The sequence below is a fragment of the Canis lupus genome, chromosome 13, assembly GCF_003254725.2.
Source record: "Canis lupus dingo isolate Sandy chromosome 13, ASM325472v2, whole genome shotgun sequence".
NCBI lineage: Eukaryota > Metazoa > Chordata > Mammalia > Carnivora > Canidae > Canis > Canis lupus.
Window position 1 is genome coordinate 4593852 of NC_064255.1, and position 144179 is coordinate 4738030.

General features: G+C 41.9%; 2 protein-coding genes and 1 long non-coding RNA gene across 6 annotated transcripts; 2 read left to right on the forward strand and 1 right to left on the reverse strand.

Annotated features, from left to right (window-relative positions):
* Positions 1-35042: 35042 nt before the first annotated feature.
* Positions 35043-35612, reverse strand: LOC112662088 (histone deacetylase complex subunit SAP18-like). The gene has a single exon (XM_035704022.2). It carries the CDS (start codon positions 35589-35591, stop codon positions 35130-35132), a length of 462 nt encoding a protein of 153 aa, XP_035559915.1. The 5' UTR covers positions 35592-35612; the 3' UTR covers positions 35043-35129.
* Positions 35613-61083: 25471 nt separating this feature from the next.
* Positions 61084-121372, forward strand: ATP6V1C1 (ATPase H+ transporting V1 subunit C1). 4 transcript variants are annotated; one of them, XM_025450351.3, is made up of 16 exons: positions 61578-61727; positions 66009-66088; positions 77244-77414; positions 78840-78907; positions 85111-85196; positions 85798-85892; positions 87721-87812; positions 88838-88936; positions 90783-90851; positions 97905-97997; positions 98085-98178; positions 99774-99871; positions 100805-100931; positions 102587-102678; positions 104751-104831; positions 120921-121372. In XM_025450351.3, the coding sequence occupies exons 3-15, from the start codon at positions 77283-77285 to the stop codon at positions 104818-104820; spliced, it is 1215 nt and encodes a 404-aa protein (XP_025306136.1). In that variant the 5' UTR covers positions 61578-61727; positions 66009-66088; positions 77244-77282; the 3' UTR covers positions 104821-104831; positions 120921-121372. The 4 variants fall into 4 exon arrangements, with proteins under 4 accessions (XP_025306137.1, XP_025306135.1, XP_025306138.1 ...); XM_025450352.3 differs by lacking the exons at positions 61578-61727; positions 66009-66088 and adding an exon at positions 61084-61201; XM_025450350.3 differs by lacking the exon at positions 66009-66088 and having other exon boundaries at positions 61551-61727.
* A 7536-nt stretch (positions 121373-128908) lies between these two features.
* Positions 128909-138967, forward strand: LOC125752411 (uncharacterized). Its single transcript, XR_007401864.1, has 5 exons — positions 128909-129531; positions 129764-129945; positions 131503-131633; positions 133738-133846; positions 134236-138967. It is a non-coding gene; the product is annotated as an uncharacterized LOC125752411 (long non-coding RNA).
* Positions 138968-144179: the final 5212 nt, after the last annotated feature.

The window sequence follows — 144179 nt, forward strand, 5'->3', positions numbered from 1 at the left end:
GTAAACATAAGCTCAATGGCTCAATAACAAATTGTTATTGGTTGCACTTATGCAGAACTTTACATATGTGAATTATTCTGCTAAAAATGTTATAAATATGTAAGTGCTGCGAGCAATAATTTCTAATAAAACCTGTCATCAAAATGAATTAGTAGTTAGTGGGCACAAACTAGGAGCATGACCCTGCATTAGTCAACTCTCCCAGAATGCATCTGTCTTAATAAAGCACTATTTAAAGGTTTCAGAGCTGACATCCTAATTCATCTCTTGAATTGCTTTTTAGACCCTCTACTTTGTTAAATAAATTTCCCCTCGTCATGTCTAAGCCCTGTTTTCATTATATACTGTTTCCAAAGTTTATTGAGCATTTTATCCTTGCTGTCATCTGTTTTTATCCTGGCTGTTTTTGCATTTCTTCTGATATTTGTAATCTTTTTGCCAGTGGTCCAATTTCTCATGGATATTTGTCATTTTGGCTCTCCAGAATAGCAGCTCCCTTCTGAGAAAAGCTCTGTCACAGCCCCACCTAACCCTAGTGAGTGGAGGCAGATGGTCATAGAACCCTGCCCACCCCCAGCCACAGTGATTGGCCCATGGTTGAGCACATGACTCAAGCTTGACCAATTATAATTTTTCCCTGGGATCTTTTTTTACCTTGGGGAAAAAGGGAAAGAAGAGGGCTTTTTTTTCCCTACCTGTGAGGTTTCCTGTCCCCAAGGTGAGGGGAACAGAGGCCACTCCACCACCACCACCACCTTTTTTTTTTTTTTTTTTGAGATTTTGTTTATTTATGAGAGACAGAGAGAGAGAGAGAGAGAAGCAGACACAGGCAGAGGGAGAAGCAGGCTCCATGCAGGGAGCCTGATGTGGGACTCGATCCCAGGTCTCCAGGATCAGGCCCTGGGCTGAAGGCAGCTCTAAACCTCTGAGCCACCCGGGCTTCCCAACCACCACTGCCCTTAAAGGAACCCTCCAGCAATAGGAGAAAAAGAAGTCAACTCAAGAAGAGAAACAGTATGACAGGTCAGGAGAGTCCTGAGACCTTTCACATCCCTAATTCCAGGAGCTGAAATCTCAGAGACTCACAGTTTCCTGAGCTCCCAAGGCTTAGCTATCAAATTCTCCCTTCATCTTGGGAGCCACCTCAGTCTGCTGCCAAAAACCTCTCTTTGAGTTTAAGCTGGTTTAAGTTGTTTCTAGTACTTCCTATCCAGAGACTCCTCCCGCAAACCCCTGCCTTTTCCTAAGATCATTTTGTAGCTTAGAGGATTTAAACATTTATAAACCTTGTGTTGTCAAGGCAGGCCACCTACAGGAGGTGACGGAGCATACAGTTTAAGAGCATCAGCTCAAGAGCCCCTGGTTCACATGCTATCTTTACTACCAACTAGCTAATGGACCTTAAGTAAGGCACCTGTATTGTCTGTGCCTTAGCTTCTCATCTGTACAATTTGCAAAACTATTAAGGGGTCATGGTGCACATTAATGGGATTATATCATTACAGCCCTAGGACAGCATCTGGCACATAGCAAGAACTTAGTAAATAACAACTGTAAGGAACTTTTCCCTCTCTTGTCATTGATGTCGGGCAGCCCTGGTGGTACAGCGGTTTAGTGCTGCCTGCAGCCCAGGGCGTGATCCTGGAGACCCTGGATCGAGTCCCACGTCAGGCTCCCTGCATGGAGCCTGCTTCTCCCTCTGCCTGTGTCTCTGCCTCTCTCTCTCTCTCTGCGTCTCTATGAATAAAAAAAAAAAAAAAAAGAATCTTGTCATCGATGTCTCTCATAGCACAATCACCCTGTGGGATTTGGTATCCATTGATTTGATGCAGAACCTCACTTTTTTTCATTCTTACTTTCAGATTGTTAAATAAATGTCTACTTTTGCCATTTCATGGCCTTTCTCTTAGACCACGTTCTCTTTTTCTTTCTGCTGATGGTTCCATCCTGAGTTTTGCTCCTTGGTATTCCTTCTCAGTTCTTTTTCACAATATCATCCTCTTCTTCCTTTACAAGATGCTTATTTATACTCACACTGGAACATTCCTACTACAAGGATCAATTTGCTGTATGTTTATTTTCTTTGGAATCCTCTTTCCTTTATGGAAGCAAGGTTATTTATCAACCTATGTTGAGCTCTTCCCAATTTGGTTAGGGCATGCTGCAAACTGCCCCTATAATTGCAAGGCCCTGTGATAATTCTTTTTTTGGCCATGACACAAACCACAGTCAAAAAGGTCTTCCTGAGTTCCAAAGGTCAAGCAATTAGAATTTTCTCAGGCTTTTAGAGGAGTGGAAGCAAGGCTTTTCCTCAGGGAGCATGTGTTGATTATTCTTTTTTTTTTTATTTTTTTTTATTTTTTTTTTGATTATTCTTTAAATGAGTACAAGGCACCAGGTTCTAATCCTGGCTCTGCATCTCCTCGCAGGGTGCCTAACCTGTTGGAGCCTCAGTTTCTTCATCTGTTACATGGGTTTGCAGAACACCCTAATGTTGCGTGAAAATTAAAATGAAACAATTTGGTACTTTGTGAATTGTAAGGTACTGCATAAATGGGGGATGCTATTTGAGGGGGGGATGCTATTAATGCAAACTTTAGTAGGAACCCTATGACAGATATAAAATGGGCTAGCTCTCTTTAGTTTACTTTGCACAGTGCATGTGCAAACAAGACAAATGCAGGCTAATTTGGTGAAAAGCCACACTTGGGACATTCTTGGGTAAAGCAGACAAATGGAATCAGGTGCTCATGTCCACAGTCCCTTTATTTTTTAAAAAATTTTATTTATTCATCACAGACACAGAGAGGCAGAGACATAGACAGAAGGAGAAGCAGGCTCCCTACAGGGAGCCCAATGCGGGACTCAATCCCAGGACCCCGGGATCACGGCCTGAGCCAAAGGCAGATGCTCAACCACTGAGCCACCCAGGTATCCTCCACAGTACCTTTAAATGCTCTGGAGAGGGCAGCCCTAGTGGCGCAGCAGTTTGGCGCCGCCTGCAGCCTGGGGTGTGATCCTGGAGACCTGAGATCGCTCCCTGCGTGGAGCCGGCTTCTCCCTCTCCCTATGTCTCTGCCTCTCTCTCTCTCTCTGTGTGTCTATGAATAAATAAATAAAATCTTTAAAAACTAAAAAAAAAAAATAAATGCTCTGGAGAAAAGACACATCAAGGAGTAATTTCTATTTGTAAACCTTACTGGGGAAAGGTTTTAGTAGCAGAATAAAATCCACATTATAGCCTCTCCAAGGGGCCTTCCCTTAATTTGCCTTCACTGCTGTCATTCCTGGACACTCTTTTCTCGCCGAGCTAGGCCTAAAAGGGTCATCTGGAAACTTTCTTGCCCCATCTAGCTCATGTGATTTAGAATGTTCTAGTGCCTACCTCTAGCCCCACATCTCCCCACCCCCTGCAACCCCCTTCAGTTGTTGTATAGGCTCAGATTTTCCCCCCGCCTGCAAGACGGGGATAGTTAAATTCGTAACACATGCCTCGGCAGAACATTTTAGGAACACAGAGGTGACTAATACTGCCTGGGGAAGTTGGAGAAGACTTCACAGAGCAGCTAATTTTAGAGCTAAGTGCTAAAGGCAAAAGGGATGTTGCCACAAGGTAAAGGGTTGGGCAGGAGCCCGCTCCCTGCTCCCTGTCCCCCAGCAGAGAATAGCTTGCCTTTGACTAAGGCATGAAAAAGCTTGCCTGGCACAGGAAACAGCAGGTAGCTGCTCCCTGCTGGAGTCAGGGCTGCATGGGTAGAGAGGGGCCTGGGAATCTAAGGATGGTGGGTAGGGAAGGGTTGGCTGGGTCTTGCAACACCAGCTGCAACCACCCACTGCCCCATAGCTTCCCCCAAAGCTTTAAAGAGGCATCACTTTTCTGTCCCACATGGTAGGTGATTGTTAGATGCTCTTCCAGCCAACCTTTGATTGGAGTTCAGAAAATTTCCCAGGTGAGCTCCCCAGTCAGTCTCCTGTGGGGTTAGGGTGGCCTCACCTCCCCCTTCTCTTCTAACTTCAGCATCTATCGTGAGCCCTCCTCAGTCCTTCTCTCTGGGGACAGAGGGCCTCTTATGCAAATAAGACTCCAGTGGCCTGCAGTGAGGGGCCGGGTTGCCAAGGTCAGTATTCAGATCAGGGTTTCACTTCTCCTCTGCTGTGTACTAACTGTAAACTGCAGCCAGACCCTTCTCCCTGCCTGTTTCCACATTGGGCTTTTACAAGAATTATGTGTGGGCTTCTCTGTTCCCAGTCTTACTTTTTTCCCAGTGATCCCTATCTCGGTGAAAGGCATTTAATGGTCACCCAATTGCTAAAACCAGAAACCTGAGAATCATTCTTAACCGATCCCTCTTGCTAATACCTGTCAGCTGGCACTGTCAATTCTACCTCCAAAATACACCTTTTCTCTCTCTGCCTCTACTTCCTTAGTCCCAGCTGACACCACCTGTTATGTGAGTACTAGACTATTGCCGTAGCATCCCAGCTGCTTTAATGCCACTCATAACCTTCACAATGTAGCCAGAGCGATAGTCTTAAAATGTTAATCAGGTGTATGGCACACCAACTGAAAACTCTGCAGTGGCATTCCATGTCACCGACAGTAAATGCCAAAGGCCTTATCATGGTCCACAAGGTTCCATATGGATTGGCATCTGCCTTCCTCTACCCTTGTCCTCATCACTATTTGTCATCCATCTCCATGAGCCTTCAGACAATTCCTACAATATGCCAAATGCCAAGCTCTCTCATGCTTGAGAACTTGTCCTTCCCATTCTCTCCTTTTGAAATACTCTTCTCCTGGCTTTTCACATATCTAGTTCCTTCTTGGCTAAAATGTCTCCCCCTTGAGTAGCCTTTCCTGTCTTCCTAGTCTATAATAGGTCCCTCTATCCCCATACTCATTTCTTCATAGACTGATCACAGCTTATCATTACTTATTTACTTGTTGTTTTAGTCAGGCTCACTAGGATTAGAGCTTGAGAAGAGGATTTGGGTACAAATGATGATTAAGGAACTATTTCCAATGGAGGTGGCTAAGGGAGTGGGAGGTAACAGAACAGGGATGGGGGAGAGGAATAAAGGATGGGATTTCAGGTAAAGTCCCAGCCTCAACCTGATCCCATAGGGCAGCTCTATAGACTAACTCCTGCCCATATTTATCCTAATGTGAAGCAAATGAGCTGCATTTTCCTATTCCTGCACCAGTCAGTTGTTGGCTAAGGGTGACTGAGGGTGGGGTCAACTCTCAAGCACTTCTCACTTCTTCCACCTGCCCAAGAGCAGGTATGGCCATCACGGCAAACATACATAGGAGCCAGGTTTGAGGCACACAGAAATAGTGGAAGGGACCCAAGGAACAAGGCTAGGATAATACTGGCTACATTTGCTGATTGATTGCATCCTGTGCTAGAAAGGAAGCCTCACCCCATCCCACCCCACCCCAGAGCAGATACCTTATCTCCTGTCACTTTCATATCGCTAATGCTATTTGCTTAGTTCCTACCACATAGCTGGTAGTCAATACATTTAAAAAGATTATTTATTATTATTTATTTATTTATTTATTTATTTATTTATTTGAGAGAGAGCACACACGTGTGAGCAGGGGGAAGGGCAGAGGAAGAGGAAGAGAAAAGTCTCAAGCCAACTCTGAGCTAAGCATGGAGACCCACTCAGGGCTCAATGTCATGACCCTGAGATCACAGCTGGAGCTGAAACCAAGAGTTGGATGCCCAACCGACAACACTACACAGGCACTCCATCAACACATCATTTCAATGAATGAATGAAGCTCCTGGTGCGGTGTGTGACATATAGAGAATGCTCAATTAATATTATTGGAAACTAGAGAGGGAGGAATGAATAGGCATAAGGCTTCAGAAACATGGTTATTAGAAAAAGTCAGTTAATGGAGTGCCTGGGTGGCTGAGCTGGTTGGGTGTCTGACTCTTGATTTAGGCTCAGGTCATGACCTTGGGGTCGTGGAATTGAGCCCCACGTCAGCCTCCCTGCCGAGCATGGAGTCTGTTTGGGTTTCTTTCTACCTCCCTCTCACACCTGCTCGTGCATGCTCTCTCTTTATCTAAAAATAAATAAATATTGGGATCCCTGGGTGGCGCAGCGGTTTAGCGCCTGCCTTTGGCCCAGGGCGCGATCCTGGAGACCCAGGATCAAATCCCACATCGGGCTCCCGGTGCATGGAGCCTGCTTCTCCCTCTGCCTATGTCTCTGCCTCTCTCTCTCTCACTGTGTGCCTATCATAAATAAATAAAAATAAATAAATAAATTAAATAAATAAAAATAAAAATAAATAAATATAAAAAAATCAGGGGCACCTGGCTGGCTGGCTCAGTTAGTAGAGCATGCAACTCTTGATCTTGGGGTTGTGGGTTCAAGCCCCACGTTGGATGTAGAGATTACTTAAAAGTAAAATCTTAGAAAAGAAAAAGTCATTTCTAGAAAGAGAGAGACTGATTCTGGAGAAGACATCTGAGCTATTAATAAATAGAAATCTCAAGTATAGTTGGAGGCAAGTAATAGAGGTGGGTGGGGGTTGGATAGACCAATCCTGCAGTTAGAACATGGAGAGTCTAGGTGACAAGCAACTGCCCACATCGGGAAGTAACAGCTTCAGAGTTCTAGGCAGCACAGGATCTGATCTCATTTGAAGAAAGGCAGGATCTCAGGGCCTTGGTGGAACAGGCTTGGATTCAGTACAAAGATTTGGTTCTGGCAGGACATGGGAACACTGGGATCAGATAATAAAGCAAAAGCCCAGGACCACATGCAATAACTTTTTCTGGTCACCCAAGCCGTTGAGAGTTCTATTAGAATTCCTGGTTGCAAGGTAGGATGATTGACTCATCTGAGGACCCTCCCAGGCCTAGGCAAACCAGGACAGTTGGTCACCCTATTGCAAGGAAGCGACATGTCACATGATGGGTTTCTAGTCTGAGACAGAGGTCTGTTTGCAGCAGCTATACCAGGGAGTGGCATTGGGATCATCACCTAAAGCAAGCATGTGCACAGGCAGGAGATGAGCTGAAACACTTCCTCAGCCAAGCCCATGGAATGCTCTGAGCCTGTGATGGACCTTCGGAGTTGCCCGGAGTTCAGTGTTGCCAGATTTAGCAAATAACAATACAGGATCACCAGCTAAATTTGAATCTCAGATAAATAATGTATAACTTTTTACCATAAGTATTTTTATCCGGTACATTTAACATACTTAAACTGAGAGAATATTTTGTTTATCTGAAATTATCTGAGGATTGTGGTTTGTTTTTACAATCCAGCAATCTGACTTGAATTGGACTGAGGTGCCAGGTCTTTCTGCCCTGTGTTGACCAGTCTTGGGATTCAGATTGGTCCAATAAAGCAGGTGTGACCTTGGGTAATGAGACTCTCTTCAGCTGAAGCTGTTCTGAAGAGGGCTGACAGCTGAGGACCGCCTGCCAGCAGCCCACTCAACAGCTGAGAAAATAAATCCTTCAGACTTGAAAGGGATTTTGGAGAGCCCATCACAGTGTCTACTACAGAAACAGACTCTTGATAACTTGTTTACTGGAATGTACTAGAAGGGTATTGTGTTCACAGAATCAATGGGAGGGTGGAGCATGGGGCTCAGTAAATAGCCACGAGAGCTGAGCAGCAGGAAAAACATGGCCAGGTCACACCACCGGAAAAAACCTGAGTTGTATAGTTACTGCAGATAGCAAAACCTGCCTTCACCTTCCAGCAGACTCAACCCTGCTGCTGCCATATTGAATCATCCCTGTACTCAACTGCTGTGTCAGCCCTTAAGGATGCCAAGTCCTGGTGTGGGCATCCAATTGGCCTATTTGGATCGTATGTCTACCATCCCCCTCCTGTAGTCCCACCTTCCATCTAGTCTTTCACAAGTGTGAATTCTCCTAAAAAATAAAAAGGGTACATTAGGGCCTGGAGCTAGGGGCAATATTAGGAGCTGGCAGCATCTCTAAGACCATCTCGTGGTTTGGATCAGTCCTTGTCCCTTGGCCCCAAGGAATGTGATTGTAAGACGTGGAAGAGAAAAATCATGCGTGATCACAGAATATCTGATATTCTCAAATGTAAGATGCAGATAGCAGTGGGTAACCCTAAGAACTCTAGGACCAGGGGTGAACCTGATTATGTAGATACCTTACTCAAACCCAAATGTGATTTTCCAATGTAGAGGAAAGTGCCTTTCTTGTGTGGAATTTGCTTTCTGTTGCTACAGGACCAGCCTTGCTGTATTTTATATCTGACAGAATGGAGTAGGAGGAATGGAGCACCCCTTCAGGTGATAGAGGATTTCCATCCCATGTTTAATATTTAGGAGATATTCTTAGATTTGTATGCTGATATACTATATCAGCAAGGAATATTTAAAAATGGGACATTTTACAAATAAATGAGTTTGGAAGCTGATCATAGCAAAGATGTATAGAGGCTTTTCCAGGATAGGTTTTAGTGGGTAGATGTGACCTGGTGGGGTCACCAGGCCTTGCAGGTCCTCAGTTCTGCAGATTCAGAAACTTTTTGTCTTTGTCCATCCATGCATCTATTCAGCAAATGTTTAGGGACACCTGGGTGGCTCAGCGGTTGAGCATCTGGCTTTGGCTCAGGGCATGATCGTGGAGTCCCCGGATCGAGTCTCACATCAGGCTCCCTACATGGAGCCTGCTTGTCCCTCTGCATGTGTCCCTGCCTTTCTGTGTCTTTCATGAATAAATAAAATCTTTAAAAAAATGTTTAAAAAAATAAAAAAATGCTTATTGGGCAGCTAGTATGTGTTAAGAATTGTGTTGGTACTGGAGATGCAATAGCAAACAGGGTTGTTACCTTATATAGTTTGCATTCTACCGGGAGACAGACCAAAAAGCAAGCAATCAGACAAATTAATTTGCCTGTTTCCATCTATGAAGAAGGAAACAAATAGGAGACTGAAGTAGAAAATAAAGGGTGGGGAGGTTAAGATGCTTTGGCCCAAGGAGTTTAAGAACCTTAGTCACGACCACATGATGATAGGTGGAGAGCTAGGACTAGGATTAAAATATGACTTAAATAAGTTGTACGTCTTGCTGAAATTTTATAAGAATACCTCTATGTAACCAACATCTGGATCAAGAAATAGAAGATTGCCAATACCTTAAAAGCGCCCCTCATGCTGAAAGGATCTATGTATTTTAAATTTTAATAGAATTCCTCAATTGCTTTCTAAGAAACTTCACAATCCCCAGCTGAGCACTGAGAACATCCTTTTTCCTATCAGCTCTGGGCTACTGCAGGTGACATCCAACTGCACTGTAGGGTGTGGGATGCAGAGCCTGAAGGCCATTTGTAGTGGCCCCAGAAGTGCTGTCTTTATCATTTTTTAACTTTTCTTGTATTTGTGAAACTGCGTCATACTCCTTTGTGTGTATTCCTCCTAGCAATTGGAACACAGTAAGCCCTCAAAATATTTGCTGATGGATTGTTAAAGTGATAAAAACATGTCCCTTCCTTTTCTCAAAACACTTCTAAAACTTTACCTTTTGGGTCCAATAGTGCATGTTTTATTGCATGCAGAGCCAAAAGAGAGTGGAGTTTAGAACCAGGAGACTTGAACTTGAGCTTCAACTGTGATATCTGGAAATTAATGTGATCTTACATATGATCTCTCAATATTATATATTAAGGAATTTTGACCCACAAACAATACCACAAGCAATTATAAAACTGAATTTCAAGAATGTATTTGAAAAGTTGTTTTTTTAAAATATTTTATTTATTTATGAGAGACACAGAGAGAGGCAGAGGGAGAAGCAGGCTCCATGCAGGGAGCATGACATGGGACTCGATCCCGGGTCTCCAAGATCACACCCCCGGCTGAAGGCAGCACTGAACCGCTGAGCCACGGGAGCTACCCTGAAAAGTTGTAAACTGACAAATGCTACTTACCTGTTAGTTAATACACTATCTACTAATCTCTTGATATGTATTTAACTGTTGATTATTAAGATAGTTTACAAGTTCTATTTCTGATTCCACTTTTTTAAAAAAAAAAAGATTTTTATTTATTTATTCACGAGACACACAGAGAGGCAGAGACACAGCCAGAGGGAGAAGCAGGCTCCTTGCAAGGAGCCAGATATGGGACTTGATCCCAGGACCCCAGGATCATGACCTGTGCCGAAGGCAGATGCTCAACCACTGAGCTACCCAGGCGCCCCTCTAGTTCATTTCTTTCTTTTTCTTTCTTTCCATTTCTTTTTTTTCTATTAGAGGGCGAGAGCGCGTGTGTGCAGGAGCAGAGGCAGAGGGAGAAACAGACCCCTTGCCGAGCAGGGAGCCCGACTCAGGGCTCGATCCCAGGACCCTGACACCACAACCTGAGCCGAAGGCAGATGCCCAACCAACTGTGCCACCCAGGTGCCCCTAATTCTACATTTAAATGCGTATTTTGTAGCAAAGACGTTAATTACTGACCACCAAATAAACCACAAAGTGTATACAAGCATCAAAAAAAAAAAAATTAAATGCGTATTTTATTCCTTGAGCATGTATTGCCTTCCTCTTTTTTTTTTTTTTTTTAATTTTATGATAGTCACACAGAGAGAGAGAGAGAGAGAGAGAGAGAGAGAGAGGCAGAGACACAGGAAGAGGGAGAAGCAGGCTCCATGCACCGGGAGTCCGACGTGGGATTCGATCCCCGGTCTCCAGGATTGCGCCCTGGGCCAAAGGCAGGCACCAAACCGCTGCGCCACCCAGGGATCCCTGCCTTCCTCTTGTTGATTTGAAAATAAGCTAAAGAATATTTTTCTTTGCTACTTTATTTTTTTCCCCTCTTAAAATAGCAACTAGGGCTGCCCGGTGGCGCAGCGGTTTAGCGCCGCCTGCAGCCTGCGATGTGATCCTGGAGACCCGGGATCGAGCCCCACGTCAGGCTTCCTGTATGGAGCCTGCTTCTCCGCCCCTCTCTGTGTCTATGAATAAATAAAATCTTAAAAAAAAAAAAAAAAGTCTAAAAAAATTTAAAAAATAAATAAAATAGCAACTATTAGAAGAGACTCCTAAAAGCTGAAGACTTGGGATGCCTGGGTGGCTCAGCGGTTGAGCATCTGCCTTTGGCTCAGGTCCTGACCCCAGAGACTCAAGATCAAGTCCCACATCAGGCTCCCCGCATGGAGCCTGCATCTGCCTATGTCTGCCTCCCTCTGTGTGTCTCTCATGAATAAATAAATAAAATCTTAATTAAAAAATAAATAAAAGCTGAATACTTTCTGTGAGCAATTAAAGAGTTATGTTTCAGCGGCCTCCTGATTGGATTGGAGACAGTGAGTACTGACCTCTTAAACCTGCGCAGCTACTCCTCATGGCCTCTTTCTTCATCTTCCTATTACCTCCTTTGAAGGGTTTCCTGTGGGCAGCCCTCGCGGCTCAGCGGTTTAGCTCCGCCTTCAGCCCAGGGGTCCGGTGGTCCTGGAGACCAGGTATGGAGTCCCGGGTCAGGCTCCCTGCATGGAATGGAGCCTGCTTCTCCCTCTGCCTTTGTCTCTGCCTCTGTCTCTCATGAATGATTTAATAAAATCTTTTTTAAAAAAATGAAAGGAGGCATTCAAATTGGCAAAGAAGAAGTCAAACTCTCCCTCTTCGCCGATGACATGATACTCTACATAGAAAACCCAAAAGTCTCCACCCCAAGATTGCTAGAACTCCTACAGCAATTCGGCAGTGTGGCAGGATACAAAATCAATGCCCAGAAGTCAGTGGCATTTCTATACACTAACAATGAGACTGAAGAAAGAGAAATTAAGGAGTCAATCCCATTTACAATTGCACCCAAAAGCATAAGATACCTAGGAATAAACCTCACCAAAGAGGTAAAGGATCTCTACCCTAAAAACTATAGAACACTTCGGAGAGAAATTGAGGAAGACACAAAGAGATGGAAAAATATTCCATGCTCATGGATTGGCAGAATTAATATTGTGAAAATGTCAATGTTACCCAGGGCAATGTACACGTTTAATGCAATCCCTATCAAAATACCATGGACTTTCTTCAGAGAGTTAGAACAAGTTATTTTAAGATTTGTGTGGAATCAGAAAAGACCCCGAATACCCAGGGGAATTTTAAAAAAGAAAACCATATCTGGGGGCATCACACTGCCAGATTTCAGGTTGTACTACAAAGCTGTGGTCATCAAGACAGTGTGGTACTGGCACAAAAACAGACACATAGATCAATGGAACAGAATAGAGAATCCAGAAGTGGACCCTGAACTTTATGGTCAACTAATATTCGATAAAGGAGGAAAGACTATCCATTGGAAGAAAGACAGTCTCTTCAATAAATGGTGCTGGGAAAATTGGACATCCACATGCAGAAGAATGAAACTAGACCACTCTCTTGCACCATACACAAAGATAAACTCAAAATGGATGAAAGATCTAAATGTGAGACAAGATTCCATCAAAATCCTAGAGGAGAACACAGGCAACACCCTTTTTGAACTCGGCCACAGTAACTTCTTGCAAGATACATCCACGAAGGCAAAAGAAACAAAAGCAAAAATTAACTATTGGGACTTCATCAAGATAAGAAGCTTCTGCACAGCAAAGGATACAGTCAACAAAACTCAAAGACAACCTACAGAATAGGAGAAGATATTTGCAAATGACGTATCCGATAAAGGGCTAGTTTCCAAGATCTATAAAGAACTTATTAAACTTGACACCAAAGAAACAAACAATCCAATCATGAAATGGGCAAAAGACATGAACAGAAATCTCACAGAGGAAGACATAGACATGGCCAACACGCACATAAGAAAATGCTCCGCATCACTTGCCATCAGGGAAATACAAATCAAAACCACAATGAGATCCCACCTCACACCAGTGAGAATGGGGCAAATTAACAAGGCAGGAAACAACAAATGTTGGAGAGGATGCGGAGAAAAGGGAACCCTCTTACACTGTTGGTGGGAATGTGAACTGGTGCAGCCACTCTGGAAAACTGTGTGGAGGTTCCTCAAAGAGTTAAAAATAGATCTGCCCTACGACCCAGCAATTGCACTGCTGGGGATTTACCCCAAAGATACAGATGCAGTGAAACGCCGGGACACCTGCACCCCGATGTTTCTAGCAGCAATGTCCACAATAGCCACACTGTGGAAGGAGCCTCGGTGTCCATCGAAAGATGAATGGATAAAGAAGATGTGGTCTATGTATACAATGGAATATTCCTCCTCAGCCATTAGAAATGACAAATACCCACCATTTGCTTCAACGTGGATGGAACTGGAGGGTATTATGCTGAGTGAAGTAAGTCAGTCGGAGAAGGACAAACATTATATGTTCTCATTCATGTGGGGAATATAAATAATAGTGAAAGGGAATATAAGGGAAGGGAGAAGAAATGTGTGGGAAATATCAGAAAGGGAGACAGAACGTAAAGACTGCTAACTCTGGGAAACGAACTAGGGGTGGTAGAAGGGGAGGAGGGCGGGGTGTGGGAGTGATTGGGTGACGGGCACTGGGGGTTATTCTGTATGTTGGTAAATTGAACACCAATAAGAAAATAAAATAAAATATAAATAAAAAAATAAAAAAATGAAAGGTTTCCTGTGCCCCCAAATCTTTCAGCTTTTTGACTTTGGGCTACACTAGCAGCCTGTTCCTTCTGCCCCAAAGCCTGTTTTCCCATATTTCAGTTCTTCTCCTTCCATGTCACAATTTGTGATATGTATGTACCTGCTATACATATAGACAATATTTAAGTGATGTTTATATTTTTTATTTTGATGGAGATATAATTGCAATATAATACTGTATCAGTTTAATTATTGACTTGATACATTTATATTTGCAACATGATTACCACCTTATGTGTGAGCTCATCACATAATTATTCCTTTTTTGTGGTGCATTTTTAAAAATCAGTTTACTTTTATAAACTTAAATATATTTGTACCATGATTACATCAATTCATTTTGAAAACTGCATTTCACTGCTCTAAATGGATAGTTCACTGCTGCTAACTGTAAAGATAAACCGTACTATAAAGATACTATTATTGAATTCCAGCTGGATACCATACGCCCTGAGCCCTAAGACTATCTTACGTTTAAAAAAAAAAAAAAAGAAGCAGTAGGTGGGAGGGCACACCTGGGTGGCTCAGTTGGTTAAGCGGTTAAGCATCTGTCTTGGGCTCAGGTCATGATCCTAGGGTCCTAGGATGGAGCCCGCATCTGGGTCCCTGCTTGTGTTCTCTCTCTCTCTCTCTCAAAGAAGCAAATTTTTAAAAAAAGTTTTTATTTATGTATTCATGAGAGACACAGAGAGGCAGAGGGAGAAGCAGGCTCCTCGCAGGGAGCCCAATGAAGGATCGGGACTCTATCCTGGGCCAGGGATCATGCCCTGAGCCAAAGGCAGATGCTCAATCCCTGAGCCACCCAGGCATCCCATAAATAAATCTTAAAAAAAAAAAAAAAAAAAGTGGGGCACCTGGCTGGCTCACTCAGTAGAGCATGAGACGATCTCTGGAGTTGTGAGTTCTAGCCCCATTTTGGGGGTAGAGATTACTAAGAAAAATAATAATTAGAAATTTTTTAAAAGTAGCAAGTGTTAGAGAACTCTTAAAGGCAACTAGTAGCTAATTGAGACTTCCTTCTTGAAATCATCAGCAAAGGGTTAAAAGCAAGTTAGAGCCTTTTGAGGCAACCTATAGAAGGGGGCTGAGGCCAGGCAATTGTAGGACCGATCTAAGGCCCCTCTGCTGCTGAGTGGATCTATGGGAACTGGCTGGGAGTGGAAACAATGCATGGCAAATCTAAATCTTAAAGGAAAAGGAAATGCTAAATGATACACCTCAGCTTTAAATCATTCCTAAAGCAGAAGTGCACACACACAAAACACAGCACCAAGGCTGAAACAAGGAAGAAAATTAAATGACCCTTATTCCCCCTGACTGCTGTGGAAGTCTATGAATCACTTCTTTAGAAAACAGGCATGAATATATCCAATTAAAGCACATTGCTAATCTGATAGAGGACCATGATCCAGATGCTCACGTAACAGTTTCCCTATTTAGAATGAAAACGCTAGCAAGAAAAAATAAACATAATATGATCATAATATATGCCCAGCTTCTTACAGTATCTTTTGTCTTCTCACCCATTACCTTTCAGGATTTTCGAAGACAGGAATTTGGCTCTCTTTAGTTCCTTTGAAGCTCCTCCAAGCAACTAATAAAATGTCCTACAGGCAACAAGCCTGGATTGATACTGAGCTGTGTGAACCAAAATCTTTAAAACTGAGTAGTGGCAGTTGAGTGGGAGGACGCCTATTGATTTCCTTTATTCACCTGGGTCATCCCAGGAGCATCCCAGGAGCATCCCAGGTGTCCTCTGCAGACAGAGCATTCTAATCAAGCTCACTGCTTTGGAATGCTAATTGGTATTTGGTGGTTGACATTCAGTCTTAGGCATCAGTCTAAATTAAAGTGAAAGTCTTCAGGGGTTTTTCCTCCCTTTGGTTAAGAAAATGACCTAGTTAAGGGACAGGCAAACCAGGGCTGGAGGGCAAAATCTCACTCCGTCACCTGCTTCTTCAGTATGACCTTCAAACTGAGAATGTTTTTTATGTGCTTCAGTGGTTGAAACAATACCAAAACAATTTTTTTATGACACATGATATTATGTGAAATTCAAGTTTCAATGTCCAATGTCAGTTTTATTGGAATACAGCTGTACTCATTCATTCATATATTGTCTTTGGATACTCTCCTGCTACAATGGCAGAGAAGTTGTGATTAAAATAGTATGGCGCATGAAGCCTAAAATATTTCCTATCTGATTATTTATAGAAAAAGTTTGCTGACACCTGACCTAGACCATTAGTTTCTGTTTTGGCTGCACCTTGGAATCATTTGGGAAACTTAAAATATATATATATACTGATGCTACTGATGCCTGGTCTGATCTGATTACTTGGTCTAGAGACTGGGACTTTTAAAAGTTTCCCAAGTAATTAGAATGTGTAGCCAAGTTCAACAAAGTTGACCTGGACTAGCATTTCTCAAACTTTAGTGTGATATGAATCACCTAGGGCCTGGTTAAAGTGCAGGTTCTGATGTAGTCATTCTGGGGAGCTACCTGAAATTCTGAACTTTTACCAAAAAGTAAGTTTTTACCAAACTTTGGTAGTGCCAAAGTTACTGGCCTGTAACAAGGACCTATTCTATTTTCTCCCAGAAAGAAAGTCAACAACAACCACCCTCCCCCCCAAAAAAAAAACCCTTTCCATGTGTCTTTTATCTAGGTTAAAAGATGCCACAGAACAAATGTGGCTTATCTCACAGACTTTTTTTTAGAGAGGGAGAGAGAGAGAGAGAGAGAGAGAGAGTAGGGAGAGGGGCAGGGGAGGGACAAAGGGAGAGGAAGAGTGAGAATCTTAAGCAGGCTCTATCTCACAACCCTGAGGGCATGAACCTGAGATTATGACTTGAGCTGAAATCAAGAGTTGGACACTTAACTGACTGAGCCACCCAGGTGCCCCTATATTGTAAACTTTTTTTTTTTTAAGATTTTATTTATTTATTCATGAGAGACACAGAGAGAAAGAGAGGCAGGAACAGAAGCAGGCTCCCCAGGGGAGCCTGATGTAGGACTCCGTCCTAGGACCCCGAGATCAAGATCTGAGCCAAAGGCAGACGCTCAACCACTGAGCCACCCAGGCACCCCTGTATTGCAGACTTCTTAAGAAGCCTCAGTGGGGGATCCCTGGGTGGCGCAGCGGTTTGGTGCCTGCCTTTGGCCCAGGGCGCGATCCTGGAGACCCGGGATTGAGTCCCACGTCGGGCTCCCGGTGCATGGAGCCTGCTTCTCCCTCTGCCTGCGTCTCTGCCTCTCTCTCTCTCTCTCTCTCTGTGACTATCATAAATAAATTAAAAAAAAAAAAAAGCCTCAGTGGATGGGAAATTCATCCTGTAAACTGAAAGGGATTTTGATCCTTTCCCAAAAAATAAATGGTTTTGAATTCCTGCCTTCACATCAGTTAAGACTTTCCATTTTCACTGAAGCAATGAAAGAATAATTACAGCTTTCTCCTTTCACCCTCCTATTCCTAAGAGAAAAGTTTTGAAGAGTGTGTATAAAGAAATCCTCTGTTGGTTAATGGCCTTGAAATTGTGTGTGGATTAACAATTAGTCTGAGTCCAGTGACTGGAGGAATAACTCCCTGTCTAGAACTGAACTTTAGGAATTAACTGGTAGAATAGAATGTCCTTCAGGGCATGGAATATTCTGGAACCTTATTTTGGCCTGAGTCATTTAAAACCCCTTTTGGGTAAACTTGAAAAAGGAGACCCTACCAGATCCCATGAAGATATTTATCCCTAACTTCTCCACTCTTTGCTATGAAGAGGGTAAGAATGTAGAATTTCAGGATCTCTTTCCCTTATTTTATTGTTAAAGTGGTGGATATATCCTTTTAATCACTTTTACAAACAGATTGCTGAGTGTTTATCACCCTCCACCTATTTATTATAAATCTACTTAATCTACTTAATCTACTGATTAATAAATATGCTTGAACCATAAATATGTTAAAATGTTGGTGATGAGTTCTATGGAAAAAAGGTTTCACTTCCTATTTCCTGGTCTTCTGAAGTGAAAAGCCAAGGAAATTATTTTATGGCAACCCTCATTTGCATAGAACAGTCTTCTTTCACTAAGTGTAGGAGGTCTGCTTTTGAGATGCCTGTGACCTGACAGACTGAAACTTTGATGACTCAACCCCAAATTTCACCCTGCAACTGAAAGCCCATACTGAATGAAGACCCCAGGATGCCTTAAAAATGTGGTAGTTAATGGGGTATGGAAGGAACAAGCTCAGTTAGAAACACCCCTGAATTAGCCCTCATTCAAGCAGGTGTCAGCCTCTTAATATACACTCTGCCCCTCCCCCCCTCCACCTCCAGCTGCTGCTGCTGTTAGAAGTTCTTTAATCAGATTAAGGAAAATGATAGAAGTGGAAGTTTTAAAAAGTTGGAGATATGATTCACGTATCATAAAATTCACCCATTTAGAGTGCACCACCCAGTGGCATTTAGTACATTTACAGAGTTCTGTAACTATCACCACCATCTAATTTTAGAACATTCTCATCACCCCCAAAAGAAACCCTGTGTCCTTTAGCAGTCACTCCCCATTTCCTTCCTCTCTCTCCGGCCCTGGCAACTGCTAATCTACTTTCTGTCTCAATGGAAGAGGAAGAGGAAGAAGATTTTTGTGCTGGGTGCTGGATTCAAAGTATAGGGATCCTCAGCTGGCTCTTTTACCTCTTCACCTCTATGGGCCTCAATTTCCTCAGCTGCCAGGTGGGTGGTGCTTAGTTTTGGCTACACATTAGAATCAGTTGGGGGACTTTGAAAAAATGCTGATGCTTAGAGATTCTGATTCACTAGGTCTGGGTTGGGGCTTAGGCACCAGAAATTTTTAAAAGCTCCATAAGGCAAATTTACTCCAAGGCCTTCCTATCAAAATGTGGTCCTGGAACCAGCTGGGAGCTTATTGGAAATTCAAACTCCCAGGCCTCCCCCCAGATCCACTGAGTCAGCAGGTGGGCATTGACAGGACCCCAGGTGATTTGTGTGCATATTCAAGTGCAGAAAGCTCTGCTCCTACGTCCCATCCAGCTCTAACAGTCTAGTTTTGTGATCCGGGCTCTTGCCTTCATGGGCTACCAGGTGATTTTAGTAATCAGTTCCCACAAACCAGAGTTTACCCCACACTGGAAAATTGGCTCTCCATTTGTCGCTGAACAGGATATAGGAATATGTCATTGGCAAAGCCTTTCCAGAAGTTTGTTCAGTGATAGTTAATTACACAGTAATTTGGAAGAACATCAAGTCATTTTAGAGTTGTTTTATCTACTGTCCAGAAGAAAAAAAAAGTATTTAGGTCTCAACCTGTTGCCAACTTCATATTCCATACTAAGCAAAAATCACATACTAGGCAGGTTGTTGGTTTTCATTTGAAGCAGTATAAGCAGAGTTTCTCAGCCATGGCTGCCCATTTAGGTCACCTGGGGAACTTTTAAAACTCCAGATAGCTAGGCTCCCCCACCCAGACCAACTAAGTCAGAATCTTGGTCATTTTTAAGGCTCTCCTGGTGATTATAATATTAAGTCCAAGTTGAGAATCACTGGTATAGAGGTTTTACTATCATTACCCTATTCTGATGTACTGAAACCTCCTGGTTTTGTCCCTTCTTAAGGTACTGAAGCGGTTTCCAATGTGTTATCATTGATCTGTTCAGTACCCATATGCTGAACATCTTCATGTCTTAGGCCTAACCAGCAGGATTTGAGAGGAGCCTACCAGTGCCAGAGACTTGGAGAAACCAAGCAACGTAAGGGTTTGCTTGATCAAGCTCATGACAGTGGTAGCCCTGACACTTTGTATTGTTTCTCCAGGGGTTCCACGTGCAGAAGAGAGTCTGCACTGCCCACCTGAGAAAGTAGATCATTGGATATGCAAGTTTGACTCTCTTTTGGTCCTCACATCCATGATGATGGCACTAAAAAATCAATAAAAAAATAGGTACTGAAAATGGTGTCCAGCACCAAAGGCAAAAATTAAATGAAGAGCCGTCCAGGATCTGACCCATGAGATAAGGCATCCTTAAATGGAACAGTTAGCAAACAGTGCATGGCAGGATAGAGTCAAGGGTTCCGTTGCTGGTAAAATCAGCAAGGACTGCAGAAATTCAGGGGAAGTGAAATCAGTGCTTATTGGAATAGGATGGAAAAGCCTCATAGCACAGGTAACTCCCAGAGGGGCGACTCACTGGCTCAGTCGGTAGACCATGTGACTCTTGATCTTGGGATCATGAGTTGAAGCCCCATGTCAGGAGTAAAGCTTACATGAAAAAAAAAAAAAAAAAGATGGCTTATGAAGGGAGTGAGGATGGTATTCTTATGACTGTATATTGGTTATATTCACTATGAGCCAGGCATTGTGCTAAATGATTTCCAGGTATAGTTTTATTTACTCCTCTCAACAACATTAGGTAAGAACTCTATCCCCATTCTGTAGATGATGGGACTGAGACACCTAGAAGCTTAACTTGCCCAAGGTCACATTGAATCTGGTCTTACGTGACGTTACTCCCAAGTCCATGCATTCCACTATACCATGTTGAATATCCGCATAACATTTATTAGTTGTGTGCCTTAGGCAGGTTTTATATATGTCATTTAATCCTCAAGATAACAACTCTTTCTGGTAGACAGCCTCATTATTCTCAAGTTTGGATAAGGAAATTTGGACACAGAGAAGTGAAGAAACTTCCCTGAGGTCTAGGGTTGCCAGATAAAACACAGAACAGCTAGTTAAATGTGATAAATAACAAATAATAGGTTAGTATAAACATTGCATGGGAGGTACTTATGCTAGAGAGTATTCATAGTTTATCTGACCAATTTAAATGAGTCTCCTGTTTTGCATTTGTTTGTTTTTGCTAAATCTGGCAATCCCACTGAGGTCACGCTTCTGGCAGGTGATAAAGCAAGGTTTGCATCAGGTGGTCAGACTCTAGGGTTCATGCTTTGAACCACTGCATTCCAGTGTGGCAGAGACATGGGTTAGCTTGTGTGGGAGGAAGTGAGCCAAATTTCCTTGTTGGCTCAGAGGTTAGGCTGAGAGGGACTGAAGCAGCAGTGGACTTTTCCACCCCGCGCTCACCTCCTGAGCTCTCTCCTATTGCCTCTGCTACCCCACCTGCTGGTGGCACAAAAGTTAAGGGAGCTGGGCAATGCAGTCTTTGGTAATAAATGTTTGACTCTGATGCCAAATACCGAAGGGTAAGGAAAACGGGAAAAAATAAGAAAGAAGGAGAGATGATATGGGATTCTGCAGACACTCTCACACTCACCACCCCTTTGTAAAACACAGGACCACTCACGAGGATAAAAGCGTGTACGTGGAGCATCACCATAACACATAGCAGGTACGTGACCATCTGATAGACCACTACTGACCAGGGAACTAGAACTATGTCAGGGAGCCTTCCAGCTGGTCAGCTAACAGAGACACAGGGTCATCAGTACCCCCGGCCATGCAACTGGGGGCTAGGAGTGTGGCTTAGGCCAAGAGGCCTGAAAAAGTGTGATATCTCCAGGGTAGATGCTGAGTTCAGCAACAGCACTTCCCACCTAGGAAATCTGGCTCAGCATAATGAGCAGCAGGGGTGCTGCAGCTGCAAAAACAAACTTGTGTGTGTTTACAGAAGGTGAGCACTTGTGTAATTGAACATCAAGCAACTATATCACAAATATGGAAGTTTAATGGGACCAGTGTGATACTCAGGAAGAGGCAATAAGAATTAGTAATAAGAAGATAAGCAGAAGCAGATAAAATAGTCCCTGTTGTGGAGGAACAGGGATTCATAAAAGAAAGAATTCACTGTATATAAAAATATACACAAACATTTATGTTTAAGAAAGACACGTGCTATATTGTATCATTTAGTAAGGTTTTAAAAATGTTTATTTCCTTTTGTCCTTTTCCAGAGAACTGAGTTAAAGAACCCCATGAGATGGGATATATATGAGTATGATTGAAATGGCTGAGCTGTGGCCCAAAGATGCCAGGCATTGGCAGTTTAGGGCCATTTTCAAGACTGTTTTGAAAATTTATTAATCAGTCACCTTCCCTCCAGTCTCTCTGTCCTCCGGTAGTTCCTCCATACTGTCGCTAACATTTAGAGGTAAATCCTGGATGGGTTAACTTGCTATCAGTTGCATAAAAGAGAAAATTGCAGAAGTTTAATGCCTTTTTAAATCTCTTTCCAAACCACTTTCCAAATTCTTTCATGATCTGTTTCCCCATACATAGACTACACCTACCTAGTCTTTATGGATTATCTGGTTCAAACTGTGCAAGCTTCCTCTTTTCCATCTCCTTTCCAGACCCTAAATCACAATCTTCAGGACAATAGCTGACTGATCACCAGACTTTTTGAGACCTCCATGCCTTAGCCTGTGCTGTTCCTTCCATCTGATCCTCCAGTGGTATGCTGGAACTGGCTCTTACTAGCTCAGGCACATCTCTAGTCCCAACTCTGTTCAGTGGCATCACGTTGGTACCTTGAAATCTGACTCTGTGGGAAAATGTACACCATGGAAATTAGCAAATCCTATACATCAGGGCTCCCCTCCACCACCACCACCATGGAATTCCAGTTGTTAAACATTGACTAGCACACCATTGTCATCTCCTACTCTGCCTGGAAGATTCCTACTTATTCTCCAAGATAAATTGCTTCTCTGTGAAGCTTTTTTGACTCCCACAGAGGAACAGGGAGAAAAAAGCAACTCCTTTGTGTTGAGCATTTGGGCTGAATTATGTATTAAAGCAGTTGTATCATATTATAATTATGATTGCCTTCTTGATAAGTGCTAACTGCAAAGATTGCAATCTATATTGATCTTTATTTTTTTTTTTTAGGATTTTATTTATTTATTTGAGAGAGAGAGAGAGAGAGCACACACATGAGTGGGGAGGAGAAAGAGAAGCAGACCTCCCGTGAGCAGGGAGCCTGACACAGGGCTCAGGCCCAGGACCTTGGGATCACGACGACCTGAGCCAAAGGCAGATGCTTAACTGACTGAACCATGCAGGCACCTCCTATATTGATCTTTAAAATTCTAGGGACTTTGAATGTATCTTTTATAAATAGTGAGCTCTTAGTGAATGTCAAGTATTCAATTAAGTAAAAACTAGGAGGAAAAACTGGATTGCTTTTTTTAAATCTATCTCTGTTCTCGCAAAGAGTACTCCCTCACACCACAATCAAAACTGAATATTTGACTGTCTTCTGGTGGGTGACTTTTAAAAGTCCACAATAAACAAATTTATACAAAGGCATCGCCAAGTATACTTGTGGCATGTTTACAAGTGTAGAAGGGGCTGTAGGAGCTGGTATACAAAGATGAAAATTTTAGGTCTATGGGAGGCAGGTGGGGAAGGCAGTTTTGGTCAGAGGTGCTTTTTAGTGACCTCACTTGTTAAACCCATGAAGGTAGAAGTCATGCTTAGCATAGTACGTGCCTGAAGTATGGACTTTATAAAGTAGCTACCACTACCACCTCCATCCTCATCCTTTTCATCATCATCATTGAATACTAGTGATGGATAGAGCTAGGCAAAGCTAAGAAACCATTTGACTAACTTGAAACTGTGTTTAAAAGCTTGCAAGCTCCTTATTTCACCCTCTCATTTTTCTTTAAATTTATTAAAGCATCAAAACATTGTGAAGAAAGCTTTTTTTTCCCCTGTGACTGTTAGGATGCTTTGTAAATATGACTCATCCACCCTCATCTGCCAGTGAGAAAAACAGACAGTAAATATTACTTTGATCTGATTTGAATAGTTGGGGTAAAATGATTGGCTGAAAAGACCTTCCCTGTAATATATTGAAGCCAACTTAACCAAAAGCTAGGATGTAGTGAATGATTATGTCAAATTCACCCTTAAGAAAGCAAACAGTCGGGATCCCTGGGTGGCGCAGCGGTTTAGCACCTGCCTTTGGCCCAGGACGCGATCCTGGAGACCCGGGATCGAGTCCCACGTCGGGCTCCCGGTGCATGGAGCCTGCTTCTCCCTCTGCCTGTGTCTCTGCCTCTCTCTCTCTCTCTCTCTCTCTCTGTGACTATCATAAATAAATAAAAATTTAAAAAAAAAAGCAAACAGTCTATACAGAAGCAACAGTAAAGTTTGCCTGCTGTATTCTGATCTTAGTGCTGCAGTAAGCAGTTTTGCAGCAACAGTGAAGTGTTCTGACCTTACTGCTCGTTGGTCCTTGTCCAAAGGCCAGAGACTTGCAGCAATAAAATCAGAATAGGCATTATTGTGGGCTGCAAAGGTGCTTCATGGCAGAGATGAGGCCTGGAGTACAGGTAGGGATAGATTATAAAGATTGTCCTGAGGGAAGAAAGTTAACTGGGGTAAATGTTTAGAATAGCATTTCCTGCCCTATGCTTTGCAAAAATGACATTTGGCAAAGAGCATTATAAGGCCAAAGAAGTTTGGGAAATATTGCATATATCCATCTTGGATTACACTATGTGTTACATGCTCTGAGAACACCCAAAGTGAAGAACCCTGATTAGCTTTGTTTAGCCTAATTTTCCCAAATGTGCTTGATCATAGAATCTGCTTTTGGAGGATACCTGTTTACATCTTTTAGAATGCTCAAGTACCATGGAACCTTGTTGGGAAACACTAATTTATAGGATGATTTTTCTGAAAACTATTATTTATTGATGCCTTTTTTTGAGACCTCAAAAGATTCCATTTCATCTTTGGTTCACACTACCTTATGATCACAATTTCAACAAAGCTTCTCTTGTATTTTATTTTTCCCCTTTATTTTTTTTTAAATTTTTATTTATTTATGATAGTCACACAGAGAGAGAGAGAGAGAGAGGCAGAGACACAGGCAGAGGGAGAAGCAGGCTCCATGCACCGAGAGCCCGATGTGGGATTCGATCCCGGGTCTCCAGGATCGTGCCCTGGGCCAAAGGCAGCCGCCAAACCACTGCGCCACCCAGGGATCCCTATTTTTCCCCTTTATCACCAACCCTCCCCCTTCATGTATTTCCTATCTTCCTTAAATAGGCCTTCATCTTATAAATACAGTGCTTTGTGTGTATATGTTTTATGGGTTTTTTTTCCCACTATTTTTTTTTCGCACCCAGTACTACGTTTTAAAGAGTTAAGACTATTGTCCATTCATCTCATTTGTTGTTTTATCTGCTGCACAGGATTCCACAGTATGCAGCCCACCTCCTTATTCATCCAACCCCCCACTAAGGGATACCAAGTTTGTTGACTTTGGGTGCCTTGAGCCTGGAACTCCAGAACAGACAGGGAATAGTGATATTTACCAGATAAATAATTTGGACAGTTTTCTTCTATTAAATACATAAATAACCTGGCCAATTTTGGCAAAGCTGACCTGATCAAGTCTTGGTAATCATGAGGATTGAATTTCAGAAGAAGCAGCCTTCAGATAATTTTCTAGAGCCGGGACTGCAGATTGCTTGACTCAGATTATCCAAATCTGCCATCCTAAAATATCAACTCTATGCAGTTTTCAAGACTGTACCCCTGACCTTAAATATGACTCTTGAAAATAAAACACTTTCTTAAAAATTCATCAAGTGGGGGATCCCTGGGTGGCGCAGGGGTTTGGCACCTGCCTTTGGCCCAGGGTGCGATCCTGGAGACCCGGGATCGAATCCCACGTCGGGCTCCCTGCATGGAGCCTGCTTCTCCCTCTGCCTGTGTCTCTGCCTCTCTCTCTCTCTCTCTGTGTGACTATCATAAATAAATAAAAATTTTAAAAAAATTTTAAAAAATTTCATCAAGTGGGCTTGTGGCAAGTGGGCTTGAGCTGGAGCTTGAACAGTCTGCACATTTGAGCAGGTCAGGGGAGCAGGGGGGATTGGCATAAGGTCCTGAAGAGTCTCATGGGAAGTTCATAATGAAACACCTTGACCTTCTCTCAATTACCCACCCCAGGACTATCTAGTTCCCATGTAGTACACTAAACAAAGTATTTAATATTAGCAACCCCCTACTTCAGATTGTAACTATAGCAATCTGGGGAGTCAAAAGAATGGCAACTTTAGAGGAAGCTTCTAGTGGTGTTGAATAGGAAGTATCATAGAGTTCAAGAACTTCTTAGCAATAGAGGAAACTCTTCCAGGTAATTAAAGTACCTGGAATTTGTTCTCAACTTAGAAGATTTTCACTTCCTTCAAAGAGTGAATGATTGTGAAAGCCTTCTCAATACCCTACCAACTTTCTGATGGACCATGAGAGCTGCATTTCCAGGCACAGTGGCTGGCAGGACACATGGTTATAGTCTAAACTGTGAAAAATATATATTGAAAGAGTAGAGATTTCCTAAATTTCAGCAGTATGTGGATTCCTGCCATAGCTAGTATTAATGAATATTATTGACAAAGAGATAGCTGAACTGAATTCGGTCTTTATGTACAAATTGAGAGAGAATTTTCCACAGTTGGGATTAATAGCCATTGACAGCCCAAATTCTTGATTGAGGCAGAAAAGTTTCACTGGACTACAGAAAAAATGAGCTGAGTTGAACCACACAGAGAGACTTCTGGATCAGAATATCTAAGGGTTTTTACCAATTCACTTAAGAGGGAGGATGGATTCATCTAAAAACAATTGTGTATTATTTGTAGTGTTGCTTCCTGCCCTTAGCTCAGTAGCTCCATACCTAGAATGTAGGAAGTACTCAGTAATATTTTTAGAATAAATGAGTAAATATAAGGAGCTTAAATTTAACTGGTGGCTATTGCATAGATTTCATTTTATCTATTTATTTATTTGTATTATTAAGATCTTATTGGGGGGGGCACCTGGGTGGCTCAGCGGTTGAGTATCTGCCTTGGGCTCAGGTCATGATCCCAGGGTCCTGGTATTGAGTCTTGTAGAAGGTTCCCCACAGGGAGCCTGCTTCTCCCTCTGCCTATGTCTCTACCTCTCTCTGTGTGTCTCTCATGAATAAATAAATAAAATCTTCTTTAAAAATCTTATTTTTTTAGAATATGTTCAGCTTCACAGAAAAATTGTGGAGAAGGTACAGAGATTTCCCATATATGTCCTGCTCCCATTACCAATATCCCCCACCAGTGGTACATTTCTTAAAATTGATAAACCTGCATAGACATGTCATCATCACCCAGAGTCCATAGTTAATCTTTGTGTTCACTCTTGGTGGCGTACATTCTGTGGGTTGGACAAATGTGTAATAATATATATCACTATTATAGTATCGTACAGAATATTTTCACTATACACCCCAAATCCTCTGTGCTCTGCCTATTTATCCCCCCTCATTCTCTGACAACCATTGATCTTATGATTTTAGATGGAATCATCCACCACTAAAGGCTACAGCCTTTTAGATTGGCTTTGTTTACTTAATAATATGCATTTAAGTTTCTTCCATATCTTTTTGTAGCTTGATAGTTTATTTTTTTAGTGTTGAATAAATCTATTGTCTGGATGAACCATGGTTTATCTATTCATCTACTGAAAGATCTCTTGGTTGCTTCCATGTCTTGGTGATTACGAATAAAGCTTCTTTTATTTTTTTAAAGATTTTATTTATTTATTTTTTCATGAGAGACACAAAGAGAGAGGCAGAGACACAGGCAGAGGGAGAAGCAGGCTCCATGCAGGGAGCCCTATGTGGGACTCGATCCTGGGACCCCGGAATCATGCCCTGAGCCAAAGGCAGACGCTTAACCACTGAGCCACCCAGGCGTCCCATGAATAAAGCTTCTAATATCGGGATGCCTGGGTGGCTCAGTGGTTGAGTGTCTGCCTTTGGCTCAGGTGTGATCCTGGGGCTGGGGATCCTGCGTGGGGGCTCCGTCCCAGAACTCTGGAATCATGACCCGCTGAAGGCAGACGCTCAACTGACCGAGCCTCAGGCATCCTAGCTTTTGACTCTTTTGGGTACATATTATACCAAGAAGCACAATTGCTGGACAGTGTGGTAAGAGTATGTTTAGTTTGTAAGAAGCTGCCAACCTGTCTTCCAAAACAGCTGTACCAAGTTCATTTTATTATATACATTTATAAAACCATAAGTCAGGGCACCTGGGTGGTCAGCCTGTGAAGTGTCCAACTCTTGATATTGGCTTGGGCCCTGATCTCAGGGTTGTGGAATCAAGCCCGCATTGGGCTCCTTGCTCAGTGGGAAATCTGTTTGGGCTTCTCTCTGTCCCTCTGCCCCTCCTCCTGCTCTCTCTCTAAAATAAAATAAATAAATCTAGAAAAAAAAAAGCTTTAAGTCAAAGGACCCCTTTAGATATTTATGTGATCTACACCTAAAAACTGTAGTCATGACTAGCCAACCACAGTGAAGAGGCCAGGTGAGCAGCTAATGTGAAGAAGGAGGTGTTAAGAAGGCTTATTTTTGGTAGGATATGTTGTATGTTGGATTATCTGAGGGGAAAAAAGAGCCAAATGTTAGGCCTTGTACCCTTGTTTGATTATTGGATTACGTTCATTTGATGTCTCTTAAATCAGAGGAACAAACATCCTGCTGTCTCAGTGTGAGATTTCCATGTTCATGTCCTCAGTTTAGGGTCTTTTCCACTGTCCCACTATGATATAGTCAAACGAGTTCCTCCTAGATGAGCCTCCAGTGTAATGCAGTACCCAGCCACATCTGTGACTCTGTAGCCAAACACAGCCCAAGCTCACCAGATCTTTCAGCAGAGCGCACAAGCCATCTGTTCACTTGGCACTTTACTGATGCATATGGGAAAGGGGACAGATGCAAGGGCCTGGCTTCCAGCCCCAACAACAATAGTAATGACTTACGAGGAATATTTATTTTGTATATTTACTCAGATGTTTGGAAATGAGCTTCAGAAAAATCAATAAAAATAATGCAAACTGTGGGGGAACTTGGAGATAATCAATTCCTTCTCCCTGGCGTTGGACGATAATTATAACTATGCATTTTGAAGGAAAAAAAACCCACACATTTATTTAGGTGTTTCTACTCAAGCATGAGTCTAAAATACAATCAATCTCTCTCTTTTTCTCTCTCTCTTACCATATGTGTATGTATATGCACACCCACATACATATATCTATGCAATATCTAAATACACATGTATACATATAAATCTATGTGTATTACACATGTACATATACAAATATCTACTTTAACGTCTTATTGGGCATATGGGGAGGTAGAGAAAATATGTTATAATCTTTGTCCATTGCTGAGAAAGATTTTTATCTTAAGGCACTTAGGAAGTTCTGTTAATTAACCCCTTCTGCTAGGGATACTTAGTAGAGTGGTGTGCATGAAGGGTTGGAATACGTGGACTCCCCTACCTTCCAACCAAATGCTACAAAGAAGTTGTGACCTTGTGGATGTCATTAATGTTTCTGGATTCAGCTTCTTTAGTTCCACAATGAAGGGATTGGAGGAAAGGGTCCCTGAGGACACAGCCACTTCTAACATCCTGGGACTCTGACTCCCTTCTTGGCCAATATCTCCCCTCTGGAACATCCAGGTGAAGAATTTATGGACATTCTTGCCATCTGGCATTCCACATAGGAAGCTGTGTAGAGGCCACCAGCATCCATGCTCCTTTCCATTGGTAATACTCTGAGTTCCTTTAAGGGAGCCACCCCTGCCCCTACTTCCTGTCCCTATGCTCTAAGTGTGGCTCTGACCAACTCTAGGACAGGCCTGGACATCAGTATCCCAAATCCTCAAGGACCATGACCAGTCCAGTTAGAATGAGTCCTAGGACTTTGCCTTTCTACCTGAACCTGGAACCTGGAAGGATGTGAAACGAAGAGCTGCAGCAATCTGCCTACCCCACCTGCCAATTACTACCACATTATTGATTATTGCTGCCAACTAAATTCTGAGACAGAGAGCAATTATCTCAGAAATGAGCCAACAGAGAAGTAGAAGAACCCAGCGTTGGGGGTACCTAGAGATCCTGATGCCATAGTTTGAGTGCCTGAAGCCTTGGACTTACCAGTCCCTTGAAGCAACAGGCTCCCTTCTTGTCTTAACTTACACTGGGTTTTCTATCATATGCAGAAAGAGCCCAGACTTTTCCAAATATCGTTTCACTAACACCCAATTTTATTGAAAAGGGCTCAAGAATTGCAGATGCTAACATCAGTTATCATAGACCCTGACATGACAAGGCAGTTTCCCTTCATTCACTGTCTACTTGAGCTTCTTCAGGTATTTTGAATTTTTTCCATGAAGGACATGTAATATCATGGTCAAAACCAATACAAGAAAGTTAACTCAAAAATCTTTAAAATGGCATAATAAAACTTAAAGAAATGTATTAAACCAGTGCTGGTGCTGCCCAAAGAACTACTGGAAGTGCCAGCAGGCCAGTCCACTGGTGAGAGAAAAGTTACAGTAATTAGGAATCAGTGAGAGGCACTGAGGAATGAGCAATGACTTTTATTTTGTGATACGCAGTTGCATTGCAAAATGTTCTTCAATAGGCAGTGTCTAATTTTCATCGTGTTTTGCAGTCATTAACACAAAGGTTAAATCAAGAGAAGAATCTGGGAAGGAAATCAATACTCCTCAGCTCCTCCATTATTGCTTTTCTTTTGTGTTTGACCTTTTTTTGGTAGTGTACTGTTTTGATTCATTTCTTATTTCTTTTTCCATTTTTTAATGTTTTGTGTGTTTGTTTTTAGTCATATTCTTAGTGGTTAGTCTGGAGGTCACAATTCAACTCTTAAACACTCAATAATCAGCTTTGAATTAAACTGATTCCGTAAAAACCCTGCTTCTGTGCAACTCCATTCCCCTTTTATGTTGTTATACTCACAAGTTACATCTTTATGCATTATGTGCCCATTGATGTAGATCTATAATTATTGCTTATGCATTTGCATTTTAAACCATCTAGGGGAAAAATGAATTACAAACTAAAAATGTAATACCTGGCTTTGTATTTACCTTTGTAGTTCTACTTCTATGTTAACATTTCTTCTAGGACAGGTCTTCAAGTTGGCATGTGTGAGGATGTGAAGATGTGAACCAACTGGGGAGTGTCTTGGGAGGACACCTGGCAATCTTTTCCCAAGAAACCTAGATCAGAGCTAAATTCCACCAAAGGACCCCATTTTGAGCTGGATTCATGGAAGTGCCATTTTCTCTGCCTTATATAGGCCTTGTCCTGGGAGTCAAGGCATCTGAGTAATAGTCCTGATTCTGTCCCTAATTAACCATGTGACTTTGGACCAAATCGCTTATCTTATTGAGGCTTTCTTACTTATTTATAAAATTAGGTGTTCAAGAGCAGGTGGTCATAACTTTTCTGTAGAAGGCCAAATAGTATTTTAGATCTCACAGGCCATAAAGTCTCTGTAACAAGTACCCAGCTTTGCTCCTGTAGTGCAAAAGCAGCCATACAAAACAAGTAAATGAATGGCTGTGTTCCAATAAAACTTTATTTATTAAAACAGGAAGCAGGCCAATTTGGTCTATGGGCCATAGTTTGCCAACCCCTAAGAGTCCTTCTAACTTTAAAATATAAAAGATCTGATGATCTGCACTGTCATTATGGGTATCCTTTTATTCCTTCACACCATTCTAGAACATTATCTCTATCAATCAACACACAATGGCAAGAATCCACTAGCACTGTTTGTGTACCTATAGACCAATAATTTTTTTTGTATTTTATTTATTCCTCCCAACAAGACTACTAGATGTATACTATTATAATTACCATTTTAGTATGAAGGAATGAAGAGAGGTTCCCTACCAGGTCCCAGACCATAGTGTTGGCAATAGCAAAAAGCAGGCTGGTAGGCCTCCAAAACCTTGTGATATGTCCTCCATCTCAGGTCTCCTAGTTTAAAGGTTTTTTAGCATAGTAGAGAATCCAATTTTCTTGACAGGGAAAAAATTTTTTAAATTTACTAATCTTAAGATTAAGCCACAAACATTCCACACAGACCATCTCTTAATTATAAACAACTAAAGTGATCAGTTCCTGACTTAAAATGCTATCTCTCAAGATGCAAAGCCGACAAAAGAATATATTGATACCCTCAAAAATCTCTCCATCTGTCTGGCTAGACATATGAAAGAATTAGTGAGCAAAATACAGTGCCAAATTAATTACAATAGAAGCACTTTTGATTACTCTTCACTGACTGCAGTTTCCAGGCAGTCTGACATATTTCCTCAGGACCATTCTGCCCACAGCACTCTGAGTACCTCTCCAGAGCAGGACCCCTGGGTCCTGTCTTAGTACCCATGGAAGGCTGTGGCAAATTACCACAGCCCTAATGGCTTAAAACACAGTTCTATTATCTTACAACTCCAGAGGTCAGAAGTCCTAAATCAGTCTCACTGGGCTAAGGGCAAGTGTTGGGCCAGGATAGTTCCTTTGGAGGTTATGAGGGGGGAAATCTGTTCTCTTGCCTTTTTCAGCTTCTAGAAAACTTCTGTATCCTGGTTCATGGCGCCTTCCTCATGTCACTCCGACTTCTTGCTTGTATATGTTATATGTTATACCACCAACTGCCTCTTTCTTTTAAAGACCCTTATAAGAGATTATGTTGGGGTCATCCAGATAACCCAGGATAATCTCCCCATTTCAAAATCCTTCTCTTCCTTGCATCTGCAAAATCCCATTTGCTATGTTGACATTACAAGTAAAACAGCTAGTTATTTTACCAGCAGCATGGGTTTGAGAATAGCAGAGGATTTGCAAGTCAGAACAAGCAAGCTATAGCAAAAGCCAGAGGCAAGTCCAGAGAACAAGGGAGAGGAACGTTCTTTTATGGAGGAAAGGTGGAAGTTGAGGAGGCTGTTATAAACAAAGAGTCCATTGGAATAAACTGGGAATTCAAATTGTAGTGGCTTTTCACTGGCTGAATTGTGACTGTATCATTGTCTGGGCTGTTGCCAGGCAAAGAGAAAAATCTTCCTTCCTCTTGCTGGAGTAGTAAAGCAGCAGCAACTAGCAACATGCCTCTCTTCCTGCTGAGGTCCTTAATTGCAGATTCTTCCTGTTGGGGTCTGTAGCTGATATCAAGTGGTAGTGCCTGTGGGCTCCCCCTTCTGGCCTCTGGAGTCTATGAGAAGTGAGGTTTCCCTGTATGAATTTTCATAGCCATATAAGGTAACATTCATATGTTCCTGGGATTAGGAGAGGGGCATCTTTGCCAGGTCCCACCTGCCCCTCCCCCTTCCTCTCTCATGGATGAATCATACTTTTAGCAACAGTTGGTTGTGTTGGTTTCCAGCACTGTTTCTGTGCTTCTTCTTGTAACTACCTAATCTAACTTAAATATTATGAAGCCAGTGAAATCTGGGGGCAAAAAGAAAGCATTGCAGTGGCTATGGAACAATTAAATAAATGAAGGCAAGTCATTTTTAAAAAATGTGATCAGATTAGGTGTAGCCAGGAAATCTGTGGAAATTTGAGAAAAAAATGTCAGACCCAGTGGAATTAAACAATATGTGATAGGGATGCATTGGAAGAAAGCTGAAGCAGAATGCTTCTTAAGGAAGACCTACTTGAACAGGCCTCATGTAAAAAAATTTTTTGGTCAAAAAATGTGTATTTAGATGTTTGTATTAAAAGTTTAAAGCAGGTATATTTAAATTATTTTCCCACTTTAACTTTTTAGGTTAACTAACTCTTCAGTCTTATTAAATTTGATTCAGGGCTTCAGAGATGATATTAATCATTTAGGGCTGCAAAAATTGGGGAAGAAGCTTTTATCAAGAGTGGGGCTTAAAGTACTCCTTGAAAGTTATGGAGGATCTGAATAGGTGATTGGGGTAGAGGAAGGCACATGGGATGAAACAACATATTCACAACTGTCAGGTGGAAATAAGTAGGACTGATCCTTTTGTAAAAACGTAATCTCTAGGGGCATCTGAGGGTCTCTGTCAGTTAAGGGTCTGCCCCGCATCAGGGCTCCTTGCTCGGTGAGAGGCCTGCTTCTCCTTCTCCCTCTGCTTGCTGCTCTGCCTACTTGTGCTCTCTCTCTCTCTGTCAAATAGATAAATAAAATCTTAGAAAAAAAAGTAATCTCTACACCAATGTGGTACTCGAACTCACAACCTCTGAGATCAAGAGTCACGTGCTCTCATATGATGTTGATCAAAAATCTGACCTGAGGGACGCCTGGGTGGCTCAGTGGTTAAGCGTCTGCCTTTGTCTCAGGACGTGATCCCCCAGTCCTGGGATCAAGTCCCACATCGGGCTCCCTGCATGGAGCCTGCTTCTCCCTCTGTCTATGTATCTGCCTCTGTATGTGTGTGTCATGAATAAATAAAAAAAATCTTAAAAAAAAGAGAAAAGTCTGACCTGAAATGAAAGAGAAAGAAAAAAAAAAAAAAGAGCCACACACTCTTCCAACTGAGCCAGTCAGATAGATGCCCTAGGGATGATCATTTTAACCCCTAAGGTAGAACCTTGATAGTTCAAATGGATCTCATTTCAGCAACCTCAGCAACACCAGGAAGCTGGCTTGAAATTTGGATGGTCAGACCTCATCCCAGACCCACTGAGCCAGAATCTACAATTTAACAAAAGCCCCAGGTAATTTTATTTGCACATAACCTGTGACAAGGGCTGTTCTAGAGAGAGCAAGAATCTTCTTCTTCTTCTTCTTCTTCTTCTTCTTCTTCTTCTTCTTCTTCTTCTTCTTCTTCTTCTTCTTTTTTTAAAGAATCTTCTTAAATGGAAGAGTTAATTTGGTATAAGCAAAACAGAGTGGCAACTGAGTTTATTAAGTACCTAATATGAGCCAGGCAAACTAGCAAGTGCTTTGCAAAGCCTGTCTTAATTCTCAAATGTCCCAGTCTTGTGAAATAGAGGTGAACTTCATTCTCAGTAATGAAACAATCTTCTCTGCTCTCTGTGATCCCTTTGGTTGAACTTGATGTAAAGAATACATTAGTGTCTCAAAGCCTCAAAAATTGCTTCTTAAAATTCAATATTTAAAATATTTTGACAGAATATTTTTTGCTCTCTTTATTCCCTGGATTGCAAACTCTTACAGTTGGGATGATCTCAGACGCCTTAATAATTTCCACCTATGAGAAATGAGATGTAACTCAGAAGCCTGGTTAGAACAGGGGCTTTAGTATATGTGCTGCTGAAGCGCGCACAAGAACAGGGGCTTAAAAAAAAAAAAAAAAAAAGGCAAGAAATACATACTGCTAAGAGGACTTTAGGAATGATAAATCAGGGGTCCCTGGGTGGCTCAGCGGTTTAGCGCCTGCCTTTGGCCCAGGGCGCGATCCTGGAGGCCCAGGATTGAGTCCCGCGTCGGGCTCCCGGCATGGAGCCTGCTTCTCCCTCCTCCTGTGTCTTTGCCTTTTTCTCTCTCTCTGTCTATCACAAATAAATAAATCAGATGGAGCCAAATCTCAGAGTTTGGAATAGATTCTGGGTACTCTTTTTTTTTTTTTTTTTTTTTTGAGGGAAGGAAAAAGAATTTATTTTACATAACTGATTGAAAAATAATTCAAGAAATAGTAAATAAAACTTAATATGGTCTCATGCGCCCTGAAGGAGGTGGTGCCCGATTTGGAGGTGTGATTGCTACGTCCAGATAGTCTCCTATTTGGAACTTCTGTGACTGCAGGGTCATGGAGTCATCAGTCCCCTTCCTCCCAGACATGGTGCTGCCAATCTCCTTTACTCGATAGCCAGGCCTTTTAGGATCTGTAAAAACAATTGCAAAATTGAAGTGTGTGCCCTTCTTTCTAGCTTCTGGGTAGACTTCTTTTACTAAACTAGTCAGTTCTTTCAGTGTTGCATCCATCCAAGTGTAGATCTGGAGCTCGCTGGACGGCACGTTTCCGCGGGAAAACTCGTCCATTCGGTGGTGGCGGCCGTTATTGGTGGTGAAAACACGCAGCAGCAGCGGGCACGTTTTCTCCCGATCGATCGGTTTCTCCGGCTCCTTCTTAATTTCCTCGTGGGTAACGCGCGACTCCACCGCCATCTTCCTCCTTCGGCCCGCGAGACCCAGATTCTGGGTTCTCTTGTAGCACTGCATGCCCCAGCAGTTTATGCAAAAGGGGCCAAGTCCTTGCTTTCCTGAGGAAGCATTGAGACTTGCCTTGTTCAGACTAGGAAAGATAAAATTGTTGTACCTTCTTGCTTATCTGAGCTCAGTGCTCAGCCCCACTGAACAAGGTAGAAATACCAGTAGCAATCCAGAATTGGGCATTTTCGGGGTGCCTGGGTGGCTCAGGGGTTGAGCATCTATCTGCCTTCGGCTCAGGTCATGATCCCAGGGTCCTGGGATTGAGTCCCCCATCAGGCTCCCCATTGGGAGCCTGAGTCTGCCTCTGCCTCTGTCTGTATCTCTCATGAATACATAAACAAAGTCTTAAAAAAAATAAAGAGTTGGGCATTATCAAGAGCCAGGAACACATATGTGCCTTGCTCCCTGAGTTGGTTTTCAATGGACTTCCCATTCTTTTTTTTTTTTTTTAAGATTTATTTATTTATTCATTCAGAGAGAACGAAGAGCGAGGCAGAGACACAGGCAGAGGGAGAAGCAGGCTCCATGCAGGGAGCCCAACGTGGGACTCGATCCCGGGTCTCCAGGATCACACCCTGGGCTGCAGGCGGCGCTAAACCGCTGCGCCACCGGGGCTGCCCTGGACTTCCCATTCTAATTAAATGACTTTCAATAAGAAAGAGTCCATGGACCACACCCAGCTATTCTCTTTATACAATCAGGGAGGGCAGACAGAGGGTCCCTAAAACTGACCCAAGCGCTGGGTGAGCGGCAGGATAACTAGTGCTTACCATTACTGGGTTTAACCCCAGAACTAAACCTCCTCATGATGGAGATGCGGTGCCGCTGAGGGGCTGGCAGGGTTGAGGTGTGCGGGCATTCCTTTGCCTCAGACTTTCATAGAGCACACGTTGTATTCTAGAGTCAGAAATCTGAGTGTGGGAAGAAGTGGCTTAGCCCTGGAGAAAGAGAAATGAGAATCATGGGTCTCTGTAAAGAGCTGGAAGTTTAAAAAATCTAGGCTGTGCTTACTTACCGACCGTAATTCAATGGGATTTTTCTTTGCCAGCTCCCAATACAGCCATAAAAGTGCCTGGAATCAAAGAAAAATTCCTGGGGGATCCCTGGGTGGCTCAGCGGTTTAGCGCCTGCCTTCATTTGGCCCAGGGCGTGATCCTGGAGGCCCAGGATCTAGTCCCACGTCGGGCTCCCTGCATGGAGCCTGCTTCTCCTTCTGCCTGTGTCTCTGCTTCTCTCTCTGTGTGTGTCTCTCATGGATAAATAAATAAAATCTTTAAAAAAAAAAAAAAAAAAGAAAAATTCCTACAGAGCAAGGGATCTTCCCTGCCTTTACGCTTTAAACCTTGCAGGGAGTATAGCGCTATCTAATCAGTCTATTTAAAAATACTTAAAACGTTTGGGGTGCCTGGCTGGCTCAGAAGAGCATGAGAGCTTGAGTTCAAGCCCCATATTGGGTGCAGAGATTACTAAAAAAAATAAATAAATAAAATAAATAAATAAATAAATAAATAAATCAGCAAGCTTAAAAAAATAAAAATGCTTAAAACGTTCTATACATGTATTAATGTTTAGTATTGTTTTTACATTATTTAAAATTTTACTTAAATGATATCATAGCATATATATATATATATATAGAAATTTTCTGTTCAGTGACTCAATATTATGTTCAGAGATTTATATTGAGGTTTAATATGTTTTATTTTATTTTTTTGAGAATTTTATTTATTTATTCATGAGAGAGACACACACACACACACACACAGAGGCAGAGACACAGGCAAAGGGAGAAACAGGCTCCATGCAGGGAGCCTGATGTGGGACTCTATCCCAGGACTCCAGGATCATGCCCTGGGCTGAATGCAGCAGTAAACCGCTGAGCCACCTGGGCTGCCCTGATATGTTTTATAAATTATGTATTATATTTGATCTGTTTTAACTATGTGGTTTTGTAATTTGTGAATATGGCACATTTTATTTATCTATTCCCTTACTGATAGGCATTTAGGTTGTTCTAACCTTTCACTATTTCAATTTTTCACCTATATGAATAACCTTGTATTTTCTTCTTGAGCACAGGTGGGGAATTTTCTCTGGGATTTATGCCTAGACATTCTGCAGTTTATCTTAATTTATTTTCTTAAAAGAGAGAATACAAATATCTGCCTAGTGCATGGAATAGCTGTTTGAACAAGTAACACAGTAAATATAAAAATGCTTTGTAAATTGTGAGACATCATATAAATAAACAGCATTATCATTCACAACTTAGTATAGTGATCTCCGCAATCTGGTTTACTAGAGAGTTTATATTTAGGAGACTGAGAGCGTTCCTCCGATTATAACATCTTTACCATCACAGAATAAATTTTTTAAAAAGTTACTTCTAACATAAAACTGAAATAAAATTATTTGATGGATTGTTTAACACAAAAAGGTCTTAGGATATGGACACATATTGTTGGAGAAGTAGTAGACATGGGATGAAATTTAGGGTATAAGATATTTATTAGGGATCAATACTTAGAAAAGTATCAGGGAGGAGGAGAAGGATTAAGCAGAAGTTGAACTGTGATATAGTGCCACAAAGCTTTCAACCTGGTGGGGAGCCCTGAAGTGTGGATTGCCCATCTATGTCCTGCATCAGATTGAAAGGGCTGGGTGTTTACACTCCTACCTTACTAGGCACCAGAGAAAGGTGTGAGCTCAGGTGAAATGGCTCTCTGCTGCTGTGGCAACTCTGAAGAAAAGGACAACCAGAGGTTATTTATGGACCGCTCTCCCTGCAGCTGGGCTGCACCTCTGTCTTTCCTTGAAGGGAGATCCTGGGCTGTGTATCCCCATACCCTCCATCTCTTCATGCTGCTTGGATCCATTCTCTGTGGGCATTGATTGAGAGAGCAGCTTCTCCAGGATTCCAATGGCCTCTATTCTTAAGGTACACTTTTGGAGAAACAAATCCTGCCCCCATCACTACAGTTGGCCTTGGGCCACAGTTGACCTACATCATTTTCCTCCTTCACTATCCATTCTAGATCCCCCTCACCCTTGGCTATCACCTCTTCTGGCCTTGGAGTCCTACCTGGAGGCTTGAACTAGACTAGAACATCAATGTGGGGCCTGAGTCCTGGTCACCATTTCCTTCTCAGGTCAGGCTCCTGTGTACCTGTCCATTTACAGTCATGATTGGGCCATATTTATTCCTGACCGTGGTATAATAGCCTTACCTGCTCCTAATGATCGGGGTCAATCACCCCTGCCAAAATGATGACTTTTCTTCTTGCCTGCCAGTCCTTGGACACAAGAAGCTCAAGGTGTTTGGGCAGCAGCTATAGCTTATGATTCAATGCTCTCCTGCTGGGTCTCCTGGCAAAAGTGAGTCCTCTTTGGGGTCAAGGAACTGTAACCCTACAAAGCCCAGCAATGTGGGGACAGGAAACACAAAGTACCTCAGAGGTGGGTCATTGAGAATGATGGGTAAATGGGGCCATTGGGCTTATTTATTATTCCTATTGGGGATATAAGCTACCTAAAGATTGTTCAATGCACATGTTGTGCCCTGCAGGATGCATCCTCATAGAATAATGTCTCTGGCTGGCACTTTAGGTCTATCTTTAGCAGGCTGTTCCAACCCCATTAGGCTTGCAATGTCTGAGTGATAGGATCAGTGAATCCCATGGTCATGGCAACTCCTTCCTGGTTAAGTTAGTTCCCTTGTCTGACACAGTGTGGGATCTGTTGTGGGTCAGACACTCTGTAAGTCCTCAGATAGTGGTGTTGGATGAGGCTTTACAGGTAGGAGAGGAAAGCTCATACCAGAATATGTCCTGTGGGAATAAATTGCTGGCCCTTCCAAAATGGAAGGGACCTAATGTCCTAATGAGGCATGAGGGGCTCAGTATCGGTCTCTGTTGCAGACAAATTGGACATTGGACAGTGGCCTAGGTAGATCAGTCTTGGCAAGTGTTGAAAGTACAGTAAGTCCTGGGGCACCTTGGTGGCTCAGTCAGTTAAGATCTATCTTTGGCTCAGGTTATGATCCCAGGGTCCTGGGATCGAGTCCCACATCGTGCTCCCTGCTCAGTGGGGTGTCTGCTTCTCCCTCTCCCTCTGCTGCTTCCCCTGCTTGTGCTTGCTCTCGCTGTCTTAAATAAATAAATAAATAAATAAATAAATAAATAAATAAATAATAAAATCTTTTAAAAAAAGGAAGTACAGTTAGTCCTTGCTTTTGCATGGTTTCAATATACAGAAACTTCAGTTACCATGATTTAAATAATAACACCAGTCCCCTAAAAACCATGGTTCAAATTTCAATTTTAATAGTGTACTCTGTGCATAATTGCATAGATTGCAAACCTCCATGTTAGCTCTGTAGTCCAGAGATTGCTATGTAACTAGAAGGCTGCATGTCATGATCAGTACTGATCACATTACTTCTTTCAAAATCAGTTGACAATTGTTCACTGCCCATCTTTGCTCAGTTCACACACAGGCAGCTGAGCATCCAGTCAAGTTGCCTGCTTCCCTGTGGAGAAACCCCCTGGGGACAGTCAACAATAATGGATACTCAAAAGAGAGAATTGGCCAACAAAGATGAAAGTGCAGCAAAAATTCCAAAAGTGACAATGCTGGAAGTGAAATTTGAGTTATAAATTAATTACAGAAGAAACAGCAGATTGTGGAAACACATACCCAGCTGCCCTTGAGGAGCCTTTAGAGAGATGGACAGCAGAGGCCCCGGGTGAAGGCTGAAGGTAGTGACAGGGATTGAGAAAGTGGGAAGAGAGAGAGAGAGAGAGAGAGAGAGAGAGAGAGAGGATGGAGATGTCCCAGAGGAAGTGGACCTGGCAAACACGTCATGCTGAAGCAACTCTGAAAATTTTCATGAAATTCAATTTCAGTTTCAATTTCATTGAAAGCACAAAGCATAAAATGTGGGGAGCTGATCCAGACCTAGAAAGGAACATAACAGCTCCCCACAGAGGCATAAAAAGATGTTCTTTCTGTGTCAAAAATTATATAAGAAGGTAAATAGTGTCCAAACTATTTTGGCTAAGTTTACTTACCTAGGAGTAAACCACTAGTTTCTATGCATTCCCATGTTTTAAGTTATAGTGTACTGAATAAATATTAGTTGTACTATTGTCTTTCATTTCCCTATACATTTATAACCAACAGTAAAACAGTTTTTAGTATTTTGACAAAGCTTTTAAAAAGTCACAGAACAATTGTAACTTTTTTCCATTGACTATTAAGATTGCTCTGCATGGTTTCAGGGTGCATGGTCATTTTTTTTTAAGATTTATTTATTTCTTAGAGAGAGCACCTGCATGCACTGGGGACAGGGGCAGAGGGAAAGGGAGAGAAAGTCTCAGGCAGACTTCCTGCTGAATGCAGAGCCTGCCACAGGGTTCCATCTCATGACCCGAGATCAAGACCTGAGCTGAAACCAAGAGCTGGGGCAGCCTGGTGGTGCAGCGGTTTGGTGCCGCCTGCAGCCTGGGGTGTGATCCTGGAGACGCGGGATCGAGTCCCATGTCGGTGCTCCCTGCATGGAGCCTGCTTCTCCCTCTGCCTCTCAGTCTCTCTCTCTCTCTCTCTCTCTCTCTCTCTCTGAATAAAATAAATAAATCTTAAAAAAAAAAAAAAAGAAACCAAGAGCTGGACGCATAACCAGCTGCACGACCCAGACACCCCTGGGTGCATGGTCATTTTTACCATCCTGCACTAGTGTGCAAGGCGAGAATTGCCTTTATGTGCTCTTGGAAATATTCTTAGTCTGCATCTCTGTCACTGTGGCCTCTCCATTCACGTGCCTGCCCATCAGGCCAGTCCTAGGGTGGCCAGTGGCTTAGGAAGTTCAGAGTCTGAGATGTCAAAATCTTTGGGGGCAGTCACCAAGATATCTCCATTCCATCTGTCAGGATTAAAGGTTTTTCTAACTGAGACCCCAATCTTGATGCAGACCTGCCTTAATTTTTTATGGAGTCCTATCTCTTAGCTGAAAAAGTCCAAAACTTTTCTTGTCCCCCCACTGCCGGGCTGAAGGAGCACCTTTGAATATCCAATGAGCCTCCTGGCTTTCAGAGCTTGATCTCATACTTGGTTTTCACCTTAGCTGCTCCTTAACTTTCTATAGTCATGGTTGGGACTTAGCAATAGCCACCGAATCCCATTATCCTTGTATCTACCTTCTTCCAAGTTTCAAATGCTTGATACATTGCACCCAGTGGTGCATTTGCTCCCCCTGGGACTCCTGACCAAATCACCCCTGCCCCAGTGAGAGATGTAACAATTGAATGGCCACCCGTACTGGCAGTGTCTGGACTCTACTTGCCACCAGCGATGGGGTCCTTGGGGCCAGCCCAGGAGTGTCTGACCCACTTCCCAACCCACACTTGATTGCCTGCTTTCTGGTGACACCCCCAGCCTCAACTGTTACAGGTTAGAGTCTCCAGAAGTTTGGGGAGCAAGGTGTTGATTAGAGTCTAACATCTGGGGCAGCCCGGGTGGCTCAGCGGTTTAGCATTGCCTTCAGCCCAGGGCCTGATCCTGGAGACCTGGGATCGAGTCCCACATCGGGCTCCCTGCATGGAGCCTGCTTCTCCTTCTGCCTGTGTCTCTGCCCCTCTCTGTCTCTGTGTCTCTCATGAATAAATAAATAAAAATCTTTTTAAGAAAAGAGTCTAACATCTGTAAAAGGATGTGATAGGAGGCAGGACCACTTTGAGGAAGACATGAGCTACCACATCCACTCAACAAAGCCTTGAGCAACCCAACAGCAAAATCTGGAGGAAGCATTTATTGTCATCATGGTTTCCCCAGTTAGGCCAAAACAGTTATGCTAAATATCCCCACTGTTTTCTCAGTCACCAGACTTGGGCATGGAAAGGGTGTGACCTTGGATAAAGCAGTTCAAGCAGCTGGGGCCCACCTGGAAGGAGCTGACAGCTGGTGGCACTGCTCCTGGCCCCTGCTGGGCAGCACCTCCCCCTTGAAGGGGGACCTGGGGACGCCTCTGTGCCTACCGCTCAGGGGAGAGACCTCCCTTACCCCTAACTCTGCCTCACGTAACAGTGTTGACAATGTGCCTTCTAGTTGTAAACCGATCAGAGAAAACCACAAAACCGGAGTACAAGTCTAACAGCATAAACCTCATCCTGAGAAAGAAAAAAAAAGAGAGAGAATCATTTATTCATATATTTTGTAGAAAAAACTTTGTTATTTCTTTATCACAACACAGGTACTTACAAAAGAAAATAGTCATTTATATTTCCCTCTTTTAAGTCTCCTAGAGAAAACATCTTGAATGATTTTTCCTTGGAAGAGTGGAGTCATCTAGTCAACCCTGTTGCTAATATACGATTAAACTGTACAGCATTAAAACACATCCCACATGACAGTCACGAGTTTCTTCTGAAGAGCTGAATCACATATACAAAAACAAGCTCCTCCAGAAGAGTTACAGAGACATGGAAACCAGGAGGAAGCCTCGGTGCTAAAGACCCAGCGGGAAGGGAGCTTGGAGGTTAGCCACGACCTAAATTCCTACTGTGCGGAAATCATACCATTTTAGTCAACCAACAAGTGTTCTGTTGGCATCATCATGGTTGCCTCTGAGGTTGCAAGGGGTCCCCAGGGGCAGCTGAGGGCCGCAGGGCCTAACCGGCTCCCCCAGGGTCTGTGGTTGCACAAACCAGAACTAAGCCCTGCCTCCCCCCTTGGAAGAAGGCGCTCCTGACTCTCTTCCTCTCTTCGGGTTGCTTTTTCTTCAGCAGGGAATGATGTTTGGTATCCATATGGATATAAAACGGCAAAATCAAAGCTATCTTGTTTCCTTTCATAATCTCCTTTTTTTTTTTGAGATCCCCTCAGCAGATGCCATCAGCGTGCCCTGACTCTGGGTGTACTTTCCACCACCAGCCACACCTCTACCACAGCCCCCTTTACCTGTGCTCCAGGAAGCTGGATTTCCCTGGCAAGGATCCCCCTCCCAGCCTCCACCCCCCAGGGCAGCCCTTAATCAATGACTGGCAGATATGGGGACTTAAATGTTCCCACCCCTGTCCTCTGATGGGACAACTCTTGAGGTGTGACCTACCCCTCCGCAACTCACCTATGCTTCGTGTCACTCCCTTACTTGGCCCTCTTTTCTTCCCTGCTCTACTTCCTTATTCTCCTAAAGATTTTTCCTGGGAACACTCTGTAATACATCATTTTCCTATGAATTTTCCTTGTCTCAGAATCTGTTTCCAGAGAGTACAAGTGGAAAACCACCAACTCTGAAATAATAAAAATATTGCATCAATACTTATTAATATGATAATATATTTATTATTGTTATTCTTGATTTTAGACATGTTATTGAGCCTCTCAAGTCTAAATTTCTTCCTGAGCCTCTCATGTCTAAATTTCCTCCATAAAACGTGAAAAATTCTCTCCCTCTCTTCCCTCCCCTCCTTTTCTTTCCCTGCCTTTCTCCCCTCCCCCGCCTTTCTATCTATCTCTCTCTCTCTCTCTCTCAGCTGCCTGTTTTTATGTGGGTGTGAGTTGGGGACTTGGCACTCAATTAGAGACGCTGACCAGGTCAGTGCTTTGGTGTGCAGTGAGGCTGCAGCCACGTAACTTGCTGACGTGTCTATCACTAATGCCTAGGACTACAGGGTGAAAAAAAATGTTTTCCAAATCTGGCTGATCAGTAGGGCAAGAGAAATGGTATTTTTCCATATCCCTCATGGGACTAGACCACTGAAGGATTTTGTAAGCCCTTGTTGGCAGACTGCAAAACACAGCCAGGTAACTCCCAGAGGGGACAGGAGCTTTGTGGGGGACACAGTGGCAAGTAGAAGCTGAAGGAGAGAGAGTGGAAGAGGCACAGGCTGGAGCTTTGAGCCTGACCTGGGGAGGAGACAGGAGGCCTGGTCTAGTGAGGTCCTAGGAGCCTCTGAAGATTCCACAGAGGGATAGGATGGCGGTGGGAAGGCCTGAGGGGACTCACTGAAATAGGTGAACCTGCAAGGGGACACAGGACAAACACCTGGAGGAAGAGAAGCTTCCAAGACATTTGTAATCCCTTACTAACTGCCAGGCAATTAGTGGTGGGTAACTGTCAGAGGATTATGGTTCAAAACACCAACACACCCTATTTGTGTAAGAAGAGCCTAAACTGGCCAACCACGGTGACTGGAATTTCCACAATTAAGCCATTTGATCAAGACAAGTTTTCTTAGCTTGGACACACAGCCCAAGGACCTTGAATTCAGCGGGGGATCCATGAACTTGCGCGAAGAGAAAATTTTTATCTTTATTTTCATGCTCATCTAACTGAGTGTTGAATTATGAATGTAGTCAACAAACCTCAGCACTACCTAAGACTTTGTCACCAATATAAATCATAGATGTGTTCATATAACGTTACAGTTGTTATGAATATTTCAAAATATCATTTATACTCACTGTATTTTAAAATTAAGAAAACTACTAAACAGGCCTCTAGATCTTGTTTTCTAGTATATTAATAAAGAACATGTTTCTATTTCACTTTTTAGAATATAATTTGAGAACAGTATTTCAATATAATTGGTTTCCTTTTTATTTTATTTTATGAATTTAAAACCATTATTCTGAAGAGGGATCTGTGGGAAAAAAAATAATGAAGTCACTGAAAGCCACAGATGAAAGCTCACATGAGTGAGCTTACAGATTTCTCTTACATTCATTGGAAGAGCTTCATCCCCTACTCCCAAGAAAGGATACAACAGAAAAGGTGAATATTGATGAGGGGGAAAAGAAGAGAAAGATCTGCTTCAGAGGACAGAGCTAGATGTTGGCACCACGCTTGGGGAATCTTCAGCATACGGGAGGATATGCTTCAAGAAAGAGAAACCAGAGGATCTGTTACCAAAACAAACAAAAAACAACCTTCTCTACAAAGTGGTGTGGATTGAAGGATGAGTCAGCCAAAACGTGTACAGATTCCTACATTCAACCTAAAGCCTGAAAATCTGGATTTTTAACAACTCTAGGCAATTTGGTGATAAAACCTAAGCAGAGAGTCTTGACTATACCCGAATGTTGGGATAGAAGAGAATGCTGTAGCTTTCCTGGGAACAACTCGGCTGTCCTTGACATGCTAATTTACACCTGACTCCTCAAGAAATGGAGTTTGCATCCCTGTGTGTTATAATCCAGGCCCCTACTGGGGGCAGGTGGACCTTCTCCCTCCAGGAATTTTAAATCCTGTGTCATTCATGAATGTATGGTGCCATATTTTTCAAAGCACCAGGTTGAGGCTTTCCTTGGACTAAATGAATCTTTTTAAGTAAGTCTAAATTCTAACTACATTTCCTATCTCAGTTTTATAAAGAGCGAAGTATTTACTTATTATCAAATACTTATGTAAATCATAACGTTCTAACCTTAGTGTAATTAAACGCAGTTTGGGATTTGGAGGGAAGTTCTGAGGAGTAAATCCACAGTATGTTTCAAAGAGAGATTTAAATTGCTAATTTCCTTCTTAGTGTTGGAATGTGAGTAAGGATTGTCACAGATTTAGTATGCAAACCACGTATTTAACATTCGTATGCAGTAACGGTCTCTTAAATTGTGTTTTGGTTTGAGAAACAGCAAGAATAAATACAGCAAGAGGGGGAAACTTTGTTGTCTATTTTAAAGGGGATAAAAATGTATGAGGAGCTTTTGCCCACCAGAAAAGAACTTTTTTTTTTAGTCTCTCTCATGACTTTATACCTCTAATCACACTGGAAAGAACTTTTTTCTCTAATGCTATCTGAGTTCTGCATTTTGGTGCCCAGAACAAGGAAGTGAAGAGCTATGTAACACACACACACACACACCGGCGCGCGCGCGTGCACACACACATACACAATAGAAATATAAAGAACAAGCAGATCACCAGACAATATATGTGATTTGGAACAAAGACATAATTATTTGCCTAAGACTCAGAAACTTGTGCTGGGGATGCTGTGAGGAGCTAGAACTGGCTCTTTCCTTTCCCAAGCCCAACGGTAATCTTAGGCACTTCCTCCACATGTATTCTGTTTTGAGGGGACAAGACATGGCATTTTGACCGGTAGCAAAACCTCATTGTGACATTTTAATGGCATAATTAGTGACAATTCAGCCAATTTGTATTGGGCACCTTCCATATATACCAGGGTCTGGGCTCAGCCTCGTATGTCCATCAGCTCATTGAATCCTCATAGTAACTCCATAAGGTAGGTCTTAATCATCCACATTTTATAAGTGGTTGGCACAGAGTAAGTACTCATTGAATAGTGCTCATTGTGGTAAATCATCATTATTGCTTTTATGAATAACTTCCATGTGAGATAATCCACTTTCAGACTCTTACTTGGGCCTTGGAAAATAGGTTTAGTTTTGCTAGCCAGAGACAGGGAGGAGGCAAAGGGTAAGCTAGTGTAAACCCACGGCTGAAGGAAGGAACTATAAGGAGTATGTGGAAAATGAGGAGTAAAGTTGCTTATCTGAATTGAAGAGTTTGGAAAGAGGCATGTTTGGAGCCATGCCTGAAAAGATAACTGTGGGTCTCATTTTGGAGACTTGTGAGGCCAGGGAGTTTTGACATGAATTTAAAGGCAATAGGAACAGGGATGCCTGGGTGGCTCAGCAGTTGAGCATCTGCCTTCAACTCCGGGCATGATCCCAGAGTTCAGGGATCGAATCCCACATCAAGCTCCCTGCATGGAGCCTGCTTCTCCCTCTGCCTGTGTCTCTGCCTCTCTCTCTCTTTGTGTTTCCCATGAATAAATAATAAAATTTTAAAATAAATAAATAGAGGCAGTAGAAACTCACTAAGGGTTTCTGATTTTGGGAGCTGTTTTGGAGTATGTAGGAAGGACTAGGCACACACCAGGGGGAAAGCACAGGGAGTAATGCTTTTTAGAGATACTGCAGTATTCCAGGTCTGAAGTGATAAAGGCAGAGCCTGAACCAAGGTAGTGGTTGTAAGAACAGAAGGAAGGGGTGTGTGTGAGAGAAATTATGTAAGAGGGCTTATTAGGACTTGGAGCCAGGTGAAGATTGTGGAGAAGATGAAGAAATCAAAGATTGTAATCAAGGTCTTAATCTTGAAAAAACTATAGTATCATTTCTAGATAAAGGAGATAGTGTTCAGATATAATTTGGTAGGTCTGACTTTGAACACATTGATTTTGATTAGAGTGCAATATATAGATGAAACTGTGTGCTAGGCAATCACAAACTATAATGGAAGAAATGGAGACTGGAGGGCCTATTCTTTTGGTTTTTGTTTTGTTTTTTGTTTTTTTGTTTTTGTTTTTTGTTTTTTTGGAGGGCCCATTCTTTAGAAAGACTCATCTTTCGTGGTACAGGAGGAAGGGAGCCATAGAAAGAGAAGGAAAACAGTTTTGACACGTAAGGAAGAGAAGTGACATAGTAAACAAGTGTCAGGTAAGCCAAGAGAGGAGACAGATTAAAGCTGGGGGGGAGGGGTGGCCAAAGTGGTGGCCACTGGACATTTGTGGGAGCCACTCATGTTCTCCTGACCTTCCTGCATCTGAAAGGCACACACAGAGGTTATAGAGGCTTAAGAGAATGAGGTTAACTTTGTAAAGATTGTAGAACTTACATTCATGTTTTTATTCATAGCCCCAATAAACCTTACTTGTGTCAGTAGCACCATCTGTGAATATGGCATAGACATTGCTTTTTATTTTTAATCTAAAAATTTTTTTTGTATATTCTTTTATTGGAGTTTGATTTGCCAACATACAGTATAACACGCAGTGCTCACCCATCCAGTGCCCCCTTCAGGCATAGACATTGTCATTGTCAATGTCATCTTAAACCATCAGGATACATTGGCAGCAAATACAGAAGCAGCTGCAAATACAGATACAGACCCAAACTAGTGTTAGTGAATTGGAAGTCCTGAGGTAGGGTAGATGTTGCCGTTGGTTGATTAGAGGCTCCTCAACAAAGTAATTAAGGACCAAAATATTTCCCATTTCTCCTCTCTGCTGTCCCCAGTGGAAGCTTCTCCAGAGAAGTAGCAAGATGGCTCCTGCAGTTCCAGATATCTCAGAAGGATAGCTGTTTGGAGGAAAGAGATCACCTTTTCTTGGAGCTCTCGGAAGAGGCAGGAAACTTGGCAGAAGCACCCCAGCAGACTTCCCCTCATGACTCATTGGCCAGAAATAGGTCACATGTAAATACCTAACACAATCTTGGTAAGGTAATGGCATCACCTTCGGAGGAATCAGCTCTATTCCTGATAATTTCCTCTGACATACTTGGCTATATGGATGGGTCCCTGGACAAAACTAGGATTCTGTTAGAAAGGAAGAAAGGAGGAGTGAATGGACCCTGAGTGGGCAACTCTTAAGTAGAGGTTATGTTATTAGTTTCTAGGATTACAAAGAAATGTTTGCTTAGGATCCCTATCTGAGAGAGCCTTTTAATCTAGTTGGTGGTAGACACTCCAAAAATGACAGCGGATTTTTCAGTACAATTTAGATACACAGTAGGCACTTACATTTGTTGGATGCATGAATGTATCTAGTACACTCTAAATGCTAAATGAATAATACAACCAGGCACAGAGTTTCACATCTACTACTGAACCAGTTCTAGTGAAAAGATTTATCAAATTTAGTGAAGTTCTACTAAAATACCCTAGGGCACCTGGGTGACTCAGTTAAACATTTGACTCTTGGTTTTGGCTCAGGTCACGATCTCAGGGTCTCTGCTCCTGCTGTAGAGTCTGCTCGAGATTCTTTCTTTCCCTCTGCCCCTGCCCCTCCCCCTGCCTATGCTAATTCTCTCTCAAAATAAATAGATAAAATCTTTAAAAATAAAATAAAATACAGATACTCAAGCTGCATTTCCCCAGAATTCAAATTCAGTTTTTTTCATGGCTCCAGTTACCTGCATTTTAAAAAATATTTTTTTTTAGTTACTTGCATTTTAAACAAGAAGCCTAGGGGGTACAAATTCTAGTACAAGTTCCATGGGTGTTAGGGAGGGTAGCTGTAAGGGTGTGGTTAGGGTAGGTAGGCACAATTTCTTTAAAAAGCATTTAATGAATCATCAAATTAAAGAACTAGTGATTTACCTTCTGATATTTGTAAAGTGGTTGCTAGGATTTACAAAATAGTATTTTATGGTTCTTATCAAAGAACCACATGTATAAAGGAAGCTTGTTGTGCAACTGTTCCCTTCTGGGCCTAAACTTATTGGCTGCTGAGGAAAAGGTGAATTAAACAAATTCCAAATTTGAAGGTGTTTGTTTTATTTTAGAATACAATCACATAAAATTATCAGGTTGCTTTTTAATAATGGATTGAAAACATTTTCTACTATTTATCCTTCCCCAACACCAGTTAACCTCCCTCCCCCTGATTTCTTTATAATTTGTCATACTCAGAAACTTATAGGTGGAAGGAGAGACTCTTCTTTCCTTCTGGTTGCAAAACTTACATTTATTGGAAGAAAACCTTAGTTTGCCACAGCTCTTATTTAACCATCTTAAGTGAAGAAATAGAGTTTAAATCCAACCAGCAGATTCACTCCTGCCTGCTTTCACGTTGCCAATGTCATTTTCATTTATATCTGGTTAGTATTTACCTCTTTCTTAATTCACCCTTTTACTTGTGCATTATACTCACACTTTTTGCTGGTGTGTGTGTGTGTGTGTGTGTGTGTTTATGTGCATATTTTATTTCTCTCTCTCTCTCTTTTTAAGATTTTGTTTATTCATGAGAGATAGAGAGAGAGAGAGACAGAGACATAGGCAGAGAGAGAAGCAGGCTCCCCACAAGGAACCTGATGCGGGACTGGATACTGGAACCCCAAGATCACAACCTGAGCCACACGCAGTTGCTCAACTGCTGAGCCACCCGGGTGTCCCTTTTCTCAGTGAATGCACTGGTATTGATATGACATTTGGATTGGATATTTGTAAAGCCTGGTTGGAATGTATATAATAATCATAATTCTAATACAAATTACATAGGAAGCATGATTTCAAGGCACTCTCACTGCCCTTATCTCAAACTTCAAAGCTTACAAGGTGCAATCATATCATTTAACACGTTAAGAATTTGAAAAAAAAAAAAAAAAAACAAGTTAGGTATTTGATATTTTTCCAGGATCATAGAGCCAGTAAATGAGACAGCCAGGAAAAAAATAAAACAAAACAAAAACATATATGCTATGATGGATTTGGTAGTGTCATATAAGCTGGATTTAATTTTATAGGATTATTTTTTAAACCTAAAAGATCATCTTAGATGCTTTTACACAGCAATAGCTATATTTGGATGCTCTTGCAGGGGTTATAAATGAGAAAACTGAGATTCAGACAGAGCAGCAAGTGGCAGAGCCAGGGTCACCTGAGCTGGTGTTTTGAGTCCCTGCCTAATACCCAGTCTGTCTAAGATCGTGCTTTATAACACCCTTTCCCTTTATCCAGCCCACCCTCACTCTTGATAATCACAAAACTCTCATGTTCTCCAGAGAATCAGTTATGCCAAGATTATTTTGTCAGATATTCATTTGTGTTGAACATACTGTTTCCCTCCCCTACAAACAAAGTGATAATTGTACCTTTCAAAGTTCACCCTCACCCTGTTTGAGGATCCTTGCTTTGGAACCAGGTCACACATCATGCATGACTTTGCTGCTGTACAGTTCAGGACTTTCGATCAGTAGGCAACGATTGATAGACAGGACCAAGCTCTACACAGGTATTAGCCTGAACTTTAACCTCACAAATGTTAAATGATTAGCTCATTTTAGCTCAGTCCAATATCTATTTATTGAACTGGAACTTATGCCATGCCTTTAAGGAGTTGGGTAGGTGGAAGAAGAGAGAGTTTGTCAAAGAATGTGCAGAGTGGGATTTTACCTTGCTTACAAGATAACAAGTGTATCTGCCAAGTTTTAATGGATGCTGGCATAAGGCACAAATCTCTGGGGTCAGAGAAAAAGGACATATTTTTAAATTTAAATTAAATTATTATTATTATTTTTTAAGTAAGCTCTATACCCAACATGGGGCTTGAATTCATGACCCTGAGATCAAGTCACATGCTCCACCAACTGAGCCAGCCAGGAGCCCCCAAAAGGGCTTTATTTAAAACTCACCACATGGTAAGCAGCATAGTTATAAACATATTTATGTCTGCTACTCCTGCCTCTGAGTCCCATAGGGGTGATGTGGACAGACCCAGGTGGGTGTCTGGAGACACAGTGGGTTGCATTATAGGAGAGGACTCTGAGCTTAGGGAACCCAAATCTTTCAGACTAGATGGCATAAAAGCTTACTTGGACAAACGTACCATACTAATATAGGATGATAATTGTGCAAACTGAGTAGAGGGTTCATGGGAACTCTGCTATCTTCACAACCTTTCTATAAATCTGAAACTATTCTAAAATAAGTATTTGTTTTGAAAATTGCTTACCAATGGGCTTCTGGGTGGCTCAATCAGTTAAATGCCTAACTCCTAGTTTTGACTCAGGCTCATGATCTCAGGGTCATGATCTCAGGGTAATGAACCCCATGTGGAGTTCTGCACACATCATGGAGTCTGCTTGAGATTCTTTCTCCGCCTGCCTCTCTCTCCTCCCCTGGCCCTCATCCTGCTTGATGTGCTCTCTGTCTCTGTCTCTCTCTCTCTCATAAATAAATAAATAAATAAATAAATAAATAAATAAATAAATAAAATCTTAAAAAAAATGCTTACCAGAATTTTGTTCTAGAAAGAGATAGTATCTCTATCTTCTAATACTGTTTGTTACAGAAACATCCTTAATAAGAGAGGCCAACCAGGACAGTGGCCATGGAGGTCAAAATCTGCTGAGAAGTATATAACAACTTACCTGCTGAATTAACTATTCCTGAAAATGGAGGGAAAGAAAGAAGAGTTCAGAACAACAGCAAAAATGCAAGAAACCCATGAAGCATTATCTCCCAGTGATATCCACCCCTCCTTTCTACACTGTCTTGGTTTCTTGTGAATTTTTTTATGAATATGTCTGTTGCCCCCTTGGCCACTCTGATTAACCCAACCGAGTCTGGCACCACATATGTTCAATATGTCTCGTATAGCATCTTATTAAGGCTACTATTTACAAGAATCCCAGCAAAAGGAGGCGGCCATCCCACAGCAGTGGCTTCAGCTACATATCTCAGGATCTTAGAATCAACTCATTGAACAGATCCCATAACCCAGAGTCTAACTTAAGAGAAGTCAGGGGACTCTTCCAAGTTTCTCTGCTGGTCTTTCCCCTTGGCCCATAGCATTAGTGCAGGCATAATAAGTCAATAATATTGACTCTGCCTTGGCACCTGAGGAAGAAGTTTAAAGGAATTCTACCATTGATAATATCCCTGGCAAGTTAGTTGAGCCTGACCCTGAATGGTTTCCAAGGCCAAGCCGGTGTCACTGGTCACTTCAGTTAAACTCAGAGACAAATTTCGTACTGCTTTTTCTAATTGGATCGATTTCATTGTAGCAGTAACTGAACATCAACTGACATAAAAAATGAGCCAGTTATCCCTTTGGGAAGCTTTTCCAGGTAATCAAAGTCTTGATTTTGAACTTCATTTTGGATTCACAGTCAATTGAGGGCTTTGTGGTCTGCTAGTAGTGTTTCCTTAAACCCTTGATGGTCTCGTGATCATTCCTAAGGTACCTGTCACTGTGTTTCTGGAAGTAGGTCAAGAAAATACCTGGATGCTATGCAATCACTGCAGTCCTGGGGACATACATGGTAGTCCTGGAAATAAAGTGTGTGTTTTTAAGGTTTTTAAAATTTATTTATTCATGAGAGACACAGAGAGAGCAGAGACATAGGCAGAAGAAGGAGAAGCAGACTCCCTGCAGGGAACCCCGATGCGGGACTTGATCCTGGAACTCTGGGATCACATCCTGAGCCGAAGGTAAACGCTCAACCGCTGAGCCACCCAGGCATCCCAAAAGTGTTTATAATTGTTGGTGCACCCCAAATAAACCTACATTATTCAATGGGAACAACTCCACAGCACCACTAACATGGTTGCCCACCAGCTGTTAAATCGTAGGCTTCTCAGGTCACTTTGATTAATTGAGTCTAGTCCTGTTTAAAGAGGAGCTGCCTGAGGAAGCCAGACTGAAATAGTCTATGTGACCAGGTATGTGGCATTTATCCACCCCCTGGAATGGCTGAGCAATGGCTACAGGAATGGGGTTGTGGAAGACAACTAGAGGTGTGACAGGTGTTTTGTGTGGGACAAGCAGGAGCTGGGACCACTCCTTGCTACTTCAGACACACGTTGGTAAGGTTAAGGGATATGACGATCAAACCTCAAACTGTTCTCGAAGCCATCTGGCAGGGGAAAGCAGTGAATTAAATTGCAAGTGCTTGCAACTGTTTATGAGAATCACAGTAACATGTTCTCCTACCTGAAGAAGGCTCCAGGGAGGTCTAGGGTGTTACTTGCCCAGGTGCTGTGTTGTTCTTCCTCCATCACAAAATCAGTGTGTCCTATTTCATTTGGCTACCCCTTCACTTTTCCTCAGCCATTCCCTATTCTCACCGAGACCTTTCATCTGGAAAAACCATGCAAGAAGGACAGGCAAGAGGATTTGTTATTCCCTCACCCCAGGGAGACTTGGCAAGTGGTGTACTCAACCAAGCGGTCATTATCCTTATGATCTCTAACTATGCTTTGATTGGGGGGGGGGGTGACTTTCTGTTCACCCAGGACAAGTATTAGTGCTAGTCATTATGAAGGGAGGACCTGAGGGTGATTGTCAGAATGGTGAGGAATTGCCTCTGCCTGGAGAAGAGTTAGCAGCATGGCAACCAGGGCCCTATCTAGAGTCTCTGAGACGGCATGGCCTGCAACCACCTCTGCAATTCCTCCTCAGTAACAAGCTATAAAGCAGAGGGCCATTTATTTCTCAGAAGATATACAATTTAGCCTACAACTGATTCCCAGGGACTGTACAATTTAGCTTATTATCTATTTTCATGGCCATCTTACACTAATCAGCCCATGAGATCCTCATCCTTACTCTTACAAAAAGCTGTGTCTCTGATGTATTATTTATTATCACAAACACTATCAAGAACTGGGAAGGGTCTGATATTTAACTCTACAAGGTAATTTGGCTTCTCAGAGTTTCATGGATGCTAGCTGCAGACACAAGGCCTTTGGGTCAGAGACAGAGGACTTTTACTCACAGCACAGACTTTTATCACATCAGCATATTTGTATTAGTTCCCCTACCCAAATTTCCACAGTGGGGACATGGATGGGCCCTGGTGGATGTGGGGACACACAGTCAATTTCATTACCTGAGAGTAGCCCTAAGCTCAGGGGACCCAGATCTTTCATACTGTACAGTAAATGTGGCTGTTCAACACTTCAGAAGGAAACGTTATCTCTATGTTCCAAGGCTGTGTGCTATACAAACATCCTTGCAAAGACAGTCCAGAGAAAAAGGTTGTTAGTATCTCTACTAATAGGGCATGCAGAAATGTTAGAGACTCATGAAGAATTGTTTCCCTACAGGAGTCACATAAATCAATACATTTAATAAAATAGTAAGGGCTGAGATGAAAGTATTGAAAGGGTACTTAAAATGAGTGTTCATCATTTCTGTTGGTAATTTTAAAAAACACATTCTCCTGTCAGTAAATCAATTGTATTATTAACTGTTTTGAAAGATATATGCCTGTAAATTGAGGAATTAAATGTAATAATAAATGGGCAACTAAAGAAAACATGTTTCTAATTATTATCAGTTGTTTTGTTGCATAATTTTCCTTTTTTTTCTTTAACTGATTGGTTCCTTGTAACTACCAAGTGCTAACTTCTTCACTTGATCTTAGCCAAAAGGCTGAGAAGCGATCCAAATGCTAACTTCTTGTGCTATTACTTTTAGGCTACTGGTATAAATAAGATGAAAATTGAATAGATTTAGTCCATAGCCAGCCACTTCCTAGTAGAGAACAGTAGTCGTTCAATATCTTTCCTACTGGGTTAAAGTTGGAATGAGCAAATTAAAAATTAATAATAAAGTGAACAAAATCTTGAAATACAGGTGAAAGGACAGAACTGCTTTTTTTTTTTTTTAAGATTTTATTTATTTATTCATGAGAGACAGAGAGAGAAAGAGGCAGAGACACAGGCAGAGTGAGAAGCAGGCTCCATGCAGGGAGTCTGACGTGGGACTCGATCCCCGATCTCCAGGATCACACCCTGGGCTGAAGGCGGTGCTAAACCACTGAGCCACCTGGGCTGCCCCAGGACTGCTTTAAAAAAAAAAAAATTTTATCTTCCTACTTCTCTGAACATTTGCTGCTCCCAAGAAGCTTTCATAACATTTCCAAGGAGATATGACAAAGATGATAATTTCTATTAGTTCAGGGACCAATAACACAGGGAACAGAAGAAAGGAACTGACAAGTTTAATTACTCAGTAAGCTCTTTCCTTCCCCTCTGTCATTAAATGTTTGAAAATCCAAACTTTAATTGTAAAATCTATTCAATCGTCTATTGGATGTACAATACACATTCAAGACTAAGTAAAAGGTGGTCTTGGTAAGGTTGATAAGTTGTAATGCAAGTAAAATTACCTAAATGCCATAAGAATGCCATGAAAATTCAGAGTATAAAATAAGTATGTCCAAGAGATAGTGCAAGAAGCTTTATGCTGCAGAGGTTAAGAACATGGACTTAGGAGCCAGAAAGCTTGGCTTCAGAACTCAGATCTGCCCCTTACTAATTAGTAAAATTACATTATTACCTCATGCCTCAGTTTCCTCATATGTAAAATGGGGATAATAGTACTTGTATCGAAGGGTTGTTCTGAGGATTAAGTGAGTTAATCTATGCAAAGCACACAGTGTTGTGCACAAAGCTAAGGGCTTTAAAAGTTCAGCTCTAATTGCTGTTGTTATATGTATGGTTATGCAACTCAGAAAAAAACTTTTATGAATGAGGATGCACTGCAGGTGACTCTGGTTAACAGCAGGAAATGGAATGGAGACAATGTCAGACATCCCTCAGCTGACAGCCCAGCTGAGGCACCAGGGGGATGGATGTCCTAGACTCTTGCTCTGAGAGAAGACTAGACACAGACATTCCCCACCTGCTGCTCTGAGCCTATGGCAAAGGTTGCATATGTGTATGCATCTCAATCAAAATATTCTTGAAGGATGTACCAAATTCATTTTCCCTGAGCTGCGGAATGATGGGTGATGTTAATTTTCTTCTTTTTCTTAACTATACTTTCTAATTATGAAATAATTAATATCTATTAATTATTATAGGAATAAATGAAAATCTATTTTAAGAAGCCATTATTCATCAAATAGTTGGCATTTATTGTTTTAAAAATTTCTGTTTCTATTCTTCTCAAGCAAGGGGCACGTTATGCAGAAATTTGTGACTGTGACAAGTCCAGAATTCACTATGAGGCTGGCATATGGGAACCAATCCTTTAGCTACTGAGTGAGCCTGGTTGACAATCCAAAGTGGCAATGTGACTATAATTTATTACATGATTCCATATAATTCTTATACGACAATAGAGGTAGATATTATTGCCTCAATTTTATGGATAGAAAACTAAGAGTATTATATACCATCTTAGTAATCAAGAATTTGGGAATCTAATGAGATGCGGGCTGGCTCAGTCAGAAGAGCATGTGACTCTTGATCCTGGGGCTATGAGTTTGAGCACCACATTGGGCATAGAGATAACTTAAAAAAAATAAAAGTCAAAAAATTTTTCAGGGCACCTGGGTAGCACTGTCAGTTAAGCGTCCAACTCTTTTTTTTTTTTAAGATTTTTATTTATTTATTCATGAAAGACACAGTAAGAGAGAGAGGCAGAGATGTAGGCTGAGGGAGGAGCAGGCTCCCTGCAAGGAGCCTGATGTGGGACTCGATCCTGGATCCCAAGATCACACTTTGGGCCAAAGTCAGATGCTTAACTGCTGAGCCACCAGGCATCCCAAGTGTCCAACTCTTGGTTTTGGCTCAGGTCATGATCTCAGGGTCGTGGGATTGAGCTCTGTGCCAGGTTCCATGCTCAGCATGGAGTCTGCTAAAGTTTCTCTCTCCCTTTGCCCCCCCCCCCCACATGCTCCCTCTCTCTCTCTCTAAAATAAATAAACAAATGACAAATAAATAAATCTTTTAAAGAATAACCTTTGGAATCTGAGAATATCATAAGGTCTAGTACTAGAATTTTCATTTCTTAGCACTATTGATATTTTGGATCAGATAATCCTTTGTTGTGGAGGCTGTCCTGTGCATTGTAGGATGTTTAGCAGCATCCCTAGTTTCTACTCACTAAATACTTGTCATATCCCTCTCCTCACAGGTTGTGACAAGTAAAGACATCCCCAGACACTGCCAAATATCCTGATTGAGAACCACTGGTTTAGTGTATTCTATTCATTAATTACGAATATTAAACTCCAAAGATTCAAGATATAAACCTCAAACCATTTTCAACACTTCACCTTCATAGGGGGCTTAGTTCTTCAACTAAATCTTTAATTGATATCATTGTTGATGACAACAGATATTATGATATAATGGACATATTATGCATAAAGATTTTCCTATCTTGTGAATTACTTCCATCCTAATGTAGATCAAATAGACAAACATTTTTAAGCCTTCACTTTCATTAGTCAAATTGCTGACCGTAGTTTATGTTTCTGCTAGCAGTATGAGAGTCTATCATACCACATTTTCATCAGCATTGGTTGTTATGTATACATTTCTACCTTTGCTAATATAAGTTCTCATTTATATTTATATATTTTTGTAGATACTTGTACCGTCTTATTTACATAAGACTTATTTATTTGAAAGAGAGAGACAGAGACAGAGTGCAGGGTGGAGGGGCAGAAGGAGAAGGAGGGAGAAACTCTAAGCAGACTCCATGCTAAATGCAGAGCTGGATATAGGGCTGGGTCTCAGGACCCTGAGATCATGACCTGAGCTGAAACCAGGGGTTGGAGGCTCAACCAACTGCATCCAGGTGGCACTTGTCTTATTCATATTTTTGAACACTAGTAAGGGTGAATATTTTCCCGTATGTTTTAGCTAGTGGTGTTTCTTCCTTCCCTAATTGTGTCTTTTCTTCACTTTTGTGTTGGGAGTCTTGTTGATTGTTCTTATCCATTTGAGCTCTTTATGTAATGTAACCTGATAGTAGAAATTTCTACAAACCAAAAGAATATATGAAGCATTTGAACTTAGACTTTATTAAAAATTTGGGCAGATGGCAAAAGATTTACATCAAGGCAATCTCAACTGGAGTTCTGAGCACTCTTGCTTTTGTAAGCCCTTTAATCATGTTGCTTTCTTTCTCTTCTCTTTTCCTTTCACTTCCCTATGCTTTCCTCCAACCTCTTCACCCCAATTCTGTTTTTTTCCAGTCTGAAAACTAGTTTAGTTATGTCTTTGGCTTGTCTCCATTTACCCAAGCTCAGTTTATCTTCTGTTTTGCTAATTTATCAAAGTGTTTTCCTAAGCAAGCACATTTCCTTTTCTCAGGGAGATACCAGTACCAACTTTCAAGATATTTATATTATAGGAGGGCGAAGTGATTTTTTTATTTCTATTGTGCTATTAGTTTCAAATACTTCTCCCACTTTAATTAAAACATTTATCTTTTTCCTTGAAAAAATTGTTAGGAAAAATTAGGTATTCTCTATGCATTTTTTCAGTGCCTTTAAGCTCAGAAGGTACTTCCTGGTGGGGAGTCTATAGACAGTTGGAAATGGAGGGAAAAGTGTGGCATGTCTGCTAAACATACTGACATACTTAGCATGATCCTACCTGTATTACAGAAAAGTGAGCTTCCTCTTTTTGCAAAACATTCTCTTACTATTAGAAGGTATTAGAAAGCAATCATGTGCTGCTTATATTAAATATGCTTGCTAGATTTTTTAATGAGATAAGCTAGACCTAATAATAATTAGAGCTAACATTTATTGAGCACTACATTACACCGCCTCTCAAGTATCACTTTTTTTTTTTTTTTTACGAATTTATTTATTCATGAGAGACAGAGAGAGAGAGAGAGAGGCAGAGACACAGGCAGAGGAAGAAGCAGGCTCCACGCAGGGAGCCCGATGCGGGACTCGATCCCAGGACTCCAGGATCATGCCCTCGGCCAAAGGCAAGCGCTAAACCGCTGAGCCACCCAGTTGTTCCAGTGTTTAAAACATTGGAAAGTATCAGGAGGTCTAGAAGTGGATGCACTTGAGTTTAAAATTTAAGAAACTGAGATGAGAATTCTGCTTCAGGGCCACATACAAACAAGAAACTCCAAAAGGTTTCAAATGCAGACCCTAAAATTGCACTGTCCAAAGCAGTTGCTAACCTCTTGCGTGTATTTGAATTTTAATTAAAGTGAAATAAAATTTAAAATTCAGTTTTGGTCACACCAGCCACATTTCAACTGCTCGGTAGCCCCGTAAGGCTAGTGGGTTCCATATCGACAGCACAGAACAGCATTTCCATCATTGAATAAGGTTTTATTGGACAGTACAGTGCCAACAAAATATTGCCTTTAGGCCCACTTTTTTTTTTTTTTTTTTTTTTTTTAGGCCCACTTTTGTGATGCCAGATAAGGCTTTTGGAATTCCTGACAAGTTTCCAAAGCTGTGTTATAGAACTGGTTGTTGGAATTGCCTGAACTTCATCCAGAACTGGTGAAGCATCTGGTTGGAGATGGTTTGGTTGGTTGTCGCTTTCCGTCCAATTTAATATTGAGGCTTTAAGAAATTCTGTGTTGAGTTTCTCCAGGGACACAAGAGCAGAAAAGGCATGGAATAGCTCAGAACACCTGGTCCTGTCACCTACAGTAATACCGGTGACCCTTTCCTGGGTGTTTCCTCTGCCAGACACTGTGCTAACTGCATACTTCCTTCAACCCTCACAATACGTCTAAAAGGTGTGTATCGTGACCACCGTTTTGTGGTGAAGAAGGCTGAACGTTAGCGGCCTGAGGTCACACAGTTAGGAGTAGTACAGCCGGAATTTAAGGCAGGTATGTTTATGCCCCTGCGCTAACCAGCTCTGTGACCTCTGGTTCTTCACTTTCTTCATCTACAAATCTAAAAAGAGACTAGAAAATCCTAAGGTTCTCTATCGTTTCTAAAACTAAGTTCTAAATGAGCATATGACCTCTTTATTTTCCCAAGCCAAAGAAATACGCAGGTTCCGAAGAGCGCTTGCTACCTTCTTCTCTCCCACCACCTCCCCCGCCCCCAGCCCCCAGGATGTGCTTTTCCTCGTCCACATCTCTGTCCCGAAACCTTTCTTGGTTCCCCGTCATGTAACGTGGTTTCAACTATTGTGATGTTTACCACACGCCACACATACTCCCGAACTAGATAACGTGCCCTCTCAGGGCAAGAAGTGCATCGCTCTGGGAGATAGAGCAGCATGCCCGCAGTGCGCAGCGAATGCTCCACGAACATTTCTGGAATTAACTGGAAGTGGACCGGAAGGAAAATGTGAATCAGCTGAAGTAAACGATTAAGGCTATTACTCAGAAAACGGGGCCGCCCGCAGAAACCCCGCGTGGAGCAGCCCGTGTCGGCTGCGGGGCACAAAGCCCGACCCGCAGAAACCTGAAAAAGCGGGGTCGCGTCGGGGACGCTGGCGGTGACGGTCACCAGGGGCGGGCCAGACGGCGCCAGGGCCCGGCGCGGGCGGCTACCCGACCCCGCCCGAGCCGCGGCCCCCAGCCCTCCGGGGCTCCCAGGCTGTCGGAAGCGCCGCCCCGCCCCGCCCTCGGCGGACGGTCGCGGCGGCGGCGGCGGCGGCGGCGGCGGCGGCTGCGCAGTGGCGCGCGCGTAGGCGAAGCGGCGCGCGCCGCGGTCAGCTGACTGCTCCGGCTGGCACGTGACTTGCTCCGTAGGCGCTGGGGTCGGAGAGCCGTGAGGCCGCCGCTTAGGGCCGGGAGGGATGGAGCGCTGAGCCGTTAACGTCCGCAAGGCTGTCCGCCTCCGTAGCTGTTAGTGAAGCCACTTCGCTGTTTGACAGCTTCCTGGGTCAGTGAGCGATGGTGGCCCCGGGTGGGGAGTCCTGGTCGGGCCGAACCTTGCACCGCGGTCGCCGTCCGGGAGGAACGGGGGTGGGTGCAGGGGCCGAGGCTGTGGCGTTGAAGCTGGCCGGGTGGTTGTGTCTGTTTTCTCGACGCCGGTTTGTTGAAATCTTGCGCGTGGGTTCTTTTTCTGAGGAAGAGGAAGAAGGGAAAAAGAAATGGCTCTAGTAGCCGAGGCAGAAGGAGAAACACTGCGGGTCTAGGACATTTCTCGTTAGAAAGGGATGCGGGGGGGGGGGGGGGGTGAGGCGGGAAGCGAATCCACGCCCCTTGATCGAGAGGGATGAAATGTGACAGAGTGGCCCAGATGGGGATCTGGGGTGGTGTGTGTGAGGTCACAGCGAGCTCTAGAGCCTTCACTGGGTGTACGCGCTTGTGAGTACAGAGGTCTGGGAGCCCCTCGCTGTAGGCACTGGACTCTCACAGAGGATGCAGGGTCTTTGTAGGCAAGGGGAAGGACAAGAATCCAGAGAACTCAAATCATCTTTTGTTAGGATGGGGGAAGGATAGGCAAGAAACCCCCGTAAAGGAACTTGAGGGGAGAGTCACATAAGGCAAATTGAATCACCTGAGAAACGAGTAAAGAGAAGCTCTTATTCTTTTCAGAGGAAAAAGCTGGTATGTTAGGGAAAAATCAAATATTTCAGTGAGAGCTCAGTACTTAGCACTGCTCTGGGAGTGCAGGAGTGGGGCTGTAAACAGTTCAGCCTTAGGAGTAACCACCAAGGCTGAGACACACACGACACGTTGAGGTTATATGTAATTATAAAAAAAAAAATGCCAAGTACTTTGGAATTGTGGAGCAGGGACAGAGGTATGAACTGACGCTATCAGGAAATATCCTGGAGGAAAGATAACTGGGGTTGGAGCTTTGCAAGCCAGTGGGATTTGAACCGGTGGTGAGAAACGAGAACTTTCTAGGCAGGGAAAGCCACAGGATTAGAAGGCCTGAAGATGAGAAGAAAGAGTGCACCTAGGGGAGTTAAAAGTCTAGGTTTGTGGTGGATTTGAATTGCAGAGAAGTGAAAAATAAAGTTGAGGTCAGATAATGAAAGCTTTGGATGATATTTACTCATTCATGCAACTGATCTATATTGAGCTGTATACCAAATACTATGCTGGTACTGAGATTTAGAAAACAGGATCTCTGTCATAGAGCTACAGTCAAGTGGGGGAGATGGGTTTTAATAAATAATTATGCAAGTGTAAAATGTGCTTGGAAGAAATAAGAGTGGTATGAAAGTTTGCAAAGGACATGGCCTTCATAGAAAGTTCAAAATAGACTTTTTCGTGCATATAACTTTCAAACTGACATCTGAAAAGAGGCTATAAAGGATGTGAAGGTGTGAGTGAAAATGTTCCATACAGAAGGAACAGCGTATGTCAATGCCCTGAGATGTGAAGAGGAATAAAGCTTTTGAGAAGTTGTAGGGGTACTAGCAGGGTCGAATCTGGAGGGAACTATGTGAGAGAGACAGGGGAAGGCTGGGATCAGGCCCAGCAGGGCTTTTATCCTAAAAGCAAAGGGAAGCCAGTGAAAATGATAGTAGAGTGAGTTAGACATGTTTTTTTTTTTTTTTTTTAATTTTTGTAGAGAATGTGGAGGGGGCAAAAGTGAATGAGGGGAAATCACTTTGGGAGGACGTTGTTGTAATTCCTGCCAAGAGATGGCAAAGCAATTTAAGTTTCCTCCTATAGGAAATGGAGAGCCAGCGAAGGATTTGAAGGCAGGATACCTTCTTTCTCCACTAAGGAATTAAGGAGTTTTAACCATATTCACTTCTGGAAGAGCTAAGGAGTTGGGGAAGGGAGAGAATGATTAGATTCCATTTTGACCCTTCACTGAGGTACAGTTATAACTACCCCCTCAGCAGCCTTGACAGGGGAGGCTGGATCATTTGGGGGTTGACTGGAGATTCCTTTGTAAAAATCTGTTCTGGCCTTCCAGACTTATCCTTTGGTAATGTTATCTCCTCCTCAATACCTTTTATTGAATAAGAGTAACAGAGTGGATTCCATTACCTTTCATGTTTATTTTGTTCTCATAGGTCTTTGAGTGAGAGTAGATGAAAATGCATTTCATTTTATGGATAGGAACCTATCCAGACCCTTGGAACTAGAAACAGATTTATCTCAGTCTGGCATAAGTGCCACAGTGTGCTGACTGCTGGTGTATTGTTCCTGCTGATTACCTACATAATACTTAACCACAATCATATCTAGAGAGAAGGATGAGTTTCCTGAAGTAAGTTGTAATCTTTGATTCAGCACTTTTGGTGAACTTTTTCGATTAGGACACCGTCAAAGGATTTGGCAGTAGTGGTCAGTGTTTTAAAAACTGCTTTTCTGTAAGCTTGGGTAAAGCTAGTCAATTCACAGTTCAGCTGGTGGAGATAATGAGCAACAAAGTGGAGCTCAAAGTGCTTAGGTTGTCAATCACAGTTCTTTGGCAACAAGCAAGTCTCAAGTTGTGCCGAAGACTGAGCCTTGAGGTTGTGTCTTAGAACTCCCAGATCCTTTTCTCTTTTGGTGTATCTTGCAGGGACTAGATAAAATCTAAAGAAACAGTACTCAGGATCTGACTGAAGTAAATGCTGAGAGCTAGGTAATTAGTGTAATTCTGCTTTTAAAACTGGGCAGGAGATACTTGTTTTTTTATTTTTTTAAGATCTTTATTTATTTATGATAGAGAGAGATTGAGAGGCAGACATAGGCAGAGGGAGAAGCAGGCTCCATGCACCGGGAGCCCGACGTGGGATTCGATCCCGGGTCTCCAGGATCGCGCCCTGGGCCAAAGGCAGGCGCCAAACCGCTGTGCCACCCAGGGATCCCGAGATACTTGTTTTTAATTGTTGGCATATCAGTCTTAGCAGCCACATTTACACTGGCTTTTACAACCGAAAAAGAAAAATTTAGGACTTCAAAAATTTGATTCTGTGATTATTTCCATAACTAATGAAATGATTCCATTGGCCAAAGAACAAAACTGGAATGCCAAAATAAACCTTTGCAGAAGAATTGCTTTGTAGTCCACCAGTTCAGAAGCAGTCTTCCTATTGAACTTGAGTCTGTTTAGGGGTACCTATGGTTTTAAGTATCTCCTAGTTAAATTTTATGCTTGTATGTATTTTGATCTGTCTGCAGAAGTAAATCTTTTTCACCTTTAAAAAAAAAAAAAGATTTTATTTATTTATTCATGAGAGACACACAGAGAGGCAGAGACACAGGCAGAGGGAGAAGCAGGCTCCTCACAGGGAGCCTGATGTGGGACACGATCCTGGGACTCCAGGATCATGCCCTGGGCTGGAGGCAGGTGCTAAACCGCTGAGCCACCCGGGGCTTCCCGACCTTTTTCACCCTTTGGATGTGGAATTATACGCTATTTTAGTTATAAACTAATTCATGTTAGAGTCTCATTCATTGACATTTTTAAGACATAGTAGAAACCATTAATATAGTGCCCTTGGAAAGGTAGCTTGGTGCATTCTAAAATTTCTTACTGACACAAGTGACCCTTGGAACTAGAAATTTCAAAATATAATCTTGATAATGAAGCAAAATTATTTTTCGTGGGAAATATACTTCTAATGTTATATCACTGTGTGAATCTGCTATACATTTATTGAGTTTAAAAAGGAGCCAGGTAGGCAGTGGAGGAGAGGTGCTTTGGTTATAGCAGAGGATGAAAGAGCATTTGCTCTTTATCTAAAATAAGGTGTGTGTAGATTTGCAAGTACAAAAATGGTGTTTTATAGAAAGAAACTGGTGTATTTTTAAAGATACTGCAAGCAAATTGTTGATGAATAGGAAGTTATTTGTAAATTAAGCTGATTAATAGGTGGGTTCACTTTACCATAAAGGGTTTTCTTTATGAACTGGGCTATAGTTCAGTGTTTTTGTCTGGGTGCTACCTACTGGCAGTTTTGGACAGAATTGTCTGTTGTGTGGCCGCCCGCTTCACTAAATGCAGTTAGTAGCCTCCATGTTGGGAGAACCGAAAATGTTCCGTACATTTCCAAACTCCTCCTGGTGGAGAGAGGTACCATTTGATCACAAAACACTTGCATGCGATGCTACCATTTATTTGTTGGACAGATATTTGAGTGCATGTTAGATGTTGGGGGTATAGAAGTTAAGAGCAGTGTTTTCATTAGCATGTAAAATGTGTATAGCCAGTGGCTGTGTGATCTTAGGCAGATAATTTCATTAACTGTTCTTTCATCTACAGGTGGGGGTAATAATAACATCTGTGAAGAAAAAACACAATTGCATGGCATATTGAAGTGCTTATCACATAGTGCCTGTTCAGTAAGTGGTTGTCACTACAATACAATAAACAGAATCTTAAGCTTACTAGAGTGATGAATTGGGAAAAACGAACTTGTTTTAAGTCTATAACTTGATGAATTTTAGGCCGCATTGTGTTAGAGATATAAGCATCTTATGGTGGAATGTGATATTGTGGTCCAATCACTGTTATAAAATGTCAGCCCAAAAGAAAAGGGAAGTAAGACTTTGGGAACCATGAGTGTAGGTTCAGGGATTCCCCTGGCTTGGAAGGAATTGTTTGTTCCTTGGGTCATTGCTGAGTTGCCTGTGGCAGAGAGGAAGTCTCTGGGAGCTGAGGTCTTGATGATTACTTTCCATAATAGGTATACAGTGCTGTCCTTCGATGTCTGCCAATTCATCTAGCTTAATCAGAAATTACAAGAAAATTTCCTAACTGCCCCTCCCCTGCACATTTCAGTTTTTATGACATGTCTATTGCAAAAGTTAAGGCTTGGCTTTTACAAATTTATTTCCAGTCAACTGTGAAAAGATGGTAGTTTAGGGGTACCCGGGTGTCTCAGTTAAGCATTGGACTCTGTTTTTCGGCTCAAGTCATGAACTTGCGGGTTATGGGATCAAGTCCTGCATCGGGCTCTGTGCTTAGCTGGGAATTGCTTGAGATTCTCCCTCTCCCTCTCCAATCTTAAAAAAAAAAAAAGATGGTAGCTTATAAAATATGTCTATTGAAGAAAAAATTGTCTTACATACTTAAATGTATTTATGGCATGAAATTCAGATAATCTGTAATGGGATTATGGAGCAATTTTAAATATTTCAGTTGAAGACAAAGGCAAAAATTAAGATTTAGGGATCCCTGGGTGGCGCAGCGGTTTGGCGCCTGCCTTTGGCCCAGGGCGCGATCCTGGAGACCCGGGATCGAATCCCACATCGGGCTCCTGGTGCATGGAGCCTGCTTCTCCCTCTGCCTGTGTCTCTGCCTCTCTCTCTCTCTCTCTCCCTGTGTGACTATCATAAATAAATAAAAAAAAATTTTTAAAAAATTAAGATTTATTTAAAGAAGGTATATGTTCTGACAGTTTTTATTTTTTTTAAACTTTTTTTTTTTAATTTATTTATTCAGAGAGAGAGAGAGACTGAGAGGCAGAGACACAGGCAGAGGGAGAAGCGGGCTCCATGCAGGGAGCCTGACAGGGGACTTGATCCTGGGTCTCCAGGATCAGACCCCAGGCTGCAGGCGGCGCTAAACCGCTGCGCCACCAGGGGTGCCCATGTTCTGACAGTTTTTAAATTTCATTCTATATGAATCATGAAACTACTCCTTGAAGGGTAAAATTCTCCTTTTAATTATTGGAAACTTTTAAACAAATTTTACTCTTAGTAGGCCCTTCCCACAATCTCAGCTAAGAGGCTTCTGTTTTGAAGGGCAGAATTTAACATTGAAAGAGGAAACAGTTGTTCTTAGTTTTGATTTGTATGGTGTTAACAATTTCTAAGGTAGGATATGATAACTTTTTTAAATGAATGGATTGTGGTAGATCTTTTGCACTGGTCAGTTCTTTTAAAAGTTGATGTATTGTAGTTGGAATACTGTGTGATATTTCACTGACATGTAAGGTATTTCTTCTTGTGCTTGTTGAAATAGGCCACTTTAGTAAACCTGGTATTTTCAAGGACTGAAAAGGAGGTGGTTTTGCATGTAAACCACTTTTTTTTTTTTTTTTGTAAACCACTTTCAATCTTAATTTATTGTGCAATTTTATTTACTGTGAAAGGTGGTTGCAAAGGACTCTTGATTTCTTGAAAGCATTAAAGTGAGTTAAGTATTGGAGCACTTACTGTGTTTATAGCCTGCCATAGAAAGTGTGCAAAAAGTGCATTGATGTATAAGATTTCTAAACTCTACAGAACAAAATAATTTCTGTATTGTAGAACTAGCAATACTGGGGGATGTCAATAATGGCAAGTTATGTTTTTTTAATGCTTTAAAATTTATATTTTATCAATCATGTTAGCATGCCATACATTTCCAAATTAATGACACATGTATGAATATAGGGAACATTTATTCAAGCTCCATCTGATCCTTTTTTTGTTTTCTAACTAAAATGAACATTTATCTCCTTATTACCAATACATTTTCATTGTTGAGCCTACAGGATTACTATAGTCAAGCCCTGCTTTCAAGCTTACTTTTTAAAAAAATGGAACTTAAAAAGCTGAAAAATATATCTAAAATGAAAAATTCACTTTGTGAGATGAATAGCAGAATACTGTAAAGAAAAGTTAGCACCCTAGAAGATAGAGCAAGAGTGTACCTGAACTGAAGCATACAGAAACAACTGAAAAAAAATGAATAGAGGCTTTTTGACTTGGGGCAGTACTAGGTGGTTTAACATGTGGTTTTTGTCTCAAAAAAAAAAAAAAAAAAGATAGGGAAGCAGAAAAAAAATTGAAAAAGATAATGGGTGAATTTTTTTCAAATTTGTTGAAAACTTAACACAGTTTCAAGAAGCTAAGAGAAGTCCAAGCTGTGGAGTAGGCAGATATTCCTTATGCCACAGGAAGCATATTTGTTTTTGAATATTTTATTTATTTATTCACGAGAGACAGAGCGACAGAGGGAGAAGGCAGGCTCCCTGCAGAGAGCCTGCTATGGGACTCAACCCCAGGACCCCAGGATCACGACCTGAGCCAAAGGCAGACACTCAACCACTGAGCCACCCAGGCCTCCCAGAAAGTGTATATTATAAAAAAAAAAAAAAATTTGGTAAATTAGACATCAGAATATAACACTTCACAGCATTAAGTATTGGTGAACATGAAAAACAACTGGAACTTGCATACCTTGTTAATGTGTCTACTTTGGAAAACAGTTTGGTAGCTTCTTAGGAAGTAAAGTTCATGCTAATCATTCAGTTCAGGAATTCCACTTCTGATGTTTCTGCAAGAGAAATGAAAATACATTTTCACGAAAAGTGTTCATAGCACTTTTGTTGTCAATGGTCCCAAACCAGAAACAGTCTAAATGTCCCATCAGTGGACAGATAAATAAGCAAACTGTAGTATACATTCATGTAATGAAATATTAAACAATAAAACGATGTACCTCTGATAAACATAACATGGACAAATATCAAAGACTTGCTGAGCAAAATGGATCAGGTACAAAAGAGTATATGTTGTATTTTCCATTTACAATGAACTTCTAGATCAGGCAAAACTAATCTCTGGTGTGACAGCAGATCAGCATCTGCTCCGGGCTGGTAGTGCAGTAGGGATTGGCTGGGACTGGCCATGAGGGAAGGCTTTTTGACAGAAAAAAGCCTTAGTTGTGGTGGTGGTTATAGATGTGTACATTTGGTAAAAACTCACCAAACTGTACCTTTATAATGAGTGCATTTTGTTGTATATAAATTATATTTCAATAAAGTTGATCTTAAAAAATACAGGGGAAGTGAAGAGAGAGCTCTAACCAGTTATAAACCAGGTGCTTTGTATTATCTCATTTAATCCTCACAGTTATTCATTCAAGAATATTCAGGGATGCCTGGATGGCTCAGTCAGTTAAGCATCTGACTTTGATTTAGGTCTTGATCTCAGGTCCTGGGATTGAGCCCTGTGTTGGGCTCTCTGCTTAGTGGGGAGTCTGCTTCTCCCTCTCCCACTGCCCCTCCCCCCACTCATGAGCATGTGCACTCTCTGTCTCAAAGTCTTTTTTTTTTTAAATTCAGATACTTTTTGAGGTTCTACATACTGGCCTCTATGCCAGGCACTGAGGATACTGAGTTGTGAGCAAAAACTGTCGTGATTTCCACGTACTCTAAGGGGCAGTTTATGTGCAAGAAAGACATTAATAAAAAATGTCCCTCAGGGAAATACTGAAAAGAACATGTTATGAGAGCATATAATACATTTCATTCTTAGCATATATATATGCTGTCGTGATATATGATACATATCGTATTTCTAATTTATGAGGCACTTTCTGTGCCTTGGTTCTTTGTAACTACTACCCACCTGATAAGGTTGTTTTAAACATACTAAATGAGTTAATATATGATTAGTGGTAGTAAATAGGAAGTGCCCAGCAAGTATTGGCTGTTATCTTGATGACATTTGACAATTCTAATTACCTAATGTTGCAGGGGTACACCTGTAACTAAGGGAACACTGGAGAAGGACAAGGTTTGGGGGAAGAGATTATGAGTTTGGCTAGAAATTTGGATTTTAGGATGCTTTTGAGGCATCCAAGTGGAGACATCTTATAGTTGGTTGAGGAGCCTTGTTGGGTACAGCTCTAGATGTAGCAGAGGGGCCTGAGCTGGATATAAAAATTTGGGAGAGTGTTCAGCATCTAGCTTGGAATCGCCTTGAAGATAGATAACATCTTTAAGAGAAAAAGTATGCACATACCTTTTTTTAATGTTTTAAAGATTTTTAAAAGAATTTCTTTTAGAGAGAGAGACAGACCGACAGACAGCCATGGACAGGAATTGGGGCAGAGAAGAGAAGTGGGCTCCTGGCTGAGGGTGGAGTCCAGTCACGGGGCTTGATCCCACAACCCTGAGATCATGACCTGAGCTGAAATCAAGAGTTGGACACTTAACTGACTGAGCCACCCAGGCGCCCTGTTTATACACATTTATACCCACATATAACAGAGGGACTTAGACCTAGATCTGGGCCTTGAGGAACTCCAGCATTTGATTGGGATGCCTTCTAATTTTCTCTTTTGCTTAACATATGATTTGTCTGTATTTATGCCTGACTTCCAATATACAAGATGAAATAAAGGGAAATGATTAGGAATAAAAACAGAAGTTATTTGAAGCATTCAGAGGAGGTGGAAATGTCCAGGATTTTGATGAGAAGATAACCAGTGGACACCCAGTTTAGATGGTTTCCATGTAGCTGAGAGAAAAGGGGAAATGTGTTTAGCAAGGTGGATTTCATTTTCTGATCCCAAAGAGTACATACGTCTATTCATCTGCAAAGATAAATTTTAGTTGGAACTGTGCTTAAAGTTTCTTAAATTTCAAGGAGAATTTTTTTCTCTAATTAATTAAGCTCTACACCCAATGCAAGGCTTGAACTCAGTGACCCCGAGATCAGGTGTCACATCTCTGCTAACTGAACCAGCCAGGCGCCCCTTAAGGAAAAAAAGTTGTGTTTTTTTTTTTGTTGTTGTTGTTGTTTTAAAGATTTTATTTATTTATTCATGAGAGACAGAGGAGGGGTGGCGGGGGGGGGCAGAGACAGGCAGAGGGAGAAGCAGGCTCCATGCAGGGAGCCTGATGTAGGACTTGATCCTGGGTCTCCAGGATCACACCCTGGGCTGAAGGTGGTGCTAAACCACTGAGCCACCTGGGCTGCCCAGAAAATTTTTTTTTCTGTGACTTGTGTCCACAGGATAACAGTGGACATTGTTCAGAAATAGAGAAGAATTTTGCAAAAGACTTACTAATGCTGTTCTCATGGATGGTTCCTTAATGTTCATCATTTTGTTGATTCCTTCCAGCAGCTCTGTGAAGAGATTTGTAGTATTCCACAGATGAGGAAACTAGTGAGTTAGGATTTTAACTATCATGGACTCCAAAGTTTGTGCTTTTTTTTTTTTTTTTCCTCTGATCTCTAGGTCTCTTTTTATTTTTTTTTAATTTTTTATTTTATTTTATTTATTTATGATAGGCACACAGTGAGAGAGAGAGAGAGAGAGGCAGAGACACAGGCAGAGGGAGAAGCAGGCTCCATGCACCGGGAGCCCGACGTGGGATTCGATCCCGGGTCTCCAGGATCGCGCCCTGGGCCAAAGGCAGGCGCTAAACCGCTGCGCCACCCAGGGATCCCTCTAGGTCTCTTTTTAAATTTAATTTTTATCTCCAGGTCTCTTGAATCTCTATTTTATTTATTTTATTTTATTTTATTTTATTTTATTTTACTTTACTTTACTTTATTTTATATTTTAATTTTTTGCTTTTTTGTTTGGAGGTATCATTGTTGTTCCTTCTGGGAGCTAGGATTGTTTGGGGATGCTGAGTGTTGCTGTTTTAGAAATTGTGATGATCCTGGATGAATAGAAAAGGGAAGGGAAGCTCAAAGCAGATCCCTTTATCTAGCAGAATTCCTTGGGCATACAGGTTGCTTGGAGCCTGGAAGGAAACAGGACAAAAAGGTTTAAGGTTACATCTCTCCAAATAGGAGAGCTCAGGTGGGTCTGAGTGCAGAACATTTTCTTCTAGCATGACACAATAGAAAGAACATAGCCTTTACAGTCAGACATAGTGAGATTTGAACCCCCATTTGCCGCTTGTGTAACCTTGGTAAATTAGTAACCTCTCCAAGTACTGCCTAGCTCATAGGGCTGTCTTTAGAATTAAACGAGGTAGCAGAGGAGTTTTGTATTAACACAGTACCAAAAATAGAGGACACCTCTTCCCCCTCATTGCCAAACAGACCCTAGAGAGGGCTCTAGTTAAAAGATGGAATTAGAGAACTTTCTTAGACATTTCTAAGAATGTTTCTTAGACATTTCTAAGTTTATTATTTTTTTAATAATCTCTGTACCCAGCATGAGGCTTAAACTCAAACCCTGAGATAAAGTTGCATGTTCCACTGACTGAGTCAGCCATGGCACCCCTCTTTTTTTTTTTTTTTTTAAGATTTTATTTATTTATTCATGAGAGAGAGAGAGGCAGAGACATAGGCAGAGGGAGAAGCAGACTCCATGCAGGGAGCCAGATGTGGGACTCGATCCTGGGACTCCCAAGATCACACCCTGGGCTGAATGCAGGCATTAAACCGCTGAGCCACCCGGGGATCCCATGGCACCCCTTTCTTAGACATTACTAGACTCTACTTTTGCTTAGGATTATCATGACATTATTTCATTTGATCCTGATGCGAGCTCAATGAAATAGTATGGCAGGTATTTATAGATAAGTGGGGTCATTTTTCTTATTTCTTGAAATACTTTGGAAACCTGTTGGATGAAAAACATTTTCTAGAACTTGAAATGGTATACTAGGTAATCTATTGTTATAGCTCATATTATTTTAGTCTTTGAAGAAGCTGCAATTTGGGTAACTTTAAAATAAGGACTTAACAATTGATTAATCACCTGCTATTTGGGGGGAGAAAAGGTATAAAACGTCATCAGATATACTTTAACAGAGCCATTTGTATAGATAATTATAATAAAACCTCAAATTTCAAAAAACTACCATCGCATAGAAAGATCTGGATTACTAAAAGAAGTTTAAAGATATTATTAGATTCTCTAATCAGCCAAGAATTTTAAAGTTCATTGTAGTCGTGTAATTGGTGTTTGGGCTAAGAAAGCTAGATTTGATAGGTGCAAGAATATTAGATGGAGGAGACCAGAGATAGGGAAAAGCCAAAGCTGAAGTGGCCAAAGGCAAGTGAAAAGATAACAAGATTTGGAGCAGGTAAAGTGACCTAGGTACAGTAGAGAATAGGATTAGGGGATGACAGGGAAGCAGGAGATAGACTCACAACATTTCATAAGGAATTTAATTTTAGAAAACGATTTACTGAGTTGGATCCTGTAGTTTATATAGGTGTAGCCCAAGCTTTTACTTTTACAACCTTATGTGATTAGAATTGCTGAATATGTTGACCCTAAAATATTTTTTAAATATTCTGAGACATCAAGAAGATTTTTGTTCAATATATCATTATACTTGGGCATAACATAGTATAAACAGAAAGCATCTTTACTAGTATTAAAACAAAAGTTGTGCTCAGAGGATTAGTGTAGTAACAATACTGCTTTATTCTCTGGATATTCCATTTGGAAGCTCATTAAAATTATAATTTTCAGAAATTTGCTAAGCATTGTTTTATCACAAAGGAATTACATTCTTATAAAAATACTTAATTTTGAAGTATTTCAAGTATACAGAAAAGCTCAAATATTTCAGATTGACAGACATCCATGTACTTACTACTTAGATTTAATAGGTATTAATATTTTGCCATATTTGTCCCAGAAATTTTTTTTTTTTTTTTTTTTTTTTTTTTTTTTCTTTTTTTTTTAATTTTTATTTATTTACTTATGATAGAGAGAGAGAGAGAGAGAGAGGCAGAGACACAGGCAGAGGGAGAAGCAGGCTCCATGCATCGGGAGCCTGATATGGGATTCGATCCCGGGTCTCCAGGATCACGCCCTGGGCCAAAGGCAGGCGCCAAACCGCTGCGCCACCCAGGGATCCCTGTCCCAGAAATTTTTTAAAGAAATCTTAAATACATATCTAAAGCACTGTTCTCCTATGCATATCTCTGTACTTTCTGTAAAGACGTAATTGAACAAAGTATACCATCGTGTGGGAATTTAAGTTGGTAACTGCTTTGGAGAACAGTTTGACAGTACCCAGAAAAGTTGAAGATGGTTAATGTCAGTTATCTCATGTGTAACAAACCAACCCAAACTTTAGTGGCTTAAAACAGTGATTTCTTGTTTCTCCTGATTCTGTGGGTTGTCTCAGTGCGTCTTTTGCTTGTTTCACTTAGGCTTGTTGGTGAGGCTGCATTCAGTTGGAATATTGACTATGCTGGAAGTTTCAAGAAACTCAGCTATTTTGCAGTTTATGCTGTTTGTCAGCCCCGGTGTTGCTGTTTCTCGGCCATGTGGCCTCTTATTTTCCAGTAGACTAGAGTACATGGCTTCCTTCCATGGTTGTCTGAGGACTATCCAAGAAATAGAAGTGGAAGTTGCAAGGCCTTTTGAGGCCTGGGCTCTGAAATCACATAGTGTAGCTTCCTTGAGTTTTTTTTTTTTTTTTTTGGTCAGAATAAGTCACAAAGCCAGCCCAAATTCAACATTAGGGGAAATAAAATCCACCTTTTGATGGGTGGAGTGGCAGTCACATTGCATAGGAGCATGGAAAGATTTGTCAATATCTATATCATACTCGTTTAGCTGTTTTACTTCTATCTGTCCTTTCACAAAAACAGACATGCACAAATTTATTCACTGCAGAATTGTTTGTAATAGCAAAAAAGTAAAATGTGACTATCCTTCCAAGGAAAATGAACGATAAATTTTAGGTTATTCATAAAATACCGTATAGCAATTAAAATGAAGGAACTACACATGTGGATCACCTTGAATAATTCTAAAAACCGGTTGAATGAAAAGATTAAATTGGAAAAGAATATGGATAGAATGATATTTATATAATAGCTTTTTTTTTTTTTATTCATGATAGTCACAGAGAGAGAGAGAGAGAGAGAGAGAAGCAGAGACACAGGCAGAGGGAGAAGCAGGCTCCACGCAGGGATCCCGACGTGGGACTCGATCCTGGGTCTCCAGGATCGTGCCCCGGGCCAAAGGCAGGCGCCAAACCACTGCGCCACCCAGGGATCCCTATATAATAGCTTTAAAATTTAACATTTGAAGTTTCTCAGTCTAGTGATGGTTTTGTTTTTGGTTTTGCTTTCAAGTCAAAGCTTATCTTTGGATGGCTTTAGAACTTGGTGCTCTATGGCTTCCTTCTATGGATGGCCAGTTAAGCTGTACTATTTTCTGGCCAGACTGAATGCTTTGTCTGGGCTTGCCATCACTAACAAGCCTGTGTTTAATTTGTTGACCATTTGCCAGAGTATAGCTCTTTTTTTTTTTATTTTGTATTTATTTATTCATGAGAGACAGAGAGACAGAGACACAGGCAGAGGGAGAAGCAGGCTCATGCAGGGAGCCCGATGTGGGATTCGATCCCAGGACTTCAGGATCATGCCATGGGCCAAAGGCAAGCACTAAACCGCTGAGCCACCCAGGCATCCCGAGTATAGCTCTTAAGTGCATCTTTATCATTAACTTTGGGAAAATCATTTTAGAGTAGAATTTTTGAGATAGTCATTTAATACTACCATCTATATTTAAACCAGTTTAACCTATCTGAATTTCTTATATGTAAATGTTGAGGATAATATGTATCTCATACAGGTGTTGAATGTATAAAACATTTACAACAGTACCTGGTATATAGTAGATGCTCTATAAACAGAAATTGGAAAAAATAAGTATATAGAATGGCATCTGTGTTCACCTTCAGTTGTATAATAATTGCATAGGATTACTTTCATTACAATTCTAAAAATAGGTTGAAGGAAATTAATAAAAGTCCATTATGACTATAATACTTTACATTTTAAAGGAAATTTAAATTTACAAATCTTTTCACATTCATTATATGATTTTGTTATCAGGACAACTCTGTAAGGCAGTCATTTTCTATTTAGGAGACCGTAAACAGTCACTGGTAGTAAAGTTTATGGTGGTTCTAATGAAAACATATTAAAGTGGAAATAATGGTACAGTAATATTTTCGGTGTTTTTATGTTTTTGTGTACTTTACCTACTTAGATTCTGAACAGATTTGGCTCTTGGCTTTTGTTTTTCTTGTGAGAGGGAGGGAGAAATGGAGGGAGATTGTAGAAGAGGGTTAGTTGTGTCTTAATGGAACTCTTTGGAAAGGGGATCCACAGCCTCTCACTCAGATCCAGTATCACTGCCCCCCATCATATTTTTATGTGTAAGGCCAATTGGCAAGGTTTTTTTTTTTTTTTTCAAATTTGTAAATGTCTGATGGCAGCTAAATATATGCCAGGATTTTGAGGAGATTCCTTTATGTCAAATATGGATTAAAGTTAATGACCCACTTGGCTAATAACTTTGTAGGATTTGCTAAGTAAGATGTGACAAATTTATTTGGTGGCTACTGTTCAGTTCCTCCCCAAAGGTAAAAGTTATGTATGTTTTTAAATTTCCTATTTTAGTTTTATGTTTTCAAAGTTTAAGATAAATCTATACATTTATGACTTTCCTACTTTTGTGAAATGAAACTTGTTGGTAGCTGGTATTTTTGAGTAGTCTCACTTTGAATAATTCCCATTTTAGGATGTTTCATAATTTAACAATACTAGATACTTCATGTGTTCGGTCTTTATCATTTTTTCCCTCGTAACATAAAAATAAATCTCCTTTTACCACTTATGTGGATTTACTTCCAGATAAGTAAATTTGACTTTGTTCTGCCAGTGTTGGATTAGTTTTGAAACGGGTTAATATTTATCACTTATTCTGTGACTCTGAAATACTTTAGAAACAAATGGTATTAAAGATATTTTTTGTTTGTTTTGTTTTACCTTTCAGAGTCACTCTTGATTTTGGAAGAAATACTTGGTAACAAATATGACTGAGTTCTGGCTTATATCTGCTCCTGGGGAGAAAACATGTCAGCAAACTTGGGAGAAATTGCATGCGGCAACTTCGAAGAACAATAATCTTGCTGTTGCTTCAAAGTTTAACATTCCTGACTTAAAGGTAAAACTGCATGGTGCAGAATAGCATATGAGTTCATCATGAAGAGGACAGTTGTGTCTGCTTACCTTTTGGGAGAAATGAGTTAACTGGGTTCCTTCAAAAAAGCTTATTTCTAGGGATGCCTGGGTGGCTCAGCGGTTGAGCACCTGCCTTCGGCCCAGGGCATGATCCTGGAGTCCCAGGATCGAGTCCCACATCGGGCTCCCTTCATGGAGCCTGCTTCTCTCTCTGCCTCTCTCTCTCTCTCTCTCTGTGTCTCTCATGAATATATAAATAAAAATCTTAAAAAAAGGCTCATTTCTAGCCATTGGCATAATTGAAAATTTATCTTGTTCTTTCTAATCTTCAGATTTTAAATAATAGGGAAATTGAGATTTTAAAAATAAACTACCAAAATGAGATAACATTTTTTAAACCTTTGTGCTTTTCTAAATTGTAATTTAAACTGTAATGAGAAATCTTATGAAAATATTTGATATATTACATTCATGAATACAGTCTTCGGAAATGAACAATCGTAGTTATACCTATTCTTTTTTTTTTTTTTTTTAAGATTTTATTTATTTATTTATTCACAGAGAGAGAGAGAGAGAGGCAGAGACACAGGCGGAGGGAGAGAGAGGCAGAGACACAGGTCTCCAGGATCACGCCCCGGGCCACAGGTGGCACTAAACCGCTGCGCCACTGAGGCTGCCCAGTAATACCTATTCTTAAATATCACAGTGAACCTAGTTTTTTGCTTTAGTTATGTATGTATGTATGTATGTATTTATTTATTTTATTTACTTATTTTTTTTAGTTTTTTGCTTTTAAATTCATATAATGTTCAGTAATGTTGTCAGTGTTTTTACCATTGTACCTCTTTAATCATACTTGGCACATCTCGCTTAAGTTATTTCATGTAGTTAATTTATTTAACATTTATTGAAGATCTGTAACCCAGCAGCCTCAAAGGGAAGCAAGCTATCAGTAATTTTATAGAATGGAAAAAATCATGATATTTTTATTTTACTGGTTAACATAGTATTCATTTAAGAAATACTTAAAACTGCTGGTTCTTAATATTTTTGTAGCTACGAATTCCTTTGAGACACTGATAGTCATGGACCCTTAGTTAAGAGCTGCTGTTGTAAACCATGACTTTAAATGATCCACCCGTCACTAGGCAGTTCCTGCAGAGGCATAGGCCTGCCATTATGGAATCTGCACGTCTTAAATAGTGTTGTACCCATGAATTAGAGGATTAGCTTGTACATGTAAATAGCTCTGAAATGTCTGTGCTAGCCACACTTGCACATTATGAAGTAAAATACAGAAAAACTTAAGATTTGTGGGCCCTTCAAGATGTTGTATCACCTTGTAAAAAAAAAAAAAAAGGGGGGAGAAATGAAACCTACGTAGTAAAATGCTGTATTTCCCTCATAGGTTGGCACACTGGATGTCTTGGTTGGCTTGTCTGACGAACTGGCTAAACTGGATGCATTTGTAGAAGGGTAATGTACTTATATGCATAGACTAGAGCAAAATGAGAGTCACTTATCCAGCTACTTGGACATTGGATTTATTACCCATACTCTGCTTATTGGAATGGTTTTAGAAAATAATCTTTTTTTTCTTCGTAAATCTTTATGAAGGTACAATTTATATACAATAAAATATACCTAAAAAAATAAATATACCTGAAGTAGAAAATGGTGACTATCTTTTTAATATTTTTTATAATTTACATACCATGCAGGGATGCCTGGGTGGCTCAGCAGTGGAACAGTCTGCCTTTGGCTCAGGGTGTGATCCCATTCAGGGGATCAAGTCCCACGTTGGGCTCCCTGTAGGGAGCCTACTTCTCCCTCTTCCTATGTCTCTGCCTCTCTCTGTCTCTCATGAATAAATAAAATCTTTTAAAAAAAGAAAAATTTACATACCATGCAGTTCACCTATTTCAAGTGTACAGTGTGCACCTTTGAAGTATACAGTAATTTTTAGTATGTCATAGAGTTGTGCAGCCATTGCCATAATCAGTTACAGTACATTTTCATCTCTGTCCCATTACCACCATTACAAACTCCTATTCCTTGTCCCCCTTACTCCCCACCCACTAATCTATTCTCTTACATATCTATCTATAAGATTTCCTTATTTTGGACATTTAAATGAAATTTTACATATGTGGTCTCTTGTGACTGGCTTCTTTTCCTTGGCATAATATTTCAAGATTTATCCATGTTGTAGCATGTATTGATATTATTTCAACCAAAGAATATTCCATTATACAAATATACCGTATTTTATTAATCTGTTTATCAGTTGGTGGACATTTAGGTTATTTCCACTTTTTGGCTAATAATAATGCTGGCATGAATATTTGTGTACAAGTTTTTGTATGTTCCTATGTTTTCATTTCTCTGGAGTATGTACCTAGGAGTGGAGTTACTGGGTCATACAGTAGTTCTATTTTTAACAGTTTGAGGAACTGCCAAACTGTTCTTCAGGGTGGCTGCACCATTTTATAGTCCCACTAGCAGTGTATAGAGGTTCTAATTTCTCCACATTGTTGACAAACTTGTTACTATTCATCTTTTTTATTATAGCCATCCCAGGGGATATGAAGTATTTTATTGCATTTTTCAGTTTGCATTTCCCTAATGACTAGTGATGTGTTGAGCATCTTTTCATACATTTACACTTGCCATTTATGTTTCTTCTTTTGAGAAATGTCTTTTGGACCCTTTGCCCATTTTTTCATTGTCTTGTCTTTTTATTATTGTAAGAGTTCTTTATATATTCTAGAGACAAGTCACTTAATCAGATATGATTTGCACATATTTTCTTTCATTCTGTGGGTTGTCTTCACTTTCTTGATACTGTCCTTTGAGGCACAAATTTTTTTAAGATTTATTTATTTATTTTAGAGAGCATGTATGTAAGCAGGGGGAGGGGCAGATGGAGAGGGAGAGAATCTCAAGCAGACTCCCCACTGAGCACAGACTCCCCACTGAGCACTGCAGGGCTTGATTTCAGACCCTGAGATCATGACCTGAGCTGAAATCAAGAATCAGCTTGATTAACTGATTGAGCCACCCAGGTGCTCCCCCTCCCATTTTTAAAATTTTTTTTAAGTAATCTCTACACCCAGTGTGGGGCTTGAACTCACGACCCCGAGATCAAGAGTCACATGCTTCACCGACTGAGCCAGCTAGGTGCCCCTGAATCATAACATTTTTAATTTAATTTTATTTATTTTATTTTATTTTTTTAATTTTTATTTATTTATGATAGTCAGAGAGAGAGAGGCGCAGAGACACAGGCAGAGGGAGAAGCAGGCTCCATGCACCAGGAGCCCGACGTGGGATTCGATCCTGGGTCTACCAGGATCGCGCCCTGGGCCAAAGGCAGGCGCCAAACCGCTGCGCCACCCAGGGATCCCACATTTTTAATATCCAGTGTTATTTTTTGTTGCTTGTGTTTTTAATATCATGTTTAAGAAACCATTACCTAATTTAAGGTGACAGTTTTATAGCTATATTTTCTTCCATGAGTTTGAGTTTTAGCTTTTACATAAGGTCTTACATCTTTTTTTTTTTTTTTTAAGATTTTATTAATTTTATTTAGAGAGTGAGTGAATGTAGGCAAGGGAAAGGTAGAGGGAGAGAGAATCTCAAGCAGACTCCATGCTGAGTAGGAAGACCGATGCAGGGCTCAATCCTATAAACCTGAGATCATCTGAGCCGAAATCAATAGACATTTAACTGACTGAGCCACTCAGGTTTTCCAGATCTTACATCCTTTTTGAGTTTTGTATATGATGTGAGGTAGGAGTCCCAAATTCATTTTTTTGTGTGAGCACCATTTGTTGAAAAGACTATTTTTTCTCCATTGAATTGTCCTGGCATCCTTGCTGAAAACCATCTGAACATGAATGTGGGACCTTATTTCTGGACTCTCAGTTTTATTTTATATTTCCTTATTTCTGTCTTTATGCCAGTACCACATGGTCTTGATTATTGTAGCTTTGTAGTAAGTTTTGAAATTAGAATGTTTTTCGTTTTCAAGGTTGTCTTGGCTATTCTTATTCCTTTCATTTTCATATGAATTTCAGGATTATCGTGTCAAATTTCTGCAAAGAATTCAGCTCAAATTTTTATGGGGATTGTGTTGAATTTGTAGGTCAATTTGGGGAGTATTGCCATCCTAGCAATTTTAAGTCTTTGATTTATGTACATAAAATGTTATGCCATTGCCATTTATTGAAGATAGTGATGCTCTTGTGTTTAAAATTCAATTATAGTAAAAAAATGTTTTTCTAAACTAGTTTTAGTCAGGACACCTGGGTGGCTCAGTGGTTGAGTGTCTGCCTTTGGCTCTGGTCATGATCCCAGGTTCCCGGAATTGAGTCCCATATCGGGCTCCGTGCGGGGAGCCTGCTTCTCTCTTTGCCTGTGTCTCTGCCTCTCTCTCTCTCTCTCTCTCTCTCTCTGTGTGTGTGTGTCTCACACGAATAAATAAATACAATCTTTAAAAAAAAAAAAAAAACAAACTAGAGTTAGTCACTTCTGAAATTTACTTGCTCTGTATTTTAGCTGAAGATGGATAGGGGATCCTTGATCACTTTTTGCATTTTGATTAATTGGCAGAACCAGTCTTCAATCCTTTGACTCTTGGAATACAGAGCTTTTAAATACTTAGGGTTTGGGTAAATAGGTACGATTTTGTAAAATTCAGAATTTTGGAGAATCTGAAATATATATTTGAAATATATATTTGATTGAAGCTTTAAGGGAACTTTTGAAGTCTTTGTGGAAGAGTTTCCCATGTATGGTATTAGGCTTTGATATATATATTTGATTTGATTTAGAAATATATATTTGATTGAAGCTTTAAGGGAACTTTTGAAGTCTTTGTGGAAGAGTTTCCCATGTATGGTATTAGGCTTTTCTTTATTGATGGAACTGCCATAATGCAGTGTCTGTGAGCAATAGAGGCTGATGTTGCAGAGAGACCTTTTAACAGAGCAGCGTGTGGTAAGTAAATAGACCTAAACATGTACTGATGGTCTTTAATATTGGAGGCAAAAAATCCGGTTAGGAAACAGGTTTACAGTAGACTAAGGCACTTGGCAATAAGAATGAGTAAAAGGATGATAGAAAAAGTAACAGAGTACTTTACAGGTAGTAATTCCATACATTCATTATAGGGCAAATGTGAATATAACTATTGATGATATTCTCAGAGTACTAATAGATGATACCAGTCATCACTTGGTTTCCTGATAACACATTTTTAATTGAGAAAATGTTTGAGGAAACTCTTTGTAGTTGGCATCCCTGAGGTGATTATCTTCCCTATACTCCCATCCCCTCATTACAGTTTCAGGTCGTGACAGCCAGAGACATGAAGAAGGGAGGTCCCTGAGAATCTAATTATTTGAATCCTTTTTAACCACCTTGATGACTCTATAGGTCTTTCTTTAAATTGTCATTGGAATGTCCTGAATATAGTGTAAGATTTGCTCACAATTTTTAGGGAGGGGTCTGGAAAATATTTAGGCTAAGTGTAGTTCATTTGGTTGTGGAATTAAAAGTTACCTGTGCAGTTTATCCCCTTCTTGTCTTTTGTCAGTTTTCCTGAAACATACGAGGAATTTATAAATTTTGTAGTTGTTAGACCTTGGGAGAATTGACAGATGGTGGCTTAATGATTTAAAGTTCAGTTTTAAAGTCTGAACATTGTCATATGTGAAGTAAATGACAGTACTTATCAAGTAATCATCAGAGCAGTTTTTAAGGTGACCATGTGTACTTTGATATAGATACTCTTAGATGCACAGGGAGATTGGGAAAGTTCTGAATTACAAACTAAGTTTATAAATTCGACACTAGGCAGTTCTACACTGAACTATTTCTGTGGCAAACATATGAGCATTTTTGCATGTTCATAGCAAATGGTTCTGTTCACAAGATGCTTGTGAAATTATACAGGAATAATGGCTTATCTCCTTTGAAGGGATAAGTGAATTTTGGAAAAAAAAATTCTTTTTTTCTCTAAAGATTGATTAGAGAGAGAGCATGCATGCATGTTCTCACACATGCACTCTTTTTCGAATTAGGAACACAAAAGCATCTAAGACCAGCAGACGGAGAGACTCTCACACTCCCCACTGAGTGCAGAGCCAGGAATGGGGCTCCTCCCACGGACCCATGAGATCCTGACCTAAACCAAAACCAAGAGTCCTACGTTCAGCTGACTGAGCCACTCAGGCATCCCTTGGAGAAGTTTCTTAATTTGTCTGTTTACCCTCCCTGACATTGAGCATATGGTCCTTAGATTAAGTGTCCAAAGCCCTGTTTTGACCTTGTCACACTTCTCTGACTTCAGAGGCTATCTGCAGTATGGCCCCAGGCTACCTTCCCCTAGCCTAACCTCCCCTTCTCAGCATAGCGCTCTCTGTAGTCTGGATCCTGCCCTTGCTTTTCTGCCCCTCCCAATTTTGACTTAAAGGGTGCCCTGCAGCAAGAATGTTCTTTCTTCCCATCTGATCATCCTTTTAGAACTATTCCTGTACTTCATTGCCCTGCTCTTGAGTCATGCTTTTTTGATTACAGTAGCTGGAAGTGATCCCTTTTTCCTTTATGCTTCTCTTGCTGTAACTTGGTATTCTCTGCTGACCTTTAACCACAGATTGCTTTGTATTTAGTCATTTGTGTCTTTTGTTATCTCTCCCAATTCAAGTTTTTTTAAAGATTGTATTTATTCATGAAAGAGAAAGAGAGAGAGAGGCAGAGACACAGGCAGAGGGAGAAGCAGGCTCCATGCAGGGAGCCCGAAGTGGGACTTGATCCCGGGTCTCCAGGATCACGCCCTGAGCCACCCAGGGATTCCCACTCTCCCAATTCGGTTTTAAGCAATGTGAAAGTGATTCTTTTTTTCTTTTCTTCTTCTTCTTCTTTTTTTTTTTTTTTTTGGTCTTGTATGCTTTTGTGTCCCACTCAAGGCCTAGAAGCAGACATGGAAATGGAGAAAACACCAAAGTCCAGATGCCATGTTTCTAGTTGCAACTCTGCCATTAGCTAGTTTTGTGACTTTTGACTTTTTGTGATGAAGTCACTTACCAACTCTTTATATCTTGGTGTCTTTAACATAAAATGAAGGGTTTGAGAAGGTGCTATCCAGATGCTTCAGTAGTTATGGCACAGTGGTTTCTCTTTAGCATTGTTCCTTGAACATAGATGTTCAATAAATAGTGAATGAATAAATAATCCAATACCTCATTTTTCATCATTACTGTTGCCTACCAGATCTCTTTTGTTCTAAGTGAAAGCATATAATTGGTGAATGTTAGCTTCCAGCCTCTGTCCTTTGTTCTTGGTCCTCGCAGTCAGATTCATTGACCCATTTTTGTCATATAATATATGTTTCTCACTAGTTTCCCATTACTTTCTTTCCAGACTTAATTAACATTGCATGTAGGTTCTTTAAAACTCTCAAGTTAATCAGTTGAACATATGTAACAAAATCTTGGTCCGTTTTATCCTTAAAGCATTATTCATAGAAATTATGGCCCATTCTATATTATGCAGCTATGTGTAATGGGAACATATATACTCAAATTCATATGTGTTTGTAATGTGTTCATTGTGTAGCATGGAATTTAGGTCTTTTTTCTGAAAATGGTTGTTGATTTTTTTTTCCCCCTCCCAAGGGTGGTTAAGAAGGTGGCTCAATATATGGCTGATGTATTGGAGGATAGTAAAGATAAAGTTCAGGAGAATCTGTTGGCCAATGGAGGTAAGCTAATGTTTCAGGATTTGATATTGACTTATATAAGGTGAATGACTTAGCTACGAAAATGGAATAGTTGTGGAGTGTCTCTTTGCGCCTACATTTTTTATTCTTTTCATTTGAATGTGAAAGGATCTGTGTTTTGAAGATTGTTGTAGACTCCTACAAACAATTATCACCTGGTTTTAATAGGTTTATTTTCAGTTTGGATAAGTTGGCAAAGAAAGAACATATTTTTGTCAAATTCTGCTTATTGAAGAGACAGTTGGAGGTAGTTAATCTTTGTATCTCTTTCTCCTACATATGAGGCAAATCATGGGTATGCGCATATTCCATTTTTTAAGTCATCAAAGTAGAAGGAGCATTTTAATATGTATATGTATAAATTTTGAGTAAGGAGAAGAGATCCAGCCAGATTACAAGGTAAAAATGTTTATTAATCCATGTTACTTAATATAGTTCCACATTTTTAAAATCGAGACTCTCCAGCAATGATGACGTCTTTACTGATTTTCTCAGCAGATTTCAGCGTTAAAATTTATTACTGTGTAGGAAAACTATACACAGTCTATTGCTTCTTAGTAATTAATTTGTTTCCTTATTTCAGTTGACTTGGTTACTTATATAACAAGGTTTCAGTGGGACATGGCTAAATATCCAATCAAGCAGTCCCTGAAAAATATATCTGAAATAATTGCCAAGGTAAGATAAAAAATGACACAAGTGGGACACATTGATTTATTTATTTCATAAGTATTTAGCTGTAAAGTATTCTTTAGGTTTTGACAAAGTAAATGATATGTGACTAATACAAATAGGAGGTACCCTTAGTACAAATTTTACAAAAAGGAAAGATGTTAAAAAGTGTAACACTTTGCTGTACACGTTATCCAAATTGTGTCATTTAAGTGGCTAACTTAAGTATTGCGTCAGTGGTGGCTAACTTAAGTATTGCATCAGTGGTCTCTAAGTAAGAAAATAAACTGTAAAATTCTATAATTATTATTTATACAAATTTTAAGGGTAACTGAAGTTATGTAGAACAGGAAATTGGAATCTATTAAAGATTTAGCAGTCATCCAGGTAAGTGACAGTGATTACTTCAGCATGTTTTCTGTACAGTACTGATTCAGACATTAAACTTTATGGGTTCTCTGATGCCTTCTGACATTCAATATTGATCCTCTACCCAGAAAAATTCCTATATTTATGTAAACATGAGTTTATGTACAGTTTCAGGGAGTACACAGATCTTGAAGTTCATCCATGAACTTTTAAGAGTTCCTTTCATATTGTAGTCATTGAAATTGAGAGAAAATGTAAAAGTCTTCCTAAAACTATAAACAGGGCAATAGACAAGGCCCTTTTAATCATCAACATTGTCATGACCTGACTAGGATGACTAGGATGAAAAAGTATGGTTTAAATTGCTTGGACAGACTTTTTCCTGGCTCCCAATGACTTTATTTGAATAGTGTACTCTATAGTTAAATATGAATGAGTAGATTTATAAAGAATTTAAAAACTGAAATCATCATTATAATTTAATGAAAACAAGTAATTTGATTATACAGAGTGGTACTCTTACTATGACTGAGCCTTATTTTCTTTTGATCCTTATCAAATATCTAATCATCATCTTCTGATACTGGTATAGATGAGGAAACTGGATCATAGAGGTGAATTGACTTCTCCTGGGGGCACACAGCTAATAATGGTAGAGCCAAGTCGAAACTAGTTTTTCAAATGTTAAATCTGCTGATATGTATTTTCTCCTTAAATTGTTAGTAGTTTTAGGCCTCATTTTGAAAAATCATCTTCTGTAACATTTATAAATACATTCAACCACAATTTTAATTTGATCGCAAAAATATTTTGTGTAAGAATAGTGTAAAACAAAACTGTGTAGTTTATTACTTTTGGAAATTGATCCTTTAGCCTTATGAATTTAAAGTCTTTTAATCAATAATATCTATACCCAGTGGCCTAGATTCCATTCACATGGTTTAAGAAGTAATATCGTAACAGTAGTTAAAATATATGTGGTCTAAAACATTATCTTTAGTACAAAAATTTTTTTTTTAGTACAAAAATTTCATATGGAAATTACCAAGGTTGTTTCAAAATGAAGTAGGTTATTTTTTAACATGAACTTTTAAAATTGTGCTTTTTTTAAAAATTTTTTTTTCAATTTTTATTTATTTATGATAGAGAGAGAAAGAGAAAGAGGCAGAGACATAGGCAGAGGGATAAGCAGGCTCCATGCACCGGGAACCCGATGTGGGATTCGATCCCGGGTCTCTAGGATCGCGCCCTGGGCCAAAGGCAGGCGCCAAACCGCTGCGCCACCCAGGGGTCCCAAGTTGTGCTTTTAAAATAATAGTTCTTTTTTTTTTTTTTTTAAATAATAGTTCTTACATCAGCAACTAGTGGTGTTTTTTAAAGTAAATGTTCAGGTACAGCTACTTTATTTGTGTTAGTAGAGGCAGATTTAGGAAAATTTGCCTGTTTTTCTTTTTCATTTTTAAAGGGAGTGACTCAGATTGACAATGACCTGAAATCTAGAGCATCCGCATATAATAACTTGAAAGGAAATCTTCAGAATTTGGAACGGAAGAATGCGTAAGCATATTAAGTATATGTGAATTTAAGAAGTGGGGGAGCATTCTAGCATGCACTAAATGAGCTATTGTTGGGGTTTAGTTAATTTCAGTTTATGCTGTTTCTGTAATCAAAACAGTGTTTGTTTACTTCATGGAGAAAAGTTTATTAATTTGGGCTAGTCAAAACAGATGTGAGGCTGATTTTATTATGCTTGTTTCATAAAACTTGTGAGTTGAGTCTTAGTTTATCCCTTTATACATTTTGAGTTTTTACTGAAAAATTGTCTAAAACTGTTTAAAATCAAATCATAGTTTAATTACATAGCAGTTACCTGCTCCTTAAAATAATTGAAGAATCCTTTTGCAGTGTAATTTATCTGTTTTTCTGTTTTCCAGGTTTAGCTTTTTTACGTTAGGTTTTCAAAAATTAAAACATGTTTGTTTTCTTGATCTTATTGTATGACTACTGCAAGCTTTAAGCATAAACAAGTTATGCATTTGTATTCCAGAGGGAAAGTTGGTGGGATGCCTTCAGTGGTACAAATAACGCAGGTCATTTTCATTATGAAATGTACTGGGAGACCAAATGAAGACTGATTTGGAAGAGTTAATTATTGAGTTAACTAACCAAAATTGCTTAGTATCAGATGATACCCAGGGAGAGGAAGGAAAATCAAAGGTTGTCCTTAGATGATATAATTTTATAATTATGAAATAGACTTTAATTGGCATATAATGAATAACACTTGTCCAGTCAAGATATTATATATGTAATCAAGAGAAGAGCTGAGTTACACTAATTAAAGCAAACACAAAGGGAGATACTAGAGGCAAATTTTGATAAATGTTGACATTTCTTTGATAATGGGAGTGAGAAATAGCTACATTTTGGTTTCATATAAATAAAAATGTTAACTAAAATTAATCTGTTTCTCAAGATGTATATATAGTATATACATGTGAATGTAATTAGCCTGCTGTTTCTTTACTTGTATTATGGAGGCATTATCAGCCTGATTATTATTTTTTTTTTTTATTCCTCAGAGGAAGTTTGCTAACTAGAAGTTTAGCGGAAATTGTGAAGAAGGATGATTTTGTTCTTGATTCAGAGTATCTCGTCACATTACTGGTCGTAGTTCCCAAGTATGTCTTTTAATTACAAAAGTTTTTTACTTGTTAAAATATAAGAAAAATATTAGTATCTGATATTGTAATTTGAAGTGTTCCATAGAACTCAATTGTAGAGGGACTATTACCTTGTCATTCATTCTGTCAACCAGTTCAACTCATGGCACATGTAGTAGAATTTAGTTTTTAATTTGGTAACGGAGACATCAATTATAACTTGAGATTCCAAATCAAATTTAGCAGCTTAGTAGAATTGGCTTATTTAAAAATTAAATAATACTAAATTACTAGATTTTTTTAAAGTACATATTTTGGATTTTTCGATACTAGGAAGCTCTTTGTCTTTTTGAAAAATCTTTATGATTGTTGAAGATGAGTGAAACCCTTTAAGAATCAAAGGATAGATTAGGTCAAGGGTTATTAGCAAAGGTTTTCTGTAAAGGGCCATGTAGTTAATATCTCACAATTTGTGAGCCATAAGATCTCTTACAACTATTCAGCTCTGCGATGTCAACTCTGTGGTTGTAGCTGAAAGCAGCCATACACAGTATATACAGATCAGATGTGGCTGTGTTTCACTAAAACGTTATTTATGAAAACAGGCTCTGCGCATAGTTTGCTGGATTAGATAACCCTTTGAAATCTTCTTTACTCCCCCCACCCCAAAAAAGAAATCTTCTTTAGAGTAGGTCTTCTGTGTTAACGTTTGATTATAGTTAATCTTGGTAAAATGAAACCTTTGGACACTCATAGAAAGGATTAGAACTCTGTGCACATACGTGTGTGTGTGTGTGTGTATGTGTGTATGAGAGAGAAACACTGGTAATGGTTTTACTTCTGACTTGGACTGAAGTCTTGCTATTGGGGAATCTTTGGAGGATCCAAACTGAGGTGGGAGATTTGGAGATTCTTCACAGTATCATTGCATGAATTCTTGCTTTGCTGTGCTCTCCATTTTTATCTCGTTAAAAAGCTGGGATTGGAAAATGATACCTCCTAGAAAGGGTGGGAAAACACCCCCATTGAATTTACTGTAGCTACAATATTATCTGACTCCTGCTTTTGCCCCTTTATTGCAGAATACTAGAGCACTGATTATTTATAATAAATTTCTGTGTATCTGTGTTTTTATACTATTAGGAAAATAACCTTTGCTCAGATAAAAGATTTGTCTCAGTCTTTATTGAAAATTGGTGTTTAAAATCAGAAGTTTTTACGATCTTCTGTACATTATAATTGAAACATAGGACCTAGAGTACCTTATGTGTTGAATCATTCACTATCTGGTCTACAAATACTGCAGTTCTTTATATTGCAAACATAACTGTCTTTCCGCACACGCCCAAAACCGTTGGTCTCTAGAGAAGGTGGTTGTTGTACAACGTTCTGTGCAGCATGGTTTGCTGTCACTTAATTTACTCAATGCTTCCTGGCATGCTGTGCTTTTAGTAAATACAGTTTGATCCAGCCTCTCATAACAGCCAGTGAATAGAAATGGTAGGGATTTCAGTATGGCATTTAAATTAATTTATTTTTAACAAGGTAATATGTATTAACTCTGAAGTTTGAAAGTCATTTAGAATCTGTACTTCACTTCCTTTCCACACTTAGTTCTAGGATGTGCCTCTTTTGCAATACTTACTGGATATAAGAGTGGTGAACTGCATTTCCTGCTTCACCAGTTACTATATTTGAAATTCATTCTCAGTAGGAAACTTGGATTTTTTTTTGTTGTTGTTACATAGATTTGAGGTATGCTTTAGTCAAATGTCCTGTTTTTCTCATATTTTTTCTCCTTCTAGATATGGCAGTAGGTAAGACATGTTTTTTCATTTCTAGTACTTACTGTACTTTTTTGCAGGTTAAACCACAATGACTGGATTAAGCAGTATGAAACACTAGCTGAAATGGTAGTTCCAAGGTCTAGCAAGTAAGTAGTACTCTGTAAAAACCCATTTCTTTCCTAGATTTCCTCTTTATAGCTGGAATATTGGGTTGGGAAGTATCTTTATCGTTTCTTTGTAGAAAATTTACAATTTCAGGACCATATCTTTCACCTTATAAATAAGTTATTTTAACTCTAGTTATCACAGTTATAGACCTGGAAGGGACTCTCTACAGTCGAATCGACTGCCTCATGTTTATAGATGTAGAAGTTTGAGGCCTCAGGGGTGAAGTGGGTTGCCCAGTCACACATCTCACTAATGGCAGGACTAGAATTAGAACCCCGGTCACTGGTGTGGTACTTTTTCTGCCATGCTGTGCCACCTTCTGAAAATTCTTCATTCAGTATTTATTGTATAATCATTATGTGTCTATGTATAATTCATTTGTCTTGCAAAGGAAGTGTACCAAAATGGCTGCTAGAGTGCCGTGTTGATCTCTAAATATCCACCATCACTTTCCAGTGAGCATAGATTCAGCCTAACCTATATTTTCCATTAAGAAAACCCTTGTATTAAGTGTTTTTAAATTTATGGATTGATATACATTGTCTAATTTGATTTTACAACACTTCCGAGAAGTGTTGGAGCAGTTATTCTTGTGGCTAAAGAAGTAAAGATACAGAAGAATTGAGTAGTTGCCCAAGGCATATGGCTGCATTTGACTGTGTAAGTGTCATGACAAAGTTAGGACTAAAAGTCAGGTATTTATTTTAATGTTAGGGCTTATACTGTTGACACTACCTTTGTCATTTTTTTCTGTATTAGATTCACACTAGAAGTTCTTTGAAAAAATATTAAATACAGTGTATATGCACCCCCCAGGAATCTTTTGTATGGCTATGCCTCAAGAGGTGGCAACATGTGGTGAGAGAAAGATATAGCAGATAGTAAAGAAGTGGTATTAGTAAGGTTAGGCCCATGAAATATTTTCTTTTCCAGTTTCATTGTGTCATATGGGAGGTAGCTTAGTATAATGGAAAGAGTGCTGGACCCAGGGATCTGAGTTCTATTGCTGGTTCTGCTACCAACTTGCTATGTGACCCGGGGTAAGTCATTTACCTTCTTTGGGCCTCATTTTCTTTGTCTATAAAATGAGCATAGCACCTTCCCAGTACACATTATGAGGCTATTTTAAGGCTTGATAAGATATATAAAATATACAGTATACGATTATCATAGTTTCACAGATGTGGATTTTTTTTTTTTTTTTTTTTTTTTTTTTTTTGAGAACTAAACCACAAACCTCTGCTCATCACAATCCCCGCCCCACCCCCCGTTTTGGGGAATGCCTTCCATTCACACCAGCCCCTCACATGGTGAACTGAAGACTAAGGTTGTGTCTTCATATTAGTCTTCTTTTTTTTTTTTTCATATTAGTCTTCTACTGAAGCTGTTTATTCTAACAAATAACAACTTCTTCTATCTCTGTACTCTGTAGGATGTTAAAGCCATAGAGGTTGACTTTATGTCTGAGAGGCAGGGGAAGGAGGAGACCCAAGGACCCAGTGTATACAGAATATCCTCACAGGTTGTAATATGTCAGACCTAGGGTCCAGGGAAGTGGTGTGTAGATAAGTTTCAGATTTATTTTGAAAAGACTTAAAAAATAGTACTTTAGAGATTTACATCTCTTGAACATCACTGTAGTAGTTTAAAGGAAAAAATTCTGAGCGGTAAGAGTTCATTGTAGACAGCCTCAGCTTCTGAATGATGAATTACTGCTCTCTGACCACCAGTCAGTGAGAACCACTGTTGTACCTGTTTCTCAGTTCAGAGACATTCAGAACCACTGACATGAAAGTTTAGCTATTTAAATTTAGTCCACAAGAACAACAGCTATACCAGCACTGTGAAGAGGATGGTTCACTTGTGTGGGGCAGACAGGCGATAGTGGGCTACATTGGAATTTTGACCACTGTTCAGGAAAGATCTCTATGACTTGATGCTGGATTTTTTGCTTATCATAACAACTAACACTTTTGAATAGCTGCTTTGTGCTAGTAATTGTTCTAAGTGCCTCATTTTTAAGTCATTTTGTAAGTAGTAATACTTTCAGTTGTTGCTTTTTGGCTCTTGAGTCCTTAGTCTTGAGTGCAGTGAAGATGAAAGTGAAATTCTGAGGTAGAAGAATCCTGTCTTCAAACCTGAAGGAAATAATTTCACTTAAAAAATGCTTAGAATCCAGCTATTTGTAAAATATTCTACTTAAGTCTTAAAATTATTGGACAGCTTGAACTCTACTATCTTTGTTGTGTGGATAAGTGTAGGGAGGTATGTAAATGCCATGCAAAGTTATGGCCAAAGAAGTGGAGTCTGGGTTGCTCTTCTGCTTCTTGTTGGAAAACCTGTTCAGAGAGAGGTGTTTTTCACTTGTACTCAGGATTACTACTTTCCTTTTTGTCTGTCTACTTTTACTTGTGAAGAGAGTCTGACCAGGTCCCATCACTAGTAAACTTGTGCCTTTTCTGTGTTATTGGAAAGTACCACAAACACATTGGTGCTTCACAGAGGTTTTTGGTCAGGGAGCTAGAGGAACCTCACTAGGAAAGCTTAAGAAAAACTGTACAAGCCATTGTGCAGAGAAAAGTTCCCTTGTGTTGTGGGGGTTGTAAAAATAACTTTCATGAAGAAAAGCAGAAGAGCTGCCTTAGCAGTGACATAGGAAGATGAATTAGGGGACGGAAGATTGCAGGTCTGAGTTTTAGGACAGAGCTAAGAAATCAGAAGCAGCAGGCAGAACTAGTGAGCTCCAGAAGCACAGCTACTCACTTGGATGACTGAAAATGCCATGAAATGTGTGGAAAACATTGCTGCTTCCTTCAGGCCTGGTTAGGCCTGTATGAAGATGGTGCTACTACTACTACATAACAATAGAACTAAAGGAAGACATGTTTTGTGGTCATTTATTTGAACCTAGTCCAACTTGTGCATCCTGTGTTAAGCTAAACTAAACTCCCTTTCAGGCACGGTTCCAAGTCCATGTTTAATCATAAGAAGATGGCACTTTCTTGCCTCTTTCTTCTCCTTCTGGCTTTCATTTTGTTTCTCTGTCTTGGTCTCATGTCACTTCAGGTCGCTGCTGGTTTTGGTTTGGTTTGAAATCCCTCCAACTTTGGCTTCCTGCAGCTCACAAAGCATCACCTCCACTTGAATTTTGTGGGCTCTTCTCTTGCTTTACCCTTGACCTCTAAAAGGCTTTACTTCTGTAACTTTAAATCCAGTTCTTGAACCAGAGCCTGCTTTCCATCTTTTCCACTGTTATAGAACCTGCTCTTTGTTGTTTTTAAGATTTTAAGATTTTATTTATTCATGAGAGACAGAGAGAGAGGCAGAGACACAAGCAGAGGGAAAAGCAACTCCTCAAAGGAAGTCCGATGTGGGACTCGATCCCAGGACTCTGGGATCATGCCCTGAACCGAAAGCAGAAGCTCAACCACTTAGCCACCCAGGCGTCCCAGAACCTGCTCTTTGACCTTGTCCATCTCTAGTCCCCACCCTTTGCACTGACATTGTTGGTTTCCTCAAGTCATGCTTCCTCTCCTGCTGAGCCTGGAGTCTTGAGTCATCACTTTAGCTGTTGTCTTGCCTGCACCGTCATTTCTGGCCCCTGTGACCTCTTGCAAACTCCCTTCCCCAATTAATCTGTAATTCAGTCTGCCAGCTTCTATGCCTAAATTGCCTGAGTGAGCTGGAGAGAATCTAGTGTGGGTCTGAGTTGTGGCCAGGCTAGACTTGGGCTTTTCTGTCTTAGTGGGACAGAGTATTCTGTCAGCGCATTTTTCAGCCACACCCTGGGCTCTGATCTCCACCTGCAGCTTTGGGACTCCGAAATCTCCATCTGTGGCCTCATGATCCCTGTAGTTTCAGACTCCCACACCTGGTTTCCTCCTGGGCACTGTATGTGTCTGTGCCACAGGTAATAGGACATTATTCCCCCCCACCAGCCCCCAATCCCAGCCTCAGGTGTTCATCTCATGTAGTGTGTGGCAGCAACCTCTGCCTAGTTATCAAACCAGACCATGGTAATCAGCTATTTTGGACTCTTACCTCTCCCTCTCTCCACCCCCCCGCCCCATGACCCAATCTAACAGCTATATTATTTCTACCTCCAGTAGCATTTGGTTGAGTCATATGGAATTGCTGTTTTGTAGGTCAAAAATGGTCAGATACCAACAACTTCGTATGTTTCCACTGACTTTATACCCCCTGTCCCCTCTTGGCCCTGCCCTTGTAGCTACAGCCGCTGCTTTAGTTTAGGTTCCCATCTCTTGCCTGGACTATTGTAATTGCCATTAGCTGGTCTCCTTTATCTCCAGTATTTTCCTCCTCTCATCACTCTCCTGCATTGCTGCCATTTTCATTTTCGTGGTGTACCAATCTACTACTGGCACATACGTATGCATACACACCCACCCCTTGTACTCTGTGTTCCAGCTACTTATTTCTGGTAGAGCCCCAAATGCGCCATGCTATTCCACATCTGTATGCATTTGCTTGTGGGATTCTACTGGCATGTTCTCTCTTTTGCCTGTTTTTCAGACTTCCACTTGACATCACTGCTCTTGTGAAACTCCTTAATGTCCCCTGAGATAGTTATTTATTCCCTTTTTGCCCCAATATGTTACATATATCTTCTATTATAATATTTACAGTTCTGTATTGTATTACTTGTTTCTGTCTCCTTTCTTGGTTAGACCCCTGCCTTGAGGTCAGCAAACTACATTGTCTTAGCTTTATTCCTAATATGTAGCAAGAGCAGGGTACATTTATAGAGGCTTAGTACATGTTACATAATTGAAAGTCCATTATACCAAGGACTCATGGTTTGTTTTTTTATAATGTTTTAAGAAATACCTTTCCTAGGTATAGGAAGGAAAAGCAAATAGTTTCTATTTATTTTTTCTTAATAAGGTAGCACAGCAGGATTTAGTCATAAAATAAGACTGAATTTTTATCTTGGCTTCTTTCCCCATGAGGATTTTGAATAAGCCAGACAATTTTGCTATGACCCAGGTCTCTACATGATAAAGGAGCCTGCATAATAGACACCCTGCTCACTGTCATAGAGCCATGTCAAACATCAAATACTTTTGAAATGGTCTTTAAAATGGCAGAGTACTGCGTTAATTTAAAAGATAACTGTGACAGTGGAGGAGTATTATAGGGGTCTGCACTAGCCTGTCAGGTTGGATTTGGATTTGTTTTGATCACAGTGTGCATTTTACAGAGTTAAGCCTGGGAGACCTGAAGATCATTAAAGGTTTTTTATGGCATTCTGTCCACTTGGTAGCTGCCTTGCTTTGGATTTGATAGGCACCAGGAGCAAGAACTAAGAGTAATAGTTTTGAGAGAGCACCTTTTATTTACTTATTCATTTTTTAAGTTTTAAGCTTTTAAAAGATTTTATCATTTATTTTTTTAAGATTTAAGATTTTATTCTTAAGTAATCTCTACACCCAGTGTGTGACTTGAACTCTTAACCCTGAGATCAAGAGTTGTGTACTCTACTGACTGAGCCAACCAGAGAGGGCACCGTTTTTTTGTTTTTTGTTTTTTTTTTGTTGTTGTTGTTGTTGTTGTTGTTTAAGAGAGGGAGAGGGCTGTAGGAAAAAAAGAGGAAGAGAGAAAAGGCACAAAGAAAATCTTAAGCAGGCTCCATGCCTGGCACAGAACCCGACATGGGGCTCAATCTCAGTGACCCTGAGATCATGACCTGAGCCAAAATCAGGAGTTGGTTACTTCACTGACTGAGCCACCCAGGCGCCCCAAGAGGGCACCTTTGAAAAGGAAGTTTAGAGGTTTTAAATTCAGAGTAGCTGAGTGATGACAGTGGTCAGTTCTCCTAGAGGTGTCTGCTGGTCCTGCTGCTGGAGAAGGTAGATTGAGAGCCAGGGTGGCTTCAGTTCTTAACAGCTATTCTGCCATTAAGTATTTTAGTTACCTCCTGAATTTACCTGAATTAACTGCTAACCAGGCAGTTCTTAGACTTCTTGGAAAAACTAAACTTGCTTTTCTTTTCTCCCCCATATTTAGTAAAGTATCTTTGAATTCCACAAGCACTCCCTCAGGTTTGTAAAACATTTTTTTCTGATTTCAGAAGTACCACATTGTAAATAAAAACTATAAAGAAACAAACAAACAGAAAACAACAACCTGATACTTGGAAGATAGAAGGGAAAAGAGACTCCCCTCCCCCCCATTAAGTGATATTTCTGTCCCAACATCATCATTGTTGAACAATTCAGTGTATAGCTTTGTAGACCTCCCACATGGGATTCTCTACATAAGTAGCTGTAGGTAGCTTTTGAAGGCCAAGTGAGAAGTATAGTATACATAAACTGTACAGTTTGTCTTTCCAAACAGCTTTTCCCCAGGGTATTACAAATTTATACCACAGTTAAAATCTCCCTACAGTTGTGTTTGGAAAGGACTTTCCAGTGATGTCCAATGAGACTCATAACTAGATAGAAGTTCTAACGTCACTGGGATCTTCTAGAGCCTAGGAGGAACCCCTGAGATGCATGAAAGTGTGTTTTGTCAGAGGTTATTTAGACTATTGCATTTGTTTGGTTTTGAGTTAGGATGTGGTGGGAGAAAAGGAAAGATCTGAGGTAGGAGGTACTGGCAGCTCAGAGAGGGTGAACCAGACCTCAGGGGGCTGGGCTGGAGACAGGTAGAGAGAATTTGGTTTCTGGAGGAGAAGGAGGAAGCAGGAAGAGTCTGGAATAAACTAGTTACTGGTTTTGCCTCAGCTAGCCTGGCACTGATAGATTGAAAAACATGGTTCTTAGAGTTTGAACATTTTACTTGAATTAATGTTGGATTTTGTTGGATTAGAAAGTGGTAAATGTCATAGGGCTGTTAAGACATCATAAATAAAAACAGTGTCTGAGGCAGTACAGGTGGTTAGCATTGAGGTGGTTTGGGAAGGGCTACCATATCTTCCTGTTCCTCCTCCTGTTTCATGAATTCTGCCCTCAGTGTGAAAGAGAGCAGTAAACAGAAAGCTTTAAGTGGACCTTTCTTTCTCTCCACAGTGTTCTCTCAGAGGACCAAGACAGTTACCTTTGTAATGTCACCTTGTTTAGGAAGGCGGTTGATGACTTCAGACACAAAGCCAGGGAAAACAAGTAAGATGATTATTTTTTTGTTTTTTAATTTGTTAGATCACCTGTAGACACAGCACAGATAATTTGTATTTCCCTCCCCAAATTTAGATTCATCGTTCGTGACTTCCAGTATAATGAAGAGGAGATGAAAGCAGATAAAGAAGAAATGAACAGGCTTTCTACTGACAAGAAAAAGCAGTTTGTATGTGTTCTTAATATTTAGTATTATCAGTGTTGAGCAGAAGAAAAAGCAGTATTGCTATTTCCTTTTTATTTAAAAGAGAAGAAAACTGATTTTACTTTTAAGACATTTGATTTTAGTTATTTTTTCTATTAAAATGAATTTTTTCTAAGCAAAACTTAGATCTGTGAATAGTTATCTTGAAGTCCATACCTTAAAATTAATTACTCTAAGTCCATATAAGGAATTAATTTTAAATGCAGTGTTAATGCCTCTATAGTGAGGAATTATTTTAATTAAATAGTACTTCTTTTCAGTAAGAATTTTCATTTTCTTGAGGCAAATTTTTTTAATGCTGCAATCATACTGAACCAATTTCTGTTTAAACCACTGGAGAGTTACTATGTTTTAGGCAAAATGGGGGAAGGGCATGGAATTGTGACAAGGGAAGATGGTGTCAATTTCCTTGTTATTTTTAAGTGCTGGATTATTGTGAAGACTAGAAACTTGCATGGAAGGGGAAACCCGAATGAGTTGAATATTTATTTCTCTTATGATGCAAGAGAAGCAAATTGTCAGTACTTTATAAACCATATCCTCTCAGTTGGGAGAAAACTAACCCTGACCAATAAAACCAACATTGTTAAAAGGTCCAGAGCCTTTTTAAAGAATAGATACTTTATTTTTTATTTTTATTTTTTTTAGATTTTATTTATTTGAGAGAGAGAGGCAGAGACACAGGCAGAGGGAGAAACAGGCTTCATGCAGGGAGCCCGATGCAGGACTCGATCCCAGGTCTCCAGGATCAGGCCCTGGGCTGAAGGTGGCGCTAAACCGCTGAGCCACCGGGGCTGCCCAGAACAGATACTTTAACCAGAGATTTTCACTTTGTCTTAATTGGTTGGTACATCACATGAGCCTAATGATGTTATCTAAATAACTTAGCTGAACTGATCATGTACGTCTTTTATGTATTGAGAGGCAGTATTAATTTTTTTGAAATCTGTTTTTTTAAAGGAGTATTTTTATTTAGTACTGTAAATAATACTGAATATTTTAAGTTCAAAGAGAAGTTATTTTATGTAGTAGAATCATTAAGAGTTTAGAATATGAAGAGGATTAAGGGATCTAGATCAACATCTCTGATTTTATAGATGAAAAAATTAAGACCTAGGGATATGTATTGAATGACTTACTACGTAACTGTTTATCCTGTTCCCAAGAAGTTGTTTGTACATTGAATTCTGTTTTAAATGTCTGAAATGTATTGTGTAACTTCAGGTTTTTATAATTTGGTTTTCAAACCTAGAGCACATCTATATTTTGTATTAGTTTATATATATATTAAAATGTATAACTTTGTTGTGTAGTGAAGAGGTTCCATGAATTTTCACGTCTACTGAGGTTATAGAGTAGTTGCTGACCTTTTTAATCTTATTTAAGATCAAGTGTCCAAGATAATGAGAATAATGAAACATTTTTAAAGTGAATTATTATGTGATTTAATTCTGTATATTCTTATTGAATGGTTGCTCCTTTAAAAATATTTAGTTTATCTCTAATTGCCATTTTCAAGATCAGATTTGTGGTGATGTTTTCTTTTTTCCTTTTTATAGGGACCACTTGTACGGTGGCTGAAAGTAAATTTCAGTGAGGCATTTATTGCATGGATTCATGTGAAAGCGTTGAGGGTTTTTGTTGAGTCTGTTTTAAGGTAAAGAAAGTTACTTGAAAAACTTGGAACTGAAGAGTTTATAGATCTTTTTGCATTAGACCTCTTTGTTACAGCACACAGTCCAGTAATGGGAAGTTGATGTGGAAAAACCAAAGGGACACCATGAGGCAGAGATTGTATCAGACATTTATATTAGTCTTGTTCTTTTTTTTTTTTTAAGATTTTTTAAAAAATTTATTCATGAGAGACAGAGAGAGGCAGAGACACAGGCAGAGGGAAAAGCAGGCTCCATGCAGGGAGCCTGATTCGGGACTCAATCCCAGGTCCCCAGGATTAGGCCCTGGGCTGAAGGTGGCACTAAACCGCTGAGCCACCTGGGCTGCCCACTAGTGCTTATTTAAAAGAAGATCTTTTACATACTTTATGTGTAGTTTGGTACACACTATACTGATGATTTATTTGACATCATTGTTTTGTATTGACCTGAAATATTTTACTATTCTGAGATACTTAAAAATCTCAATCATCTTGTGATCCTCTTTACATTTTGCTCATATTAGAAGTAGTTCAAAATCCTTACCTGCAGCCATGCTATTTATACATTTCATGGACTTTTCAAGGTATGAGTAATTATGTTGCTCCTTATTGTGAAGGTGTCTCCTCTAAGTGTATATATTATTGCTGTTTCCTGAGGGCATTCATATATTATCTTAAAAATTGAAGAAAAATTAAAAGTAATTCCTAGTAGACAATGGGCTCTCATTTAAGGAAACATTTCTAGTGGAGTGAGGACCAGAGAAGATTTGAGTTTCTTTGTATAGTAGTTGAACTTGTAAAGGTGGTCATTGAAATGAGATGCCGTGTCTCTGTTAACTGTGATTAAAGAAGACTATGAGAATATTTGCTTTGAAAAGAAAATCTCTTTATATGTTTATATTTGTGTTATATACTATATGTTTGCTTCCTTATAAGGTATGGTTTGCCAGTGAACTTCCAAGCAATGCTACTTCAGCCCAATAAGAAAACAATGAAGAAACTAAGAGAAGTATTATATGAATTGTATAAACACCTAGACAGCAGTGCGGCAGCTATTATTGATGTAAGTTCTTACTAGGCACCTTTGTAAAGTAGGAACTGGAATGAATTTCAGAAAAAAATTATTGGAAGGAGAGAATGGAAAGGGGATAGTAAATATTGTATTTTTAATCTTTTTTTTAAATTACTTTGAGGTTCTCAATTTGTTAGATAAGCATAGCAAGTAATTTACATTGTTTACCCTGTTTTATACTAGTTAAGAGCGGTGCTTTGCTTCTAAGCCAGTCATTGTCTTGCTATAGATCAGATATTTATAGCTGCAGAAATAAAGAAGCAACCAGTGATACTACTTGTTTACCAAATTGCAGAGAAGAAAATAAGTAGTTAATTTGATTGTATTCGGTACAAGTAGTGAAGTCAGTAGAGGAGTGTTTTGAAGGGAACTACCATTTTTCTAAAGTGATGTATTTATATCTTTTTTTTTATATATATATTTTATTTATTCATAGAGACACAGAGAGAGAGAGAGGCAGAGACACAGGCAGAGGGAGAAGCAGGCTCCATGCAGAGAGCCTGACGCGGGACTCGATCCAGGATCTCCAGGATCGTGCCCTGGGCCAAAGGCAGGCGCTAAACCGCTGCGCCACCAGGGCTGCCCTATATCTTTTTTCAAACAAAGAGTATAATCAAAGTGTGTGTTGTTGCTATTGCCATTTAAAATTGTAGTGGGCTTTTAGTTCATATTTTTAATTTCAAATATCTTATTATTTTCCACTTTAGGATGGTAGTATCTTACTTTTGCATTAGTTAGAACCTGTGAAACAGGTTTTTTGATAGAAGAAAATGCAGGAAATTGCTTTCTAGGTTTTCATTAATTGTCAATAAAATACAAGGTTCAACTATTTGATACTCAATTTCCTACCAGTATATTCTTTTTTTTTTTTTTTTAAAGATTTTATTTATTTGAGAGAGAGCATGAGTGGGGGCAGGCTGGGGGAGAAGCAGACTCCCCTGCTGAGCAGGGACCCCAAATGCAGGGCTCTATCCCAAGAGATTGAGATCATGACCTGAGCTGAAGGCAGATGCCCATCTGACTGAGCCATCCAGGTGCCCTTCCTACCAGTATATTCTTTTTTTTTTTTTTTTTTTAAGATTTTATTTATTTATTCACGAGAGACAGAGAGAGGCAGAGACACAGGCAGAGGGAGAAGCAGGCTCCATGCAGGGAGCCCAATGTGGGACTCGATCCTGGGTCTCCAGGATCACACACCGGGCTGCAGGCGGCACTAAACCGCTGCGCCACCAGGGCTGCCCCCTACCAGTATATTCTTAAAACATGTAAATAATAAGTGATATCATTAAAGTATGCTTAGTTTACTTCTGTTCAATATTTTAATAAGCCATGTGTCTGATAAACTCGATATCTCAAGCCTGAGATTTAAAAAGTAATTTTATGCCTTATGCACAAAACAGGATCATAAGGTCCTGGTTAAACACATTCAGGCTTTGGAGTCAGTGAGTGCTTAAATCTGGCTTCACTACCCACTGTATTAACTGGCAAAATAGGAGTAATAATGCCTAACTCAGATTAAATTAGCATAAACACATAAACTTAGCTCAGAGTAGGTTTTCAATAAGAAGGTAGATGGTAATACTTAATTTCTTCTTTTTTTGATTTCTGTAAGTACTCAATTGGATAATTGTCTGATTTTTCTGTAGGCTCCTATGGATATTCCGGGCTTAAACCTGAGTCAACAGGAATACTACCCCTATGTGTACTACAAGATTGATTGCAACTTGCTGGAATTCAAGTAAAAATGAGCTCCTTCCCAGACAATCCTGTCCTTGTGTTGGTGTATTCTAACAGATATAGGTTGTAGTATGACAGTACTTTTAACTCTCTATTGTCCTTTGCTTGCTTCTGCCCCCCTTTCCTAGGTGAGTTCTTCCATAGTGGTCCATCTCTCAATATTTTCTTCTTAAAGGAAAATAGGTATCTTACTTCTTTTTATTGATCAGGTCTGTAAATGTGTACTAAAAAAAAAATCAGAGTTTATTTATAAACAGAATAGTTTATTTAAAGAGAAGGTCTTTCTTTATTGATATTCTGGTATGCATTAATTCCATTTGTTACTGTTGTGCACAAAAGCCTTGTTTACAAGGGAATGGTAAATGTTTATACCATTTTGTTCACTGTATTTAGCAGACATAACTGTCTAATAGTTACTGAATCATGATGTAAAGAAATGTGATAATATTCAGGTATGTGCTTTCTGAATGTTTCAAATTACAATCTGTGAGCACTGTTGACACCCACAGGAGATAATAAAATTACCTGTGCAAAGGTGTATTGTGGTGTGTATAACTTCTCAAGATTATAGTTCAGTTTGAGAGTTTAATAAATGAGAGCATAGCTGACTTGCTATGCCGCTTCCCGGATTTTGTTCTGTATCAAGGGTTGACCACTTGACCACTGTATCAAGGGTCTGACTCACATATGATTTAAGTGTGCCAATTTTGGGTCACAGTACAAATGTAAAGATTATTTTTCAATATATGATGGACATTTACATTTGGACACTAGATTTTGAGTTCCCTCAAATAATTAGGAAGTAGGGCCAACTTGGAATAAAGTGTAGCAAAACTGTGTAGCTTCAGTCATTTGTTCTGTGTCTTTTTTACATACTTCCTTTCTAAGATTTATTAATTATAAAAGCCTTCGTTTTGACCTATATATCATTTATGACATCATCTGAAAAGAGGCATTCTTTGTTTTAAAAATCTCTGAAATGGATGACTTAGTTTAGCATCCTGAAGGAGCTTCTAAAAGAGGTTTTTGTGGCAGTGCTACCTTTCCTTTGCCCTCCCAGGCTTGCAGATGGAAGAAGGAAGTTTCTGTTTTAAGGGCATTTTTTTTTAAAGATTTATTTATTTATTTATTTGTTTGTTTGTTTGTTTATTTATTTATTTATTTATTTATTTATGATAGACATAGAGAGAGAGCGAGTCAGAGACACAGGAGGAGGGAGAAGCAGGCTCCATGCCGGGAGCCCAACCCAGGACTCGATCTTGGGACTCCAGGATCGCGCCTTGGGCCAAAGGCAGGCGCTAAACCGCTAAGCCACCCAGGGATCCCCTTTAAGGGCATTTCTAAACTATGCCTATTTCTTCTAGAAATTAGCCTCCTAAATAAATCCTTTTTACTTCAAACATTTATGTTGTTGTTGTTTTTTTTTTTTCAAAAGAGGTTAACTTCAAACGTACTCAGAATTCTAGAAAGTAAAAAATGAGAGATGACCCTTCCTGCCTCCCAGATTTCTTCTCAAGGGCATGTATTCTTGTAGACCCTTTTCTATATTTCCACAGCATATATATTATACACATGCAAACGTAGTTTATTTTAAAATAAATGTAGGATCAAACTGCATATATCCTGTTACTTTTTTGTTTATTAGTAATGTCCAAAATCTCTGGATGTCAGTCTATCTAGAGTTACATCATTTTTTTCCACTGGCTGCATGGTTTTCCATCATATATTTCTGCTACAATATAGCTGACTTGTTGGATATTCAGGTTATTTTTTGTTTCAGTCATAACACACACTGCTGCAGTAAACCTCCTTCTACGGGTATCTTTTTTTTTTTTTTTTCCTACGGGTATCTTTACTTGTATTAGTATTTCTGTAAGAGAGATCCTGGACGTGGGGTTTGTAGGACATAGGGTATAATTAAAGTTTTGATATATGCTCCCAAGTTCCCTGTCAAAGTTCTAAATTTAAGACATGTTAAGAATGCAGATTTTATTTTCAATTTTCCTTTGGATAAGAGGAAGCTGAAAATGTTTGGTTTTGGTGTCAGAAAATTCTGGTTCTCTTTGTTTGCAGGTGTTTTTTGAGTCTTGGTATCTGTACAATGGACATAATCTGTGATGGAGGATGTGTTTTGACAACTTAAGTAAAGGATTGGTAAGCCCACATGATGACTTTAACATTTTACCTGGATTGTAATATTGTTCTGACATGGGTAGGTAGGGATTGTTTCAAGTTTAAAGTCATAATGTGTGTTTGGAATTCAGGACTTTCACTATAATTTCTCTGAGAGACACAGGGTGCCTGGGTTGTAGCTGTGGAGCCCAAGCCTAGTTCTGCTACTGATTAGTCCTGTGGTCTCCATGCCCAGTCCCTCCTTCCTAGAATGGGGATAACTAGACTGTTATTCTGTGAAAGCGATCCCACCTGCGCGTGTAGTGCTTTGAAATGGTGCCCGGTACATGATGCACATGTACCCAGAATCCTAGACCAGTGCCTCTAGCTTCTTTTCACCTGTGTTTGATCTGGGAATTTAAAGGTCCATGACATTGTGGAGTCTGAAGGTTAGAAGGAAGTAATTGCATGTGTGTGGTGGGGGTAGGCAGAGTTTGTGTATGTCGTATGATGTTAAAGCAATTTGTCTCTGAGCTTCGGTCCGTGTTGGGCTTTTTATATTGTCCATGGTAGCTACCATTCCTGGGAAAGCATTCTTCCTATTCTCCGCATCTTGCCTTGTTTCAAGGCTTCAGAATCTATTGGTTCTCCTCTAGGGTAGAGCTCAGATAACAGATTCACTCGACATTTATTGAGTGTTAGAGGCCATCCTGCCAGCGCTATCAGTACCGGTTGCCTTGCCCCTTCCCCGTGTTGTTTGTGCCGGGAGGACTGGTGGTCCCATGCTACTTGTGGAGGCTTGGGGCAAAGGACTTTAGTGCTTTCTTTGCTAGATCTCACAGATTTTGAGTTAGAGTCCGAATTCAAACCTAAGATTTTTTTTATATATTTATTTATTCATGACGGACACAGAGAAAGGCAGAGACATAGGCAGAGGGAGAAGCAGGCTCCCTGCAGGGACCTGAGATCATGACGTGAGCCAAAGGCAGACACTCAACCACTGAGCCACCCAGGTGCCCTCTTTTTTTTTTTTTTAATTTTATTTACTCATTGGAAAGAGAGGCAGAGAATGAGCAGGGAGTGGGGCAGAGGGAGAGGAGAAGCAGGCTCTTGCTGAGCAGGGAGCCTGATGTGGGGCTCAGTCCCAGGACCCTGGGATCATGACCTGAGCCAAAGGCAGCCGCTTAACTGACTGAGCCACCTAAGCGCCCCCAAACCTAAGATTTCTGACTTTGGGGCCCTTTTGTCCATATCATGCCTCCTGCCCTCTACAGGGTCCTATTATATGAATGAGCCAAACACATTCCTTCAACTTAGTCCAAGAAAGACCATGACATAGGAAAAGAAAAAGCATTAGATGTGGTTGATGAAATATTAAATTGTGCTAGTATTTGGCAGGAACTTTGGAGCCCAGATTTTTTTTTGGCGATGGGTAATGAGGCGTCTAGTGGTTGCATGCTAACTTCAGTAGCCCAGGTTATTCAACCTGGAAGGTTTTCCTTCCTGCTAAAGTTGGTCTTAGGCAGACACTATGTGGTCTGAGTGGAGCAGATTCCCACGTAGCATTTTGAATGAGCACATACCAAGTAATACCTTTCAACTAGTACTTTGTGCATCACAAATACAAAACAAACATTAATTTTTCTTTGCTGTCACTTCATATTTAATTAGTTGGAAATAGAAGAAATTGATCTAGATATGAAGTTACTCTCCTTTATTCTCAGCTGCCTTTTTTTTTTTTTTTTTTTTTTTCCTTAAATCAGAATAACAGGGTGCCTGGGTAGTGTGGTCCGTCGAGTCTCCGACTCTTGGTTTAACTCAGAGTCATGATCTTAGGGTCGTGAGATCGAGCCCCGTGTCAGGCTCCATGCTCTGTGCATAGTCAGCTTAAGACATTTCTCTTCCTTTCCCTCTGCCCCTTCCCCCCACCCCCACCTCCTCTCTTTCTCTCTGAAATAATCTTTTTAAAGTAACAAATACACTAAGAATCATATGTACAAGTATTATAGAATAGCTTATAATGAAAACCTTGCTACTTTTTTTTTTTTTTAAGATTTTTATTTATTTGAGAAAGAGGGCACATACCTGAGAATGAGCTCTGGGGAGGAGGGGCAGAGGCAGAGGGAGAGGCAGACTCCCCACTGGGCAGGGAGCCCAACGTGGGGCTCTGATCCCAGGACCCCAGGATCATGACCTGAGCTGAAGACAGATATTTAAGCAACTGAACAGCCAGGCACCCCTAAAACCTTGCTATTCTATAGGGAAAAAGGTGGGATTTTTTTTCCTTCTGGTTATATCAGCAAAAGATGGTTTATCCTAGAAGGTCTGTAATAGTATTATGTTCTAAAGGAAGTGCATTGACAACTTTCCTAATTCAGTTGTCTGTAAATTGAAGTTTACCATTTCGGTAATGTAAACTTATTTAGGGTCTTTATTTTTCTAGCCTGGATAAATTTAGATTAATATATGAATGTAATTCTGGCTTTTTTTTTTTTTTTAAGAAATACTACCCACCAGAACTATTTTACTTATCAGCAGATTCACTCTTAGAATAGTTTTTTATCTGAACCCCATCACTTGTGGGAGAAAAAGGGAATGAGGTTAAACCATGGAAGTGATCATCAGTAGGGAATAGCTCCTGGGATGGTTTAGCTGGAGAAGAAGGTGAAACAGGTCAACATCTTTCATACCAAGAATGGTCAAGATAATGCAAGAAGAAAAAAGTTTAAAACGAAGCAGAAGTGTATGAGCAAACACAAATGATATTTTCTGACAGTTGCTTAATATTGGAATTGATTAGATCCACAGCAGTTCTTTCTTGGGGAATTTAATAAGAATGCAGATTCATTGCCAAACTCCACAGGGATGTTTGTAAGTCTTGTGTAGGTCCAAGAAATAGTCTACATTTTTAACAAACACCCAGGAGACTCAGATGCTGGTGATCAGCCAGCTAAATGAGACTACCCTTGAAAGAGTCTTCCTCTGAATCCCCAGATACAGTCATTGACTTAGGTTTGGAAGCATCTTGGGGTCTAGTGCAAATAGTGATTTTTCTATCTTTCATACAGACTACGTTCAGTAGGATCATTAGGAATAAATCAGCTTTTCCTACTCTGCCACCTAAGGTAGCATTCCAACATTATTAACAGAACTGGAAAGTTCTGCTTTTGCAGAAACTGATCATTGTAGGTATCCTCTACCCTCGAAAGGCCATAGAATATCAAATTGGAATTTGCAGGAACTGTCTAAAGTGACCAAAGTCACATGTATCTTTTATTTGAAAACCCAATTTGGGTGTGATTTATCCAGCTTATAAAAGTTTAAAAGAACAACCAGAACAGCCTTTCAAAGAATGGTTTGCACGAAGAAACAAAGCCAAAGGATATTAAGACAAAAGTGAAAAAAGTTGGATGCAACAAAGAATATTGTTGATGTTAGACCAAACAAGGAAAAATCGTATATATTTGAACTTGAAAATTTTCTTTTAACCAGAGGATGAATAGAAACTATCCAGAATATCCAATCCAAAGAGCAATTTTGATGTATTTTGTGGCTTCCTAGGTATGTGGATGACTTCTTTGGATAGTTCTGTGACAAATTATTCGTAATTACTTTTTTCAATAACACAACTTGCCATATTTTATATTTTACTGTCGAGGTACTTTCCTGGGCTGATTCTCAGAGTAGTTACAGGTCAGAACAGGTTTGTTAGAAGCATTAAGTCACTGGTTTCTTTAAAAAAGAATTAAGACTATACAGGTACTACACTTCACCACAAGAGGGCGCTCTGGTGCCATTTAGAAGCAAACCTGTCGTTTAACCTCCAGTCTCCCTCATGGTTGGTTATGAAACATAGAATCCTCTTAGAGAAACCCACAAACACTGGGTAGTGTTCTGATTTGGGATATTTTGTTACATAATAACATTAATGTTGTTAATACAAAGTTCTCAGAAAACTTTAGACAACTTCTGTTAATTTTGTGACTTAAACCAGCCTGTGCGTGTCTTTGTGTATAGACAGTGTTTAGAACCCAAACACTGGTGGCCAGCCAGTTTTCCCCAAAGACAAAATGAAAAAAAGTAAGGATGTACTGATATGTCTGTCTGTGTGTATATCTGTTCTCTTATTCAGCAAATAGTTTTTGAGCTCATACTGTCAATCGGGCATTGTTTTAGGTCCTGGGAGTGTGATGCTGAGCAGTGAAAAAGCCCAGTGCCTAGCACCCCAAAATGAGAAAAAGTACTATAATTACTGATCTGTGGAATCAATGGCCTGGAAACATCCTTGAGGATATCTGTCCAGGAAAGTCAAACTTGAATGTCAGTCAGTGAAGAATGGAACACTCCCCCACCCCTGCTATACGACCATGATCATACAGTTGGCCTGGTTTAGCACTGTCCTAAACAACTTTCCATGATGATGGACATTCTGTATCTGTGCTACGCACTGTGGTAGCCTATGCCATATGGGGCCATAGTCCACTTGAAATGTGGCTGGTATGATTGAGGAAGTACACATTTAATCTTATTTAACTTTAATTAATGTAAATACCTAACTGTGGCCAGTGGTTACTGCATTGGACAGCACAGGCCTAGTTGGTCATGCTTGAGTTGGGAGCTATTTTGCCTTTGAATTTCCAAAATGCCCCACGTCCTTTGGCTTTTTTTGTTCCTATAACTGGAAGAGCCAGCCTAGCCTAGCTTTTGTTCACTTGATTGCCAGGTTTAATTTCCCTACCAGCAGTAAAAAAAAAAAAAAAAAAAAATTATTCCCTACCAGCCTGAGAAACAAGGAAAAGATTGCTTTCTGAGTCATTGTTGTGCCTCAGGTTGCTACAGACAGCTTTCACTTCGATCACAAAAGACTACATATACTTTGTAGTATATGTGCATGAGGGTAAACTTGCAATATTGAAAGATCAAAAGCTACTTCTGATGGGAAATATTGAATCAGCAGAATTGGAAACACAGCTGTGTGGTTCTGATGGGGATATAATTTCTTCTGCCAATCAGTGCTCACTTAGCACTCATTGTGTGCAGGGCATTCGCTATGCCAGGCTTTGCAGGGAGGCATCAAGGAGATGTTCAGCACATGTTCTTGACATTTTTTGGTCTCCATTGACTCTTAGGAATTCGAGAAGTTCATAATATAGTGAAGCAGTCCAGGTCTCTAGCAAGAAGAGTGACAATTTACAGGGAACCCTTGGAAAGAGGAGAACTGTATATGAAAGGGTGGCACCTGTCTATGGGTTGTTTTCATCAGTGGTATGTGGGCATGGATTTTGCCTCATTCTTGAGCCCAGTGGCACTACCCTGCAGGACAACTGGCCAAGGGAGGAAGGAGTGCACTCAGAAAGCAAGCTCCTGGGGCAGCCCGGGTGGCTCAGCGGGTTTAGCACCGCCTTCAGCCCAGGGGTGATTCTGTCTGGAGACCCAGGATCGAATCCCACGTTGGGCTCCCTCCATGGAGCCTGCTTCTCCCTCTGCCTGTGTCTCTGCCTCTCTCTCTGTGTGTCTCATGAATAAATAAAATCTTAAAAAGAAAACATTTTTTAAAAAAATTTAAAAAAAAGAACGATAGCTCCTCCCTCAAGCCTCATGCTCCCACCTCTGCTGTTTGCTCATTGTCTCTCCCCCACTTTGTGGCCAGGCACTCAAGTATCCTGGAGGTTCTTTCCGCTCTCTCCTTCCAAGCTCTTCCTCTCCCCAGTTTGTCTTAAGAGCCTCCTAACTGGCCCTCTTGTCCCCTCTCTGCTCACCTTCCTATCACCCTAGCACTGCTGCCAGGGGACTGTCGGGTCACTGCTCACAAATCCTGAAGAGCTCATCTACCCATAGAATAAAAGTCCCTTGCTTCAAATTTGGATTGTTTCCTTTTTAATTTAGCTTCTGTATGTGTTTTCTGAAAGCAGGATATTGCTTAATGTTTGTTTTTAATTTTGTCTGCAGTTCCTTGATGGGGGAATTTAGACCATGGGTATTTGTCATGAATGTTCTATTGGTCTGCCTTTCTCTTCTGGCCTCTCAGAGCTGGCCATGTCTACTAGGTCTGAATTCTATTGTGATCTTGGGTGGCTTGCCCCTTTGGATCAGACTCCATTTCTTCATTTGTAGAAGAGATGAGAACACTGTAGGATTATTGTGAAGATTAAACCTCATGGGATGTTCAGATTTTTTTGACAAGGTACATACATAGAAGAGGGGACTCAACATGCTAAAGGCCATTTCTGTTAGTAATTTTTATACTACTTGATTTTTTTTTTTTTTTTTTTTTTGCTTCTTGGCTTCTCTAGCTTATGTGAATTGAAATTAGTTTCCCTTAGAAGACAAATTACTCATTAAAAACCCACCAGGATCATATGATGGACAATTCCAACATGTGTGTATGTCTCCCCAAAAGATTTGAAAACATAGATTGACATAAAAAGTTGTATGTAAAAGTTTATAGCAGGATTATCATAACTAAAAAGTGGAAACCCAAGTGGCCATCAACGTATGATAAATGAATAAACAAACTGTGGTATGTCCACACCAGGGAATATTACTCAGCCATAAAAAGGAACTAAGTCCTGTTCCTTGGCACAACATGGCTGAACCTTGAGGATGTTGTGCTGAGTGAAAGAAGCCAGGCACAGAAGGTCACATATTGTCTGATTCCCATTATATGAGATGTTAGGAGTAGACAAATCCAAAGACACAGAAAAGAGATGAGTGGTTGGTGAGGAGACCAGGGAGAGGGAAGGGATTGGAAGTGGCTGCTAATGGATACAGGGTTTCTTTTGGGGTTGATAAACAGGTTCTGGGATTAGATAGTGATAACTGGACAACCCTGTGAATATACCAGAAACCAGTGACTTGTATGATTGAGGATAAATTATGATCCATGTGTTATTTCTCAATTTAAAAACCTACCAAGAATGATCTCAAATTTTCTACAAACTCTCTCAATTCTTGGCTCATACGTTTATGTCTACATACTTTTAAAAATCGATTTGAATTCCCTGAGTGAAAGAGTTTCACATGTTAGGGTTTTACTCCTTTCTGTGGTCTTGCTTTCATTCTGGTTTTATGGACTTCTTTTCTGTCAGTCTCTATTTATCTTTTGTGTTTTCCTTTGTCCCACGCATCATCCTGGTGAGACTTGGCAACAGTAGCTGCCAAACCCCTCCTCTTTCCAGGATGGGTGCACATCTGTTTCAGGGAACTCTGATGTCACTGGTTGCCAGGTCAGCACTCAGCCCCATTCCCCGCAGTCTCTGAGGACAAGATCCATTCTCTGAGACTTTACTGGCCTGATGGTTTAGCATACATGTCCCTGATGACGTGTCTAGGCAAAAGAATCCTTAGTTCATCCTTTCCTTCAACAACCAGTCACTGACTGAGGACATATGTTATGAGTTCTGTGAGGGCAGAGTCCTTCACTCAGCAAATAACTAATTTGTTGCTCAATACCCAGTGCTGGCAGGAGCATATCAGTGAGGAGAGGGCCTCTGGCCACGTAGAGCTCACCTGCTAGTGGTTGATGGCAGTGGACACAATGAGATAAGACCCTTCACTTCTGAATGTGAGGTGATAGTGACCTGGGCTGGGAAGGGGTAAGGAGGGCTAGTGTAGATAAGGTGGTGAGCTGTACCCTGGAAGATGCCAGCCAGAACCAGGGGGGAGAATATCCCTGGCTGAAGAAACTGCACTTGCAAAGAGCCCAGGAGGGAACTGGCTCAGAGGTTCGAGTGGCAGGTCAGCGTGGTGACAGCTTCGTGAGCAAGGGGGTGTAGAAAGGTTGACACAGGCAAGTGGGGCAGGGCTTACAGAGCGTGATGGGGAACTGTGATTGTGTTTGGATACAAAGGGAACCCACCGTATGGTGTCTAATTTACATTTTTCAAGGATCGTGACAACAGCAGTCTTACTCATGTGTTCACAGTTTCTCACATCGCGTTTGGCACGTTCATAGTGGGCACTGGTTTGTCCAGTGGATGGGCCCATGGAGTGCACACCGTGCCCAGAAGGGTGCCTGACTGCACCCAAAAGCTCTTCACCTTGTGTCACTCTTTTAAGAGTGTTTTGTAAAACATACTTAATGCTCTCCTGCAAATGTCCATGAAGATCCAGGCAGAATTTAACAATTTATAAACTTAGTACTGATTTTTTTTTGCAATTGCCCTAATTTCTTCAAAAATAATGGTCATCGCATGTTTATAAAATGAGTTAGCATTTGAAGTCATATTTGCTACATCACTAGCTAATTCTGCACCTGTACTAGGAACACAATAGTCCTTTGATAAGAGCCAACATGACAGCAGCATTTTTGGGGGATGGAAGGGGCACATTTTTCCATTGTGCCTGAATTTCTTGCTTCCACACTCTTTAGGAAGGAAAGTTGTCTTTTTTTTTTTTTTTTTTAAGATTTTATTCATTTATTTTAAAGAACATGAGCAGGGAGAGGGGCTGAGGGAAAGGGAGAGAATCACAAGCAGATTCCATACTGAGCATGGAGCCCAATGCAGGGCTCTAATCTCAGGTTCCTGAGATCATGACCCCAAGTGGAAACTATGAGTCATTTAACCAACTGAGCCAGGTGCCCCCGGAAAGTTGTCTTTTTGCTTCAAAGTGCTCCAGCCTTTTGCTGGGAGACAAGAGGCTATGATCTCCACTCACTAACAATACAGGAAATGAAAATCTATCACGTAAATTGACGCCTCTTCAGTCATTTAAGGCACCCGTTTGGCTCGGCTATGATGGATCCTTCACATTCTTCCAGGGGAACTAACGCAGCTTTGGAGAGACATGAATGCTGGGGTATATGAGTAGGCTGCCTGAGAAGTGTTCGTGTTGGTTCTGGAAGGGGGCCTGTGCTATACGTAATTCTGCTGAGAGGAAGTGTCAAATTTTCCATAGTCCGAGCTTTCCAGAACTTAGTTGGCTGCTTGCTCCTGAGTCAGAATTTCTTTTCTAAAATAAATGATTTGGAACACTCTTATCTTGCCACCCAGACACACAGCTACAGTTCCTCCTGCCTGGGAAAGTTAACTCTCCAGCTGTAATACAGTACACAGTGTTGTCCTTCCAAAAACTCACTAAATTCTACATCAAAATTGTGAAACAGCAATGTTAATTAGACTCCCCTTTGCCCCCGGCCCCCCAACTTTGATGCCATTGGGCTTTTTCCTTGCCTTTGTTTCCTGGTTTTAGCCCCTATTCTTTTTTCTTAATTTTGTTTGGTCAAAATCTTTCTTTTTAACATTTGTGATCCCTTTGGACTGTTCTACCTTAGTAATTCCTCTGCTTATTCTTTCTTTCTTTTTTTTTTTCTCTCTTCATTTCAGAACACCCCTTTCCCACGAACCTGCTCTTTCTCCTGCAAGGATTGCAGTTGAAAAGAAAGTTGAGTTGCCTAGAACTTCATGTCACTGAGCAGCCATTTCACATCCTTTGTTCAGTCAAGGGAATGAATGATAAGATCACGCAGTTAGGCAGTGTATTCATCAGGGCCTCGAGAGAAACAGCACCCATGTGATATATGTGTGATCCTTGAACAATGTGGGGCATAGAGGTGCTGACTCTGCACCCCACATAGTCAGAAATCTGTGTATAACTTTTTCTTAAAGTTTATTTATTTGAGAGAGAGAGTGTAAGCAAGGTGGGGAGGAGCAGAGGGAGGGGGATAAGCAGACTCTGCATTGAGTTCAGGCAGGGCTTGATCCCACAACTCTGAGATCATGACCTGGTCAAAACCAAGAGTTAGGGCCACTTGGGTGCCCCCCCCCCCCGAACCGTGTATAACTTTTGACTCTCCAAAAACTTAACTTGCAGTCTACTGTTGACCAGAAGCCTTGCCGATAACATGAACAGTTGATTAACGCATATTTTTTGTGTTAAATGTATTATATACTGTATTCTTTACAATAAAGTAAGCTAGAGAAAGTATTAAGAAAATTATAAGGAAAATACCTATATAATACTGTACTATGAAAAAAAAGTCCGTGTAAGTAGACCTAAGCAGTTCAAATCTGTGTGGTTCAAGGGTCAACTGTATGTGTGTGTGTATAAAAGGGATGTATTATAATGAATTGGCTCACAGGATTATGGAGACTGGAAAGCATAGAATTTCCAGAATCAATGTCCTGATTTGAGTCTGAAGGGCAAAACTGCTGTAGACCCAGGCAGCATGGATGTCCTCGTTCAAAGGCCATCAGGCAGGAGGATTCTCTCTTACTTGGGGCAGGTTGGCCTTTTGTTCCATTCAGGCCTTCAACTTATTGGGTGAGACCCACCCACATTAGGGAGAGCAATCTGCTTTACTCAAGCCCACTGATTGAACCGCTAATCTCATGCATAAGCACCCAGAATAATGTTTGACCAACTACCTGAGCACCCTGTGGCCCTGTTAGATTGACACTAAAGTTAACCATCAGGGCAGCTATTTCTTTGCAGGAACCACACAGTCCTGGGCTGGGAATCGTATGCTGTTTGGTATGTATAGAAGCTGACCTCAGTTCAGAGCTGGGACATCATTTTGTAGTTTTACACCACTCTGCCCTTAAGTTCTGGTCACACACCCTCTTACCATGTTCTGGATGTGCTTTTCACTGGTTGCTGGTCCGCAGCCTCTTGTGCACCATGGGAACCCCAAATTTCCTTATCTTTGAAGACCTCTTCCTAACTCCTGCCCCTTTGCTGTCCATGTGAGATCTGGCATCTACTTTCACGCACGGGAGAAACTGAGACGCGGACAGGTCTGTTACTTTGCCCAAGGTCACACAGCTATTGAATAGGCAAACTGGGATGGCATTTGAAGTGATGGGTCTCATCAGTCCTGGGAGCACCTTGGGTGCCAGGCACCTTGCCCAGCGCCAAATACCCTTCTTTCCCCAACGTCTTCACCTTAATGCTGCTCTGTCCTTTCTATTTCTGGAAGGATGTGCCCCATTCCAAACAGTATTTCTCTGCCCCTCCCATGCAGCACTGCTCAGATCTTACCTGTCCGGTGTCCAAAGGCCTCTGGCACTTTGTTTCTATAATTTCCTTTCCTGTTTATTTTTCCCCTTTATATTTGTGGTATATAAACATAATTCTGCTCTTTCAGTTCTAAAAACTCTCCCTTGACCCCGTGTCCCTCTTGAGCTACGACTGATCCCTTCCTTCTCTTCCTTTTACTCCCCATTCTTTATTTTTAACTCCAAAAACTCCTCAGCCTGCTGAGACCCAAACTACTGCCATTCTGTCCATCCACTGAAATTGTTCCTGGCAAAGCCGTGGAAAGCATCTTGTTCAATGTCGTGTAGTGGCTGCTCTGCCTGACTCCAGAGCATCTGTCGCTGCTGACCACCGCCCCGGAACTCTCGTTCCTTCTCTGTTCTTGCGCGGCTTTCCCCCACCTTCTGTCCAGCCCTTCCAACCACGGTTCTCACACCTGACTGTGCGTGAGCATCACCCCGAGCGCTTGATGCACTCAGGCTGTGGGCCCCACCCCAGGGCTGCCAATTCAGCAGGTCTAGGTGGCCCCAGGGTTCTGCATCTAACCTGATTGCAGATGCTGCTGCTGCTGCTGCTGCTCCAGAGACCACACTTTGACACTGACGTTGCATATTTTCCAGAACGTTCTCTCATTGTGACTTCCCTTAGTGTCATCCTGTCTGTCCCATGGGTTCTGGTGTAATATATTTTCTGAAATTCAGTCTCTCATTTCCACATCTCTGTAATCTGGCAGGTAGATATCCTTTGAGATTGTCTTCAGTACTTTTAGGAAGGGGCACTTTGGCATTTGGGACGTGACAATTCTCTGCTGAGTGGGACAGTCCTGTGCCCTGAAGGATGTTTGGTCCCACCCAGGCACTGGAACAACCAAGACAGCCCCCCCCACCACTATGCACCCCCCACCCAAGTTCCAAATGCCCCCAGGGGTGTGGTGCTATCCCCAGTTGAGAAGCAGTAGGTTCTTCCATCCTGCGCTTCCTGTCAGTACAACAGAGACCTCCCCCTTCTACTCAACCTGCCTCCCTTTTAATTGGTCACCAAATTCCATACATTTATTTCTTTTTTTTTTTTTTTTTTTTTTTTTTTTAATTTATGATAGTCACAGAGAGAGAGAGAGGGGCAGAGACACAGGCAGAGAGAGAAGCAGGCTCCATGCACCGGGAGCCCGACGTGGGATTCGATCCCGGGTCTCCAGGATCGCACCCTGGGCCAAAGGCAGGCGCTAAACCGCTGCGCCACCCAGGGATCCCCATACATTTATTTCTAAAATAGCTCTTAATTCTGTTTCCCCTTCTGTAATTAAAAGCACAGGTTTTAACATCTGGCTCCCTGACAGGAGTTCAAATTAAAATCCTAATTTGGCCATTCAGTTGCTGTGTGACCTCAGGCGAGCTAACCAACTTCTCTGAGTCTGTCTCTCCAATCCATAAAAAGAAGCTAAGAGCTCCTTCATAGGGTTGTTGTGAGGATTAGCACTAAGCACTGTTCCCTGACGCAGATGGGGCCCTCGGCAAACAATGGCTCTCTACGGGCCTGATCATGTCTGCCTTAGACCAGTGCAGGTCCCGGATCCTTGCTGGGTCCTGCTGCCCAAGGAACTTTTAAAAATGTAGCCTGGCCAGGCCACTCTGTGCTTAGGAATCTTCATGGGTTCCCACTGCACATACATTAAATTCCTTAGCGTGGCCTACAAAGCTCTTTGGAAATATGATTCCAACCCAGTTTTCCAGCCTGACTTGTCTGTCAACCAGCTCCCCCCCAACCCCCCACCCCACCAGCCGTGTGCTCTCTCTGCCCCCGAAGGACTCCCCACCCCTCCTCTTCACATCTCTGCGTTTCTGCTTTGCCTGGGAAGCGCGCACTCCTCCTAGGCCAGCTCCGGTGCCCCTGCCTCTTTCTCTGTGAAGTCTTTCCCCCCGTGGCTCCTTTTGCCCTCGGCTCCCACTGTGGGATGTGTGTGCCTCTTGTTTGGCGTCTGTTGTCTTTAGCTGACTCCCAGTTGTTCACTCGCCGAGTGCCATGTGGTGGAAGGAGCACGAGCTCTTTCCCATGACCCACACCTTGGGCTGCATCCTGACTCATCCTCCGCTGCGGAGGCGTGTGACCCTGGCACGCAGCCCCTGTGTTCGTGATAGTACTTGGGTTCTCCTGTCGGCCTCGCTGGGTCAGATGAGATCACATCACTAAGGCACCTGACTCAGTTCTCAGGGGGGAATAGTTTGGCAAAACGCTGCTGGGGGCTCTCCGCTGCCCTTAGACCTTTCCCCCCTGAGAGTCACCTGCCAGGGACATGCCAACTGTATTCGTTTTCTGTTGCTGCCATAACCAGTCATTGTGGACTCAGTAGTTTTGACAACACAAGCTAGGCAGCTTACAGCTCATCAGGTCAAAAGTCGGACAGTCTCACCCAGTGACAGCAGAATGTTGGCGGGGCCGGGAGGCTCTAGGAGATAATCTGTTTCCCTGCTTTCCCTGCTCTGTTGGGGTCAGTTGGCAGATTTTACTTCCATGAGGGTTGTAAGACCAAGGTTCCTGTTTCCTTGCCAGCTGTTGGCTGGGGGCCGCCCTGAGCAAACAGCAGTCTGTCTCTGTCCCTGGCGTGGGGCTCCCTAGAGCCTAAAACCAGCCACAGGGCGCCCAATCTTCTCCGTCCACCAAGTCCCTTTTGCCACGGAAGATGATGTATTCACAGGTTCCAGGGACTACAGTGTAGATATTTTGAGAGACCTTATTCTGCTTGCTAGCATCCCTCTAAACCCTCTGAAATATCCCTGTGAATGTTATTCCCTTTCTTGATGGCCCTGTGGTCCTTTTCTTCCAAAGAATCTTCTATTTCTGTGATACCAGACAGCTCCTCTTGTCATGGTGAGCCGGGCAGTTATTGGTTGTTTCTGGCAGCCCAGATCAGGTCCTCCTCCTTTGGGTGATGGTACCTGTGTTCTCAGTGTGTGTCAGGTGGTGCTGGGTTAGCTGGCCGCTCCGGGTGGGCCCTGACCACACAGCTTGAGAGTGATTGCGTCAGGGGTGGGGACCCAACCCACACCCGGCCCCTGAGACATTGACTTGGGACTTTGCTGGGACTGTTGAGCGGGAAGCCTTTCTCTTTCCCACGAGACAGACAACTGGAGAGAATGGCAGTGCAGAGACGGAGGTGGTTGCCTTGACATCACCAGGATAGGAAAAAGGCCGATCTGGAAAATCAAAGCAGACCTAGAAAACTGGAAGTCCATAGATTTCTGCTGACCTAGTTTGAGCCTGGATTTAGAATTTTCTGAAGCCTGATGTGTACCTGGACTTCCAAGTTATAACATACCAATAAATTCCCTTTTTTGCCTCAGCAGGGTTGAGTTGGGTTTGTGACGATGATGTGTCCTGATGAAAACAGTGAGCAAAGGTGGAATGACAGTCTGTGCCTTCAGATAATGTGGTCTCTCTTCCAGGTCTTCACTGAGATTTTGTTGAAGGACCTCATCATACTGCTGGTGCTTGTTATTCTGGAGTTTATCTGAGGCTCATCAGCTCCTACAACTTAGTGAAAGAATCTCTTTCCAGTGATACATCTAGTTTCAGTGGTTGTTTACTCAGTCTTTAAATTTTATTTTATCTTTTTAAAGATTTGTTTATTCATGAGAGACACACAGAGAGGCAGAGACACAGGCAGAGGGAGAAGCCGGCTCCCTGTGGGGAGCCTGATGCAGAACTCAATCCCAGGACCCCGGGATCACGACCTGAGCCAAAGGCAGACGCTCAACCACTGAGCCACCCGGGCATCCCCAGTTTTTAAATTTTAAATGAATAGTTAGTTCTGTGCCAAGCTGCAGTAAGAAGGTGTGTCTGCTTCTAGGGAGATGTTGGCAGGATTAGTGAATTCTTGTACCCCTGGGACAGGGCCGGTTTGAGTAAGGGCTGCAATGCCCAACGAGAGGAGGGAGCCTGGCCGCTCCTCCTCCTGCCTGCACCCGGGCAGCCTGCTCACCAGACCCGGTGCTCCCAGGCAGCCCGAGAAGGACCAAGCACAGACGCATCCATCCAGGAATCCCTCGATGTTTGAGGGAGACCCACTTGCTGAATGGGAGGCTCTAAACTCAACAAAGGAGAAAATGACAAGGAAGGAAATGTGAATCAGATGAGTAGAGTAAGACTTTTTGAACAAATAGATGAAGATCCGTCGTTTTTTTTTTTTTTTTTTTTTAAGATTTTATTTATTCATGAGAGACACAGAGAGAGAGAGGCAGAGACAGAAGCAGGCTCCCCACAGGGAGCCCAAAGTGGGACTCAATGTGCTTAAATATCTTTCACTAAGGAAATCTTAAGAATCCAATTGCAACATTTTAACAAATCCTCCAAAAGCTGGTTAATGTAATGTGCATAGCATGGGGGGGCGGGTTTGCACACACACTTGATAGACGTTAGCTATTATTCAAGTTAATAAATGAAAAAGCAAGTTGAAGAATATAGTACATGACTATATTATTAAAACAGAGAGCAGAACTCCATCTTTCTATATAGACCTATGTGTCTGTAAGTGCCTAGGAAAGGCCTAGAGCCACTGCTGGGGAGCCCACGAAGATTTTTACTCTAGCTGGATGGTGTGCATTTTTTACACCGAGACCATATTCAAGTCTAGCATTACTTTAATTAACACAGATTTGGGGGGGAGGGGTGGTTAAAGTAAAGGAAGAAGTAATAAAAGCCCATGAAGCCTGCTTTTATAATCTTGTCTGTAACATGGGGATTTGCTTTATTTCCCTAGCCCCGGTAGTATAAATGACTTTTAAAATATCTTTTGTATTAATCCTTGTTAATGTATAACCACCATTTGATCCAGTGTTTTTGAGATGCAGGCCAAGATCCCTTTGGTGGGGAATGGAGTATGGAGGGGTTCAGTCAGCACTGAGAGAGAGAAAGAAAGAAAAGAAAGAAAGAAAAAAGAAAAGGAAAGAAAGAAAAAAGAACAAAGCAGGACAGAATAAAATAAAAGTGTTAGAGTGCTTCACAAGTTGTAAGGGTAAATGCTATTTAGTGAAACTTTGTCAGTGTAATGTATTTCTTGCTGCGGCTTGTGGCCCTAAAAATTTGATAAAACACTAAATCACTTTCTTCCTGTGAGGCTGCTAAACAAAACTGAATTTTTTTCCTTTTGTGTATTTGCAGAATACATCATCTTGAGTAATTATAAACACTAAAGCAAAAAAGAAACACACATTGCAGATTTACTCTTGTCACTTCTTCAATAAGTTCAACTTTGAAAAGCAGAACCAGAAGTTGTAAATGAAGTAGGAACTTCTGCTCCTTCTAAGTGCTCATTAGCACCATCAAAGAGTCTCTCCAAGTGGGGTTTGAGAAGCTGCTTCGGGGTTCTACAGTGCATCATCATTCCTTCAGCAACTAAATAACCTGTCCAGCATTTCTTTCAGCCTAGATTCCTGATTACAAAATATCAAAGACATTTGGAATCATGAGTATTTCAGATGTGTCAATAGAGGATTGAGAAGTCATATCACATGCAAGGAAGAATTTGGAAGGTGATTTTCTGAAGTCCCGTCTAGGATAGGCATACAGTTTGTTTTCATTGTGCAAAAATATAGTTATATTGAGTCTCATAAGCCTAATACATTGTATTAATCGCGTAGAATGTGTTTAATAAGAGAAATTTCTGATCTCAGCACACATGACCTACATTTACACATGGAGACTGAACTGTCCCATCTCACTGCTTTCCCGGATCCCAACCAGCTCATCTTCCTCATCCTCTCTTGGAGCTGAGTTAGCTCTCTGCAGTGTGGGACTCCTAAGTGGGTATGGAAGAGCCTCAGTGTGAGGGAGGGAAGGCAGCTCCAGCAAAATCTCGCTCCAATATGTCTAAAGCCAAACTAATTCAGTTATCTTTCATATCTGTTTTTGACAAAAGAGAACAGCTTAACTGATACAGTTTGCCTTATTTACTACTGACAAATTCCCCTACCAGCTTTCTCAGAACCACATTCTATTTCCTTTTTTTTTTTTCCACATTCTGTTTCCAATCCATATTATTCCTTGGATTATTCCACTTAGACTGGTCATTGGAAAACTGTGGTTTTGAAACCACACTTTTCATCATATTTTGCTCGTGACCATTCTGATGGCAGGGCCTCAAGTGGCTAAGGGCCTTCATGTTCTAGGATGATGGGGGGGCTAAGAAGTGCCCTGTGTCTTGGTTGGAGGGGTAGCAAGGAGTTGAATCCCAAACAAACCCTCCAGTGAACCCTGCCCCTGAACCCTGTGTCAGTCACAGTTGCTGAGGGAAATACAAAGCCAAAGGAAAAAAATTCCAACCCTGGAGAAACTCATGGGTTTTTCCTTTAGTGGTACTGAAAGGATTCAAAATATCATTTATTCTCCAGCTCAGGGGGCCCTTTCGGGTCTTTCCCTGTGGACTGAAGATCTTTACGTCCTACTGGGGCCAGAGGATGTGAAGGCAGCTGCTTAGGGTGGGGATGCTGGTGATGAACTAGAACACTGAGGCCCAGAGAAGGCAAGGGCGACCCCAGGCCACCTGGTGGTCTGCTGATGGTGTTGGGGAGGGAGGCTGGGCCTTGCAGGCTGGGGAGCAGGCGGGGGTGGGGGGGGATGTTTGGGGCATGCCTGAATCCTAAAACTGAAGAAAGGCTGAATTTCTATGAAGCAGGAACATCTCAGAGGAGTTGGAGAGAGAAGAGTTCCAAGCTCACAGACATTCTGGAAAAGAGAACGCTCTCTCCTCTCCCACCCCTCTCACCTGCCATGCTTCCTCACCCCTGGAAGGAATTCAGACTGTCCTTTGTGGGGCCTATGGACAGAACTCCAGAGTTAATGTATGTGATGTGATGAGAGCCGTGCCTGGCACAGAGTGAGTGCCGTATAAATGTCTGTCTGCTGTCGTTATGCTGTTATGTTAGGCCCCAGATGATCAGCCAGTGGTATCTGAATTTTTCACTTGAGTAACCACTCGTCAGTGGTGGGAGAGCTGGTCTGAACTCTATGCAGGCCACCTCTGGGCAGATGGTCCATCTCTACACCAACCCCTGCTAATGTCATGTGACTAGATCCTTCTGCTGCCTGTTTTAGAACTGACCTTCTAAGTGGAAGAGGATGGGGGAAGCCCCCCAGCCCCATTCCTTCCTCAGAGCAGGGCAAAGTGGGGACATGAGGTGTCGGCCATGAGTAGTTCTGGTTAGCATCCATGTAGCAAAGAGCCCCAAAGACACCACAGGTACAGAGGTGCAGCAAAAGGAGGCTTGACTCTGAGGAGGTGAGGAGGATGGAGGTTCCTCTCTGGAGAAGATGCTCTGGAGCAATCAAGAAGCATCGAGAAATCCCGTGATTTCCTGCTCTTAGAGAGCATGCCCCGTGATTATGCAGAGGGCAGCTCTTCTCATGTTCTTAGCAGTTGGGGAACTGTTCTCATGGGTTAACCAATCCTCCTGAGCCTTACTAGGATTCCTTGAAGGCTCCCAAGAGTTTGTCTGGAAATTGGATTAAAAAAAATACAAAAACAAAAACCAGGTAGTTGGGGGCTCCCCTGACAGCAGGGGGCTCCAGTCACGCACATGACAAATGTAAAAATAAATGTTCTCATTATAAGAGCTTTGTTTTCGTAGCATATTGGACACAGAGTTTAAGACATGCTTAAATATCCTTCACTAAGGAAATCTTAAGAAACTGTCAGGATAGAAAGTGCCTAAAAAGTAAGACTGGACCATCACAATATTCAGTATCTACTGGATAAGTAGCATGAGACACTTATTGAAAATTTATATTATCATCAGCATTTACAGAGGGTTTAAAAAGTGCCAGTCTCTGTGCTTAGTGCTTTACGCCCTTTAGTTATCTCATGTCACCTCCCTAGCAACCCTGTGATGATAATAATCATGAGGGACTGGATGTCCCTCAAAGTCACACAAGCTTGCCTCGGCCCCAAAGCTGTGTTCTTAGAACCGTTAGAATTCACTGCTTGGGAAATCATTGTTTTCCTTATGAATAGTCTCACAAGCGTTCTGGAAACCATTCAGGCCTTTTATAGGAAGGCTCTAATTTGGGACTTTGATAGGCAGGGAGAGAATATTTATCATAGTCTGAGGTATAAGGAAAAAAAAGAAATGGTCTGATTTCTTCTGAAGTCACACATCAAGTGGTCGGATCATTTCAGCCAAAGTGGATTTTTGTGTCTGTTCACTTGACCCGCCGCAGGGATGCTTGGGGGCCCATGTTGTCAGACCCGAAGCTCCTCTCTCCTCTCTTACTGGTTCAGGAGGCAGGGAGCGCAGATTCCAGCCAGCAGGGCTGCTCCCTCCAGCCTCCCCCACTCCTGGCCTTCTAGCGTGTGACGTGGGGGTACCAGCACTGCCTCCTCAGAGCTCAGGTCAGCAACGTCAAGTGTTGCACAAACGTGCCCATGACTGTTGTCAGGAGGATGCAGAGGGAGAATTTAGGCAGCGGGCAGAGAACTAGCTGTACGCAAGATCAGCAAGATCCCCTCAGCCTTCCCTTCAGGGAGGCCTGGGCAAGGGAGCAGGCGTGCTGCTGAGAGCGGAAAGCTCCACTGAGGTATAGTTTTGAGACTGATGCAAAATCCCAGGCAGTGACGTTCCAGTGACTCAGCCTGGTAGGTGGAAGTGATTTTAAATAATGGCAGTATCAGTCGTCGTCCTCCTCCCGCTGTGTCACACATCACCAAACACAAGCGCTCAGCCCGGCGCCCACTGAGTCAGCTGCTCCAGTGAGACCGACAAGGACGGAAGGACCCGCGGATCACAGCGCATCCCTCTGAGCCCATGGGGTAAAGTGAGGCATCCATGGAGCAATGTCCTTCTCATCCCCAGGAACAAGCCCAGATAAACAAGGGGTGACAGAAAGGTCACTCTGTACATCCCCCAGGTTTCAACAGTCCCCCCAGAGTGAAGTGAGCGTAGCTACAGCTGCCACCATCAGGGGAGAGGCCACTTGAGTCAGTTACGAGGGGAAGTTAAAAGCATTTAGAAAGTGGTAGCATTTTAGAGAGAAAGAAAGTGCAGTGACTGGATTGGCAGCTTCAGATGTCTCTTTGTAGACAGAACAATAGGGGGATCGGCTCAGGAAAGGGGGTGCAGGTCGTGCGGGGGTTTGGAAATAATGAGTTTCTCTGTGGCCGCCGGTGGCGGTGGCGGTGGCGGTGGTGGCGTAGAGGTGGATTCGTTGAACCGCCCAGCCACCGTGCCTCCCCGTGCTCTCCTGGACCCCGGGTGCCCCTGAGGCGAGGGGTCAGTCGGGGACTTCGCTGGGGCTTCTGGAGGACTGCACGCACCAAACAAGAATCAAAGCGCTTTGAGCTAGCAGGGGGAGGAGGGGCGAGGGTGGTTTCTTAGGAGCAGCCACCTAATGAGTAAGAATGAGATGGGAAGGCTTGGAGAGAAGAGGGTAGCCCGCAGAGTCCAGCGCCAGAAGCCACAGGGGTTTGAAGCCTTCCGTTCCGTCCCTCAGCTTTACTCAGCCAGAGCCAGAGCCCCCAGATTGGGAGTGAGGACCCAGAACGATTTATTTTGTGTGCATCATTTTAAGGACACCCAGTGTGTACCGTTGGGACAAATACACATTAAAAACAGGTTCAGTTTTCTCTGCTAAAAATAAAGGAAGAGATTTCCCTTTCTCTCTCTCTTTCACTTTCCTTCTCCCCAAGCATTGACTTTAGGAAATTTGCCATGTGAGTACCTTCTCTCGTCTGAAAAATACACAGATTGTTTTGAGGATTAGGTTGGCATTTTGTCAGTGCTAGGGCCCAGGAGTGTCTTCCTCGGGGACCCAGGTACCATCTCTTTGAAATGTGAACATTGAGGGACATGGTGTTCTGTCTCTCGGCTTAGGGGGGAGGTGGGAGCTTCAGTGGGCACTTCCCTCTGAGCTGCAAAATAACCTCCTGTCATAAAGTAGGAGGAGGTTGTTTCTCCTCTGGTTAAAGCCAATTAGCTAGTGCAGAAGGTCCTCAATTACCAGGTAAAGTTAGGATGAACCACGTGTGACCAGTGGCGCTGTCCAGTCCCCTTTCTTGAGGACTAGTCATGGTTTATCTTGAGAAAATGTATGGAATGCGTGGTAAATGCACAGCTCTATGAAAAGGTGAGATTTCTTTCTTTCTCTGCAATTCCTAGTGGGTCGTCTATGCTGTGCATCACATTCTGGTTTAACGCTGATTCAGTAATAAAACTGATCTTGTTCTCTATATTACCTTTGTGGAGAGAATTTCTGGGTTGAGAGGGGATCCTGTGTTTGATTGCATTTCTCCATCGATACTCACTTTATATCTGTTCTGTGTCTGGCCTCCTGCACTCAGTCCATATTTCTAAGTGCAATATATGGCACCTTGGCTTTTTATAGATGAAGTTCTCTTAAAGGACCTAAACGTTTGCTAAGAGATGATTTTAAAGCTCAGTGAAGAAAGGATCAGATATAACTACTTTCATGTTGTGGTGGTTGCATAAGGTGCGGGGCTGGTCCGAGTTCATGCGGACTAGAGAAAGGTAAGGAAGCATTAAGTCCCTGTACTCTGGGACACTCCGTACCTGCTGCTCTGTCGCCTAGTCCACAGGAACCCACATCACTTGATTTTCACTGTTACAGCATTATAATTTTCTAATCACCTGCAATATTCACATATCCCCCAAGTTCCTGATCATGATCTGCATCATCACATTTGATAAATTCTTAAAAATGCAATTTGTGGGGCACCTGGGTGACTCAGTCAGTACAGCATCTGCCTTTGGCTCAGGTTATGATCCCAGGGTCCTGGGATTGAGCCCCATGGTGGGGAGGCTGCTTCTCCCTCTCCCTCTCCCTCTCCCTCTGCTGCATCCCTACTCATGCTCCCTCTCTCAAATAAATAAATTAAATCTATCAAAAATGCAATTTTTTCTCCTGGATGTATGTACAAGAGAAATAAGTGTATATTTCCACAGAAAGGCTCACACAGTAATTTTTTTAAAAAGATTTTATTTACTTATTCATGAGAGGCAAGACACAGGCTGAGGGAGAAGCAGGCTCCCTGTGGGGAGTCTGATGCAAAACCTGATCCCGGATCTCCCCAGGGCAGACACTCAACCTCTGAGCCACCCACGAATCCCGGCACAGTAATGTTCATAGCAGTTTTATTCATGCTATCTATGCAATGGGATGCCACTCAGCCACCAAACTCAACTCAACTCCTGTTACATTGATACATGATAGTGAATCTCAAAAACATTCCACTGAGCTAAAGGAGCCAGATACTGGGGCACCTGGGTGGCTGGGTGGTTGAGTATCTACCTTTGGCTCAGGGAGTGATCCTGGGGTCTTGGGGAGCCTGCTTCTTCCTCTGCCTGTGTCTCTGCCTCTCTCTCTGCGTGTCTCTCATGAATAAATAAATAAATAAATAAATAAATAAATAAATAAATAAATAAAACCTTTAAAAAAAATAAAGAAGCCAGACACAAGAGAGCACACACTGTGTGATTCCACTTACACCATATTCTACAATAAGTGAAACCAACTTCTAGTGATAGAAAGCAGCTCAGTGCCGGCCTGGGGTGGAGTGGGAGAGGTTGACTGTACGTGGGCACGAGGGACCTTTGTGGGATGGTGGAAATGTTTCTATTTCTCGATTAGGGTGGAGGTTGCACAGGTAAATCCATTTGTCAAAATTCGAACTATATACATAAAATGGCTGTAGTTAACTGTGCGTAAATAATTCAGTGAAGTTTATTCCAGAAATAGATTTTCCTGTACGCACACCATTTGAAATAAAAACACAAAATGCCGTTTGCTTTCTCAGCCACGGCGACCCGGTTGGCAGGAGGCTGGGAGCCGGGCCCTCTGGCAGCCCGTGCTTGTGGTGCTTGTGTCACAAGCCCAAGGCCGGGTTGTGGCCACCCTGGTCCGTGCGGGTCCGGGAGGCGGCAGAGGCCGGCTCACGGGAACGCGGCGGGAGCGCTGTGCGCCGGGGCCTTCCCCAGGGGCAGCCGGTGGGAAGAGGAGCGACACCCCCAGCCCGCAGGTCGGCGCGAGTCCTGCCGCTTTCACAGGAACTGCAGGGCCCTGATCCGCGCGCTTCCCAGTTGATGGGAAGATTAAGGGCTCCCTTCCCCAAGCGAGGGGGGACTGAGAACTCTCTTTAAATATTACATTTCTTTCCCCCCCCAAATGTCATTTGAGCTCCTCCCCACTGATTCATTTGAGAGAGATATGTCAGGTTCTGTATTGGTTGAGTCAGATCCTTCCTCAGAACAAAACCCTGTAGGGGACTGAGGAATCCCCACGTCTTATGCCTGTTTACCAGACGCGGAGGGAACACGTGCGTCCCTGTTACCTGAGCGGGGCCTCCCCCCGCCCCCCCCCGCCCCCCCCCCGGGGCCGGGCAGCCACGAGGCCCTCCTCGGGTTGGTTTTCCCACGCTCCGGGGTCTGGCAGGGAAAGACCGGCCGAAGGGTAGCTCATCAGGGGGCTCGCCGATGCCAGCATGGGATCCTCAGGGGATTTTTATTTATTTTATTCATTTTATTTATTTTTTAATTTTTTCTCGGGGGATTTTTAAAGAGGCCTCTGTAAATTCATCAACTTTCCTTCTGTCTCGGGAAGGCTTGGGGGAAGAAAGAGACGAAGGGGCGATGGGGGCGCTGCACCCACGGGCTGGGGACCCCGGGATCCCTGGCTGTCACCAGAAGCCAGCAGGGAGGCGGGCACAGCTTGGCCCTCGGAGCGCTCAGGAGCAAGCAATCCTGCCAACGCCGGATTTCAGACTCCGGCCTCCAGAGCTGCGGGGGAATAGTCCCCGTTGCCTGAGCGCCCGGTTTGTGGTACTTTGCCCTGGAAGCCCTCGCGAGCTGGTGCAGAGGGAGAAAGAGAGGCTGTGTGTGAGGAAAGGCCTAGGCCGTCGTAGCTGGAGGGGACGCGTGAGGACAAGGCCTCCGGCACCCTCCCTCGGGCGGGGCTGCGGGCGGCTGTGACCGGCTCGCGGCCGGCTCCTGCGCGGGAGCCTCCAGCCCCGCCCCCGGCCCCGGCCCCGGCCCCGCCCCGGCCCCGCCCCGGCCCCGCCCCGGCCCCGCCCCGGCCCCGCCCCGGCCCCGCCCCCGCCTCCAGCCCACCGGGCCTTTTACCACAGGAAGAGCTTTCAAGACTCATCCAAGAGACTGAGCAGAGCCCTGGGTCCCTCTCCTCTGGCCGCCTGGAGCTCTGGAGCTCTGGAGCTCACACTCCCACTTTGCCGGTCTGTAACAAGGCGGCGGGGCAGGGGCGAGCGCGACCATGCCGGGCCTGCCCATCTCCCTGGGTGCTGGCGGCGGACACAGGGAAGTGTGTGTGAAAGCGTCCTGTGAATCGCGCCCGCCAGGGAGTTAGAGGCACCTTCTGTTGTTTCAGAGCTTCGACAGAGATCCCAAAGGGAAAGAGAAAGAGGTGGCCGCTTATTTAGGCAGGGACACTAAGAGGTTATGAAATCAGCTTTGAGAGCTTCGGCTTGTCACCAACCTGGAGACCATAGAAGAGGAGGCTGGGGGTGCAGCTCGGGACAGAGAGCAGCCTCCGCGCGGGAGCTGTCGAGGGGGAGGCGCTGCTTCTCCCCCTTTGCCTCAGCCCATCCCCACAATAAGCCTAGTGAGTCTCTGTCTGGCTTCAGAGCCCACAGGAAGCCAGACAGGTGCCCTCTCGAGTTGGAAGGACAAAGGGACTGATACTTAAGCCACATTGCAAACCATGAATGCAGAGCCTGGTTGGAGCCGTCTGTGGTGGCAGGACAAGGAGAGAGGTACAGGGCAATGAGGGCCCAAAGGGGGGCTACTTACAGCTGCTTGAGGACCCCACAGAAGTGAGCTGGTACTGGCTTTCCTTAAAGGGGACTCTGCCCTGAAGGACCATTTGCAAGGCAAGGTGACCCCAGCCGTGTGACTCAGGATGGGGTAGACCTCAGAAGCCGGGGACCGGGGATAGTTACACGTGGGCAGCTCAAGGAACATCCCCTGTCTGATATTCCTTCACAGAGAGACCTCCGGGGAATCTGCAGAAGCTCCATGTGGGGCAGAGTACCCGTTCAGGCAGGCCACACCCCTGGGCCTTGGCCCCAGACGCGAACCGACCAAGTGCTGTCCTGGGGCTTGCTACCCTTCACCACTCCCCCGTCCCTGTTCCGAGTCTGGGGGTGCCAGAACAGTTCTGGAGCATGGTGAGCAGTGGGGGGAGAAGTCCACCATGTTATTCTTCTTCTGCTTAGAGTTTCTTAGCCTGGGTCTGTCCTGAGTTTTAAACTGGTTGTGGGATTATACCTTTGATAGTAGACTGAATTGGACTTTCCAATATCTGAAGAGACTATTCACCAGTCAACAGAGTGACTGGAAAAGCTGTGGGACTTCTCTGAGTATTCATCCAGGGACAGGGAAGCACAACCCGACAGCAGTTGCTTAAAGAATCAAGATTTTTTTCTGTTTGTACCATATCTTTCAACTTATTCTAACAAAGAGGTTATAGTTAGATAAATGTTCACCTTAGAACCTCTTTTCCTGGGAATACAAGGATCAACAGAGCCCACTCTTCTTATTGTAGCTAAGGGAATATCCACATAAAGGGCAGGCCATTAATTGTCTTTAGATTGAATCCTGAGCTAGCAATGAAAACATAGGTTTCCATTAAGCATTTCTATTTGCATTCAAGGAAGGAAAAGTGACTATTCCTTAAATTATACTTTGCATGATGTTTGTGATATAACTGGATAAAATTACAATTGGCATATGTTTTTAGGCAATTTGAAATGGATAGGAATCCATTAAATCATAAAATAGTGTTAGAACAGCCTTATGTTTACAAAGAATCTAATGTGTGTGTTAAGTACCACAAATTCTAGTACTCACATCTGGTAATGTATTACTCTTGGTGTTAGTCAAGACTTCTTTGGTTGGGAGTAACAGAAACCCAACTCAGACTAGTTTCTGAAAGAGAAAGCATTGGTTCATAGAGATGGGAAGTCCCAGGGTGGATCTGGTTTCAGACATGGCTGGATGTAGGGCTGCTTCTCTCTCTCTCAGCTCTGCTAGTTACGCTTTCACTTCATTCAACAAACTTTCTCCAGTGTGGTGGGAGAGAATATCTCCTGGCCCCCCTCTATCCCCCATGCTCAGCCACCACAGTAGACAGTGAACTGGTCTCAGCAGTGTCCATGTAGCCATAAGCCCCAAAGACAACCAGGTCATATTCCACCCCAAACCAACCTTGTTAGCTAAAAGATGGGAAGCTCTGATTGGCCAGCTTGGGTCATAGGACCATCTCTGTCAAAAGAGGCTGTTGCACAATAGTTGATGGTCCATTAGGAACTCACAGAATGGTCAAAAAGTTACTGGTAGAAGGGGTGAAATAGTATACTGCCCTTAGCACATGACAAGCTCTATTTTCTTCTTTATCCACAGACTATTCAGTTAGCACTTTCTAGGTCTAGAGTCCAAGTGACATCCCTTCACCCTGTGCTACTGTTTTCTGATTCTACTTAGAGGCAGTCTACCCATCTGAGCCCAAACCATGGAGAGAGACCCTATTTTATGTATGTGTAGCTTTCTCCTTAAAAACATCAGAGTGTTATCTTTTAAATCCATCTATCATTTATTTATACATTATTTATACACATTTTTAGTTTTCTGTGAGAACAACTCATATAGTTTGTTTTCCTGACCCAATTGAATGATACACATCTCTAGGGCTGGCTGTGAATGATGAAATTTTGTTCTTGATTCAGGACACCTCCTCTCAGGGCTCTGGCTTCCAGATCTCCCTGCAGCTACGTGATGCCCCAGGCTCCACACCACCCTGCCAACCTTCCATTCTTTCCTCTCCATCAGCCACACCCAAGGGGCTTCATCCTGGCAGGTAACTATGCCTGGTCACAGATGTTGATAAGGTAACCTAAGCCCCTAGTTTGCTAGCTAGTTGAAATATTTCTCTCCCAGATAACCTACTTCCTTGGTTTAGATAAACAGGCTTCTTAAGAAGGCCTTTAGGGGATGTCAGAGATGGAGGAGATCCCAGTCCCAGGAGCTAACCAGTGGCTTCCATGCGCTTAGACACAGTTATCTACTCTGTCCACGTGTGACACAATATGAGGGTGCTTGCGTTTTCCTTCCTCCTTTGACACCTTCCCATTTGGGCCAATGGGAAGGTTAAAGCACAATCAGGCTAATGCACTGTGACATTGGTTAGTATGCTAGAGCAAGGCTGCCAGAGCCTCAAAGATGTTGTTAGAAATAGAACATTGTTTTTAGCTGGTACAGATAAATTAGTTTAATTTTCTCAAGCAGTTGGTTTGAACAAAATTTACTAAGCTTTGTTTTGAGTAATTCAATGCAATTTGAACTATGAGTTGTGTGTAACTCTTGTACATTTGATCATGAGCAACAATCCCTCCTTCCCCTTTTGGTGGAAAAGGATTTTATCTTCTGTGATTCTTTCAGATCCCCCATATCATGTCTATTTTCTTGCTCAGCTCCTAAACCTATAATTCACTCAGCCAATTCGGTGTTTAAAAGTATTTCAAAATAGTATATGGAAGTCACAAAACACATGGTAGGTGCTCAGTAAGAACACTGTGTCAGATTGTATTTTCCCAAAATGGTCATAATAGTCTTTCCCACCCCACATCTTCTTTGAGAACCTTGCCACTCCCCCATCAAGAGGTAAGGACTATGCTCCCTCCCCTTGAACCTGGATGGGCTTTTGTGATTGCCTTGACCAGAAGAGTATGGAGGAAGAGATGCCCTGAGACTTCTGCTGCTAGGTCTCACTCTCTCTCCACTTTCTCTGGAGCCCCAAGTCTCCATGTGAGAAGTATGGCTTCTTGAAGCCACCATGCTGGAGAGTCCATAGAGCAAATAGACACATGTCTCATGGAGACGGAATATGGTGGCTAAGGAGCCCTGCTCTTTCGCTGTTAGCTCTTCTTCCAGTCTTCCCAGCCCACGTGTCAGACACATGAGTGAACCTCCACGGGGTTCTAGCACCACTCACCATCTGGCTGTAACTAGCCAGGGACCGGACCCTAAGGGAGAACCCCCAAGTCTGTGAGGTAATGATAAATTATATAATATTATATAATATATAATATATACAATTAATAAATATAAATTAAGCTTTGGGATGATTTGCCACGTCACAATGGCTGATACAACATTTAATATTTGGCAAGTACTGACTGCATCAAGCCTTGTGCTAGGTACTTGGTAGGGATTACTTCATTTAAGCCTGACTATTTGTATGAGAGAAGCATTTTTACTCACCCTCAGAGAAGCTAAGTGATCTGTCTAAGATCACACAACAATGGATGACAGGAGGACCAGGGGTCCAAGCACCCAACCACCAAGACCTGCACATGTAGCATTCCCTTTGTTTATGACTCTTCTGCTGGGTGGTAGCATCTCCTCTGACCTCATGCATGTGTTGCTCTGTCACCCAGCAGCTAGAAGCAGAATGTGTGAGCAGAGGCGGGGTCAGCAGGGCCTCAACAGATCCAAGGTGATCACTTCCAGCGAATTCCCAAACCCCAATGTTATAGTTTTATACCTTCAGCTTTCAGACTGTGCGTAGTATTTTTTTTTAAGATTTTTTTAAAGATTTAAAGTCTCATGACTTATTTACTCATGAGAGACGCAGAGAGGAGAGAGAGAGAGAGAGAGAGAGAGAGACATGCAGAGGGAGAAGCAGGCTCCACGCAGGGAGCCCGATGTGGGACTCGATCTCGGGTCTCCAGGACCACACCCTGGGCTGAAGGCAGCGCTAAACTGCTGAGCCACCCAGGCTACCCTGTGTGTAGTATTTTTTAAAAATCCCAATGGGTGATGGCATTGCGGGGGGGGGGGGGGACATATTATATCATATTAGTCATTTATACTCAGCAAGGCTGAGTTTATAGGAAGCTTTCCTGTTAGAAGATTTTATTTTATTTTATTTTTTAAAGATTTCATTTATTTATTCATGATAGACATAGAGAGAGAAGAGAGGCAGAGACACAGGCAAAGAAGCAGGCTCCATGCCGGGAGCCTGATGCGGGACTCGATCCCAGGACTCCAGGATCATGCCCTGGGCCAAAGGTAGGTGCTAAAATGCTGAGCCACCCAGGGATCCCCTGTTAGAAGATTTTAATGGCAGCTGGGGGTAAAGGAGGGAAAGAAGAAGAAGGAAGGAAGGAAGAGAGAGAAGGAAGGAAAGAAATAAAACGGTGAAAATGTGGAACAGATACTGAAGAGGAAAATGATTCAGAGATTGGGGTACCAGAGACAAAGATTCATTACTGTATGAATATATTTATTCACTGTCATTCATTTTTAAAACTTTTATTTTATTGTCACTCAAAAATTGTATCAAATGTCCACAATATGCCCAACTGTACATTAAATGTGAAGCATGGATATTTCCTACCCTCAGCTCATAGGAATAGAGATGCTTACAATGTATTACTGGAACTCTTCCTCTTCGATAGGCAGAAAGACCAGGGAAGGTTTCCTGAAGGAGGTGACAGCTGAGCTGAAGCTTAAAGGACAGACAGCAGTTCAGCAGGCCAACAGGAGGTGGAAGGTATCAGGTGGAGGGACCAACATGAGCAAGGGCATGGAATGGTATATGTGGGGGCCACGAGCAGTTCGGAGGTGCTGGAAGGTAAGGTTCGAGTCAGGTTGTGCTGAGAGATGAGCCTGGCTCAAAGGTCATGGAGAGGGCTGTGGCGGTCATTTACAGAGCTTGAATTTTGTCCTTGAATGATGTGGAGCTGCTGAAGTGTCTTCAGGAGGCTCCAAAGAATCACTCTTCACCAGCTCTCCCTCCCACTTCTGACAAGCTTTGCCTGACAGGATTTGTTGTCCAAATTTTACAAATTGAAGACCTCCTCTTAAAATCAAACTTGTTCAAATTCTAATGGCAAAATCAGTGGGGACTATGACCTACCAGGGTGAGGAAAGTTTCCCTGCAGTGCCTACAGGTCTTATTCTGTAAGATCAGCAAGCCCAGCTGGGTGTCCACCTAGAAGAGATGGTGTTGTTTCTAACCACTAGCATATGTCTCAAGGCAGGGCTCAATGCACTTTTACACACTTAAATGCTCAGAGAAACAAAAAAGAGGTTATTAAAAACCAGCAGCACAAATGAGATGAGGAAAAGCTGGGATATGGGCACCTGGGTCCAGAGAATCAGCCACATACCAATGTAGGGAGGGCTGGGCAAAGGGAGGTAAGGCCCCAGCAGCAGGCCCTACGAGATGGGGGGCTGAGAGGGAGGGGAGACAGAGGTAAACCAAAGGGAGGAAAGACCTAGAGTCTCAGATGACAAAGCCAAGACTGTCGAGGCCTGAGATTGGTAAACCCTAGTTTCCAGGAGTTTGGCTGGAGCAAGCCACCACACGGATGCAGTCCGCATGCTGGGGTATCAGGCTTGGCTCTCTTCACCTCTGAGCTGTGGAGGCTGGTGAGTGTAGGATGGTGGCTACAGGTGTCCATGGCCCCTTCTTCAGCTTTTCCTTCTTTAAATTCCTTTGACAATACCCCAGTCACCCATTTGCCACTTATAAAGTGTTCCCTTAAATGGTTAATTAATTTTTTACTATAGCTGGTTAGTTGACCTTTTACTATAAATACTAACTCTGGGACTAGACCATAAACTCCTTCAAGGCAGAAGTCTTGCTTTAAATATTTTGTGTCCCCATTCATCACCGGTTCAAAATGAGGTATGCCGGCCAGGTAGGCTCTAGGGGGCTGGATTATGGAGAAGGAGCAGGTCTACCCTCAGGCTGCTCATGATCTGCCTGGGGAGATAGGTAAGCCAACGGAAGACTTTGCCTGTATTTGCTTTGGGCTACACACTCGTGGTTTGGGCCATCTTGGATCTATCTCTCCACCGTCTCTTGGAAACTGTGTCTTGCCCTGAGGGGTTTTCTCCATCCCGCATCAGAGGGGGCACCCATAGTCTAGGCTGCGATCCTGCACTCATTTCCATGATTAGGCATGTGACCAATGGGGTTGGCCTGTGAGGGGTCAGGTGCCTGCTTTCCTGCTGAACTTGAACCTGGGAGGGAAGGAGGCAGGAAGCTGCTCTAGCTGCATGCCTCCCGTGCTGGAGCCTGTAATTCTTCACTTCTAGTCAGGCTGAGTTGAATTCTCTATAGAAACCAATAGAAAATATAGAGAGGTATTATGAGAGGAGGTGTTACGGGGTCATATACAATTACACGTCACGAGTGTATGTGTATGTGTGTGTGTGAAAAACTGTGTGTGTGCGTGTGTGTGTGTGTGTGTGTGTGTGTGTGTGTGTGTAGGTTTCTGGGAGGAAGTGATACCTGACCTGAATCTTGAAAGACTGGTAGGAGTTAAACAAAGCTGTTCCAGTCAGAGTGGCAGGTCTGCGCTTGCATCCTCAATGCAATGAATCAGTGGAGGTGAAATTCCAGAGGCTTTAAGGGCCTCTGCACTGTGTTCCAGCTCCAGCATGTCCCCAAACATCCATGGAGGGGAAGTGCTTTCAAAAGACGGGCTGAAGGGCGCCTGGGTGGCTCAGTTGGTTCAGCGTCTGCCTTTGGCTCAGGTCATGATCCCAGGGTCCTGGGATGGAGCCTAGTGTCGGGCTCCCTGCTCAACGGAGAGCCTTCTCCCTCTCCCTCTCCCTGCTGCTCTGCTCACTTGTGTGCGCACTCTCTCTGTCAAAAAAATAAATAAAATCAAGAAGAAGAAGCAGAAGAAGAAGAAGAAGAAGAAGAAGAAGAAGAAGAAGAAGAAGAAGAAGAGGAGGAGGAGGAGGAGGAGGAGGAAGAGGAGGAGGAGGAGGGAGAAAACTATGAACAAAATTGCTCTACTTTGGGCTTTGCTGGTTTTCTCTGGGCCTTTAATATGTAAATACGCATCCAGCAATAGAATCCTTTGTCTGCGGAGCACAAAGTATGCTGTCTGTGTTGAAGAGTTTTAGAAAGTTTATAAAGTGCACTTTTCTATGAAGTGTGGAGTAATCATTCAGTAACACCTCCTGCCATTCTGGGTGTAATTGGTGGCATTGTTGCAAAACTTTGATTACATTGTACCAAAGACAACAATAATGTGATTGAGCAGGTAAGGAAGAGCATGATGGGTTACGGAGACTTGTCAATAGTTCCTGCATAATTCAGCCTTTCTCCATGTTGCTTATGAACGGCTCCGACGCAGGCATTATTCCGAAATCCCTGGAATCCAGTGTGGATGGCCTGGACCGCTGGAATGTGCCATGACAGGGGATGCATATTGGCTCAGCTGGTGGAAAGCTCCTAGAGATGAGCCCATTTTTATTAATTATGCTACGGGCTTCTGCAGAGCCCCAGCAAGAGATTGTGTAGAGGGACAGGCAGTGGCAGGATCCACCAGTTGAGATTTCATCCTCAGGGTAATAGGAAGCCTTTGGAGGCTCTTAACCAGTGGGTGTGATAATCAGGTATATTTTAGAGGATGTGAGGTGGGGCTGGTGCTAGAGACAAAGAAACTAGTTAGGAAGCTATTTCAGTAATGGGGGAAGCAATCATAGAGGGCTGAACTGAGTAAGTGGTGTTAGGAATGGGCAGAAGGCACAGCCTGAGACATTTAGGATGCAGAATTAATTGACTTGGCTCTGGAGCAGCTGTGGGGATGGTGAGAAGGGGGAAGTGGGGAGTGGGAGGCAACCCACAACTTCTGGCTCGTTCAACCATGTGGACAGCTGTGGCTCTACAGTTGGCAGGCAGCCTGGTATGGAGGGAGCACGGCACAAAAGAGCTCAGTTTGAATCCTGGCTGTCAACTACTTAGTGCAAGTACGTCAGCATCTCTGTGCCTTGATTTCTTCATCTGTAAAACGGGACGGTAGTCCCCCTATCTTGCCAGGATAAAATGGCACACAGTGTGCTGGAGAAGTGGAGGCTACTGCTCCCAAGACAGGAAGCAGAGAGGAGAAGCGGTTTAAGGAGAGTGTCATTTTAGAGACGTTGCCCTTGAGGTGACTTGGGCGGCAACATGGGGATGTCTGTAGGATATGAGATATCTGAGTATGGAACTCAGAAGAAGGCCTGGCTGGGCAGAGAAACAGGGAGCCATCAACCTTTCAGAATTAGACCAAGGTAGGGCAGTAAAGGAGAACAGCCCAAGAGAGAACCAACAGGGCCTACTGTAGGTTCTAACGGAGGCTATGGGGTGCACCACCATTTGGGGCCACACAAAGGCACGGACAGGAGCCCCCTCATCCATGGTTTCACTTTCCGTGGTTACAGTTCCCCAAAGTCCACCGTGGCCATGGGCAGATAGATGATCTTCCTGGGGAATCATCACAGGATCCATAGTAGCCTAACCCTGCATCACTGTGCCTGCGTCATTGACATGACTTCATCTCCTCACGTAGGCGTTTTATCATCTCCCATCCTCTGAAGGACAGGAGTGAGTACATGCAGTAAGATATTCTGAAAGAGAGAGACCACATTCACATAACTTTTATTATAGCACACTGCTGCAATTGTTCTATTATTGTTGCTATTAATCTCTTGCTGTACCTGATTTATAGATTAAATTGCATCATAGGTACGTCCCTCAGGAAACGCCATGGTGTGTATAGGTTCAGTACTATCCTCCGTTTTAAGCATCACTGGGGTCTTGCAGGGTGGCCCCTGCTGATAAGGGCGCAGCTACTGTAACACTGAGGAATCAGAAGGAAGCACAAATTGGAGTCCGAGGGCCTGGATTTGAGTCTCAGCTCCCCTTCTTACTGGCTGTGTGGTCCCAGGTAACCCACGTAACCTCTCAGGCCTCAGTTTTCTCACCTACAAAATGGGAATGCTACTGATAATAGCCACTTCAGGAGACTGTGGTAAACTAAGGTATATGAGCTTGTGTTTTAAACTAGAAAGCTTTATAAGCGGTTCCAGGTGATCATTTCCCCCCTGGACTGAATCAGCCTGGTTCTAAGAACAAGGTAACTTTAAGAGGGACTCTGTGGCTCTGGCCTCCCTTGCTTGGTAGGAGTTCCAGTCCATTTAAATTCCTCCCAAGCAGTTCTGAAATCACTGGGCTAGAGGTGCCACCAAAGCACCTGTTTTGAGCAGCCTGGGTGGCTCAGCGGTTTGGCACCTACCTTTGGCCCAGGGCGTGATCCTGGAGACCCGGGATCGAGTCCCACGTCAGGCTCCCTGCATGGAGCCTGCTTCTCCCTCTGCTTGTGTCTCTGCTTCTCTCTCTTTCTCTGTGTCTCTCATGAATAAATAAACATAATAATAAAATGTCAAAGCATCTGTTTTGCTCTGAGCAAGGGGTTCCAAGCCCTTCCAGGGAAATGGCCCCTTATACACAGGCCCTCCCATTCTCACTCACTTGACCCTATACCTTGGCTACACCTGGTGGGACTAAGGGTGGGCCCTGCTCCCAGGGTATCTGATGGGTCCAGGCACTGGAGCCCCTGCCCCTCTCCTGTGCAGAGACTGGACTCAGGTGCCCCAGATGGAAGTGGGAGCCTGGGGGGCAGAGTGAGGGTAGCTCAAGGCACACCTCACCCCCTGTGAGGGCAAAGGCACCTGGTGCCTGGGAGAAGCTGCTCTGCCTCCTGCTTTCCTCCAGCTGTTTTCAGTTTCCCTTCTTCCCTGCCTTCACTGTGAACTCCCCCTGTATGGGGGAACCTCAAGGTACTGCTGTCTGTTCCAGCTTAGAGGAGCCTGATTGCCAGGAGATCATCTCAGGGGCGCTCCGGAGCTGTGGAGTTTGCTCAAATAGCATCAGCTACTCTATTTGAAAAATGGAAACACATGAAGTGTGCTGACAGGGGGCTGGTGAACAGGATCACAGCATCCACGCACAGTAAGATCTTACAGCTGGCAAGCAGCACAAGGGAGCCCTTCCCGTACTGATACAGAGTGGTACACCGAACATTTTCCTCAGCAAAAAGTGTGAGGTTCAGAACAGTATGTATAATCTGCTATCACTTGGGCAGCAAAATGAAATCCATGTAATATCTCTGGAATATCACACATAATCTAGTGACACGAGGAGGGGCTGGCTGGCAGTAGTGGTGAGAGAAGGAATTTTCATTGAACATCCATCCAATAATGACTTTTCTAAATCTAGAACCCTGAAATTAAATCGCCCACTTAAACAATCCAATCAGTAAAAAAAATCTTAAAAATGTGCCTTATGAAGTTCAGTGGTCCTGGGTTCGAGTTTGGTTTCACAATTTATTGAATTTATTCTTGTGTATTTTCAAACAAGTTACTCGATCTCTCTGAGCTCTGCTTTCTCATCTGTAAAATGAGAACAGGTATGCCAGCCTGATGGGACTGTTGGAATAAATACTCTACCCTGTGTGGCCCATAGTTGCTATTCAATGTTGATTGGCTATTGTCATCACCAATTTGCCCATGAGGCAATTAACATGCCCCCCCTGGCCTGTCCCATGCTCCCGAAGATGCAAAATTTCAAAGCAGCCCTGTGTTTGTTTGCATTTTTGTCCATTTTGTTTGTTTGTTTTTGTCCAATATTCTCCCCAGGATAAGGGCCGTAAGAGTTGGGCCAAGTAAATTAGAATCTGCCTCTGTTGTACTCAAAATTAGTCTTCTATTTGAAATGGGCTTATTGCCTTTGTACCCAGCCTAAGCCTGTCTGTCTTCCTTTGGAGTGAGTTCTTTAGCCCCTGCTTAGGCCCTTCTGCACAGTCTCCTGAGAGCCAACCCCTGGATTCTCAAAGCACTTCTAAATGCCTGGTGAACCCATTAAGCTATGATGTTAATTATTAGGGTTCCCACTTCCAATCTGCTTCAATCACAGCATGTTATGCATTGTAGTCACTGAAGTGTGACCAGGACTCCAGCAGACTAGGGCCATATTGTTTCTAACTGGAGAAAGACAGGATCCAAGCCGACTCGGTCCCTGTATCTTGCTGGCACTAGGGGGTGCTATCGTGTCTAACCATTTTCTTAAGTTCTTCGTTAGCTTTTGCATGATGGGCCTGCTGTCATCACATCTTGAAGGGTGGGTAGTAAAAGCCACAGGAATATGATTGAGGAAAGGAAGGCCAGGTCTGTGTGTCTGGTTTTCTCTCTCTGTGGAGAGTGGGTGTGAATGCAGATTCCCAGGCTCAACCACCCAGAGCCCTGGGGTTAATTGGGTCTGGACTGGGACCCAGGAATGTGCATTTTAGTAACTCAGGTGATAGCAGTATGTGTGTTTCAAAGGCCAGACTTGAGAAAGCACAACACGGGGGTTGGTTGGTTGTTTTAATCTCCTTTCCCTATCTTTTCAGAGAAGGCACATTTTCATAAAAATGTGTCTGCTGCCTCTCACTCATGGTAGTGTTGCCTCTCCTGGGCCTGCCAATCTCTGGGTGTGTACTCATCTTCATCTGTGGGAATCTTCCAGGTTTAAATTGGGGGTGCTCTCTTCAGGAAGGATTTGCATCTGTTTCTGTCATGCGCTGCTAACTTGGAACCCCTCAGACATCTTCTAGAATAGTAGCCTAATGGAAGAGTCCAGGATTCCACTCCTCCTCCTGGCCACAGGCTCAAGGGTTAGTATCTGGATCATGCCACTGCAGTCACCATTTGCACAGAGGACAGGTGTGTTCTTCCCTGACTGATCACTGCTTGAAGCTCAAATTTCCACTTCTGGTTTGCTCCTTTTTCTGGGGAGGGGGGGTCCCTTGGCAACTTCCCTGATTTCCTACAAGCCTGGTATTTCATCAGTAAGTATGCTTTCTCTGGAAGGTAGTCATTTACAGCAGGAGGGCCTCCCAGAATATTGAATCCAGCATATTACCAGTGGAAGTCTTTATTTTCAAATGTAGACATGCTTATTCCTGTGAGATTAAAGGGTAATCCAGCCATGGTGGGAGAGTTATTCATCCAGTAGAGACAGTTTGGCATCCCACACGGTAGGAGGGTTGAAGGAGCCAGGAACATGGGGGAGGGGGGATGGTCTGTGCATAGATAATTGCTGCTGTTGTGTATTGGGTTCCACTCTGGGTATCTTGCTGAGGCCTGATGAGGCAAGAAGCAGGGTCACAACAAATTCTACAGTGTTATTTGTGTCTGCATCTATCTTTTTCTTCCCTCTTATTTCAGGGAAGGAGGTGTTCCTCCCATATTAACTTCTGTCCCCACCCTGTGGTTTTGGGATTCCATCCCTCTAGTCTTCTCAGGGATTTTGCTCCTTCTAGAATCCTCCCTCTGCTGCATCATCAGCCTCCCCCACCCACCCCCCCACACCCCTTGGTAGACAATTTTCATGCCCAATGCGTGCCATTTCCTATCTTTATAAAACCCACTCTTGACCCAAGCTGCCATCCCTTTTAGAACCAAATTCCCTTTAGAACCAAATATCTCCAAAACACTTGGCTCTACATGCCCCTCTCACTTCTTCACTTTCCATTTACTTTTATTTTCTCTTTGGTTTTTATTTTTAGTGAGGTAATGCACCCACACTTTTTAGTCAAGTAGTTCTATAAGGCTTGTTATGAAAAAGTCCCCTGCTCTGCTTCCCCCATCAACGAGAGCTACTTATAACTCTTTTGACTGATTTTTTTTTTTTTTTTTTTTTTGTATTTAACTCTGTGTTTTTAAATAAAATGCTAGTATCAAGTTACTTCTTGGTCCCTCAATTTCAGGCACTCTTAGGCAATTTTGTTTACTGACTCCTGCTTTGAGAGAGTGAAGACTTGACTTAGTTTTTACCATCATTCCTTCCTCTTGCCACAGCACTCACATGTACTCTTACATCAGGGTAAGGATATGGTCAGCTTACAGTTTTGCTTGATTCACAAATCAGTGTCTATTATGATATCAAAAGCTGAGTCATGTTGTAAATCTAGATGGCTTTTTCTTTCTTATGCAATCTTTAATTCTCCTTGAGAATGCCTTTTTTTATTTGCTTAGTTTCCATGTACTTATCACCAGTTCAACTGCAAGCTGTCACTATTTAACTCTTCTCTCAAACCTTTTAGCTTTCACTATCAATTTTGTTTCTTCTCTTGAGGAATTCTCTCCCAGAGCCTTGTGACCTTTGCAAATTTAGATCTTCTCCAGCTGCCTTCTTGAGTTGGTGTAGGTGGCACTGTCTTCTAGGAGGTCCCTTTACCATCAGCCTGGGGATTCTCTTCATCTGTTTCTTTGGTCTTGAGTCCAAACTCTTCTTCCTTTCTGTTTTTGTGGGACACATCTTCCAGTTGCTTCCTGAATAAAGTGGATGGGAGGTAAATTTGGGGGGAACTTGCAAATGAAACTGCCTGCATTCTAAGCTTTTGCTTAATAGGTGGTTGGGCTGGGTATAAAAAGAATCTAGGTTGAAAATAACTTCCTCAGAATTTTGAAGGCAATGTTTTAGTTTGATCTAGCCTCCAGTGTTATGAATGAGAAGTCCAAAGACATTCTGATTCTTAATCCTCTGAATGTCACCTATTTTCTCTTGGGAAGTCTGTAGGCTCTTCCCTTTGTCCCCAGTGTTCTGAAATTTTACAATGATGTGTTTCAGGATAGGTTTATCTTAATCTCTTTTGACAGTTTAACTCTAGGAAATTTTCTTGAATTATTTCATTGATGATTTCCTTCCCTCTGTGTTTTCACATCTCTTTCTGGAATCCCTATTATTTGGGTGTTGGAACTCCTAGACAGGTCCTGTAATTTCCATATATTTTCTTTCCTATACTCCATTTATTGGCTTTTTGGCCTAAGTTTTATTCTTCTAGCCCTTCTACTGAATCTTTCATTTCTGCCATCACAAATTTAATTTCCAAGGGCTTTAAGTTGTTGTTTGTTCTCTGAAGGTAAAATTACTTGCAATCTGGTTTTCTTTCATGGTTGTAGCATCTCCTCTAATATCTCTGAGGATACTAAATATATATCATTTTCTGGAAGTTTCCCTCATCTTGTATTGTTTTTATTTTCTCCAAGTAGCTCTTTCATATGACAGGCTTTCTTCGGCTATTTTGTAATAGTTGCTGTCTGCTTATGCTTGACAGTAGGGACCAAAAAGCTGATTCAAAGCTTTGTTAACATGAGCGGAGCTTATCAACTGTGAGTTTCACAAGAGGGCAATCTCACCTGGGTGTTTTCTTGGGTAACCCTGATGTAGGTATCTTGCCTCTGGACTGGACAATTTCCCAAGAGAATCTTTCCTGCCTGTGTTCTGGAAAGTGAGGAAGGGAAGAGCCCTGAGGAGTCTCAGCACACATAAACATACAATCTCTTTATCTTTCTGCTTGGTGCCCCAGTCTAGAGACCCATTGTTTTATCTTTCCAGAGAATGAAGCCTTTGGGAGGTGGGGGGGAGAGCCAGCAAATGACTCTTCAGCACGTGGTGGGGGTTTTGCAGATACAACTGTTTTTAGGACTGCTTTCAACCAATTCTCCTTGTTCTAATGCCAATTCCTAGCCCCCTTGCCTTACCTCCACATTTAAAGTTTCCTGGTGCCACCAG

Coding starts and splice junctions, on each gene's coding strand:
- LOC112662088 (XM_035704022.2), bottom strand. CDS start 35,591: ATGGCGGTGGAGTCGCGCGTTACCCACGAGGAAATTAAGAAGGAGCCG.
- ATP6V1C1 (XM_025450352.3), top strand. CDS start 77,283: ATGACTGAGTTCTGGCTTATATCTGCTCCTGGGGAGAAAACATGTCAG. Junction 78,908..85,110: donor CTGGATGCATTTGTAGAAGG/GTAATGTACTTA, acceptor CCCCCTCCCAAG/GGTGGTTAAGAAGGTGGCTC. Junction 88,937..90,782: donor TTACTGGTCGTAGTTCCCAA/GTATGTCTTTTA, acceptor ACTTTTTTGCAG/GTTAAACCACAATGACTGGA.